The following is a 144,179-nucleotide window of genomic DNA, read 5'->3' on the forward strand; positions in this document are numbered from 1 at the left end:
TCAACCTCTGCTAGTGCTACCAGGGGAGAAAAGGCCTACCTACACCAACTTCTCTCATTGGGTGGAGGTCTGGGAGATGCTGGATCCAGGTTGCCTTCTGCCACTAGGTTGAGGATCAAGAAATGTTGATCAATCCTTTAACACACAATCCCAAGCACCCGAAAGCTCAAAGAACCCCAGTTGGCTTTGGCAGCATAGGACTTATATTTCCAGATGCATGTTATGAGAAGGGGGTCTGGGAGCTTGGAGCCTAATCACATGTCTTGTCCTTGTACACATCACTTTACCTGTCTGAGCCTCAGCTGCCTCCTCTATAAAATGAGGTAAAAGTGGCATTTGCTTTCCAGGATTATGTGAAGGTTTAAATGATCGGTGATCTGTGGCAGACCTGTGATAGACCCCCAACACCATACCTGCTGGAGCAGACCTTCAACAAAGGTGTGTGTGTAAAAGGACAAGGCTGGGGCAGTCTGAAACACCTTTTTGCCCCACATTTTCAAAATTATAAACTCAAAAATACAGCAAAGTATAGAGAAAAATGTCAAATATTAACATTTGCCACATTTGCTTCAGATTTTTTCTAAGAAATAGCTCATTACAAATGTAGCTGTGAGCCCCACCCTATTCTGGCCTACAAGAAACCAGTATCCCAAATTGGCTGTTTCTAATTCCCATGCATGTGTTTATACTTTACCACATATGAATTCATACACAAACAATACATATTATTTTGCATGCTTTTAAACTTCATACGAAATCTGTCCAGAAAGTATCCATCCACGTAATATGAAAAATAGAAACATTTATTGAAGAAGATGGAAGATACAAGAAACATTGTACATAAGACAATGACACCTCAGTCCCCTTCAAAGCAGGCACCTTGGGACCTCACACAGTTCTAATTGCCATCAGTGGCCCTGTCATAGTTTCCTGAATCTCATCCAAGTTCTGAAATCTTTTTTCCTTTCAAAGGTGATTTTAGTTTTGGGAAAAGCCAGGAGTCTCAGGGTGCTAAATCTGGGCTCTAGGGGGGCTGAGTCACCCGGGTGATTTGATGTTTCACAAAACAGTCTGCACGAGGCATGATGTGTGAGCCAGGTACATTGTTGTGATGAAGCTGCCAGTCACCAGTTGCCCATACCTGTGGCTTTCTGAATCATCTGAATAGTTTCTGCAGAGGAGTGTTCCAGCCTCATGCAAAATTTTATGCAGATTCATTGGTCTACTTGCTTAGTCATTTTGAATGAGACACCCACACAGTACATATGCTCTCTCAACAGTGTGTACCACCCCCCTGACTAGTACAGTGAAATCATCATTGTTCACACATGCACATTCCAGTCCACTCTCCTCGGCTGCCAGGTTACATCAATGTTGTACAAACCATTTTTATTATATTAACAATGGTTGGGCTTTTTCCCAGACAGACTGTGTGTAGATGGCATCACACTGTGCATACATATTCTTCTGCAACTTTCTTTTTTAACATTATGCTTTTGAATTTATCCATGTTGCTGCATGAGTTATATTTTATTTTTTATTGCTGTATATACTATTCTATATAATGGCTGAACCACAATATATTTATCCATTCTCCAGTTGTTAGACATTTAGATCTCTTCTCATTTTCACTTTTTACAAACAATGCCACTTGAAAAGCCTTTTGAATCATTCAAAAAAGCCTCTAACTTCGAGTTCAGTCAAGTTCAGTGGCAGGTATGCTTCCAATCAATAATCCCCATGTAGTGTCCATGGGAAATCTCAGAAAGATCTGTTAACCACAATCTGGTCCTTTTTGGTTAGTTGGGAACTGGTAGCATCAGGTTGGCTGGTCCCTTTATGGAGTTGTGTGTATTCAGGACCCAGTCAGAGACTCTGTGCACATTTAGGACCCCCATGTGTGTCTTCCTTCACCCATTCTCAATTCCTTGGTCTCATCTCATTGCAGTCCTATTAGAAGTTATCCTGTCCCTGTCACTTTCCATCTACTTCTTCAGTATACAACACTGCCATTCTTCATTAGCCTACAATCCTGTGACCCCGGGAAGGGAAAGGGCTTAATATTTATTGAGCATCTGCTCTGTACACTAAAACCAAGTTAAGTGCTTTTAGATACCTGGTGTCATTAATGGTCCCACACACCCTTCCAAGGAGTTATGTTTCCATTATAGAGATGAAGGGACTGCAGCCAACAGGGTTAAGCAAGTGCAGCAGTTATACCTATGAGCATTGTGGGCACTGTGGGATGGGTATTAGGGTGAGGCAGAGCTCCACGGTGCCTGTGAACAGCCTTTGATGGAAAAATTGAACTTAACTCTTTCTTTGGAGTTTTTGTTGATCATCCTGTAACGGGATTCTTCCTTTTAGATCATGTGCCTTAATCTTCTCTTGAGAAAGTAGCCCAAGGAGTCAGAGCTGGATAGAAATAGAGATCATATCTATGCAGTTCCCATGTCATTTAACATACCCACTTACTCTCACATACATATTCTAAGACCAACAAAGGGCTCAAACACTTAACTGTCTGCAATATGTCACTTGACCTTGTTTACTCCTTACACCTACTCTGCAATGAAGTATTATTTTCATTTTATATTCTGGTTTGGACATTGAACCCCGGAGAGGTTAAGTCACTTGGTCAGGATTCCAGAGCTCTGATGTGCTTGACTGCAGAATTCTAAACCAGAGTGATGTGGAGTGGCCACTGGAGCACTCCAACTACAAACTGAACTGCAAGCGCACTGTCCTTGGTTAGATGGACTCCATTCTTTTAAGTCTATGAACCCCTGGATTGTGACAGGCTCTGCTTCAAGCACTTGGTGCTGAGTAAGATTGAGTTCAGTGAAACTAAAATTGCTCTGATATCACCTAATTTGTCTCTGGTCCCCATCAAGGGACAGTCACTATCTATATTGAGTGAGCACTTCATAACTCCCTTTCCATCACTTCAGGCAGTCATTTCATCATTTATTCAAGCATTGAGTGTCTCCTGTATGCCAGGTCCTGTCCTAGAAACTAGGAATTTAAGAATTAGGAAAACCCACTCCTTGCCCTTGAGGCACACACAGTTTAGCAGCAGAAACAAGCATATAAACACATTATTATCCAATGAGTAAATGATAATGATGGAGCATAGGCTAGATGACTTGAGAATCCAAGGTAGGAACTCCCCACTTTTGCATGTATGAGTTAGGGAAAACTTCACAGGGGAGATAAGACTGCATTTGGGTCTTTTAAAAAAGATTTTATTTACTTATTTTCAGAAAGAAGGAAAGTGAGGGAGAAAGGGAGGGAGAGAAACATTGGCTGATTGCCTCTCGCAGACATGACCTGCAACCCAGGCATGTACCCTGACCAAGAATTGAACTGGTGACCTTTCAGTTTGCCTTCCAGTGCTCAATCCACTGAGCCACACCAGCTAGGGTGCATTTAGGTCTTGAAGAATGGGTAGACATTTTCTAGGGTGGCTGTGAGGTAACATTGCACATAGAGGGTAGAATAAAAGCAAACATGGAGGTGTGTTTTGGAGATAGCAGGTAGCTGGTAAACCAGGGATCTCAAATGAAATCCTGAGAGGGTTTAGGAGGTTCATATAAGTGATAATGAGTGAAGCAGGTCATGTGCATACAAATACTAGCACAAGGATGACAAGTGGCTCTTCATGCTCATGTCACTGGGCGATGGCGAAACACACCAGTTGTTACTGGAGAAGTTGGACCTCTATTCTTGAGTTTGGCAAAGAAAGAATTCAGAGCCAAGGCCTCAAAGTATAAGAGAAAGTTTATTTCAAAAGTTACGGAGGTAGTAGAAGTGAGCCAACTAGGCTGTGTAGGCTCAGGAGACAAGTTACAAAGGCAGGAGAAGGGCCCAGGGAACTTAGGAGAGAGAAAGGCAAAGGTAATGCATGGGGGTGGGGGTAAGAAGAGGGGAAGGGAAAGGTACAGGCATGCTCTTTAGAGGGAGAGCAGGCTGTATCCTTCATCTTGAGGGTTTTTAAGGCTGGGAGTTTAGAGGAGATATTAGGGGAGGATCTTAACAGACTATTCATAAAATTTATGCTGATTAACCAAAATGAGATTTATTCCCTTAATTTCTTGTGTCCTTGGGTGCGTTTGGTGCAAATGGCACTAATTGGATTTTTGTTATCTATCTCCCTGGATAAACTGTTTACCCTCTGGTTGAGGGGGAGAAGTATTAACCATTTATTCTAAGTGTCCTTGGTTAGAGAAGATAGGATTTTTCAGTTTACTAGATGGTTTGTAAACTGCTTAGCCATTTAACTATCTGTCTCAGTTTCCCCATTTCACACGTCCTGCCTTACTGGCCTGTCTCACCTGGAGCACTAGAGAGAGATGTGGATACTGGGAAACTGGACAGTCTGTGCCACTGGGAAACTGGACAGTCTGTGCCCTGTCCCGGGGACATTTGTTTATAAGCTCTGCTGCTCATTGTGGTATGAAGTGACTGGCCCAGTGCTGGCACATCTTCCAGTTTTTTGAGGTGCCAGAAATTTAGAACTTTGCAGATGACATGATAGTGTACATAGAAAATCCTATAGAATCAACCAAAAAACTACTTGACCTAAAAAGTGAATTTAGCAAAACAGCGGGATACAAAGTCAATATTCAGAAATCAAAGCCATTTTTGTACATCAACAATGAAATATCAGAAACAGAATTCAGGGGAAAAAATCCAATTTGACATAGCAACACGAAAAATAAAGTACCTAGGGATAAAAAAATAAAATAAAATGTAAAATATTGTCACTTTACAACATTGATAACTATTTCAAACTTGTAAGCTACACCATCAAAGCATGTCTACTGGCCACTCCTTTGTGGCCTCTGGTAACATGGAGAACAGAGGGCACAGGAAAGAAACAGCAGGGCCAGGTACCCTGCCCTTCCCCTGTGCAAGTAACCCAACTCCTGGGTTATGGAGAAGTACATCCACCTGACTGTCCAATGGGCTTTCAAACAGAACACAGCACAGAAAAGGTCCAAGAGGTTGCAGAAGCAAAACATGGGGAGAGGTTTTATGTCACCTCCCTCTTTTCCTTTCTGGGTGGAAATATTTAGTGTCTGGCTTTACTTAATCATCTGATTCTGGCCTGCAGCTATCAACTCTCAACAGGCTAGGGGTGGGGTGGGTTGAAAAACAAAGGGAGTCCGAGAAGGGGTTGGTGAGGACTTCTCTCAGGAGCTGCCCACATAGGACTGAAGGACACTGCTTGACTTCTCTCTCCCACTCATCCCTCAGTTCTGGCTTTGCTATGAGGCTTCCCAGCCCTGAGAGAAACAGCTGATGCAGATTCCAAGTACTTTCTTTCTTTCAGATAAGGAGGTAGACTGACTTGGGGAGGAGACTGAAGGAGTTTGGAGGCCTCGGCTGGGAGCAAAGTCCTTGCAGGCATCCTGGGTGAGGCCACCCCCTCAAGCTCTGCCCCTGGGTGTTCTAGCTTTCCCTCCCAATCTGTCTAATCCCTAGTTCTTGTGATTTCAGCAGGAAAACATCTACAATGTGTACAAACCACAGGGTCAGGCAGAGTAAGAAATTAAAGCCTGAAGCTCTGCTCTTTGGGCTCCAAGATTGTGTGGTGATGTGGTGGTGGGCCTGCTGTGCTATACTTCTATAGGACATTGGCAGTTCCAGTTCACCTCACATGGGAGTCTAGGAGAGGACTGTCACTAGCTGACTTCCTGGCCCTGCTGTTTTTCCATGCCCTACTCTGCTCCCCATCTACTTCCTCCCTAAAAGCAGGACTCAATAGCTCTGTTTTCTTTGTGAGTTGATCCTCACCCCCGACCCTTTTCAGGCCAGTAAAACCCCCTTCTAGGTTTACAACTGGACCATACCTATTCATTTACAGTAATGGGAGGAACTGAAGGGGAGGATTTAAGAGGCAGAATCTTAGAAAGGGGCTGAAAATCAAAGCTGAGCAGAGTGTCAACCAAGAAGACAGTCCCTGAGCCAAAAAAGGGAGGTACAAAAACTTTGTAGAGTGACTAGGGAGCCTTGGGTCTTGGTTGAAGAAGTAGACTTACTGTATGCTTGATGCATTCTAGGCGCTTTAAATGAATGGTGTGGGCGGCCCGGGGTGGGTGGAGTTTGAAGAAGGTATAGAGTGGATAACTGGTAATGGAAAAAATAATTTAAAAATTAAAAAAAATAAAAAGTCCATATATCTTAAATGCAGCAGAAAAAAAGAAAAAATGAATGGATGAATGAATGAACCACATGTAGCTGTGACATTCAGGGCATTCACAGATCCAAGTCAGATAGCTCCCGTTCAGAATTTTGTGGTCCCATCATACATCTGTTCTGTGCCAGGCCTAGACTAGGTATGCAGAGTGGTGGGGAAGAGAAGAGAGGGGAGTTGGGCTTAGTGCTGCCTCTGAGGTGCCCACAGTTGACTTAGGGGAAATGGGTGTGTATATATGCAAACACGACACACTGTTTCCGTGATCTAGTAGTTCTTCGCCCCATCAGACCTAATGCCCCTTCATATAGCCAATTCACTGTCACTTCATTTACTACCCCAAAATGAAATCCCTAGAAAATATAAGCCACCTACACATGTAATTTCACCCTGAAGAAGCTGCTTGAGGTCTCTGCAAAAATGAACCTGGTTAAACTTTGTATGTCAGTATTAATCATGTCCTAAATGTTATTAGTGATGATACTAATCTATGCCATTTATTAGTTACTTTGGCAAATATTTACTCTCCATCTCACCTTGAGCCTGTGTTTCCTAGGTCCTGGTCCTTCCCCCATTCCAGGGAAATGGAAATCCAAGTTTCAGGTAGGATCATTCTTAGAAAGGAGTGCAAATTCTTCAAGTACAAAATAAACTGATGAAGCTGTGAGGAAACCGGTTTAGTCCTATACTCAAGGCTGAGTGCATGTATTTGTTCTGCCAACACTTACCAAGCCCTCCTTTATGTCACATACCCCATGTGTGATGAAGGAGACACAGTGATGAATGAGGCCCAGCCCCTGTCCTTAAGGAGCTACCAGGCTCATTGGGAGGGTGGTGGGGAGCCAGTTCCAGAGGGTCATAACCAGTGCAGTGGTAGTGAAAGAGAAGAGGTGGAGTTGAGGGGACACAAGTCAATCTAAGGCCCCACAGACAGGAGCTCAAGGCATGGCTACTGGCACAGGGGTGGAAACAAGTACGAATCAGGAGTTCAAAGAAGAGTGGAAGGGTATGTCCACAGCTGATATGGTAACAGTGGAAGACGTTGTGAATGTGTGGATTCTCACATGCTTGGGGTTAACCTGACACAACCAGAGACCAGGATTTAAGACAGTGAACTGAATTCAATTTCCTCTTAGTTGTGGAACTCTTCCCCTAGTTGGATGGAAGGAAAGGCATGGCTTCCTAAACAAGAGCTCAAGCCCTCCCCTGCATGAGCACTGACCAGTGTCCTTGTAAGAGTGCCCTTCCCACCCACCCCTTGGCATGGTTTGGGCCCCCACAGAACTCAAGAGATTGCATAAGGAGAGTGGTCCATAAAATTTCCTAACTAATGTAGCCCTGGCTGTAGAGCATTCTGGAAGCTTCCATATGAAGGGGTATAGGACCATCAGGGTCTAAGCTGGTGCTGGATAGAGAGGCCAGGGACAAATAAGACTCGGGAAACTTCCCAGTTTCTAGCACAGAATAGGCTCTAAAATTAAAGAAAAGTCCAGCCAGGGCACAAGAAGCAGTTTGAGTTCAATGTGTAAGGGATGTAGGAAAACCTTAAAGCAAATTTGGTACAGATGGCACCTTCTGGGAAGTGTGGAGAGTGGGGTGCAATAGCAGTAAGTAGGGTTTGGTGGGAATCTAGTCACGTATCCCACAGGCCCACAGGCCCACACAAGCCACAGGGTCTAAGCAGAGTTCCAACACTGAGGGTGGGCGGGGGCCTGGCAACAACTGGACCTGCCAACTGGCTCCCCAGCAGTCAGCTGAGGTTCAGGACTGAGTGTCAAGTCCCTTGTCGGGTGAGGCTGGTGGAGAGACCAAGGAGAGTAGCCACAAGCATAATGGATGGTCAAGAAAAACAGCCCTTAAGGGTGGGGGTAAAGGTGCAGTGGGAGGTGGGAGGCTCCCTCAACCTCAGAGGTTCAGCTCACTGCCAGCCTAAGATGTAGCACCCAGGGCAGCACCAACTATTTGCAGTACCTCCTCACACCACTTCCCGAGGACAGAACTCCTAGTGCCCTGTCAGGCTTGAGTCACATCCATCCCAGAGCTAGACCAGGTTGAGCAGGCAGGTCTTTGACCATCCTTGCTGATTGAGACAAGCCTGGGACAGGCAGGGACTGACATATACATAGTTTTTCCTTCAATCTGGTTTAAGATGACCATGTGTGCTTTTTAAAAATTATGTGTTTATTGAACCTTGGCTGGTGTGGATCAGTGGATTAAGTGCCAGCCTCTGAACCAAAAGGTCCCTGGCTTGATTACCAGTCAGGGCGCATGCCTGGGTTGAGGGCCAGAGTCTCAGTGGGGGGTGTGCAAGAGGCAACCACACATTGATGTTTCCATCTCTTCTTCCCTTCCCGTCTCTCTAAAAGTAAATAAATAAAATTTAAAAAATATGTTTATTGATTTTAGAGAGAGAGGAAGGGAGAGAGAGACAGAGAGAGAGCAAGAAGACATATCAGTTTGTTGCTTCCCATACATGCCCCTGACCGGGAATCAAACACACAACCTAGGTCTGTGCCCTGACCAGGAAGTGAACCTTCAATCTTTTAGTATACAGGATGACACTCCAGCCAACTGAACTAAAGCAGCCAGAGTGACCATGTGGGCCTTTTTGTATTGTGTTCAGACCACATGCCTATGGCCCACACAATTTTCATTTGTGCAGGCCTGGCAAAAGCAAAAGTCTGTTAGAAATTGCTGTGGTTTTTCTGATATGACTGAAAACTCACTAATACCAAAAGCCTGAGTGGGAGCTACCTCAGTTTTCTTAAGCCCCCTTTCATGGACAGGTGTAAGCACCTAAATAGAGCTGCAGACCCCTCTTCCCCTGTCTCCCAGTATAGGGAGCAGGTATCATATTGATGGCCAATGAAACTCAAGGCTGCCTCCTGGAAACAGAGTGCCTTACTCACCATTGATCCTTGGATGTTGCTAATTGCTTTCATTGGCCAGTTTCCCCTCACTCCCTGGGCCCTGCATTCCTAACCTTTTAAGGTTTGAAGTCTCTTTGCTGCTAGGCGACCCACAGCCACAACTGATAGGTAAAAGACAAGAGTCTCTTAGACCACACCAGGTAGCCTATCTTCCTGGAAAAATATCAAATGGCACTAGACCCTAAAAAGTCATCCCTAAAATTCTAACAGCAATAAGGTAACTCCGTCTACCTAGAAGAAGGATTTGACCAGACCAGAAATTGGAAATGGCAGAAAGATTGTGCTTCCCAATTCTCATGTCTTTAAACAAAGCAAAAACAACTCTTGTGCCTCCTGAGGACTGATGTGAGAACTAATCAGAGTGATCCGATGCACTTTGCCAGTATAAAAGTGAACTGGCAGTGCTCATTATCACTAAGGAATCTGGCCCATTTCCTCCTCTTCCTGTGGTTACGAATACAGAAAGCTTATTAAGAGAATCTGGTGGCATTGATATATGGGCTATGCCATCTGGATTCTGGCTCCCAAATCCTGCGCTGAGGGTTATTTTCTCCTCTAGGGACATTTCAAGGACAGACACTGCAGAGAGAGGGTTCAGGAGTCACATCTTCCCTGTGTTTCTGTTTCTCAGTGTCTTTACATTGCTGGCAAAACCCCTATTGCTGGCCCAGAGCAAAATTTACATGTCACAAATAAAGTTCCCCTGGGTCAGACACTGGGTGTCTTTTCTCATTTAAGCCCCAAAATGACTTTACCCATTTGGTATTATTATTATTATTATTATTATTACTATTACTACTACTACTACTACTATTATCATCATCACCATCATCACCATCAGAGCTGAACAAATGGGAAGATTGAGGTTCATAGAGGTTCAGTGACTTCTCCAAAGTCACACAGCTCATAAGTGGCAGAGTTGGGATTAAGACCCAAGGTTTATTTCAAAATGCAGTGTGATATACATACACTATAGATGTTGTTTACCCTTGAAGGTGGTGAAGTTGAAACATGGCTGCACCCTTAGTTCCCTCCCCTTTACACACATTTCACTTCATCATCCTTTTGTCCACCATCCTGAAACCATACTCAGGAACCTAGTTGCTCTTATGCTTCCCCTAAGGGGTCTCCACCAGTGTGCTTCCCATACCTGCATTTGAGTTTCTATTACACAGTAGCTGTTGGCAGACTGAGCGGGGGAAGAAGAGAGCTGGCACCTGTTGTATTTCTGTTTTGCAAACTTTGCTTAGTAAACTGTTCCACTGAAGGCATCAACATTGGAGACTGATTCACTGTGTTCCCATTCTCAGGGCCTTTGCATTCTCACTGGGAACAATGGCTATGGCTGCAGCATGAAACATTCTAATAGTGGAATTGTAGGTAATGGCCACTGAATGACAAAGGAGCCACTTTGGAGTCTTTTGCTTGCTCCCTAAATCTTCTCTGCCTATATTGAGCCTGATCCTGACTACAAGTTTTTTTAGCTTACTAGCTGTCTCCCCAAATTAAGTCCCAAGGATTCCCAAGTGTCTTAGGATGAGAATCATTAGGAGATTTCTCCCCACCATGGTGAGGCCCAGTGTGCTGTGCTGGGCATGGAGAAGGCATGCCTCATACCTTGATGCAACACGGCATCTGAGGCCAGCTTCTAGTGCTAGCAGCCCTTGGGGTTGCCCAGTCAGTTCAGATCAGAAGAGTAGTCTAAATAAGGCAAAAAGGAGGCAAGATGTAAAGCTGAAAGTGTCAGGAGGAAAGGGTGGCCGAATTCCCTATGCAGAAAATGCACCCTGAGGGTTCTGGGATCCAGCCTACCAGCAGCCAAAAGCCTGCTTCATAGGACCTCCATCCCTAAACAAACCCTGATTTCTGAGCTATCCAACCCAGATCTGGTTGTGCAGACTGTTTCAGTGCCATTAACACTTAATTGTCCTTAATTGTGCCCTTCACACTCATGGTAATGACAACAACAATAACAGGTAATGTTTACTGAGTGCCTACTGTATGGCAGGCACAAAGCTAAGCACTTTATGTGGATTAACTCACTCAACCCTCACAAATCCATAAGGTGGATGGTATTTTCTCCCCATAATACAGATGAGAAAGTGGAGGTGCAAACAGATCGATTTTCCCACACTTGGGTTCAAAGAGAAGTAGTTAATAAGATGGGATACAATCCAGAGTAAGGGTGAGCAGGGGTATCCCTGAGAAAAGACAAAGGACCTGTCATCCTGGGGAGAAAAGAGCTCATGGATAGTAAATGCAGGTAAGTGTTGGAGGGAGGGACAGAGTGATGCTTCCCATCTGATAGACACCACTTTCTCAGAATTAGGAGGCTGTATTCTTTTGTTTGAGAAGGGGCAATATGATCCCACAAAGGTCTCCGGGAGCGTGCTGATGCTCTACCCCTACTGTTTGCTGACAGGCTGAATAACTCACCCCAGGGATGGCGGTGGGGGGCCTTTTATTTCTCCTCCAGAGAAGGAAAACATATCATCAGCATTTCCTGTAGGCAACACCAGGGGGTGCAACAGCTTCTTTCTAGTCTCTGGCTACTTGGACTTTCCTTGACCTCTGTTGGGAATGTAAAGAAGCATGTACCTCCCTGTGTATCTCCCTGATGAAGCAGTTGAGATGTTCCTGATAATAGAACACAGAGTCCTTGCACGCAGAATACTTTTGAATATTCACCTGAGAACTGATTTTTGGCTGTTGACTCAACAGTCCTTCCTGCCTGGGAAGGTCCTTCTGTGGTCCAGGGCAAGGTGGATTGGCTGGGACTGCAAAGCAAGAATAGCAACAGGGTGGTGGCAGTGTCTTCAGCAGGTGGCAGTGGCACAATGATGGTATAGTAGGAAGAACCTGGTTGTCCACAATGTTGATGTGGGGGTCAGCACTGTTGCCTACAGTTCTGCAAATTGTGCCCTGCATAAGGGCACCCAAGTGAATGGGGGTTGAAATCTAGCCTGAGCTCCAGTAGTCAAGCCCTATGTCCTGGAGCCATTTTTCCTAATTCTCCCAAAGGCATGGCAACTCTCCAGTCTGTGCATTCAGCAGGAGGAGGCACTTTTCTGAAATTGGGGAAAGCGCCTTAGGGAGCTAACAGTGCCCAATGGGAATGAGACACCTCTTCCTTCCTTATCCTCTCTGGTATCCACTTTGCTTCCAAAAACACCCTCCCCACACGTGCGTCTACTTGTTCAGATTTTCATTTTTGAGGGATGTTTCCTGTCTGAGCCTCCTGGCTCTTTACTCTTCCTGAAACCTCACTTCTCTCTGACTGCATTGTCCTTTCTTCTGCTGACATCCCCATTCCAGTCCTCAGGTCCTACCTCAGGCAACAGTGTAAATTCACTAGAAACACCGCGAGTGCCTGTTTTGGCACATGGAAGTTTGATCACTTGAGCAATAAAGATGATGAAGAGCTGGGAGAACTCAAAGCTCCTCCCTTCCACCCTGGCACTCACTGCTCTTTCACTGGCTCCACACATAGTGAGCATCTACTATGTGCAGCACATTGTTGTAGGCTCTGGGGACAACAGCGGTGAACAAAGCAGGCACGAATAAATCCTACTGGAGCTTAAGTTCCAGTCTTAGTGAGATTACATTTCCTTTGATTTCACTGTCCTTCTCTGCTGGTCTGATACCCTAGAAGCCTTCCTCCTCTCCCTCCCCTCTGGAAAGCCCCCTCCTGGTCCCTGGCAAAGTCTGGACCTAACACTTTGGCTGTGGCACTTGGACACCCTGCAGAGATGAGCTGTTTCTCATGTGGGGAACATATGTGTAAATTTCATTCTCCAAGTGCCTTCTCATCCGGGCCTGGCAAAAGCTCCAAATCATTGTTCTCCACCTTGGGTCACTTTTGTGCACAACTCATTTATTATTTTCTTGACTGAAAGCCAGTGAAGTTGGGCATGGGCAAGAGTGGCATGGAGCCCAGGCCCTGTGATGTAGCATTTATTAGGAGCTGTGGGGTCATTTTTCCTGTTATTTTTATTGATTGTGGTGGTGGTATCCTTCAGTAGGGGTCTGTGGGCTTCTAGTTGTTGATGTGGTAATGGTCAGTTCTGTCTTTCATTTCTTCCCTCCTTTCTTTTTTACTTAAAAAAACCTCTAAAAAAAGTCAGAGGATAATATAGCAAATGTCCATGTACCCACTACCGAAAATGGACAAATGCTAACACTTGCATTGTTTGCCTGAGAAAGTTTTTCTATCAAAATAACACCTTATAGATGCCACCATCGTCCCTGTACTGTTCTCCCCAGTCCCATGGTTCATTGTCATGACCATGATATGTATGCAGGCCATGTTTATGTGCCCATAAATGGTATGTAGTAGTTTTTGTATATGGAACATTTGCCATAAGTGGTATTCTACATGAAATAACTGTCTAAAATTTGAGGGGTTTTGCTCAGCATTATATTTTTGCTCTCTTCCATTTACACATATAAATATAGGTTGTCCATGTTAACTATTACATGGTATACCATCAAATGAATAATAAAATTTGCTTTTACAATCCCCTGCTGATAGAAACTTGAGTTGTTTCTATTTTGTTACCATTACCAACCATACTGCAATGAACATTCTTCCACATATTCCCCACACACAGGAAGAAATTTTCAACTGTTTGTACCTAGGAGTCAGATTGCTGGGTTGAAGGTGTGTAGATATTGCAAAACTGCTCTTTTAGGTGGCTGGGCCAACTTACAGTTTCATTAGTAATTTATAAAACAATCGAATTCGTTGTCAACATTTCACACTCTGTCTTCCCGCTTTGTTCTCTCAGAGACCTCATGTCATACCATTCAATCATTCCCTACTCCACCCTCCTCTCTCCTGTTTCTCCCACATCACTGCCAGGCCAGTCTTAGTAATGACTTTCTACTCCACAACATATTCCTGACTATTCCTCCAGCTGGTGTTTGAGGTCCTCCACAGGATGGGGCTAGGTAACCTTTCCCACATTACCCCTTATCACCTCCTTGCGGCAAATTCTTCCACGTACAGACACACACCTTTGCTCATGCTACCGTTCTCTACAACTAGCTATAGTGTTCATTTCCAACCTTTAAAAACCTCATTTATTCTTCAAAACTTGTCTCGATGACACCTCTGGAAGCCTTCCCAGATATCTCCAGGCAAACCCTCCTCTTGGTTCCCACTGCACTTGATACAGTATTTGTCCCAGTAGCTTGAACAAAATCAGACATAAAACCTCTTAACTATTGTGCTTGGAAAGTAAGTTTGGCAAAATGGATTTCATTTCCCTGTGTTGCTTAGAATTCCTTGAATAAATTAAACAGATACTATATATGTCATACCCTCCTCTCTGGGCCGGTACTGAACAGTGGCTGGGCCTTCTGAGAGCTCCCAGTGTGATAGGATGAGAAGCAACATGCATGCCTGTCATCCTCTGAGAAAATTGGCCCTTCAGGCCTCTGAGGCATGATTGACTGGATACCAATTCTCATTTTGTGTATCCAGTGCCTGGCATTGAGTAGGGATGACGGTGAGCTTGCTGGTGTGAAACATCAGGCACTGAGCCCTGGCTGTGGTGTGGCTCAGTGGATTGAGTGCCGGCCTGCAAACTAAAGGGTCGCTGGTTTGATTCCCAGTCAGGGCACATGCCTAGGTTGCAGGCAAGGTGCCCAGTGGGGGGCACGCAAGAGGCAACCACACACTGATGTTTCTCTCCCTCTCTGCCTCCCTCTCTTTCCTTCTCTCTAAAAATAAATAAATAAAATCTTTTTTTAAAATTAATTAATTTATTTTTATTCAGTTACAATTGTCTGCATTTTCTCCCCTTCCCTCCACCCCACCCCAGCCAGTCCCACCTCCTTCCCCCACCTCTACCCTCCCCCTTGATTTTGTCCTTGTGTCCTTTATAGTAGCTCCTATAGACCCCTCTCCCCACTATCCCCTCCCCACTCCCCTCTGGCTATTGTTACAATGTTCTTAATTTCAATGTCTTTGGTTATATTTTGTTTTTTTTCTTTTGCTGATTATGTTCCAATTAAAGGTGAGATCATATGGTATTTGTCCCTCACCGCCTGGCTTATTTCACTTAGCATAATGCTCTCCAGTTCCATCCATGCCATTACAAAGGGTATAAGCTCCTTCTTTCTCTCTGCTGTGTAGAATTTCATTGTGTAAATGTACCATAATTTTTTGATCCACTCATTTTCTGATTGGCACTTAGGTTGCTTCCAGTACTTGGCTATTGTAAATTGTGCTGCTATGAACATTGGGGTGCATAGGTTCTTTTGGATGGGTGTTTCAGGGTTCTTAGGGTATAATCCCAGCAGTGGAATTGCTGGGTCAAAGGGCAGTTCCATTTTTAGTTTTCTGAGGAAATTCCATACTGTTTTCCACAGTGGCCGCACCAGTCTGCATTCCCACCAACAGTGCACTAGGGTTCCCTTTTCTCCGCATCCTCTCCAACATTTGTTTGTGGATTTGTTTATGTTGGCCACTCTAACCGGTGTGAGATGGTACCTCATTGTGGTTTTAATTTGCATCACTCTGATGGATAGTGATGCTGAGCATCTTTTCATATGTCTCTGGGCCCTCTGTATGTCTTCCTTGGAGAAGTGTCTGTTCATGTCCTTTGCCCATTTTTTAATTGGGTTGTTTGTCTTCCTGGAGTAGAGTCATGTAAGTTCTTTATATATTTTGGAGATCAGGCCCTTGTCTGAGGTATCATTGGCAAATATGTTTTCCCATACTGTTGGTTCTCTTTGTATTTTAATGCTGTTTTCTTCAGTCCTGCAGAAGCTTTTTATTTTGATGATATAGAGCAAACATTTCAGAAATTTATATGGAACCATAAACGACCCCAAATAGCTGCAGCAATTTTTAGAAAAAAGAACAAAGCAGGAGGGATCACAATACCTGATATCAAACTGTATTACAAGGCCACTGTAATCAAAACAGCCTGGTACTGGCATAAAAACAGGGACATAGACCAATGGAACAGAACAGAGAGCCCAGAAATAAACCCCAGTCTTTATGGTCAATTAATATTTGACAAAGGAGGCAGGAGCATAAAATGGAGCAAAAATAGCCTCTTCAACAAATGGCATTGGGAGATCTGGACAGCTACATGCAAAAAAATGAAACTCGATCACCCACTTACACCATACACAAAAATAAATTCAAGATGGATAAAAGACTTAAATATAAGTTGTAACACCATAAAAGTCCTAGAGTAAAACATTGGCAGGAAGATCTCAGACATTCCACGCAGCAACATCCTCACAGACACGTCCCCTAAAGCAAGGGACATAAAGGAAAGAATAAACAAATGGGACTTCATCAAAATAAAAATAAATAAATAAAATCTTTAAAAAAAAGAAAGGTCAGCCATTGGCTTGGAGAGTAGAAGGGAGAGAAGCATGTCTCCATTGGCTCTCAGATGTGCCAGGAGGCCTCACGACAACTGCTCTGGGAGTAGGCTGAGAGGCCACACGATTTCTGAGGCTAGGGGTTTCAACGGAAAGAGGTGGGCTTGAGGGTGCAGGAGAGGATGGGGTTCTCTAGTCCTCCTCATCCCTGCCCCTCCTGGTCCACCTTCCCCTATGTTCCTCTCCCATTCCTCCAGGAGCACAAGTTACTCTCACTGGCCTCTCCAACTTGAACTAATGGCCCTGGTGGTTTCCAACCATTTTTCCTGTGTCTCGGGAGGGAAGGCCCCTCCTCCAAGTTGCAAATGGAAAAGCAAGTAGTAGCCTCTCCTGAGCCACCCACCTCTCAGGGCTTTCACCCCACACTGCTCAAGCAACAGAGTTGGGAATGAGTGTCTGGTGCGCTCCCCACAGCCCGTCTGCAGACACTCCATCTCCAGGCTGCTAACTGAAAAGGAGACTTTTTCTCTTATTAACACCTATTGAAAGTGTAACTGTGGTCTGGCCCATGTCCTTTGCAGGAGGAGGCTCGATTCCCACTTGCAAAAGGCAGCAGGAATCTGATGTGAGCCTTTCCTGTGGGAAAATACTTCCTGCCACTGCCCAGTTGGATTGGCACCTTGTTTAAGCAGCCATAACAATGTGTCCCAATTTGGGGAAGGGAAATGGAAAACAATACCCCTCCATGTTGAGAAGAATGTAATGGCCAGAATTGAATGTGAAGTCTGACTCATTAAGATTTGAGTGCAGCAAACCAGGAATTGGGAACCTATTCTTTAATCAGTCACTTCTCCCACACACTCCAGGCCTCTGGGCCATTTTTCCTGAGTTTAGGACCTCATTTCTTCTCACTGGATTCTCGCGATAACTTCCTGACCAGTTTGCTTGCTTCCAATCTTCTTGGTTCTGGAGACAGAGCTCTCAGTGGCTCCTTATTACCTGTGGCACAATTTCCCAAAACCTGGAACCACTCTTACAGACATTAATTGAAATGCCTTAAAAAAAAGTTCAAGAACTTTTCTTTTTATTTGAATACTTATGTATTTGTTTTTTATATATTAAAGCATAAGCAACCTATCAAATCTAAGATTTCCGTGTGATTGCTTAGGATGAAGTTGAAGTTCATAAACATAGAATGGCAGAGCTGAAAAGGGCCTGAGAGATCATCACACTCACTCACATGCCTTTGCCTTCACTCCCAATTCTTATCTCCTCCCTGACTACAGCTCTGCTAACTGACTCCTACCCAACCTTCAAAACCAATCTCAAAAGCTGCTTCCTTAGCAAGTTGCATATGATCTCCACCAATAGACTGGCAACCCTTTGTAATAACCTCTTCATTTGGGGTGTATTCCTCTACTTCTAGCTCATGCCTGGCACATGATAGGTCTCAGGTGGTGTTTGTGGGAGAAATGAATATCTCTGCCACCTATGGAAACACACAATGGGTCTGTCTCTTCCTCTAGGTGAGTCCCTTGCAGGCTGCTTGAGAGCAGGGACTCCACCTCAGGACTTGGTCATTGTCAAGAGATCTCACAGACTCTCACAGCAAGGCATCACTGAGCACCCTCTTATTCTGGGCCAGTCACCTCTGGGTACAGGGGAGACACCATAACCCTCTTGTCATGGAGATACTTCAATACATTCTCGGCCATACACCTCTCTCTACTCTGTATAGGAAGCAGAGTCCTCCTGTTTGCACAGGCTGGTGACAGGTTCCAGTACCTTTTGATAGGTTGTTCTAAATTGGTTGCTTTTAGATGGCTGCAGTAAGCTTTAGGTGACCCCCACTCCCATCTCCCCAGTGCAATAAGCAGGGCATTTTCAAACTCTGTCTTCCTTGGGCTACTTTTGCAGGTGTGTGAGCTGAGCCACATTCTGGTAATATTAATAGCTTTCCTTTCAGAGAATGACATATTCTTCTGGTCTCCTCTCAGACAGAGTTGGTCTTTCTGACTATAAAAGTAAAACGTGTGTCTTTTTACTTATTGATGAAGAACTTATTACTTAAAACTCCTTGTATAATAAAGATACAAATCTTTTTCTACCCTGTGTTGGAAATATATTCTTATTTCCCTGTTTTTTTGATATATTTATTGATTATGCTATTACAGTTGTCCCATTTCCCCCGCTTCACTCAACTCCATCCTGCCCACCCCCTACCTCCCACATTCCCCCCCTATAGTTCATGTCCATGGGTCATACTTATAAGTTCTTTGGCTTCTACATTTCCTACACTATTCTTACCCTCCCCCTGTCTATTTTCCACCTATCATTTATGCTACTTATTCTCTGTACCTTTCCCCCCTCTCTCCCCCTCCCAATCCCCTATTGATAACTCTCCATGTGATCTCCATTTCTGTGGTTCTGTTTCTGTTCTAGTTGTTTGCTTAGTTTGCTTTTGTTTTGGCTTTAGGTGTGGTTGTTAATAACTGTGAGTTTGCTGTCATTTTTACTGTTCCTATTTTTGATCTTCTTTTTCTTAGGTAACTCCCTTTAACATTTCATATAATAAGGGCTTGGTGATGATGAACTCCTTGAACTTGACCTTATCTGAGAAGCACTTTATCTGGCCTTTCATTCTAAATGATAGCTTTGCTGGATACAGTAATCTTGGATGTAGGCCCTTGCCTTACATGACTTGGAATACTTCTTGCCAGCCCCTTCTTGCCTGCAAGGTCTCTTTTGAGAAATCAGCTGACAGTCTTATGGGAACCCCTTTGTAGGTAACTGTGTCCTTTTCTCTTGCTGCTTCTAAGATTCTCTCCTTCTCTTTAATCTTGCGTAATGTAATGATGATGTGCCTTGGTGTGTTCCTCTTTGGGTCCAGCTTCTTTGGGACTCTCTGAGCTTCCTGGACTTCCCGGAAGTCTATTTTTTTTTGCCAGACTGGGGAAGTTCTCCTTCATTATTTGTTCAAATAAGTTTTCAATTTTTTGTTCTTCCTCTTCTCCTTCTGGCACCCCTATAATTCGGATGTTGGAACGTTTCAAGATGTCCTGGAGGTTCCTAAGCCTCTCCTCATTTTTCCGAATTCTTGTTTCTTCATTCTTTTCTGGTTGGATGTTTCTTTCTTCCTTCTGGTCCACACCATTGATTTGAGTCCCAGTTTCCTTCGCATCACTATTGGTTCCCTGTACATTTTCCTTTGTTTCTCTTAGCATAGGCTTCATTTTTTCATCTGGTTTTCGAAGAGATTCAACCAATTCTGTGAGCATCTTGATAACCAGTGTTTTGAACTGTGCATCCGATAGGTTGGCTATATCTTCCTCGCTTAGTTGTATTTTTTCTGGAGCTTTGAAGTGTTCTGTCATTTGGGCCATTTTTTTTTTTTTTTTGTATTGGCGGGGCTGTTACTTAAAGGGGCGGAGCCTTAGGTGTTCCCCGGGGCAGGGTAACGCTGGTTGCTGCGCTTTGACGCTGTACGTGGGGGAGGGGTCAGGAGGGAGCAATGGCGCCTGCTCCACTCTCCACTGGATTTCAGTCACTCCCTCCGCTACCCACAATCAAATTGGGCCCCTCTGGTGCTGGTTTCCGAGTGGGTGGGCTTGTGCACACTCTAGGCCCCTGTGGGTCTCTCCAACGACCTCTCCTGTGAGGCTGTGAGTCTCTCGTGCTGCTGCCCCAACCCCCATGGGCGTTTTCAATGAGAGGTTTGAGGCTTTATTTCCCCATGCTGGAGCCCTGGGTTGCAGCAGCGGTCTGCTTCGCTCTCCCCCGTTCCTCCCGGTTTATCTGTGCGTGAATGTGGGGCTGTGGGGTGCTACCCGCTGCTCTGCCTGCCCCGTTCTCCACCACTCTGAGTCCAGCCCTCTTGATTTATCTGTGCACGACTGTAGGGCCGCAGGGTCTGCTAGTGGTCAGACTGCCTGCCCCTTTTCTGCCACACTCTGCCAGTCTCGGTCCCGCCATGGCCACGCGAGTCCTCTCCACCCCGGTGCCCGTCTCCGCCCCTCCTACTGGTCTGGATGTATGTTTCTTTTTTATCTACTTGGTGTCGGACTTCCTTGCCATTCGATTTTCTGTCAGTTCTGGTTGTGCGAGGAGTCGCAGTGTGTCTACCTACGCTGCCATCTTGGTTCTCTCAGACTCTTCCCCTGTTTTCTTTTTGATTTTGGGTTTATTGTGCTTTGGGATGTGCTAACATTTTATTTTTTAAAGGATGCTGCCAAATATGTTGCTGTTTTCCCCTGTGGTTTTTATGCCTAGAATGTCTTCTGTCCTCCCAGGTCAGATGAATGCTCATCTATATTATATTCTCCGCTATTGGTGAGGGGGCCATTCACCCCAACCTGGCCTCCTTGTGGTTCTGGGCTTCCCTCCTCCAGCCTTCAAGCAGCCCCTCCCCCTGCGGCTGGCTAACACAAACTTTCTTCATTGTAGGCCAAAACACTCAATTAGGCTGAGGCTTTAAATATGCTAATGAGGCCAACCCTTTCTCGGTCTCTGCCCCACTCATCCTCTTGGTCCCTTTGAGAAAGGATTGCTTAGTGTGATCCCTGCACTGATTTTTACCTCCTGCTTCCTACTCTCCTTAGCAGCCAGAGAGAGGAAGGAAAAGAAGTGAGATCTAACTTCAAGTATTGGGGGCTACCTTGCTGTCACCCCACCTCCAATGTATGCTTTTCACCTCTGCTCAGCACCTACATTTTCAACTAAGTCCAAATCCAGCGTCCCCCATTAATGGGAAGTCCCTGAACGTCTCAAAACTCAAGCCGGAAGAAGTCATGGGGCCAGCAGCCAGAGCTCCTCCACCAACCCCCAGGCCCCGCTCCTGCCTCTTCTCAGGCGAGCAGGCACCGTTGCCATGGGAACTCCAGCGCTAAATTGCTTTCCGTGTTTGGAAGCTGAAGACCTCAGCTTTGACGCATGTAGCCTAGAAATCGATTGACCTCCAATTAGGTTTTTGTCGTTTTCTTGAGACACCTTCTGTTTATGTCTTGCCTATCCCTCTTGAGGACTGTGTGCCAGACAGACTCAAGCATTTAACTCAATTTTAGTCAAAAATTATTTATACCTGATTTATTTCAAAAAGGATTTAAGGTGGCTTATGAAGATACATCCAATACTTGGAGAGAGCCTAAATTAGATGTACGAGAGAAAGAGGAGGCAAGGGGAGAACAAAGGGAACTGGTGAAGAAGTCCTCATAGAAAGTGAATGTCAGGAAGTACCTTCTTGATAAATTTGAGTCTCAAATTCTTTCATGGCAGATAACAGAACAGGAGACATGATCAGTTATAAGATTCACAGAAAAAAAAGCAAATGAATTGTTTAATAAAAGCATGAGAGTATCAAACCTTGAGACTAAAAAACCTGCTATTTTTTCTGGAGACTAACAAAAATCTTTTAGCGTTTTATTCATATCACCCAGCGTATTACTGGGACACATGGAGGCATATTGTAACCTCAGTAGATGTTCTTTTTCCTTCTTTTTCCACCTTTGTTATTGTTGTTAAATTAATGATGTAATGGGAAAAGGGTACAAATAGCTAAATAACCATAGAATACTATGAAGCCTTTAAAATGAGGTGGCTTTTTGTGTTGAATGAAAAGTGTAAAGTGCAAAAAAATGTGTATAATGTGACCCTACCATCTAATTTTTTGTATATGCACAGAACATCTCTGGCAGAATGCCCAAGAAACTGGACTAGGGGTCAAGGAGACTAACTTTTCTCTGAATTCCTTTTGCATTCTCTGAATATTTCTGCCATGTGTATGCATTAACTATTCAAAAATGTTTTAAATGAGTAATACACATCCGCACAAGAGTGATTAAAAGGTGGAGAAATGGGGGAAAATTGAATGTAAAAAAATCTAGAAAGGAAAAATCTTTAAAGAATTTTTATCTCTTAGATCTGACTACTGTTCATCCTTTTGTTTAAAGCATACTTTTTCCAGTGTAAACCAGCACAACCTTTCTGCAGGACAGTATGTTTCAAAAGCCTTAAAAATGTGCATACCCTTTGATCTGGTGATTCTAGTTTTAGAAATGCACGCTAAGGAAATCAAACCAGTGCCCAAAAATAAATGTAGAAAGATGTACATCAAAATGTCGGTTATGATATGGAGAGAAAGGGAAGAAATTCTACATGCTCTACAATAAGCAACTGGCTAACTAAATTACGGAGCATCTCAACAGTGGGGCACTATGGAACTGTTGAGCACGCTTCCCAGACTGCATCAGTCCTCACTAACATACTCTCTCAGCACTCAGCACCCTGTGTCTTCTTTCCTTGTAGTTATCATGATTTAATTATATTTGTTTTTTTGTGTTTACTTAACCCCCCCCCCCCCACACACACACAACTGGCAGGTCCATGAGGATACTCCTTACGGTATCCTAAGTACCTTGTAAGGTGCTTGGCACATAATAGACAATAAATATTTGTTGACTAACTGGCTGAATAAATGAATGAAAAATGAAAGCAGTTTTTCTCCCATCCATCTCAAATGTCCCTCATCTCCAGCTGGGCCTGTACATACTTGTACTTGTCTCTAGTCTCTATGGCAGCTGCTTCACGTCTTCCCCAGCTCTTCAAACCTTGACTACATATCACCTCCTACTTCTAGGCGATGATCTCATCTACTTCTCAGAGAAAATAGGAGTCAGTAAGTGGGAGTTCCTGCCATGCCCTCACCTACCTTTCTCGGCCTCAGAACCAGCCCCGTGGTAAAGCAAGCTAGTGTAGGTAAGGTGGATAGACAGGAGGCAAAAAAGCAGATATTCCACCCACTTCTTTCCCTGGACTTCTCTCCAGCAATCTCCCCTTCCTTTCACCATTAGAGCTCTTGGAAGAGTAAAATATCTTCTGTCTCCTATTCGCTCTGTTTTTATTTGCACTCAAGGGCACAGTGAATATACTGCTTACACACTATCTATCCGTGCAAGGTCCTTTAAAATAATTTTAGTCTTATTTTATTTTTCCCTTTCATCTACAGTCCTCACTTTTATCCCCTCTCAGTGGGGATGAAAGTTCCTGGATATATAGATGTCTCTCAGAAATATATAGTGTCTTGTCCTGGCCAGGTGGCTGAGTTGGTTGGAGCATCATCTCATACACCAAAAGGTTGTGGGTTCAATCCCTGGGCAGGGCTCACATGGGAGGCAACTGATCGATTTTTCTCTTTCTTTCTCCCCCTCCTCACTCTCTTTGTTTTTGAGGTCTGTCCATGTTTCTGTGTACACATCTAGTTTATCACTTTTGACATGTCATGTATCTGACACATTTTACTTCTCTGTTCCTCTGAGACTGGACATCTTGGTCAACTCTCTGTAACCACAAATAATGGTGCAATAAACCTTTACCTTGTCCCTGTGGACCAGGGGAAGAATTTGTCTAAACTAGCAGGTCTCAAAGTATGATCCACAGACACCCCCTCCCCCAGGAGTTCCTGAGACCCTTTCAGAGGTGTGCAAGGTCAGACCTATTTTCAAGATAATACTAAACCAGTATTTGTCTATTTCACAAGGTTGTTTGCACCAAGGGCAAAACTATTGACAGCTCGGCTTGAATCAAAGTAGTGGTACCTGCCTGTAGCACTGGTCACTGTCTACTTTACCACCACACATTCACAGGTTGAAAGAAGCCAGTTTCGGTGGGAGAACCAAGATGGCAGCGTAGGTAGACACACTGCACCTCCTCGCACAACTAGAACTGACAGAGAATCGAACGGCAAGGGGGTCCGACACCAAGGAAATAAAAAAAATAAACATTCATCCAGACAGGTAGGAGGGGCGGAGACGGGCACCGGGGTGGAGAAGACTCGCTTGGCTGTGGCGGGACCGAGACTGGTGGAGTGTGGGACAAACGGCCCAGGCAGTCCGAGCACTAGCAGACCCTGCGGCCCCACATCCCCGCAGATAAACCGAGAGGGCTGGACTCAGATGGCGGAGAGCGGGGCAGGCAGAGCAGTGGGTAGCACCCTGTGGCCCCACATTTGTGCACAGATAAACCGAGAGGAACGGCGGGGAGCGCAGCAGACCGCTGCGCAACCCAGGGCTCCAGCGTGGGGAAATAAAGCCTCAAACCTCTCATTGAAAACGCCCGTGGGGGTTGGGGCAGCAGCACGAGAGACTCCCAGCCTCACGGGAGAGGTCGTTGGAGAGACCCACAGGGGCCTAGAGTGTGCACAAGCCCACCCACTTGGGAACTAGTACCAGAGGGGCCCAGTTTGGTTGTGGGTATCATGATGAAGGATTGAAATCCGGAGGAGAGTGAAGCGGGCGCCATTGCTCCCTCCCGGCCCCTCCCCCATGTACAGCGTCAAAGCGCAGCGACCAGTGTTACCCCGCCCCGGGGAACACCTAAGGCTCCGCCCCTTTAAGTAACAGCCCCGCCAATACAAAAAAAAAAAAAAATGGCCCAAATGACAGAACACTTCAAAGCTCCAGAAAAAATACAACTAAGCGAGGAAGATATAGCCAACCTATCGGATGCACAGTTCAAAACACTGGTTATCAAGATGCTCACAGAATTGGTTGAATCTCTTCGAAAACCAGATGAAAAAATGAAGCCTATGCTAAGAGAAACAAAGGAAAATGTACAGGGAACCAATAGTGATGCGAAGGAAACTGGGACTCAAATCAATGGTGTGGACCAGAAGGAAGAAAGAAACATCCAACCAGGAAAGAATGAAGAAACAAGAACTCGGAAAAATGAGGAGAGGCTTAGGAACCTCCAGGACATCTTGAAACGTTCCAACATCCGAATTATAGGGGTACCAGAAGGAGAAGAGGAAGAACAAAAAATTGAAAACTTACTTGAACAAACAATGAAGGAGAAATTCCCTAATCTGGCAAAGGAAATAGACTTCCGGGAAGTCCAGGAAGCTCAGAGAGTCCCAAAGAAGCTAGACCCAAGGAGGAACACACCAAGGCACATCATAATTACATTACCCAAGATTAAACGCAAGGACCTACACCCAAGATTACTGTATCCAGCAAATCTGTCATTTAGAATGAAAGGGCAGATAAAGTGCTTCTCAGATAAGGTCAAGTTAAAGAAGTTCATCATCACCAAGCCCTTATTATATGAAATGTTAAAGGGAGTTACCTAAGAAAAAGAAGATCAAAAATAGGAACAGTAAAAATGACAGCAAACTCACAGTTATTAACGACCACACCTAAAACAAAAACAAGAGCAAACTAGGCAAACAACTAGAACAGGAACAGAACCATAGAGATGGAGATCACATGGAGGGTTGTCAATAGGGGAGTGGGAGAGGGAGAGGGGGGAAAGGTACAGAGAACAAATAGCATAGATGATAGGTGGAAAATAGACAGGGGGAGGGTAAGAATAGTGTAGGAAATGTAGAAGCCAAAGAACTTATAAGTATGACCCATGGACATGAACTATAGGGGGGGAATGTGGGAGGGAGGGGGTGGGCAGGATGGAGTGGAGTGTGGGGTGAAATGGGATAACTGTAATAGCATAATCAATAAATATATTTTTAAAAAAGAAGCCAGTTTCACTAAAGAATAGCTTTGATAAAGCAGTAAAACTTGTTCACTTTATTACATCTGCACCCTTGAGTTCAGCACTTTTCCGTATCTGTGTGATGGAGCGGGAAGAACACACCCAGCGCTTGTGCTGCGTGAGGAAGTGTGTGGTTGTCTGGAGGAAAGGCACTTGTGCGATTGTTTGAGGGTGAGCGCAGCAGGCTTCTTTGCCTGCAACTTCATTTGTATTTGAAAGCACAACTGACAGACGGACTATGGTTATTCAGACTTGGGTGCCTGGCAGACATTTTCTCAAAAAATGAATGGAGTGAATCTGTCGCTTCAAGGAAAACAGTTGACAGTGTTTGTCACCAAAGATAAAATTTGAACTTTCAAGTGAAAATCAGAATTTTGGAAAGCTTGTTTCTGCCACCATGGGCTTGACAGCTTCCCAATACTTAAAAGCTTCCTCTGCCTGCCCCTTAATTCTTTATGACCTATTGAGATTATCAAGTCCCTCTTCCAGAAAATCCTCATGTCAAAGAGTGCTCGCTGCCCGCCTGGATTGCTAAGGCTGTATGCATGAGAATCTGCACCATCTCTGTTGGCCGAGTTGCCAAGGTGCCTTGGTTGGCATGTCAGGGGTCTTCATGAAAGTGTTGGGTTGGTGCATCAGGAAAGCAGCCACTGCAGATCCAGGGAGAGACCCAAAATGCCATGATGCAAAGCTCACACATCAGTGTTCCCTTGTCTTTCCATTTGCCTACTCACCCTGGACCATCTCATCCACTCTGGCTTCACATGCTTCTGAGAACTGGTGACTGCTCCTTTTCTATCTCCAGCCCCCTCCACTGAGCCCCAGACTATACAGCCCATCCCAGAGACACCACACACACTGTGGCCAAGCTAAGGTCTCTCCTCCCCCTCCCTGCACCTGTTTCTGTCCCAGGGCTCCCTAACTTGGAGAATGGCAGCACCTGTTCTATCCCTATGTCCTACCAGTGTCTCTGCTCTTCCTCTTTATACCATCACTCCTCTCAAGGTAGCTCCTCATCACTTCTCATCCATAACCTTCCACAGCTCCTGGATGCTCTTCCCAGCTCTCTCCAATCAGCCTTCAATATTGCAGCCCCCACACTGATCTCCAGGTCACTTACTCTCCTAAAAGCTTCTGTGGTTCCCTGTTACCTTCAAGATAAAATTCACACCTCTTATTATGACACTTAAGGCTTCCGTGATCTGGTCTCAACTACCTCACCTTCTAGCTGACTATGCTAGATCACTCCTTTTTTCCCCCAAACACCAGATATCTTCATACCTTATGCTCCTGATCAAAACGTCCCCTTTGCCTGGAATGTCTTCTCTCCAACCTTCATTTTATTGTAAATGCTGCTTCCTTCTTTAAGGACTAGCTCAGTATCACCTTTTCTTAACACCCTCCCCTTCCTCTGGCAGATGGAATTCAACTCCGGGTGCTGGCAACTGGCAATTAGTGGATGATTGGGGAATAAAGCTGAGTTGTATCAAATGAGGGCTGGAACCACTGAGGTGGCAGAATTTGGGCTGGCCCCTAACGGAATAATCTTAATAGCAACTAACATTTACTGAGCACTTATTATGCATCAGAACTTGATCCATGCACTTTATATGAATTCTCATTTCATTCCTTTAACAAACCCAAAGTAGCATTATCTTCCTTTAGAGATGAAGGAACTGAGACCCACAGAGGCATAGCAGTGGCTGCTGGTCTTTACTGCAGAACATTTTCTTGCCTTACATATTAAGTGTCAGAGTAGGGACAGCATCTAGAATCACTTGCAATTGTGTGTCTCATTCACACAGGGGTGGGGTGGGGAGTGCATTTGGCATCAGAAGTATGAGTCCATGGGGTAAAGTGCAAGGACTAGCCTGAAGTCTAATGCCAGCTCTGTCTAGCTGTGTGACGTTGAATCAAGGGAGCTATGCTCTGACTGTGGTACCAGCAAGATTGCACAACCTTCAGCAAGTCACTTTTATTCTCTGCACTTTGGTTTCTTCCTATACTTGTAACACAAGGGAGTTTTGTTTTACAGCCATTGGGTGTTTCCATTTATTGCTCATTATCCAGACACTCAAAGAAGAAAAGGGAAAAAAACCCACCCGGAGAGAACCATGGAAAGGGGTCAAGTCATGCCAGCCTGGGGGGTTCTGGAGTTAGGCATGTATGGCAACAGGAAATATTTCCTGAAGACACAGGCTATAGACCCTAATAACTTGGAAGGGAGCTCAGGGCTCCTCATCAACATATACAAAACACAACTCCCCCTACCCTCTGGGAGATGCCCCCACACTCTTGGTCCTCTCTGCTGAGGCAGGCCTTGAGCTGATTCAGACGCCCAGCTGCCTATTGCCATGGCAACAGTCCAACGTGCTTTGCATAGTGACAGGGATGCTAGGCTTGCTAACAAAGTGCTCTGTAAAGGACTCCATGTCTTTGGCAGGAACAATTCTGCCTTCTTTTTTACATGGATAACTTTGGGGGCTGTGAGAGACTTGGCAAGTGACTTCCCTATCTTGGCCTGAGCCCCTGGGCTTTCCTTGAAGGCACAAGTTGGCAGCTTTTGATTTTTCTATTTCCAAATATACCCTCACTGGCCCCCTCCTGTCCATTCCCCCTCCAAAGGAAAGAATGGTTTTTCCCTTAGAGCTCCAGTGAACTCAGCATGTTTAAGAAAACAGGACAAATGGACTGTTCTAATCACTTCTATACCCTTGGATGGTTGCTAGGTCAAATAGTCTTCAATGCCCTTTTCTCTGTTCAGGATGCCCAGTGATTTTCAGGATTGAAACAGGAAGACCCTGCATTGTCCTAGTGAATGATTCTTTGGAGCAGGAAACATAATTAGAATTCTGAGTAGGATGGAAAGGAAGTCAGGCAGACCTGGGTGAATTCCTGCTTTTACCACTTACAAGCTGTATGATCTTAGACAAGTTATTTGACTTTCTTTGGCCTCAGTTTCCTCATATGTGCCATGTGGATGATAATAGTGGCCTTTCAAGGGCATTATTGTAAGATTGTTATGAAGTTTAAATATATCTTATGCTTGCCTGCTTCTTGCTGTTTCCATTTCCCTGATCTTGGCCCATCATCTCTTGCCTGGAACAGTGCGATAGCTACCTGACTTCCCCATTTCTACTTGAATCCCCTCCAATCTATTGTCCACATAATAGACATGGTGGTCTTTTAAAAATTTAAATCAAATCCTGCTGCTCCCTTACTTAAAACTCTCAAATAATGTCCCATTGCACTTAAAATAAAATCCACCCTCACCTCCTCCACTCTAGACATGCTCGCCTTTTCTCTATTTCTCAAAAACATCAACATCCTTCTCACCTCATGGACTTGATACTTTCTGTTCCCTCTGCTAGTTCCTTGTCATCCTCAGTTCTTAGCTCAGAAAGACCAGCCTGGATCACTTATCCAATCTAGCTCTCCACCTCCACCCCATCACTCGCCATTATAACACCATGTTGATTTTCTTCATTGCACTTCTGCTTAGCACAAGCTAGCCTTACCTTGGTTATTAGTAGATGTGGTCATTGCCTGTCTCCTCTGACTAGATTGTAAGTTCCTTGTGTCTGTCCTGTCTAACACATGCTTAACCCCTTCTTCTGCCCTCCTTCCATCATCTGGCTATAAGGCAAAGTGTGATTCAATACACCTGTGGCCTCCAAACTGGGTGCATAATCTATTGGGGTACAGGAAGAAAATATTAAAATTCCTATCAACATTCATTTTTATAATTAATTTACATATTTGTTTATGTTTCATAATTTATAAAATTGATTAGCACAGTATTACATGTATGTCATTTATAAATAAATACCCATATCTTGGGAGATAAGCTCAAAAAGACTTGGAGACCACAGCTAGTGGGGTGCAAACTGGCAAGCTGTAGGCAGCATATGGACTATATATAGAGTGGATTGGGACAGGCTAGAGGTTTCTCAGGTTGAAGATTAAGTGCTTTGGGGGCCAGAATGGGGTTGGGCTGTGCACACACTTCAGTTCTCCATCACCCCCTATTGCTTCCTCCACCCTACTTCACAAACTCCCCTGCCCTTCCTGACCTTCAGAAGCATGTGCATATCCAACCCCAGCTAGGGTTTCCTTTGCAAGTCACTAAAGACCCTTGTACTCTAGAACTTGGTGCTGGTCTATCTCCAGGGGCAAGGATGTGAGAAAAACCAAGGCCTGGGAGCCCCCTAAGGGCAGTAGCTAGGGCCTCTTATTCTTGGCAGCAGGAAATATTTCCTGAAGACACAGGCTATAGACCCTAATAACTTAGCTCAGGGCTCCTCATCAACATATGACCAGAACGCTGCCTAACAGTATTGGTGATCAAATCATTTGAGAACTTGTTGATTCATATCAGTACATAGGACAACCCCTTTCCAAATATCTGAGCTGAAAGGACCATGAAGGAGCAATTAGGTTTATATATTATACTTCCCAAGTGGAAACTAAATGGGGGATCAGAGAGGCCCAGGACACATGTAAGGTCATGAAACAGACAGCCAGCACCATGTCCCCTGTGCCAGCCTCTCTGCTTAGCTCCTAGGTTTTATGCTCATTTATGATCCAGGTCTTGGCTGGTTCTGCCTCCATGGCCTTGGCCTTGGCCTGCTACTCATCAGCATCAGCTCTCAGAGGCACTCTGTTTTTTTTATTTGGACAGGACCAAAAAGGAAAACATGTCCCAAATCACAATTCCACAGCTTCCTGCCTTCCCTAAATCCACTTTCTATACACCCACACCCCCTTTCCTTGGATGTTAATGGCATTGTCACCCTTCTAGTCACTTGGGTCCCAAATACAAAGTGTTCAACTCCCTTTGAGTGAGGACCTACTATGTATCAACCACTTTTTTAAAATTAGACTTTTTCCCCTGACTGGTGTGGTTTAGTTGGTTGGAGCATCATCCCATACACCAAAAGGCTGTGGGTTTGATCCCCGGTCAGGGCACATACCTAAGTTATGGGTTCAGTCCCCAACTGGGGCATGTATGAGAGGCAACCAATCGATGTTTCTCTCTCACACATCGATGTTTCTCTTTCTCTCTCTCTCTCCTTCCCTTCCCTTATGTTTGAAATCAATAAACATATCCTCAGGTGAGGATTAAAAAAATAAATTAAAATTTAAAAATTAGACTTTTTGTGGATGATTACATAATCACCAAAAAGTGCACACATCAAAAGTACACACCAAAAAAGTGCACACTTTGTCCTGGCTGGTGTGGTTCAGTGGGTTGAGTGCTGGCCTATGAACTGAAAGGTCGCTGGTTTGATTCCCAGTCAGGGCACATGCCTGGGTTGGGGGCCATGTCTCCGGTTGGGGGTGTGCAAAAGGCAGCCAATTGATGTTTCTGTTGCATATCAATGTTTCTCTCCCTCTCCTTCTCTCTCTCTTCACCTCTCTCTAAAAATAAATAGATAAAATCTTTTTTTTTAAAGTGCACGCTTTGATGAATGATCGCAAACTGAACACACCCGTGGACCCACTACTCATGTCAAAACTGCAGAAGTCCTTTTCAGGGCACTTTTTAGGCATCACTGGAGCTCTTCTGACAACAGCTCTGTGGGAAAGTGTAAATAGTTCAATCCACTTTACAGACACCTAATTATTTTTCTTTAAACCAACTCATTTAATTCAGCCTGAATACTCAAGAAGTTACACATTTTATGCACTAATTTTTCCTCTAATTATTATTAGGGTCTAGTATGCATTAGAAAAATGCATGACTCTTATACTTAAAAAGTTCATCCATGCATACGTAAAATTCTCTCTTATACCATGACCTCATGCATCACTAGCAAATGTGTACTGCTCTTTGGGGAACATTCTATTGTGCTGTAGGTATAAACAGAGGAGAAACCTGTTTACGTTTGGAGAGATTGGAAAAGGCTTGAAGCAGGGCGAGGAAGCATATGCAATGGGCCTGACATTCATGAGGAGGCTGTGGCCATGTGGAGCTGAGTTTACTTGGGCTGCAAGGGTGAGAGAAAGCTTCATGGAGGAGGAGGCTAGGTTTTGAGAGATTATATGACCTTTCACAAACAGAGTTGGAGGTAGAAGAAAATGCACTCCTAACAGAAGGAACAGAAAGCAGACAGCACTTATTTGGGGCTGGAAGAGCAGTTGGTTGGTGCTTTAGGCTTGAGGGGCTATGACTGACATGCAGTTGGAAAGTGTCTCTGATATGGCATACTATGTGAACTGCCAAGGGCCAGCCTCTCATTGCCTATGGCCTGCTGGAGTCACAGTAATTGCCGTGTGTTAGAATTCCCTTCTCCTCAAGGAACATGTACCTGTAGATTCCTTACCTAGGAGTGGAATGTATACTGGTCATGGCAGATGGGGCCAACAGAGTAACAAAGAACTAGGTTGGGAGTCAGCATAACTTGGGTTCTAGTCCTAACCATGCCACTTACCAGGTTCACCTCTTTTCCTGATTCCATTTCCTCATCTAGACAATGGGGCCTCAAAATATGCAGTCACAGGGTGGTTATGAGGAGTAAGCAAGAGCATGACTAAAGTGACAAACTGGGTCTTGTCCCATCTCTTGGGCTCTGGAATACAGTCTAGTGATAGTACTGCCTTGTCCCCATACCCCCAGCCCTGAGTACAGCTGGACATGGCTGACAAGGTGACAACAATGAGCCTAAACACTATCAGTTTAGGGAGATGGGCTCAGAGTTACTTATTTCAGGCCTTGGACTTCTCTGTCCCCTGTCCTGGTATGTCTGAGGTACCAAGTCGGATCAGGGACCAGTTGATTGGTGTGGCCTGGCCCTCTGTCCTCCATAGACACAGATGCTTCTGGCCTGCCTTGGCTTGCACATGTGCCAGGAAGATACCACAAGGGGTTTAAGGCCCTCCTAATGCCACTGCACCTTGGCTGGCCCCAACCCCCAGCACAATGCTCAGCGCAAAAAATAGCTGGCTTAACACCTTTCCATGGTCAAAAACAGCTGCCACCAGCACCACACACAGCCTGGATGTACACCTGATAAGTAGGAATGGGTGTGAACATTTTGAGAGGACCCCTGGGTTGGTGGATGCACAAGGACCAAGCCTGTGAATATTTTGGAAGGATTATTAGAGAGCAAAAGAGAGGTAGGAGGAGGAGGAGGAAAGAAGGGGTCTGCATGGGCAGGGTGGCTTGGCCTGTCCTGATTTACCAGCAAACACTTAACTGACACACTCTCTGCTCCAGGTCCTCTGCAGGGCTTACTCAAAGACTCAGATTCTGGCCCACCCTTCAAGAAGCTCAGAAGCTGCTGGACCAGGGAAGGTCCATGAGCACAAGAAAGATTTCCAACAAGTTAAGGACAGCTATGTTTGGGGACAAATGAGTGGCTTAGACAGCCAGGGCTGAAGGCACCTGGGAGAGGGAGTGAGACCTGCAGACTGGGGGCAGGTAGGGAAAAGGCTTTCATGGGATGGTAGGGTTTGAAGTTTGAGGAGGTATAGAATTTGGGAACAGCCCTGGCTGGTATAGCTCAGTGGATTGAGTGTGGGATGTGAAACAGGAGGTCACCAGTTCAATTCCCAGTCAGGGCACATGCCTGGGTTGTGGGCTGGGTCCCCAGTAGGGGGCGTGTGAGAGGTAGCCACACATTGATGTTTCTCTCCATCTCTTTCTCCTTCCCTTCCCCTTTGTCTAAAAATAAATAAATATATATGTAAATAGAATTTGGGAACAGTAGGGAGAGATAGTGAGAAGGGCATGAGAAGAAGGACTTTTTGGCAAGTACCCATGGTGTATCTGGTGCCTGCAAGTTAGATGTTTCCATAGCCCATTGTACAGATGAGGAAATGGAACCTAGAGAGGTTAAGTAACTTTGCAGGTTTACAATAGGTAGAAATGACTGAGTGAGGATTTGAATCCAGGTTTCTTTGACTCCAAAGTTGTCCTGGCTTGCTTTACCCTGGAATGATAAATCACAAGGACGAGGTAAAGAACAGAATGAGTAGCCCATAGAGCAAATGGGCAGAGGGGTTTATTTCAGAGAATAAAGAAAGAAGGTGAAGAGGTCAGATGGGGCGGGTTCTGAGTATCAGCGCGAGAGCATGGACTTAACACTTTCAACAACAGATCATGGTAAGGTTCTAAGCAATGGACTGATGTGATTTGGTTTATGTTTGTAAACACTCATTCTGGCTGCGGTGTAAAGAATAGATTATAAGATGCAGGGGTGGAAGCAGGGAGCCCAGTGAAGAGGATGTTCACCCTAGTGGCCCAGGGGAGGGATAATTGTAGTTGGGGCCACAGTGAGGGAAGTAGAGGTAACACTTGAGAAGCTTGTCTATGAGACAATTTTAAGGAACAATTTACAGGACTCAGCAAAAGGCTAGGGGAGGCCGAGGAAAATGTCTAAAGGCATTAAAGATGTCTAAAAGAATTCTCCATATACTTCAGATTATAAAGATGGATATGGTGGAAAAGGTACAAAATTTGGAGACAGATGGACAGGGCTTCAAATCCTAGCTGTCCCATGTACTGGTTGGGTTCATTTTGACAAGGAGTGTGTAATTCGCAGTAGCAAACAGAGCAGGGAGGCCCAATGACAAAAGATGCTAAGCAGCTACTTGTTGTGGCCATGGGGACACTGGTGACCAGGTGAGGTGAGCTCCAGTTGGGGATGAGGAGGGGCTGGGGCTGCAGGGGGTCAGCAGAGACAGGGAGGTGAGGATGTGGGATATGAGGTATAGACTCCCCTTATGAGAGGCTCAGACAAGAAAAAGAGAGAGAAGAATGATAAGGTGGAAGGACATAGAGAAAAAAGAAGGGTTCTGTGTCTACTGTTCTCTTTAAGTGGTTTTTCTACTCTGAGAACCACTTGAACACATGTGTAGACCCATGAGAGGAGCCAATGGGGACCTTGGTCTGCCCTTTCTCACCTCAGTTTAGGTGTCTATAAAGCAGAATGAACTATTTATACCTCCCTACAGGGCTGTTGTCAGAAGATCTGCAATTATGCCTAAAAACTTCCCTGAGGAGGGTTTCTGCAGTTCTGGTCAGGCTCGGCTTCTTAACCTGAGTAGTGGGTCCACAGGGGTATTCGGTTTGTGATCATTCACTCATTCTTCAGCCTCTCCCTCTATCCTCTTACTCCCCATACTTGCCAAACACACCTGTTCCTAGTCCAGCTTCCATACCTGGTCCTCGGGAATATAATCTGGGGTCTCAAGTCCACAACCCAGTTGAGTCCAATTCTATTTTGACTTTTAGGGTATCCATACACATTTTAGAACCATCTGAAGATGTCATGGTTCTGTTTCTTGTAGCCTCTCTAAGCATTTTTCAGTCCACAAGGACAACCTTAAACCAATTAAGACTCACATCTAGGATCTATCTAAGAGGGCAAGGGCCAAATATTTCTCAAACCTCTCCTTCAAGACTTTTACCATATTCATAAATCTATTTTCCCAAGATGCTTCACTTTTTGCCCTTCACACTTGCTCTGGGACCTCTATTTCACGACTCCTCTTTTCTGGCCTCTGGCAGGACCCCTTGGAGGCCTCTTGCCACATTCTACAATGAGCTACAAAGCCAAGCAAGGATGACACCATCCTGTGACTTCTCTGTGTGATTATCTGTTGCTGCCACAAAGCTGGGCAGCCTGGAAGGCAGTATTTGCCTCCCTCGGTAGCCTCTGTCTGCTGGCGTGAAGGGATCTCTGGGGTTGTTGAAGAGAACTGAAGAGACCCTTGACAGATGGGAGCCTGGTGAGACTGGTTCCTAGCAGGAGTAATATCTCAAGTATTTAACAGTGTGCCCTTCCCCTTTCTGTGTCTGGCCAACTCTGGTTCATCCTTCATAACCCAGCCCAAGGGTCACTTCCTCTGAGAAGGTATCTCCTAGTTAGACCTGCACCAATGGTTCTCTGTGGCTGTGACTATGACAGACAGGTCTCCTGTCTACATGTGCAGGTGTCTGATGACATTAGCGTTGGGCAGTACCAAAACTCTGCTAAGTAAGTGAGATCACTCAAGGTTGTCTAGCTCTGGCAGAGTTGATTCCAGGAGCCATGGCCCTTCCTTGCTGACAGGGTACTGGAGCTAGAATGAGCTGCTGAGCCAGCACAGCCTGCCCCATGTCATTTGTCCCACAGGGCTGCAGCACTTATAGTGAGCAGCTGCATGTGCACATGGCACGTGTATGTGAAAGAGAAAGAGGGAGAGAAATTGAGAGTATGTGTGTGGATTTACAGTGGGGCTCATGGAAGGAGCCCTTTCATTGGCTGCTGAGGGTCCCCATTCCAGTCTGTGAGTCTCTGGGCTGCCAGCTCTGCCCTCCTCTGGGGAAGGCAAAGCAGGCGAGGGAAGGGTGAGTGGAGTGAGGCTTCAGGTGTGTCTGACAGAAAAGAGGCATCCAGCTGTGTTAGCTCCAAGCCTGCAGCCTGGCAGCCTCACACTTTACCTAGATTTCTGCAAGTCTCTGTCACGACTGGAGCCCAGAGTCCATTGGCAGCTGTCACTTACAGAACTGGATCCATCCCCCAACAGAGCAGGGAGCTGTGTGACTTAGAATTCCTGGGTAGCACATTCCTTCACTGGTCCCTGTCACACTCCTGGATTAGGCTCTGTTATTGGCCCCTCGCTCCTGCAAGCTTCTGCAGACGAGTGAGCTCGCGGCAGCAGAAATGACAGCGTTGAGAGCACAGGCAGGCAGGGACAGTGAGGGCAGGCGAGTCGGGTCCCCGAGGGATCCCGTGCTGGCCCCATCTGCAGAGGCGTACGAGGTGGGGGCCACGCTCAGGGCTTGCTAAGGTTCTTCTAGAACCTGAGCTGCTCAACCTGAGGAGCACTAAGCAAGGGGGAGGGGAAGGGAGAGGGAGAGACAGAGAGGAAAGGAGGGAGGGAGGGAGAGAGGGAGGGAGGGAGGAAGGGAGGGAGAGAGACAGAGGGAGAGAAGGAGAGAGAGAGGCTGAGAGAAGCTCCTAGCAGGCTGTAGTCCAAGTGAGAGGGTCAGGTCTGGACAATTGTGTGCCAGGGGCACAAGTGGGATTTGGGTGAGCCATGTGTGTGAGAAGCAAAGCTGAGGTGATGTAAGCACCTGGGGAGGAGCACAGGCAGAAGAGGAGGAGGGGGGAGGAGGAGGAGGAGGGGGAGGAGGAAGAGGAGGAGGAGGAAAAGGAGGAGGAGGAGGAGGCGGAGGCGGCAGCGGCAGCTACGGGGCGGCTGCCAGTCCAGAACAGAATGATGGGCAACTCTCACCACAAGCAACCGAGGAGTAAGAGCCAAAGCAGGATGCATTCAGCAACAGGTACTCTCTTCCCTTCCCTCCTTTTTTCACTGCTCCTACAGCCAGGGCCTCCCCAGCTGCAGCCTCGGGGCCCCTGACCCTTGGTGTGACTTGCAGGAGCTGGCAGGGGGCGGGGAGAGAACCCAAGGGAGATGCGGGTGAACTCCCAGCTCCCCTGCTCCCGCGCTAGCCTGAATTGCATAAGTCCAATATTCCTGAGCTGGCAGGGCTGGCCTCTTGGCCAGCAACCCCGTGCAGCCTCTGGAGGGTGGCTGGAACGTCAGGGAAGTGAGCAACATGCCGTGGACTGAAGTTTATTGCTAGAACTGTGCTTTCTGTCTGGATCCAGTAGGCAGAGACCTGGAAGCATGCATGGCTTATCCTTTCCGAGTCTCCTTTGTTATTCAAGCCTTCATCTCCCCCAGCCCACCTCCCACCCGCACTGTACACCTACACCTCTCCTGGCTCTACCTCCTATGCTGCATGCACCGAATGAACCAGACGAATCTGTTTCTTGCTGTGTAATGCCCTGCCCCCACCTCCTGCCCCAGCCCTGACAGAGAGCTCTCCCATACTGCATGGGTGACAGGAGCATGTGGCAGCCTTGAGCTTGTTGCCCTCCCATCCTGGGCGTGCCCTGTTTTGCCCGTTGGCCCTCTCTAGACATGGACTCAAGACACTGGCATAATTCCCCCCAACAAGCCTTTCCTAGATGCTGACAGTATGGAAATTAGGGACATAGAATCTGGAGACAACTTTTCCTAGCTCGCATTCCCAGGCAGTGCAAGAGTATGTGGACACGACTTCTCTCCTGGACACGACTTCTCTCATCCCATTCACATCCCCCCCAACCAACTCTTCTTTCTCCTGCCTGTTCCTTGGCCATTGGGAAGCACCTTCCACTGGTGCCTCAAATCAGGCCACATGCACAGGGGTACTCTTCCTGCCCTTGTCTACTGATGGTGTGATGGTGCCCCCTCTTTGCCCTTCTCAGCACCTCTCATAGAGAAGCCCGTGATTTTGTCTGTGCCTGTTTGGGAGGATCTTATCCACCTTTCGGGTCAGTGTGAATGAAGTGAAAGTTTTTGTCAAGTTTAATTCAAGTTTGCCATAAGAAAGCAAAGAGGCAATCCATACAAACGGATTGGTGTCTTGCCAGAAGTGTTACCATGCTCAGGCCCAAAGAGCTGCTTCTGCCTTTCTCTGGGGACTTGGCTGACCATGTAGCCCAGGGAGTTGTCCAGGGCCAGCCAGTCCTAGGGGCAGCCCCCAACCATGGGTTCACAGGGTGTGTGAGGGAGGGAGGGAGGTTACAGGAAAGCAACCTGGGATGTGCTAGCCCTTCCTGTGGCTTCCTGAATGGGTGGAATTTGGCCCCTGTGGTGGACTGACCCTGCGGCGAAGGTTCTGGGTGTTGAAGTGTCTTTGGAATCTTCTGTGGACATGCTCTTCTAAGGTCAGCATTAAATGGATGGCCCAACCACCACTTCATAGCATCCTGCTTCTCTACCATAGAGCTGGAGGCTCAGGACCTGCTGGTGTTCAAAGGAGATGCTCTGCACAGCCAGTACAGGAGCCTGAGGATAACTTTCCACATAACTCTTGGTGATACAGCTCACGACAGCTACTGGCTGCCATTTCACTTCTTAAAAAGTGCTCTGCATCTTCAATGCCAAACCTGACCCAGGGTCATCCTGGAGGTAACAGGTCCTGGACCAGCTCTGGCAGCATGATGAGGTGGCCTCATGACCACTGTTCCCTCTCTCCCTTCTGCCTCCTGGCCCTTGTCTTCCCCCAATGCTGCACTGCTCACTCACCATCTCTAGGGAGTCCCAGAAGTGTTAGATTAACACTCACCCCTCCAGGCTATGTATAGAAAGACTGGTTAACTCTTCAGTCCCAGGCTACCCACAGACTGGTCAAGGAGAGAAGACAAGCACAGGAAAGTTAGCTAATGGTCTAAGAGAGAAGGTGAGGTCTCCAGGAAAGTTCATGGAGGGGGAAAACACCTCTTCTGTTGTGTGGCCTTACTCACACATGTCCTTTCCTCAGAGCTCTGTCTTGGGCACATGTGTCCTCTCACTTGACACCCTCTCCCCTGGTGGTCAAGGCCATACCCAGAGGCTGATTCTATACACTTGGCCTCCAAATGTCTGTCTCCAACTGAGACTACTGAGTCAACTGCTCCATCTCCACCTGAATGTCCCACAGGGACCTCATTCTTAGCTAAGCACATCTTGTTCCATCCTCCACCCCTGTAGAAAAGCTCCCCTTTCTCTCTTCCATTTTCTGTTGATGACACCATCTCTCCAGTAACGCAAACTAGAAACCTAGGGGTCATCCTTTGCTTTTCTCTCTCCCTCACCTCATGCTTACAACTTTCAGTCATCCATCCATCCATCCAACAAGTATTTATTGTTAAGTCTTCTTCTGAGACTTGGCAGACTGTCCTTTTGTCCTCCTGTCAATGCCTGAGCCTAGATTTTTGTTAACTCTGGCTCTCTGCCTCCACCTTTGCCCTCCTCCTGACCATGCCTAGCACAGCCATCAGAGTGGCCTGCCCTTGCACTCCCTTGCTGTGAAACCAAGCCTTGTTAATTTGGGGAAGGGAGATTGGGATTGTTCCCAAAGTATGTCCTGCTTGTCCCAGGTGGCCCAGGGGATCATTTGTAGATAATAAAGAAAAAAGTTTTGTTACCTTTCAGAGCTCTGTATATATTTTAATGTGTATTAGAAAAAATATAGCTAGTAAATCTAACCCATGGTTTCTCATCTTTTTAATTAGGGAAAGATTAAATGTTTTCAACGTGAATCTTTTTAAATAAAATGGTTAAGTAAATAGTAGTAGAGGTGGTGCATGGAAATAGAAAAAGTTGAGGATGTGGGACATGATTGCCTGAGGTTTAGGAGGCACCAGTTCCTGGTGTAAAGTTTATGCTTTTTAGCACAACTTGTAGACCATCCAGGATCAGGATTCACTTACTTCTCCAATCTTACCTCCTGTCATTTCCTGTTGAACTTCATGATCCAGCCATCTTGAATGACTTGTGGCTTTCCAAGTACACCATGTCTTTTCAATATTGCCATGCTTTCACAAATGCACTTTCCTCTGCTTGGAATCCCCCTCCCCTGAAACCCCCATTTTCTTTTGGCAATTTCATATTCATCCTTCAAAACCCTGACTGGGTGTCACCTCTTCTCTGAAGCCTTCCTTGACTGACCTTCTACCATACAAAATTAACAGAGTTCATCCTTCCTTCCTGTGTACTAATTTAGTGCTTTGTGCATAATTTTATCATTGCTGCAATTGTCTTTTTTTCATTAAGACTTTAATTTTAAGAGCAGTTTTAAGTTTACAGCAAAATTGATGAGAAGGTATACAGATTTCCTATATTGCCCCTGTCCCTGCACATGCACAGCTTGCCCCATGATCAACATCCCACCAGAGTGGTACATTTGTTTTAATTGATGAACACATCATTATCACCCAGAGTCCATAGTTTACATTAGCTCCACTCTTGGCATTGTACATCCTATGGGTTTGGAGAAATGTGTAATGACATAGTCCATCATTATAGTATCATACAGAATATTTTCACTGCCCTAAATACTGTCTGTGCTCTACCTATTCATCCCACCCCCTTGCCCGCTAGGCCCTGGCAACCACTGATTTTTTGTCTCCATAGTTTTGCCTTTTCCAGAATGTCATATGGTTGGAATCACATGATATATAGCCTTTTCAGATTGACTTCTTTCAGTCATTGTCATTATTTATGGTTGTTATTACATGTTTATCTCCACTAGTAAAATGTGAGCTTTTTTTTCGGGCAAGGGCTGAAACTTGTTTAACCAAAGGTGGTAAATAGCCATTGAGCAGGACTTGGAAGGCTTGGGTTCTGCTCTCTCTTGTCCTTGAATGAGTAAGGTGATCTTAGACAAGTCACTCTCTCCTGCTACTTCCATCCTTCACCCATAAAAAGCTACAAATCCTTAGAGGTGATCTTTACCACACACATCCCAGGGTTGTTGGAAAGATGTGGTGTGAGATAGCTAGGAACAGTTTTCAAGTGCAAGAAGAGTGATTACAATTGCAGATGGAGGGAACACCATGAGTCTTGCCATGAGAATAGAACCAGAAATGAGCCCGGCATGTATAGGGGGGCCACAGGTAGCACCAGGCTGAGGTGCTCCCAGAAGCTAGTACAGCTGCACAGTGGGTGGAGGTGGGGGTGGGATGGGGTAGCTGTAGGATAGTCACAGCATGTGGAAACCCAACATGACCTTAGAGCATAGGTTGCTTTGACACTGGAAAGCCTTGTCTGTCAAGATCACAAGTTGGAATTGATTTCTCCCCAGCTTTCCCACTCCCTTTCACTTCTTGAATAACTATAGTCTTGTTACTTTGTGAATCTGTGTGGGTTGGGGGAGATATGTACTTGAACCATCCTGACTACACAGCATGTGCATGGCTGTGCATACAAGACCATCAATTTGAATTACTGTCCTGCAGAGGAGGGAAAGGGAACCAATATGACACACCTATTGTCTGCCAGCACTTTCCATCCACAAATTCACTTAACCCTCAAAACAATGTCCAGGCAGAGACTGTTGATGGTGTTTTACAGATGAGAAAACTGAGACTCAGGGGTGAGCTGCACCATGGTCTGATAACCAGGAAGTTGCAGAGCCTGGATTTGAGCCCAAGTCTGTCTGACCGTTAAGCTTGTGTCTATTGTATCTTTCCATGTGCTTCTCAGTATCTTTGCATCTGTGGCAAGAGTTAGTAACCCTGGACACCGGTTGTGGTAAAAGGAGGATTCTGAGACTCTGTTCTGGAAGGGTTCGCAAATTTCTATAGCAACCAGGACTGTAATTCTCAGCCTTATAGAAGTCCCACCATATGTCTCCTTGATGGCACATGTGTGTTGAACTCATTGGAGGCTCTGTGTTGGGTCCAGAAACTACAGCTGAGGATTCCTGAGCTGGCAGGATAGTAGGAGGATTCTTAAATTTAGGCCTAAACCAGATGCTGAGACAGGCTTCAGATTCAAGGAGAACTGGTATCATGCTGCTTTCCAATTGTCCCCCACCACCCCAAGTAACCACACCACCACTGTGAGCAAGGTCACCTATATTTTCAAATGCAAATGAGTGCACTATTCTCTTCTCTGTTCCTAAACAAAATGAAGAAATCAGCTCATTGCTTTTGCAAGGCATTTTGTAGTTGACCTGGCCTTATTATATTCACAAGTTTATTAAATTCTCACAATCCTTGATGTCCATATGCTAGACGTTAAAATGGCAGAGACTTATACAGGAGTCAAGTGACCCCTATTCCCTGGGGACCTTCTCCTGAAAGAAATATTTCCTAACCAAACTTCATGAGCCCAGTGAAAGGTATGGCAGAAGCTGAAACTCTAGACCACCAAACAAAATATTTCCTGGCACTCCTCACCTCTCACACTGAGAGATGTGTTGGAGGTAGAGGCATGGGCCCTGGGGCTTGAGGCCAATCATAATACTCCCACATTCCCTGGGCCAGAGCTAGAAGGAAGCAAAAAATGAGTATAAAATTGCACAATGGCCATCCTAATATCCAATAACAGGGAAAGGTCTGAGGAAATCTGATGTATCCAACCTTACTGAAGTATGGTAGAATCACTAAAGAGCTAATTACAAAGACTGTTGAGCAGCATGGACAATGCCTATAATAAAGTGTAACATACTAAAGGCACAATACAAAACTGTACCTACTCTGAGCTTTGAAAACCCTATTGAAAGTACGTCTGCACAAGAGCAAAGACTGAAAGGGAATTGTGGAAAAAGCAAAACTTGATTTATTGTGGGTGGCAGGCTTGTTGGTGAATTTTTTCTTTCCCTTAGACTTCCATTAATGTCATTATAATATTGTTTGTGCAATGAAAAATAAAAGCCATTAACACATAGAACAATTACACTGGCAAATCATTCTGTCAAGCTGAGAGACCAAATCATATCATTTCCCTGAGCCAGCAAACACACTTGAAAGACATAAATGCAAAAGTAGAAGCAATTGCAGGGAATGAGATGTGTGGATTTTGTGTGGGCAGCCTCAGGTTTGAATCCAAGCTCTGACCCTCACTTTGGTTCTTTGAGGAAAGTTATTTCACCATTGTATCCTTGGTTTCTTTAGCTGCAGTGTAAGAATAACAGTGATCACCACCACCACCTTATAGGGCTGTGATGAGGGGCAAATGATGTGGGGGGGTTTCCAGGGCTTTGTGGGGTGTAAAATGCTGCATACTAGAATGCCTTATCAAGGGATATATACAAATGCTTTTAAACCAAAGTATTAGGTAATGTTTGCCACTGTCCCACAACAGTTAACAGTGAAGCCAGGCTGGGCACGTGCTTCTGGGTGGCTTCAGGTGGCAGCCACCTTGTCTCCTATGAGTGCTGGGTGCCATTAAAGTTTGATTAAGCAAGTGAAGTTTTCTGGGTTTAGCCATGGTTGAGCAATAATTGGGAAAATGTTGTGGTTTTTTCTCCTCCTCTAAAATGCTTAAGCTTCATGGCGAGAAGATTAGAATAATTGATAAAGGACACAGAGAAGACTGCCACAGCTGCTTGGTTTCTCAGCCACACTTACTCACTTACTAGCTGTGTGCCCTTAGGCAAGTGACCTACGCTCTTGGTGCCTCTGCTGCCAGCTTGGTGTGCTGGGATGAACAGTGCCTACATCAGAGGGTGGTTGTAAGGATGACATGAGGTGCTGCGTGTGAAGCATGTGGCAGGTAGTAAGCAAGGAGCACAGTGTGCTGCTGTTATTGCTGCTTCTAAGTGGCAGAGAGGGAGGGTATCTGGGGAGTCATGATCCAGGGCTTCTCAACAGGTGCTGAGAAGGGTGTGGAGGGGGTCTTCAGGGAGCACAGTGTGTATATGAGGGTAGACCCCAAAACCCGGAATTTATGTATAAAAAATTTGTACTTATTCTGACATGTTTAAACTTCAGTTGCCTTCGAAGTACTCTCCATTTGATGCAATATACCTATGGAGAGATTTTTTCCTATGGCTTAAAACAGTTTTTGAACTCATCGATTTCGATGCCTTTTAGTTTTTCTACCATTTTCTGTTTCACCTCTTCCACATCAACAAACGTTTCCCTTTGAGGACTTTTTTATTCAATGAAATATAAACAAAGTTACTGGAGGTGAGATCAAGTGAATAGGGAGGGTGGGGCATGGGGATCATGCCATTTTTGGTCAAAAACTGCTGAACACTCGGTGCGGTGTGGGCAGGTGCACTTGTAAATCACCCACCATGAAATAGGCAAATGTGGTCAAGAGTCTTCAAAAAATTTCACTGAAGCTGAACGCAGTCTCTTACAACAACACCAGCTGGTTGTTGGCATTGGCACTGATACAGATGGGTTCCTAGAACACTCACCTAGTGGGAAAAGCCTGTACTAAAAGGGACCCGCCCTCCAGAACATAATTCTGGGTTTTGGGGGGTTCACCTCATATATTATTATTTTTGCATGCCAATATTAAACAGCAGACTTCTTGTCTATCATGATGGCACCCAGGTATTTTAATAAAGGTGAAATGTCCACTCGTCTCCTACAAACTTTCATTTTATAGACCCATAGAAGTGAGGTGATGTGTCCAAGGTCACCCAGCCTCACAGAATAATGTGACCCAGAATCCAGCTGTTCTACCCTGCCCGCACGTGCACACACACACACACACACACACTGCTCACGACTTGTACTCACATCCTCTGGAATTTCTTCACCACCTTGGTGGAGACGTTCTGCACCACATGGTCATGCCCATATGACCATTATCAAACTGGGAGAAACCAGACAAGACTCTGACATTGAGAAGAGGCAAAAATGATGCATGAGATGACAAGAAAAGATGTCCCTGGTGGGAGCCCTGCACACTGACAGGTCAGCTCTGCATCACCCCCAGGCAGTACTTCCAAACATACTAGTCTAATGTTGCCTCCTAACTGTCATCTGCAGCCTGTGGACTAAATGGTTTTTGATGAAACCTTCATCTCTCTCAACAGCACATCTTCTATTTAGAAAGTCCATCTCCTGGCAAATTCTCCAAGAGCATATATGAAGGGGCGTGGGGTCCCAGAAGCAGGATGAGGCTTCCAGTTGCTCCCTGCCATCTGGGTGGAGTGTGTACTCTGAGTTGTTTCTGGCATTGGAGAGGGTGGCCCAGAGCCACCTCCACGAATTCCTTTTATGGAACTTGTAGACCTGGAGGTAGAGGTGGGGGGGTGCTGTTTAGGCTTTAGACTTGCCTCAGAGAAGATGTGCATCCTCCCGTGCCACACAGGACATAAAAAGCACATGCCATCTCTAGCACACTGCTCCTTTGAAATATTCTGACCCATTGCTCCTGCTTTGGAGACCTGTCTTTGGGGACCTGGCTTTGAGGGCTTAGCTCCTCACACTTCTGCCCTGGTTTTAACTGCTGAACATTGATGTTGCACCTTCTTTCTTCCCAGACTCTTGACTACCCGACCCTTGCACCATGACTGTCTACCTGGACATCTGCTCCAACTTTTGGTTCTGTCACCAGCCCTCTCCTAATCTTTCAGTGCTGCAAGGCCTGGTTTGGGGGATAGGAGCTGTCTGCTCAGGAAAGAGCGAAATTGGAAAGATTAAGGTCTCTTTGGGTGGTCACACAAGTCAGAGTCCTAAATCTACAGAGCCCAAAATCACACTGCTGGTTCTGAAGATGAAGCCAGCCCCCACCCCCACCATCATCAGGCTTCAAACCCCCCAAACATGAGGTCTGTGTTATGGAAGTCTGTGTTGCTGACACACACCAACCACTTCCCCACCATGGGACAACAGTTTGTCCTGACTCCAGCCAAAAGAACTCAAAATTTGAGTCAGAGGAACAATACATAAATATTGGTTGAGACTCTAAAGATATTTATTTATTTATTTACTTTTATTTATAGAGAGAGGAGAAGGGAGGGAGAAAGAGAGGGAGAGAAACATCAATGTGCAATGTGGTGGGACCCGGGCATGTGTCCCAATCAGGAATGGAACTGGTGACCACTTGGTTTACAGGACAAAGCCCAACCCACTGAACCACACAGGTCAGGGTTTAGCTGAGACTCTAATTCTAGTCTTTCCATCCCAAGCAACGTAGCTCTGGACATACACAATGGCAGTTTTTATCACAGCAACAGCAGACAACTTCAGCCCAGAGAGACCAAGGTGAGAAGTGGCTTTTGAGGTGATGATAGACTCAGGCCTGTCAGGCCAGGGTTGATGGCTGATGGGAGACCGAGTCAATAGCAGGACCAACAATGTTTTTTTTTTTTTTTAAATATAGCCCATTTTACCTACCTCTGGTTATTTTCTTAAGGTAAATTCTTAGACCCTGATTAAAGTGTGTACATTGCCCTGACTGGTGTGGCTCAGTTGGTTGCATATGGTCCCCCAGACTAAAAGGTCGCCAGTTTGATTGCCTGGGTTGTGGTTTTAGTCCCCAGTTAGAGCATGTGCAAGAGGCAACCAGTTGATGTTTCTCTCACATTGATGTTTCTCTCCTTCTCTTTCTCTGTTTCAGATGTATAGCATAGTGGTTAGACATTTATATAACTTACAAAGTGAGCCCCACAATAAGTCTACTACACAGCTGGTACCGTACAATTATTACAATATTAGTGACTATATTCCCTGTGCTATACTTTACATCCCTGTGACTATTCTAAAACTACCAATTTGTACTTCTTAATTCCTTGACCTTTTTCACCCATCCCCCCAACCCCCTCCAATGTGGCAATGACCAGTATATTCTCTGTATCTATGAATCTATTTCCATTTTGTTTATTTGTTTATTTTGTTCTTTAGATTCCACATATGAGTGAAATCATATGGTATTTGTCTTTCTCTGACTGACTTATTTCACTTAGCATAATGTTCTCCAGATCCATCCATGCTGTTGCAAAAGGTCAGATTTCCTTCTTTTAATGACCAAGTAGTATTTCATTGTGTAAATGTTCCATAGTTGTTTTATCCACCAATCTACTGATGGGCACTTAGGTGGCTTCTAAAACTTAGCTATTGTAAATAATGCTGCAGTGAACATAAGGGTATATATATATCTTTTTGAACTAGTGTTTTAGATTTCTTTTGATAAATACCTGTAAGTGGATATGCTGGGTCATAAGGCAGTTCCATTTTTAATTTTTTAAGGAAACTCTACACTGTTTTCACAGTGGCTGCACCAATCTGCAGTCTCACCAACAGTGCACGAGGGTTCCCTTTTCTCCACACCCTCACCAGCAGTTGTTAGGACCACCACCAGCAGTTCTGAAGGGAAGTCCTCCTGAACGTTAGCCGGAGGTCCAGTAGAAGGGCCACTAGAAGATGCCAGTCCCAGCTATGCTTATATCAAGCCAGGCAGCACTCTGAGCACTTTGCAGATATTATTTACTCGTTTGGTCCATACAATGACTTTATGGTATAGGTACTTTTATTATCTACTAAAACTCATATATAAATTAGAAACTATAAATTATGTGATTAATCTATAGTTTAGAACCTGAGCCTCAGAGACTTTAAGCCACTTGCCCATGAGCACACAGGTGAGACTGACACTAGGGCCCCTAATTCTGTCTTTGCCATTGTGCTGACCTGTGAACGTGAGGTAGCTAGGACAGTTAGGCCACCTTTGCCCTCTATCTACCAGCTGGGCTGAGACTGGAATTCAGTCTCTAACAAGAATTAATGTCATGGTTCTCAATCTGGGGAGATGTAAAACACTGTCAATGTCTGGACCCCGCTTCTGAGAAATTCTGGTTTAATTGGTCTGAGATGAAATCCAGCCAGCAGGGAGTGTGGAAGGTACCCTGAGCAGCAGCTCCTCGACTTAAAAACATATAGCATCAGCCCCATCCTGACAACAGTGAACTCCTAGTCACAGCTCTGCCTCTCCCTCCAGCCAAGGCTCTTATCTCTTTCCTCTGGAACCACAGCCAGATTTCCTGAGAGGTGTCTCCAGTCCCCTCCCATTTCCCTTCTTAACCTGCTGTCGTCTGGCTTCTGGAAAGCAGGTCTGGTCTGGGAAGCCGACCTAGCTAAGGTTAACCTCTCGGTATTGCCACAGAGAATATACACTGTTTGGGCCTCAGCCTACTTAAAGTCTTGAATGCAGTTGATGATGTCAGCTGGCCACTGCTCTTAGAAACCACCCCTCTCACACCACCACACAATCTCCTTGTTTGGAAATTTCACCTCAGTCTTTTTAGAAGGCTTTTTCTACCAAGCCATACAAGTCTGTTATGAAGGTGGGGCTTTCAGAGACCCACAACCCTGCCCTGCCCTCAAAGAGTTGAGTCTGGTCTGTACTGGAGGCATGCAGAACCCTCGAGGCAAGAGGGTGGCTCCTCCAGGGGAGGCTCCCAACTCCTTCCCTCAAGCTGCTTCCCTGTCTCTCAGCACCTCTGTGGGGGGAAGTGAATGGGAAAGAGAATAAAGCTTCAGTAGAGTTCTTTTTACTGTGTCAGCAAGAACCTGCCATGCCTCTCTTCCAGTTAGAAGATGGTCACTGGGACAAGGCACAGCCCTTCTGGCGGCACTCATTTTGCCAGTATGGTCATGGAGTCCCTTTGTAAGGAGCTTCTGGTTCATGTGACTTGTTTCCTGGGCCCTTGACCTTCTAAACACACAGAAACGAATTTGAACAAGGTATGTTATAAATGTTTTAAAGCCAGCAATTCTCTAATGCTTTGTGCCCTAGGAAATCAGCTTTCCTAAAATCTGTGATATGCTGGTGGGTGAAGGCAGGAGAAGCAGTGAGGAGGGTGGGCAGGCAAGCCAGGCTGGGCTCCGAATCTCACTATTCTTGTGGTGTTGGACCTTGGGAAGCTGTTTCCCTTTCCAAGCCTCAGTTTCCTCCCTTTTTACTGTCATTGTTAGCTCCTCCATCTGTGGTGAGGATGCTGGGAAATGACTTCTGTGTGCTGTAGGCACAACCTCTGCCACAGTAAGCACTTGCTAGGAGTTGGGGAAACTGAACTGAATTGCATCCAGCCATAGTGCACCAACTCATTCCAGGCCATTTCCAAGAGAGAAAGTGTATGTATGCAAGAGAGACTTGCAAAAAACAAGGCCTATCTCTGTACACGTCTCTCCTCTGGGAAGGAAGGGGCCCACACAGTGACAATAGACCAGGGGAGCTGACTCAGACAGCCAGTTCCTGCTCATTTCCCGTTGCTGCAGGACAGCAATAGGGCGGGAGGTCAGCCCTCTGTGGGGTCTGACTTGGGCCTTTGGCTGAGAACATTACCCAGAGAGAGACCAGACCAACTCAGATAGCTCCCCTCACTGGTCTGCTGTGATGGGACCCACTGGGCCTGTGCAGCTGCAGGCAGGCAGTGGGGGCGGAGACCAGTGTGAAAGGAGAGAGAGGAAACTCACTTTTTGAATCCTGCCTCACTTTGCCTGAGCAGCCCAGGAACAACTTTGCGGGGCAACGGAGCATGTAACGGATGGGGCCAAACTGACCCAGACAGAACACTGGGAAACAGGCATTAGGAAGAGTGCCTGGGCATCCACTGAGGAGCCTGGGGAAGGGGTTCAGAACAACGTGGAGCCCATCAGCTCCCTGCCCCCAGTGTGGGCCCACCACATGATTCTCTCTTGCATGAAAATTTGCTGAATGTGGAGTCTTGGCCATCCACACCACGAGGATGGAAAGAGCTGAGTCTATGACCCTCTTCTGGAGCCTGGGAGGTGAGTCTTCAGGGCAGGAGGGTTGCTTGCTCAGCAGAGAGAAGGGAAGGAATTGGGGACTGTTGAGGAGGAGGATGTGCTTTCTGCCCTCAGAGTTTTCCTGAGGCAGCTTGGGCCGCTTTGGGAGGGAATGGGTACCCTAGTACTAGAGGTATGCAAAGTGGGGCAGGCTGGCTACTTGGCAGAAGCTATCAAAGGAATTCAAAATTGGGTGGCTCTGGGGGAGGAATGTGTGGATGTGATCACACCCCAACCCTGATAAGCTGGGATTCTAGGGATGATAAAAGTGAATGAGGGAGTGTGTGTGTGTGTGTGTGTAAGAAATAGTGTATCTCTTATTTTCCATAAATTGACTTATCATGCCTTCTGAGGTCTTGTCCTGTGGATAGTGGAAAATACTGTCTGCCAATCTTAGTGTTTACCCACCTCCTGGACTCCTGCTAAAATGCTGGGGATTTCAGGTTTTGTTTTTGTTTTTGCAATACTGAAGCATGGAGGCAGGGAGGAGCAGGAAAGAGGTGCCTATCACTGGTCATCTGCCCGCACAGGTTTTTATCAAGGGACCAAGTGCCTTATAATTGAAGTTCAAGCCAGACCTGCTGAGAGTAGGGTAGAATCAAGTTTAGGGTCCCTAACCATACCAGGGCCCCTCTCTGGCTCATGTGAAGACGATAGCAGGGATGGTGGGAGGGCACTGCAGTTGCATGCCCCAGAAAATTACTGGAAGCTACAATTAAGGCTGCAGAGGTAGCTAGTAAGACAGACCATGAATCCATGCTGTGTCTCTGAGTTCTGGTTGATCCATTGCATCAGGAGTAGGCTCAAAAGGAGTTTATGAGCTTAGTAGTTGAAAACCAGAGTGATGGAACTGAGAATTAAATACTGTGAGGACCACGTGCTGTTTGGCATGGAGAAGAATCAGAGGAATGTGGTCTTTGGTCTTCCGGTCTTAGAGGGGCTGTCACGGGATGAAGGGAGTAGATGGAGTCTGAAGGGGGCTCAGGCAGCAGAACTGGGGCCTATGGACAAGGAGAAACTTCCTACGAGACTTGCCAAGTGGTGCCTTGAAAGGGAGTGAGGGGTCTGGCTGTCTTTGGGCAGGTTGCCTTTTTTTTTTTACAGTAATAAAGCAAGCCCTTCAAAAGACCAGGGCAAGAGAAGGAGGAGGTGCCTCCTTCACCTGGGAGGCAGGCCTGGCCCACCTTGCAGTCAATTTCCTCCTTCCACCTCCACAGCTAGCACCCTGGCCTGGTACCCCCATCAATTTCTCTGATTGGGCTCCCTGCTCCCACTCTGGCCCCTCTTGAGTCTATTCTGTACTCTTCAGCCAAAGCAAGACTTTAAAAATCAGATCTTGCAGCTCAAAATCCTCCAATGGCTGCCTACTACTCAATGGTGAAAGTCCAGGTTTCTTTCTTTCCTTTATCACGTCCTTCTTACTCTATAAAGACAGAGCACAGACAAGATTTTCTCTCACTCTAACACAGCTTTGACATTTCACAAATATATGTCCTAGACAACTGGAAAGGGCTATATTTAACCTTCTGCCTACTAGCTTTTAATGAAGGGACTTGCTTCAGGCACTGCCTTCTAACGCCACAGGAGACCAGAGCCTTTTCTTTGTTCTCTCCCAGGCCAAAGCTGGCCTCTCTCTCCAGCGGGATGGTGCCAGCTGCTTGGCCTGCCCTCTGTCTCTAGGTGAAGGAAGTTCCTGTACAACCCCCTGTAACATGCCCCCTCAAGCTTTCTTATCTGCAAATACTTGAAAGCCTCCTTATGAGCCCCATAGCCAAATAAGTGGGACAGCCGGGTGAGCCCAAGTATAGGACAGAGCTCAGGGCTGGGAGTTGCTGGCTGTGAATCTGGGCTGGCGGTGAAGGTGGGTAGGAGAGAAGAAAATGCATTGGCAGAGGTCTAGTGGGTGGGAGGAAGTAACACTAAGTACGGTAAAAAGCCTTGTATGTGAAACTTTGCATATACTGCCTCTTGTGATCTTCACAACAATTCCATGAGGTGGGTACTATTATTATCCACGTCATACTCCAGTGAGGAGACTGGGGCTCAGAACAGTTCAGTGACTTACCCAGAGGCATGCACAGTTATAAAGTGAGAGAACCAGGATTGAACCCAGGTGTGGCAAATCTCACACCCAGGAGATTTGCACAGTCCCAGGATGTCCTGGCTGAGTTGGTACTGCCCTTTGGATCAGTTCTGTTGAGTTGGCTAACCTCACTTCTTTGGGTATCTTTTTCAAACCCTTCAGCCCCTTGAAGGCTCTTTCCTCACTTCCCACCACCGAGGCTCCAGGCCCACCTCAACCTGTGCACCTAGCTGAGGAGCCCAGCCGAGAAGGTTGATTTTTGGACAGTGCCCCTGTGCTCTCAATCCTGATGGACTCACTTCTCCCCACCTCTGCTCCCACATTCTATTCTCTTCTGTCTCACAGATGGCAACTACTGGAACCAGTAGCCTCAAACAATAAGTTACACTATTTTTTTCCTCTGTCACCTGGACCGGTAATGCTAACACCCTCCATGGCCTTGGACAAATCATTTCCCCCCTACGGTCCCAGTTTTCCTAGCTGTAAATTGGGAAGATAGGATACTCTGTGAAGGCCCTCCCAGTTTTAATAACCTGGGATTCCCACCGTTCTGCCACCCCCCAGCCCACCCTTACTGCTTTCTCCCACACAATGTAGGGCATGATGATCGACACAGGCACTGGTTTGGAAACTCTTGCTGAGCCAAAGAAGGGACAGCTATGTGGAAGTGACTGCCCCTGAGCCAATGGACCAAACAATACAGTGGTAATAACAAGCACATTTGTAGGGCACTTTATTGTTTACGAGCTGCTTTCACAGTCAGCGGGGTGGTAGGGAGGGGAACTCCAAGGTGATCCTAATGGTACATGGTGCAGCTTTAAAGAACATTGAATTACATGGTGAGAAAATGATTCTCGCCTCCTTTTCCTTCCAGCTTTTTGATTACATCAAGGAGAAAGTCTCAGCATGGTGCTATTCTTCAACCTCTGTAATGTTTGCTAATCTTTTGGAACAGAGCTAGAGCAGGCTTCAGGCTCAAAGACATTGACAGACAGAGATATCTACATAGAATTTAATTACTTTGTTCTGTTTCCATTGTATTTATTTTTACAATTACTTTCTATTTCTGGCAAATGATACTCCTTTTGCTTTGGTTTTTGTTGCCATATAAATTTTATATTACTATAAATTTATGTAAGAAAAAAATTTCATTTCAAGAAAAAGTGAATAGTAAATAGAACCAGTGGGGCCCAAATAGGGCAAAACTCATCAAAGTGGTACCTAAATGGCTGAAGCTTAGGCAACACTGGAACATAGTTTTGGTTCAGCATCAAGTTCCTCAAAGTGGCCTATAAGGCTCTGCAAGATCTGCCCCTACTAGTGTCCCAAGCTTCACTGTGCCTTCCTCCCCTTTTTCCCACACCCTGACCCCTTTTAGGCCTGACAGCTTTTGAGTATGCTGTACCCTCTGTGTGCAATGTTTCTCCGCATCCCTTGTCCACACATCAAACCCCAACTCATCCTTTAAGACTCAGTTTAAAGGGCTCCTCCTCTAGGAAGCTTTCCTCCAGCTAAGCATGAAGTTCATTTTTTCTCTATTGTATTGTGTTTCCCATTGCTATAATTACTTGCTTTTAGGCCTATATGTTTCACACTATTGGTTCCAAATGCACTTGATAAGAAGAGAGAGAGAGAGAGAGAGAGAAATGTAACTGTGAGTGATGCCTGTGCACAGTGGCATGGTGACTGGGCCTTGGGGACTGTCCCAGTTCCTGGGATCATTTGGAATAGAGGCTTCCCTGATGCTGAGGCAGAGCCTACACAGGCCACAAAGCCAGCCTGGGGATTGCCACTGGAGGAGCTGTTGCAGGTTGCATGTGCCAAGTTGATTGAGGTGCCTTTGGGATCAACAGCTGAGGTCTAAGGGAAGTAGGCAGGACTGTTTGAGGGAGAAGCTGGGCTCGGACACTATCTTAATGCTTACCTCAACTGACCCTTGAAGAGCTCTGGAGCTAGGCTGGCCCTTCACAGTTGTTCTGAGTTATGATGAGACCAGACATTTATACCCCATATGGACAAGTCACTAGATGCAAACTGCCCCCAGGGAATGTGCATGGCCTTGGGTAAGGCAGTGTCTTCTGAGGAGGTGGCTGGACAATCCCCAAAGAGGACTGTCCGCCAGCAGCACTCAGTCCTCAGAAGACCAGAGAGTGTATCACTGTGTCCACTACAGGGTCCTCATCAGACCACCCTGGGGCTTAAATGCTGGAGAGGCAGGGAGATTTGGAGGGCAGAATATGGCTGTGAAAAGTTGTTGGCTGGGCCTTGGCTAGTATGGCTCAGTGGGTTGTGAATCATCCTACAAAGCAAAAGCTTGCCAGTTCGATTCTTGGTTGAGGCACATGCCTGGGTTTCGGGTTCAGTTCCTGGTCGGGACACATATGAGAGGCAACCAAGCAATATTTCTCTCTCACATTGATGTTTCTCTCCCTCTCTTTCTCCATCCCTTCCCTTCTCTGTAAAAATAAATAAATAGATAAATAAATAAATAGAATCTTAAAAAATAAAGAGTTGTTGGCTGGAAGGCATAATAAATGTTTGTTAAAAGAATGAATGGCTGAGCATGATGTTCTAAGCACTGTGCTTAGAGGCAAGGGCAATGCAGAGGCAAACAAGTCCCAAGGAACTTCTGGTAAAATTGAGGTGACTATTTACTAATTGTAAAGAGACTATTCCAGAACAATGTGGTAAGGGCGTCAATGTGTAACAAAGACCATGCTTCCACAGCAGTTTGTTCTTGCTCTTCATGGAGGCCTTATCAACAACCGTGGAAGGCACGAAATACTGTGCTCACTCTACGTATGTGAAAGCTGAGGCCTCAGGATTTTCTTTTCTTTTTTTTGAGATTTTATTTATTTTTACAGAGGGGAATGGAGAGAGAAAGAAAGAGAGAGAAACATTGATGTGTGGTTGCCTCTCACATGCCCCCTACTGGTGACCTGGTCTGCAACCCAGGCATGTGCCCTGACTGGGAATCGAACCAGTAACCCTTTGGTTCGCAGGCCAGCACTCAATCCACTGAACCACACCAGACAGGGCTATTTATTTATTTTTAGAGAGAAGGGAAGGGAGGGAGAAAGAGAGGGAGAAAAACATCAATGTGAGAAACACTGATCGGTTGCCTCTAGCTTAAGCCCTGACCAGGACCGAACCTGCAACCCAGGCATGTACCCTGAACAGGAATCGAACCGTCAACCTTTCTCTTTGTGAAATGATGTCCAACCCATTGAGCCACATTGGTCAACTTGCCAGGATTTTCTTTTGCCTTCACTGCTGGGGAGGTCCCCAAGCCAGGCCATCCCCAAGCAAGATTGGGCTTCATAGCCCATGCTCTCTCCCTCTACCACCCAGCCCTCTCAGAGCAGTTCTTTGCAGTTTGCGAAGTGCTTGTTACATATATTTCATCTTGTCACAGCCCTGTGAGAGAGAAACATAAGAGTTTTAGAAGAAAGTAGGTTTTATTTTTTAACCTGTCTAGTATGCTTTCAGAAATAGATATATTCTGATTATATTTATAACAGTGACATTCTTTTTTATTCTGTTTTTTTCCTACACATTCTTAACCACCTGTGAAATTCTTCCATTACACTCATCTGTTCTTTCATAGCTTTGTCTCAAATGTGAGAAAATTGTGATCAAAATCCTGTTAGTTCCTTTTGAGCTGTGAGGGGGAAAATATATTTTTTGTTTTTTAAAATTTCAGCCACACTCAAAAAGGCAAAACTTTCTTGGTTTGAAACACTAAAAATGTATGAAACCAAGAATACTTCTAATTTTATGTGTGATTAATACTCTAGTAGAGATTTTTTTTGGAGGGTTGTATAGTATGAATAAAAGGCTACTTAGAGGCAACTAAAAATCCTCCTTGTGGAGCTGGGTTGTGGGCAGGGCACCTGCTCCTTGTTCCCTCCCCACCACCCCTAGGCTGTGCCCTCTGCCCACCTGTGTGCCCACCCTCCTCAAACTTCAGGCCAAGTCTCTTTCTTCTTTTCGTTTCCTGCCTAAAAGATTTCCTGTCAAATGCCAATGGAAACAATTTTTAAAAAAGACTTTTAATTTATTTTTAGGTAGAGTGGAAGGGAGGGAGAAAGAGGGAGAGAAACATCAATGTATGGGTGCTTCTCATGCGTTCCCTACTGGGGACCTGGCCCACAACCCAGGCGTGTGCCCTGACTGCGAATTGAACCAGTGACCCTTTGGTTTGCAGGCTAGTGCTCAATCTACTGAGCTACACCACCCAGGGCTGAAAACAAATTTTGAGGCTGTACAAAAAGAATTCTAGTATCTCTTCCAATGGGTTTGATTGTAGTTTGTGTGGTCCCAGAGGTTGCTTAAAGTAACCTAGAGAAATCTAGAGTTTTCCCAGCAGAAGCTGTCACGCTGTAGAAAATCAGCAGTTGCTTGACATTCCAGAGCAGAAAAGTCTTATGCTCCCAGAAAAAATAAAGACATATACATTCTGTGTCCATGAGTAGTCCTGCCTGACTTCATTTGGCATCACCATCATAGGACCACAATTAAAATTTCCTCTCACTTTATAAGTACCAAAATACAATGCTAGCCTCATGAGTTTAAGCAAGGGACCCCTCATTTCTATTTATTTCCTTGACTTCCTTGTAGGGAGCTTGCAATAGGCAATGGGGGCCAGCAGGGGTCAACTTTATGCTTTAAAGATTAGCAAGGTAAAAGAATCATCCTTATCAAAGTATCATTTTCACAGAGTTAAAATCATGACTCTCAGTGAAATATATAGTAATCACATAGCAAAGATTTATTTAACTCATTGATGAGTGAACCAGCATTGTAGTAGAGCTGGCTTTAAAAAACATATGAAGGTCTGGCAGTTCCTCAAAAAGTTAAACATAGAGTTACATATGATCCGGCAATTCCACTTTTGGGCATAGACCCAAAAGAAGTGAAAACAGGTACTTGGACAGATACTTGAACACAAATGTTCGTAGCAGCACTATTCACAATAGAGAAAAGGTTGAAACAACACAAATGTCCATCAACAGATGAATCAGTAAACAAAATATGGTGTATCCATGCAAGGTAATATTGTTCAGTTATAGAGAGTGAATTTCTAATTTATGCTACAACATGGATGAAAACATTATGTTAAGTGAAAGAAGCCAGTCACAAAAGAACAAATTGTGCATGATTTCACTTTCATGAAATATCTAGAGTAAGTAAATTCATAGGAGAGAAAGTAGACTGGAAGTTATCAGGGGTTAGGAAGAGGGGGGAATGGGAAATTACTGTTTAATGTTTGTTTTGAGTGATGAAAAATTTTGGAAATGAATAGTGGAGATGGTTGTACAACACTGTGAACAAAATTAATGCCGATGAATTGTGTACTTAAAATGATTAAAGTGACAAATTTTATGTTATATATATTTTACCACAATAAAAATACTAAAAAAATAAAAAGAGAGATACCAAAAGATATGAAAGATTTTGAAATGGAGGCAAGCAAACTATTAGATATAGAATTCAAAAGAATGGTTATAATGATGCTCAAGGAACTCACAGACAACTACAAGGAACTGAGTGAGAACTACAACAGTATGAGAAAGGAAATAGAAACTATAAACAAGAGCCAGGAAGAAATCAAAAATACAATTTCTGAATAATCATGCAATAAGAATTTTTAAAAGTTGGCTACATGCCCAGGCTGGTGTAGCTCAGTGGATTGAGCATGGGCCTATGAAGCAAAGGGTCGCCAATTGGATTCCCAGTTGGGGCACATACCTGGTTGTGGGCCAGGTCCCCATTGTGGGGCATGTGAGGATCAACCACACATGGATGTTTCTCTCCCTCTCTTTCTCCCTTCCTCCCCTTCTCTCTAAAAATAAATAAATAAATAATCTCTTTAAAAAGTTGGATACAAAACTGGATAGTTCTATAGGATAATAAAACTGCAACTTTGGGTGCTATTTTTCCTATTGTACAGATACAATTTTTATTTCTACCAGACAAAAATAATTTGCAACTTACCAATTTTCCACAAGTTTACTTTTAACTTTATAGTGGGCCTTAACCAGTAGTGAATAGTCAAGCAACCACATGGGTGATGCTCTCATATGTTCCTGAAAAGACATGAAGTAATCTTTTTTGCCTTGTCAAATTTTAGATAATTTTTCATAACATCTCAAATAATACATGACAAACCACAATCCCTATGTGGAACTCTGTGAAGGAATCTTAACTTAGTTTCACGGCCAACTCTCATGTGGCATTAACATCTTGGTGGCATCTGCTGTGTGGCATCCAGCAAGTGGTAGTCCCAGGCCATTTGTCAGGCCCACTTCAGTCCATGCTGCACATCACTGCACATCACTGCACACTGATCTTTCAAAACATGCCTTCCATTGTGTTCCTCCCATACACAGAATTGAAATGACTCCCGATCTAGCCCACACTTCCCTAACTGGCTCGCAGAAGTCTCTGGAGTCTAGCCTGGTTAGAGATTTGGAAAACTTTTAAGTCTCATTGCCCTCAGTGCCAGCCATGTTGGTCTCTTGTAACTCCTTGCTGTGTTTCAGAGGTGGTGAGGTGGGAGTGTAGTCAGGGAAGGCAGAGATTGCCTAGTTGTTGCCCATGTGTATGGTTGAGGCTCTCATAACAGCCCAGTGGTGGATGTAACCCACAAACACTGTGTCCCTAAGACCTTAGGTATCCAGTGGCACCCAGGAATTACCCATGATCCACAAATCCATGTGGCATAGCTCCTTCACTGCCAAAGGAGATTTTTTGGTTCTTGTCAACCTCTTCTAGCTTCAAGCAGGACCTCCTCTAGACCTTCTGTGCATCACCAGCCAGGACAAGGAAGGCTGGATAGCATACATTCACTGTCCATACACACACACATACCCCAAGAAGCCAGAATCAAAACCCAGGTTCAGAAATGTAGGACCAGGCTTTGTGAAGCACAGCTCTTGTGGGGTCTGGGCTCCTTCCCACAGACTGCAAGTTGGTTGGCTTCTTTTAGGTTGTAAGAACAAAGGCGTGCTTCAGTTTCCTTAGGTGACAGGTCATGAGTGTCAGCATTCATGAATAAGTGAAGGAGAGGAAGCCATCTCTGGCAGCCCCTACTCTTCACAATTGAGTGCTGGGCAAGACCAGCAAAGTGTGTCACTTAATTCTACCACTCAGCTTCCCTCTGTCCCAGCCTCTCCTGCTGCTCCCCACAGCCTTGTTTTGCCCACTCCCTATGGCTTCTGCTTACTGCTGTCTCCCTGGGCATCTCCTGGCTTCTGAGCCATCCCAGAACAACAGGAACATAGATATAATAAGAGAAACAACAGGAGAATAGATAAATAAAATAATTGTAGATTTAAAGAATGGAATACTACACAGCATGAAAATGTCTGAACCAGAGCTACCTGCATCAATGTGAATATTTCTCACAAACCTAATGTTGAGCAAATAAAGTATATTGCAGAAAGATAGTTACAGTTTGATAAACTTTATACAAAGTTTAAGAACATGCAAAACAATACTGTGTATTGCATGTTGTTTAGCATGGGCATAGTACATTTTAAAACATGCATGTGAATCACAGAATTCAGCAGAATGGCTACCTCTGTGGGGCAGAAGACTGGGATTGGGGAGGTACCCCAGGGGCTTCAACTGAACCTGTAAAATTTTATTTCAGAAAAAGTTCTGGGACAAATATGGGGAAATTTGTTTGTTCCCACTTCTTTTCTGTATGCTCAAAACAGTTCATCATCTAAAAAGAAGAAAAGAAAAGCAGGACAGAGATTCCTGCTGCTCCTTTGTTACAGATAAGGAAACTGAGGCTGCAGAGCCCACCCTCTGGTTTAGGGGAACCCAGTACATCAGAGAGACCAATAACATCTATGAGACGAGACTTCAACTCCAATTCACTGAGAACCCCGTTGTCTGTCAGACTCCAGTATAAAATCTTGGAGTGGATTGCTTGGGTAGTAACTTTAAGATTCTTCACTTCCAGGCCCAAGCAGATGGCCACCAATTTTTTGCTATTTTCACCCCCTGCCTGCCCATCTAGGGGCTCTGGGTACACTCCAATGGAGTGTGATGAGTGCTTGAGGCAAATCTTAGATCCACTCCTGGATTTGGCAACAGCCTTTACCATGAGGCTGCCATTGCAACACTGGAGCATCGAAGCAACAGCATCCCAAAGCTCTTTCTGGAACTGAAATTTTGCAGCAATGTCTCCTACAAGCAGCATTGCCCTGATTAGGTGACACAATGGGGCTACCAGGCCTTATCAGCAGCACAAGGTCTAAAACTGAAACTAGGAGTGGTAGAAAGGGTGGTCTTTTCAGTGCTTGGCCCGTTGCCATGGCCTCTGTTGCCATGGTCCCCAAGCACTTTTGCTTATTGTTTCCTTCAACCATTCACAGTATCCACCAGCAAGCAGGACCTAGAATCTCTTTGAGGCAGATCAAGGAGAAACTGATTAATAGAAAAGATAAAAGAAAGTAGGGAAATAATTATAAACAAACCCAAATAGTGGATGGGGAAGAATTTTATGTATAGAAACCTGAGACTCAGAAAACAGGGTTGTTGTTTTCTTTTAATGAATCCTCTTGAGATGTGATGGACTAAGTGGCTGCATCAGAATTAGCTGAGAAGTGCCCATTATTGTAGCAGCCATGTATTATGTGTATAGCAACTGTGTGCACTGCATTTTCCAGAAAAGTCCCAGTTGCAAGTATTTGGTTCTGTTTGTCACACCAAGAATCCTGATTTCAGATTTAGAAAGTAAGGTCACTGTAGTTATAGTAGCTCTCTAAGTCATCCAGAAAAGGCTGATTTAGAATTCACCCTGCTCTCACTGCTTAGCAGGGAATTCCCACATGGCTTGCCCCTAGGCCCCAAAGGTCTGAACAAAGTGGTCCCTTATACAGCCAAGAAACACCTAAGCCTCTCTGCATGGGGTGCCTCTCCACAGCTGGGAATAGCTCTCCAGGGCTGTGTGGCCACAAAAGCATAGGTTTTGATTCCCACAGACATAAGTTTCAATATGCTATACATTAACTCTGTCAACTTCGACAATGCTCGGACCCTCACCTTTCTCACCTGTAATATGAGAACAATGATACCTATGCCACAGGGTTATTTGGAACATCAAAAAAGATGTTTACTTTTACAGTTTGTACGAATGTTAGTTGTTAAAATTCACTCCTTCATTCAACAAATAACTGTGCACTACATGCCAAGCCTGAGGCCAGTCCTGGGGATATAGAGGTGAGCAAGACAGTCTCAGCTAGCATGGAGCTTTCAACCCGGGGTCAGGAGTGGGGGCAGGGCGTGGAGCGTGGCAGACATTAGCCAAAGCCTCACCCATCCAAGGTCCATGCAGTGGACAGATAGCAGAGAGTTGCTTTTTTATTTTTTTTATTTTTATTTTATTTTTATTTTTATTTTTTTTATTATTATTCAATTACAGTTGTATGCCTTTTCTCCCCATCCCTCCACCCCACCCCAGGTGGAGAGTTGCTTTTTTAAAAAGCTGCCAACTATCAACAACTGAATCTTTAAAAAAGCAAAAACAAACTAAGCAAACAACTAGAACAGGAACAGAATCACAGAAATGGAGATCACATGGAGGGTTATCAGCAGGGAAGGGGAGGGGGAGAATGGGGAAAAGGTACAGGGACTAAGAAGCCTAAATGGTAGGTATAAAATATACAGGGGGGATGGTAAGAATAATATGGGAAATGGAGAATCCAAAGAACTTATGACCCATGGACATGATCTAAGGTGGGGGGAATGCTGGTGGGAGGTGGGATACTGGGTAGAGGAGGATAAAGGGGAAAAGGGGGACAACTGTAATAGCATAATAAATAAAAAATACTTTTAAAAGAGCTGACTCTGGCTGCTGTAGAGTGAGAAGCAGGAAAGGGGACTAGAAGCCACTTCAGAGGCTTCTACCACCGATGAGATCTTGGACTGGGGTGCTGACAGTGCCAGGGAGAAATTGTCAGATTCTGGATCTATTTTGGAGGTAAAAGCAAAGGAACTTGATGATGGAGTGATGTTTGGGAGTGAGGAAGAGGCAAAGAGGTATCTTAGCTAACTGTGTTCCTAGGACATGGGCCACTGGGGCCACAAAGAGGGTCCCGAGGCTGCTGAGGGATACTGTATGGAGGCCGCATTTATCCTCTTCTCTTTCCTGTGAGCAGTGCAGTTCCAGTCCTTGAGTTTGCAAATTAGTTCACTAGACTTGCTTAAATAAGAGCCTAGAACTTAAGGTTTTGCTTTTGTGTAAATCATAACACCAAATATATGGCATTCTGGCTTAGTTTCCATTAACTTAGGATGTTGGAAAAAGTTCTTCAATCTAGGTGATATCCTCAGGGATGAGTGCAGATGTTCTTTAAGTTGGATTCCTTTCTGACCTTTGGCTCCATATTTTTGGTTCTGAAACTAAGGAAGACAAGAGGGCCTCAAAGTGGAGGGGGAGATAGAAAAGGCAAAAGAAAAGATTGAGTTCCATAACAATAGTTAACCACACTTTGTAGTTTTCAAAGGAATCTCATACCAATTATTTGTTGTCATGTTTTGTAAATTTGGGACCAGAGCTGTCTCCTGGCTCCCAGTCTTGTGCTTTTTCTGCTTATTTTGATGCCAGGTCTTTATTTTTTTTTGCGTGGGTCTCCCCATGAAAAACAAAAAAAGTTCCAGTAGACATTCCAGGTCTTTCTTTATTGAAGCAATTTATCCATTTGCATTGAGAATGACTGTTAAAAGAAAATTAGTAGTTTCCCACACCACTTGTCCCCCACACATTCAACAGGGCTTTCAATTTCTCAATCCTTGCTGGCCCAGCCTTCAGAAGCTATTATCTGCTTGACAATTGGCTGAGACTCATGTCTTTTTTCCCTCTCAATTAAACTCTAAGGACAGAGGTTCCCATCTGCCCTGAAGCAAACAAATCTTTTGTTATACCTATTTCCCAGAAGCTGGAGAACTTTTCCCTTCTTCCAATTTCTATAGTTGTCTTTTGAAAACACTTGACCTTCTTAGTGATTTTTAACTGCAGATGGCAAATTAAATTTGTTTCCCAAACTGGAGCCAAGCCTTCTCTGCAAAGTCCACTGCTTTTACCCTCCACCCATTCCTTAACTAGGAAAAGAAAAAATTCAAACACACTCATTTTCCTAAGTGAATATTTTTCTCTTTCTAAGCTGTCTTATCTTAACATGAATGTGGTAAAATTGCTAGGGAGAAATGGTAGCTGTGTTTCCCTGGATAGGTTTTTGTCTCCACAGTGGATAGGGCTGACATGGTCATCTTAAGTAATTGTATGTGTAGGTGAGCATTAATCCAGCATAGCACGTTCCTCTTCTATGGGAAGACATATAGCAGGAGATGCCAAAGCCTCACATTGAAGCTGAGCTCAGAGCCAAGACAAGTGCAATGGCTCTCCATTCACAGATCCTTGGGGGTTTTGAAGGTGAGAGGAAAGAGAAGGTGAAGGAATAAGAGGGCAGAAATGGAGGAATAACAAAGAGGAAGGCGAGAGGGGTGTTTGCAAGTAGAAATAAAGCTATGAAAATAATAGAAACTGAATTGTTACTAAAATATGAATGTTTTATACTATTATATAAGCTACTGTAATAAATTATATTCTCATATGTAAAATATAAATACATGTAATAGTTTTACTATTGTAAAAATATCACATTTGTTCTTAAAACTTCAAATAGTACTGAAGGGGCCCTGACCAGTGTGGCTCAGTTGGTTGGCCATCATCCTGTAGAGTGAAAGGTTGCTGGTTTGGATAACCAAGATGGCGGCATAGGTAGACACACTGCGCCTCCTCGCACAACCAGAACTGACAGAAAATCTAACGGCAAGGAAATCCGACACCGAGTAGATAAAAAAGAAACATACATCCAGACCGGTAGGAGGGGCGGAGATGGGCACCGTGGCGGAGAGGACTCGCGTGGCCGTGGCAGGACCCAGATTGGCGACGAAAAGGGTAAGCAGTCTGACCACTAGCAGACCCTGCAACCCCACATTCGCGCACAGATAAACCGAGAGGGCCGGACTCAGAGTGGCGGAGAACAGGGCAGGCAGAGCGGCGGGAAGCACCCCGAGACCCCACACTCGCTCACAGATAAACCGGGACAAACGGAGGGGAGCGAAGCAGACCGCGTAACCCAGGGCTCCAGCGTGTGGAAATAAAGCCTCAAACCTCTGATTGAAAGCGCCCGTGGGGGTTGGGGCGGCAGCAGGAGACTCCCAGCCTCACAGGAGAGGTCATTGGAGAGACCCACAGGGGCCTAGAGTGTGCACAAGCCCACCCACTTGGAAACCAGCACCAGAGGGGCCCAATTTGATTGTGGGTAGTGGAGTGAAAGACTGAAATCCGGTGGAGAGTGGAGCAGGCGCCATTGCTCCCTCTCGGCCCCTCCTCCACGTACAGCGTCACAGCACAGCGTCACAGAGCAGCGACCAGCATTACCCCGCCCTGGTGAACACCTAGGGCTCCGCCCCTTAAAGTAACAGATGCGCCAAGACAAAAAAGAAAAAAATGGCCCAAATGACAGAACACCTCAAAGCTCCAGAAAAAATACAACTAAGCGAGGGAGAGATAGCCAACCTATCGGATGCACAGTTCAAAACACTGGTTATCAAGATGCTCACAGAATTGGTTGAATCTGTTCGAAAACCAGATGAAAAAATGAAGCCTATGCCAAGAGAAACAAAGGAAAATGTACAGGGAACCAATAGTGATGCGAAGGAAACTGGGACTCAAATCAATGGTGTGGACCAGAAGGAAGAAAGAAACATCCAACCAGAAAAGAATGAAGAAGCAAGAATTCGGAAAAATGAGGAGAGGCTTAGGAACCTCCAGGACATCTTGAAACGTTCCAACATCCGAATTATAGGGGTGCCAGAAGGAGAAGAGGAAGAACAAAAAATTGAAAACTTATTTGAACAAATAATGAAGGAGAACTTCCCCAGTCTGGCAAAAAAAATAGACTTCCAGGAAGTCCAGGAAGCTCAGAGAGTCCCAAAGAAGCTGGACCCAAGGAGGAACACACCAAGGCACATCATCATTACATTACGCAAGATGAAAGAGAAGGAGAGAATCTTAGAAGCAGCAAGAGAAAAGGAGACAGTTACCTACAAAGGACTTCCCATAAGACTCAGCTGATTTCTCAAAAGAGACCTTACAGGCAAGAAGGGGCTGGCAAGAAGTATTCCAAGTCATGTAAGGCAAGGGCCTACATCCAAGATTACTGTATCCAGCCAAGCTATCATTTAGAATGAAAGGCCAGATAAAGTGCTTCTCAGATAAGGTCAAGTTAAAGGAGTTCATCATCACCAAGCCCTTATTATATGAAATGTTAAAGGGACTTATCTAAGAAAAAGAAGATAAAAAATAGGAACAGTAAAAATGACAGCAAACTCACAGTTATTAACAACCACACCTAAAGCCAAAACAAAAGCAAACTAAGCAAACAACTAGAACAGAAACAGAACCACAGAAATGGAGATCACATGGAGGGTTATCAATAGGGGATTGGGAGGGGGAGAGAGGGGGAAAGGTACAGAGAATAAATAGCATAAATGATAGGTGGAAAATAGACAGGGGGAGGGTAAGAATAGTGTAGGAAATGTAGAAGCCAAAGAACTTATAAGTATGACCCATGGACATGAACTATAGGGGGGGAATGTGGGAGGGAGGGGGTAGGCAGGATGAGTTGAGTGAAGGGGCGGAAATGGGACAACTGTAATAGCATAATCAATAAATATATCTAAAAGAAGGAAAAAAAAGGTTGCTGGTTTGAATCGCAGTCAGGGCAAATGCCTGGGTTGCAGGTTCCGTCCCCAGTTGGGGTTCATGCAAGAGGCAACAGATCGATGTTTCTCTCTCACATCAATGTCTTTAAAAAGAAGCTATCTATGGTAACGCTTATTTGTGAGCCACATATGGAATTTTGAATATTCTAGTAGTAACCACATTTCACCCCTGCTGCTTTGAAATGCCATCTTTATTATATTCTGCATGACCTTATATATATACATGCATACATGTATATATGTATATATATATATGTACATATGTGTGTATGTATATAAGTTTTTCTTGGACTATTTATTTCATTCACTGATTTGCCAATTTCTACACCAGTATTCCTGATTTCCAGTAGCCACATTTAAAAAGTAAAAAAAGTGATGAAATTAATGTTAATAATATATTTTATTCAATATATCAAAAATATTTCAACATAAAAGAAATACTAAAAGCTATTAATGAGACGTTTAACATTTTTTTGCTTCATATTAAGTCTTTAAAATTTGGTGTGCATTTTGTACCCACAGCACATTTCAATTCAGACTAGCCAATTTCAAGTTGCTCATGAGCCACATGTACTGGTGGCTGCTGTATTGGACAGCAGAGATCTAGCAGGCAGAAGTCCAAAGTGTCACCTGAGCTGTGTGTCTCTGTGGTGGGTAGGGGTGGATCAGAAGGACAGAAGCTGAGGACAAAAACTTCACCAATCCAGGCAACTCCTAGGGCCTCTTGGGACCTTGGTGTGTGGATCCCCAGAAACTCACTGCATGCTGTGCAGGGCAGAACAGCTGACCCAGGTATAAAATGCCTTACTCCTTTACCCTCCCCAACTTCACTCCTACCCCTCAACCCCCTACCCCCTTCTGTAGGCTCTAGCCCTGCTGGCCATAGAAATAAGAAAAGAGCCCTAAGTGCTCAGGAGGTTATTCTCTTTCTTTGCCTCCAGAGGTGGCTCTGTTCATAGGCTCTTATTGTACTTCTCATTGTACTCAAGACCCAGTGCCCCTAGTTCCTTTTTTCAAAAACAGAGTAGTGTGGCAATGGGGCTCTGGGGAAAGCCCTGGGAGGGTGTGGTGGGAGGAACCCACCTCGTGGCTTACTCAACTGTTAGATCTTAACCCAGTAGCCTCAGAGCTGCTGTGGTCCCTGGTAGCAGTGGTGACGGCCATGGCGGCACAGTCTACAACCTGGAATGGTGAGCAGGGGCACAATTGCATACTGCAAGTGGATTCGCATTGAAGTTTGAGTTTGGGGGTTGGTACCTGATTGGGTGCTGGCAGTACAGGGGGAGGCAGTTGACTTGCTGGCTGGGGAGCACTGGGGCCTGGGAAGACAGCTTTGTCCTGGCCTGAGCCAGGCTAGGTTTGGGAAACGTTTGGACTTTACAGCAGGCTTTAGGGCTCCCACCTTTCCCCCAGGCAGTAAGCTGAGAATTGTGATTATCCCCTGCAGGCAGCATGCTATCCCTGGGCAAAGACAGTGGCCCCATGCCCACTGCTAGACAAATTTCCAAACCAATCCTACCCCACCCTACCCTTCTCCCCACTGTCCAGAAACAAGGACCAAGCCCACTGCCTTGGGTTGGGCCAAAGGCTTAAAGTGGACTCAGGTGGAGGAGAAAGAAATTTCTTCCCAGAGCAGCCTGAGAGGGAGCTCTTCCTCACCAGTACCACCTCCCAGTTTCCTGTTGTCTTGAGGAGGGGTGGGGCACGAGCATTCCTCTTTTACTCTTACTGATGCCTCCTCCAGCCCCTGCCCCTGAGAAACTCTTAGGGGTATCGGACTCCTGAAGTACCATGCAAAACCCAGCTGCTTTCTGTGGTCACATAAGCAGGAGCCTCCCACCAAGTTGGGCCTGGGCCAGAGGAAAAGGACCAGGAATACAGAGCAGCTTCACAGCAAATCAAAATCCCATATGCACATGGTGGTCTTATCCCAGCTTCCACCACTCCAGCCCCCTCCCCCAGCTTGCCAAAGGGTGGAAGCCTTGTTGATTAAGACTTCCTTGAATGTTGGTAACTCAGCACTTAGTGCACAGTTTGACACATGCGTGGGAGTGGATGGCTGGGTGGCGGGATGGATGGATTAATGTTCTCTGATATTGTCTTTGGTATACCATTTGTTCCTAAAGCCATAAAACTAAAATTTGCCACATCATCACTTCCAGTGCCTGCTACTCCAGGTACCTAGTCTCCCACTAATCTCCACTAAGAAAAGGTGATGAGTACAGCCAACATAGGGATTCCTGAGAGTAGGCTGGGAGAACAGTCTCCCAGCATTGCCTCTTTTCACATTATTGCTTTTAGGGTCTTCTGGGCTGAATCATCTTACCTTGAGAATCAAGAGCATGGGGGTTGTCAAGTCTCAACCCTGCTGTTTCCTATTGACTGCAACCTTAGTCACAAGTACAAGTCATTTCATCTTTCTGAGATTTAGTACTCTGTACTGTAAAATGGAGCCAAAAATACCTATTTGGAATTGTAGTAAGGAATAAATGAGAAAATGTATTAGGTTGAACCCTATGAAATTGACCCCAAACCATTGAATATCAGCAATTCTGGCCATGACTTGTATGGCTCAGTTGATTGAGTGCCCTTCCATAAGGCAAAAGGTTGACAGTTCGATTCCCAGGCAGGGCACATGCGAGAGGCAACCGATCGATGTCTCCCTAGCACATCGATGTTTCTCTCCTTCTTTTTCTCCTCCTATTCCCCTCTCTCTAAAATAAATAAATAAATAAATAAAATCATTTAAAAATATCAACACTTCTGTATGGTTCAACCTAATACATAAAGTGCTTTTTTATTTTTTTTAAATTTTATTTATTTCTTTTTAGAGAGGGGGAAGGGAGGGAGAAAGAGAGGGAGAGAAATATTAGTGTGTGGTTGACTCTCACGTGGCCCCCACTGGGGACCTGACCCGCAACCCAGGCATGTGCCCTGACTGAGAATCAAACTGGCAACCCTTTGGTTTGCAGCCCATGCTCGATCCACTGAGCTATACCAGCCAGGGCTGTAAAGTGCTTTTTAAAGCATGAAGCACTATAATAAGTATTTGTTATTCTTAAGGAATATAATTTGAAAGTTAGAATATAATTTTTGCAATAAGTGACTCACTAGTCCCTTTCATCAGAGTACACAATATTAACAGAAGCAGCATCCCTCCACCAATCGTGGCCACCAGTATTTCCTGGAGCAGTTTGTCCTGGGAAATTTGGACCTTGTGTTTTTAGGAGACTAGACTGCTTCATGGAAAGCAATGCAGCTGAGAAACAGGATGGCTCATGGCAGCTCTTACTGTGCTCATGTGGGACTTACCACATGAGCACAGAAGAGTTGGCACCTTCTCCTGACCTGGATCAGAGTGCCCACTCCCTAGTTCAATTTCCAAGGCAGAGACAGCCAAGGATGGGCCTTTCTTCCCAGGGGCAGAGGAACAAGGGTCCCAGGTTACCAGGCACTTGGAGGGAACTGAAAGCAGCTAGCTGCCTGCCAGCTTTTCTCTCCCAAGTGGCAGTTGTCAAGCCTAGCTCCCCTTGACCCAACAAAGACCCAGGCCTGGCAAATCTCCAATTTGGAACAGATAGCTGTGATGACCACAGTTGGGAGTGGGACTCTCATTTTCCTATATATCTGCTACTCAATCCCAACCCTAGCTGCCAAGGTCACTGGGATTTCAGGCCAGAGGGATATGGGTGGAGTCAAGAGAAATGCCCATTGACTGGCCATGCCTCAGAAGCTGACACATCAGGCCAACAAGGACCACTGGGGCACTAGGAAGACATTTATAGAGTGCCTACTCAGTGTTTCCCACTGAGGGCAAGATTGTTATTTTTGGATTGGATCATTCTTTATTGCATAAGACTGTCCCATGCATTGCAGGACATTTAGCATCTGGCAGCAAGCTAAGAGCAAGGTGCATGCACCCTGTAAGCCCGAGAACCAGAGGTGTCTCAGCTGTCAAAACTCAGAAGGGCCTGAGCAGAGTGGTGGCACTTCATAGCTGCAGGTGGCATTTTGGAAGTGACTTCTTCAACTAAATGCTTCAGAACTCTGCTTGGACCTGATGGCCATGAGCTGCCCCATGAGCGTGGTGTCTTCACGATTTCCAGGTCATCTTGGCTGTGCCAGCGGAAATATGTTAAGTCATTCAGACAGGGCCTGGGACCTGAGGGGAGAGAAGCCAAGGAAGACAGCCCTTAGGAGCTGCCCAAATGGAGTGTGTGCTCCTGGCAGCAGTGAGCCACTCTGCTCAGGGCCCCGAGCCCACATGGAGCATGGGGCCAGCTTGGTCCGTGCCCAATGCCAGTTTCCCAGAGTTCATCCAGGATGGGAGGAGGAGCTTGGAATCTGTTTAGGGGAGTGTGAGCCTCCAATTGGAGCTGCAGCTGAGGCTCCCCACAGCACAGCTGTGCTTGACTGGGGAGTCCATGCACTTGGGTAGAAAAAAGTTACAACTTTATTTTCACTAACCTATAGTTGAAATTTTGCCTTTCCTTCTATTATGGTTGCAGGTAGCACAGTGCAGTAGTATTAGTGATCCTTGTTACCTTGTTTCCAATAGGAACCACAGGGATTTTGACATCTCCTTACTGTTGCTGCAGATGTCTTGAAATAATTTTACACTCATGATTACTTCAAATGTATGGGAGTTACTGGACCCACCACTGGATTGTGGTACTTAATGTGCTAATACTCAAACATGTGTTACTCTGTCATACATTTTAAAAACATATATATTAATAACTGTCTTTAAATACAATTGACTTCCTTTGCAATCCCATGTATCTTATTTTATGCTCATAGAACATTCCAAGAAGGGGCCCATAAATGTCATCAGACTCCCAAAGATGTCCAAGCCATAAATATGTTAAGGAGTCCTGGATGAGAGAGTTTGCAGAAGCCAGGTTGATGTGAGTCGATAAGGAAGGCCTGAAATGCAAGGCCAGGCAGCATGGACTTTGTCCTGTAGGTGCTGAGGAGCTGCTAAAGTTTTCTAAGCAGGAGGGTTCTCAAGATGATGCTGGGGTTTCCAGACTGTGATTCCAAAGGTGGGGGTGACATTAATAGAAATAGAGAAGTCAGGAGGAAAGGCTGATGAGGGGAGTGGGAGAAGGCTCTATTTTAAATATATTGAATTTGGGACTCAAAAAGGAACATCCAGGTGAAGTTGTCCACCTAGCTGTGGACATGCAAGTGGGCAGACTGGGAGAGTAGCAATGGCAACAGAAAAGAATGGAGGGTCATTCTTTAAGATGGTCATGGAAGGATTTAGAGTGATTGCAATCATGAAGGAAGGAAAGGGCATTGAGGAAAAAGAGGCCAAGACTAGAGGCTGTCATAGGCTGGCTTCTGCAGGAAACAGATCTAAGACAGAGATATGAATGCAGGCTTGTTGGAGACTGCCTTCTAGAATAGCACCTGCATGGGGGTAAGGGAAGCATAATGGTCAAAGGCAGGGGTTGAACTGCAATACAGTAGCATCAGAGATCTCAGCCAATCCCATGGGAAGCTCTGAGCTGGGCTGGTCCTTCAGATGGTCCCTACTGAGGCCAGGTGGCTGGGCCTTTGTCCCGTAGTCACCCTGGCCCCCATCTATTGACCAGTCTTTGGATGAAGACTGCCCCCTGCCCCAGGAAAGGGGCATTACCTTGGAGAGGGATTCAGCTGTGAGCCATTAGCAACATCCCTGGCAGCTGTGGGGAAAGAGTGTGTTGGTCCTGAATGCAGAGTTGAGCAGCTCAAGATTTGCTACCCAGCCCTGCAGAAGGTGCAACTGGCTACCCTCCTGCAGCCCTCTGAATAAGTCCCACCCTGCAGCCCACAGCCAGTTACAGGACTCCCAGGGGAAGGGAACCAGGGCCTAAAAGGCATTTGAGTCCTTGATGCCTGAAACTTACAGTCCTCAGTATCTCCTCCAAGCTTTCTCGTTTGAGGTTAAGCTGGGTGGGAGGGGATGGGGGAAGTTGGAGAGAGTTGAGCGGTTGCCATATTCTGCAATTTGTTTTGAAGAGGTTACCAAACTGAGCAAACCAAACACTGCAGAAACAGGCTCTGTGGCCTCTGTGCCCCTCCCTTCCTCCTGGAGTGACCCACATCTCAAAAAGGAGCTATTACCACAATTGAGGTTAGAGCCCTGTTCACAAGGCCTGCGGGCTGACCAGGAAACAATACTGTTGGAGTTGCCAAGTAAAAGAGATTGGGCTTCATTTTGGAAGAGAGAAATGTACAAACTTGATTTTTGATTTTGATTTTCATGTCCTTACACCAAAAAAAAAAAAACACAAAAAAACCAAGTAGCAATTGAACTGATTAGGCATAAATTCTCCCCTGACTTTGAAATTTATAGTAGCTATAGGACACATGAATCTAGAAAAACAAAATGAACAACTATTTATTCATCTGTCCATTCATTCATTCCATAAACAAATAGCAGGTTCTGCGTTAGTAAAATGATAGACCAAAAGACCAAGTGTGGCCTGAGAGCCACTTTTTGTTATTGCTATCTTACATAGTTTTAAAAAAAGTCAATTTTTAGTTAGTTGCCAGTTCACTTTTTACAAAACATCAAGTTCTGAGCCCTAAAAATGAGGAGTGCTGCACCCTTGTGGGTGGGCGTGGGGCTCCCCAGTTCACCTCAGGCCCCAGACAGCATGTTTCTCTCCTTAGCTTGGTGGGCCCTGTCCTGTCAGAATTTGTGTTCATGAATGCTCAACCCAGTGAAGCTAGTATCATGGCTCTGCTCACAGGGCTGTCTCATTTGCCCTCCTCTGCTCACCCGCTAGTGTGGGACGTGGACTCAATGATCAAGACATGGGCAACTCAAGTGCACCAACAGACAGAAAAGATAGAGTCCTGTGGGGCCTTGGAGGAAGGAGCCACAAATGTAGTCAAGAGAAGTTGGGAAAGCATTACCTTGATCCCAGGAGGACAGATAGACTTCTATTGGGTTAAGAAAAAAAGGGCAGGGGTCAGGGGAAGTGGCTTGTCAGTGGAAAGAAATTGTAAGTGCTGGAGAATGGCACTTCTAACGGAGTGTATATGCAAAGAGGAGAGGGGTGGAGACTAGGTGGAGGAGGACTTGTTGGCCAGGCTCAAGGAGCTGGTATTTTATCTCGAAGGTTTTGATGCAGAGGTATGTGCTGATGTGACTTGTGTGACTAGGTGCTGAGTCTGGTGGCCCTGTGGAAAGCAAGATCTGAGACAGGCAGGAAGTTCTTGTGATTGTTTAGGTGAGAAGTAATGGGGCTTTGATTTGGGGAGGTGCCAGTGAGTGGTGGCAGGAAGGGATTCAAGAGGGATTTAGGAGGTCAGGTTGACAGGTCCTGGTGATTACTCAAAGTGGGAGGGAACAACTACACACCATGGCACATTGGTGTGCTCTGTGACCTTGGCCACAGTAGTAGCTGCTCTTTATTCAGGGTTCTGTGATGTTTGCACTTGCCTATCCATTAATACACATCAATCTCAAAGCCAAGAACAATCAGCCTACTGTCTGTGCACAAGGCAACTGGCTCCTTGAGGAGCTCCCTAGCTTCCCTCCTGACACACACCCTGCCCTTAGCCATAAGGACAAGGCTCCAGATAGTACTCACTATGTACCAGACAGAGGGCTTTTCCTACAGAGTTACTTACTGGACCATGCAACTGTCCAAGGAAATACATACTACTTTTACACATCTTTATAGACGAGAACACTGAAGCTCATGGAGGCAACATGACTGTTCTGGACCACACAGCTAATCACTGACAGATTAAGGATTTGACCTTATGCCATCTGGTCCAGGTCACACCGGATCCTGTCTTTTCCCCAAACCATGAACCTTCCAATATTTTTCTATTGTGCTGGCAATCAAATCCAAACTCCTGACGTCACCCTCATGTGCCTGAAGTGATCTTGTTTCCTGCCCACCTTTCCCGCATCTTTTCCAATGGAACTCCCCCTCACTCACTACCCTCCAAGACTCCTGGCTCCTTTCAGTCATTATTTCCCACCCCAGGGCCTTGGCATTTGCCATTTCCCCCTGCCAGACCTGCACCCCACCCCCACCTTGCATGGATGATTCCTTCTCATTATTCAGGTCTCCTCTGCTTCAGTGCAGAGTCCATGAGGGCAGGGACCGTGCATACCATGGCCACCACAGTATCCCCCAATGCCTGTGTGCCCAGTGCACAGAAAGGACCCGATAAGAATTTGTTGAATTTTTGACACTTATTGTGTATCAGGTGCTTTGCAAATATTCATTTAATCTTGAAAACATCCTTACGGGTTAGGCATGATTGTTATCCCTATTTTGTTAATGAGGAAAATGAGGCACAGAGAAGTGAAGTGACTTGCCCAGGGTCACAGTGCTTAGGAACAGAGCTGACATTTTACTCCTGACTTATGCTCCAAAATGTGCATTCAGGCAGGACATTTTTTCCCCAGACAGGATCTTAATTGAGAAGATCTAGGGCTCTGCTCTCCCATACACTGTTTCAAATGGCTGACTTGGGCTTCCTCAAGAAGGAATTGAAGCAACCCTGGTGGCCTCTCAGCTGGCGTTGTTAACTTTTTCATTCTTGTTTATTAAACTGGTTGTCCCACTTTTTCATTCTTGTTTATTAAAATAAAAACTCTACAGATTTAGAGAAGTAGCTTAGAAAGCAGAGTTCCTACTCCATGAGAAAGTTATCCTACCCCAGTGACAGATGCAGCTGAAACCCTTAGGACTGAGCATCCCCTGGAGAATGCTGGGCACAGAGAAGCCAAATGCCTCCCTCTGGCCCTGCTGTGTTTTCTCCACCAACTTCTTGTTCCTCAGACTGCAATATGAGGACCAGCAATAACAGTGGCAACTGGAAGCTAGTTAGAAATACACACTCTTGGCTTACATTCCCCCCTCCCCACCTACTGATCCAAATCTGCAGTTTTAAAAAGATTTTATTTGTTTATTTTTAGAGAGAGGGGAAGGGAGAGAGAAAGAAAGGGAAACATCAATGAGTGGTTGCCTCTCGTGTGCCCCCTACTGGGGACCTGGCCCACAACCTAGGCATGTGCCCTGACTGGCAGTTGAACCAGCCACTCTTTGCTTTGTAGGCGGGCACTCAATCCACTGAGCCACACCAGCCAGAGCTCAAACCTGCATTTTAACAAGATCCCCATATGCACAAAAAGTTTGAGAAGGGTGGCCTCTGAGAGTGACCTGGCTCATCACAACACTGGAGCTCCCTGAGGGAAGAACTGTGTCTTGCGGGTGTATCCCCAGGGCCTCTGCACAGTTCCAGGCACCTAGAGTCAGTCAGTCATGTTGGTTGAATGCAGAAATTTCTGAAGGAATCTAAGTCACACACAGACAGCTTAGGCACAGGTAGAATCATTTACTAGGCACATGGTGCAGCCCTACTTGCTCCCATCACCCACTCCTGTAAGCTGCCCCGTGCAGAAGCCTAGTCCCAGCACTCCCTCCAGGCCTGTGGTGCCATGAGAGAGTTCCAACAACGGGGAGTTTGTCTATATAGAATTTAGACTTTGGATAAGACACTGAACAGGGTTGTCATCTCCATTTCCCTCCATCTCCCACCCCAAAAACCCCAAGAGGAACTTCTGGTGCCTACGCCGTTTTTTGCTCCCTTCACTGAGGGCATGGCCTCCTCAGCACACATGGCCACCACATTTTCCTTGGCACTTCTCAAATGGCCCCTTAGAAATCCAAGTCCCTTCCAAGGGGCAGAAGCTGCTGCCAGGTGCTGGCTACCAAGCCCTCACTGAGTGTGGAACCAAAATAAACCCCTGTTGATATGGAAACGGGTTGAATTATTTTAAGAAAAAAAAATTGCTCTTTCATTAAGTCACGTTGTTATGGCAACCGGGATTAGGAAAGTAACTTGGCCGAGGAGGTTATGTGCAATGTTTTGGGACTGAGAGTTTTCAGAATAGTGGAAAACAGGTTGTGAGCTCATGTCCCCATTTCCTGGCTCTGCCTGGAGAAGGAGGAAGAGAGCAAACTGAGTATTGGCCTGTCCTGCCTGGGTGGGCCTGTGCAGGGTCGCTGGGGGCCACTCTCTGTGGTGATGTAGGCTGAGGTCATCAGGGATGTATGGGAAAGGAAGCTCACGGGGAAGAGGATGTCCTGACCAGAGATCCAGCACTGTCTGTGTATACAAGGGAACCCCCTACTCAGCCGCAATGAAGTGCCCCAGCTTCTCAGAATTAGGGGAAGGTGGAAGGATTGAGGAAAACTAGCAATAGCCACTCTTGATTGTGTCTTTACTATGTATGGGCACAGAGCTGAGTCCTTGACACATTCATATTCAATCCTCACAACAACCCTGCCAGACATGATGACCATCTCAATTTTGCAAATAGGGAGACCGAGTGTTAGGGTTAATGGAGTGACTTGTCCAACGTCACACAGTAAGTGCAGAGTTTGGATTGGAATCTTAGGCTCCACTTGTGGCCTCTGTTACAAAGTCAAGGGACTGTTAAGGTGAAACATGAAACCAGGCTGTGAACTTATGCGCTCATTCATTCATTCATTCGATTTAAAATGCTTTATTAAGCACATACTCTGTGCCAGGCACTGAGAATAGCATGGACATATTACACTTGCATATGCCATCAAGGAGTACAAGGAAGAGTGGGGAGAAACCTTGCAGTAAGGTGGATACTGATACTGGCTGACCCAAGCAAATGCTGCAGATAGAACCAACAGCAGATCAGCCACTCCTCAGAGGTCCCCTACTCTCCTTTCATGATTCTTCCTTCCCTTTGGATATTCCAAAGGCCTCCTCAGACTCATGAAACACTGACCTTTGAAGTGGGAAGCAGAAAAGTTGAGGGACTGGAGACAACAGAGGAAAGGGGTAGAGTGCCTGACATTCCAGGGGTTAGTCAGAGAGGCCAGCCTCAGTCAAGTGCTCTGCTTCCTACCCAACAAGTCCAGGCAATGCACCCTGAACCCTGGCAGTTGCTCAGTTTTGGAGGCTGCTGTCAGGTGTGTGTATCAGAGCTTCATCCATTTTATTGCTGAATAATGTTCCATTGTGTGTATGTACCATATTTTGTTTACCAGTTCATCTGTTGATGGGCATTTGGGTTGTTTCCACCTTTTGGCTATTATGATAATATTGCTATAAGCATTTGTGTACAAATTTTGTGTGGACGTTGGTTTTCAATTTTCTTGGGTAAATAAGTACAAGTGGAATCGCTGGGTCATGTTGTAACTCTGTGTTTGAACTCTACATTTAATGGTTCAAGGGACTGCAGACTGTTTTCCATAGTGACTGTACCATTTTAAATTCCCTTCAGCCATGTGTCAGGGTTCCAATTCCTCCTCATTCTTGCCAGTACTTGTTTTTACCTGATTCTAGCCATGCTAGAAGGTGTGAAGCAGGACTTCATTTTAGTTTTGGTTTGCATTTCCCTGATGACTAAAGATGTCAAGCATTTTTTGCATGTGCTTATTGGCCATTTGTATATCTTCTTTGAGGAAATGTCCATCCAAATCCTTTGCCTGCTCTTGCATTGGATTGTCTTTTCATTACTGATTTGTAAGAGTTCCTTATGTATTCTAGATACAAGTTCCTTATCAGATACATAATTGGCAAATATTATTCCCAGTTTTATGGGTTGTCTTTTCATTCTCTCAATGGCATCTTGTTAATTTTAATGAAATCTAATTTATCTATTTCTTTCTTTTGTTGTGCCTTTGGTGTCTTATCCAAGAATCCATTGTCTCATCCTCAACTTTTGAGAATGATTCCTCTGGTCATTGTGCCGGGAAAAAATGGCAGGTAGGGCTGCAGATGACCAAACTGTAGAAGGTATGACAGTGGAAGTGAGCGGTGTTTTGTGCAAAGCTCACTGATTCCACTGAGCACCAAATGCAAAATCTCAGCCTCCTGATACAAGGCTGCGTCCTGAACCCTGCAAAGTGGCCCCGGGGCCCAGACACAAACACAGACATGCTGTCCTCATTTTTTAATGCATTTATTTTGTGCAAAGCTCATTTCCTGCTCCTCTTCTGGCTTGAACCTGGTTGGGCAACGGAGACATCTGGAAAGACAGGCTCAGGCCCAGGTCAGGAGGTGATCTGGATGGCCTCGGGTGACTGGGGAGGAGCCGCTGTCATGATAACTCAATGTGGGGCTGGAGAAGAACCCCTTCCTGTTTCTGGGCCTTGGTTTACACATCTCTATTTTGTTAGGGGGCTGGATTAGGGGCTACCCACAGGCTTCTGGGTCTTCACTTCCCCATTCTCACAAGGTGGCTAAACATGGCTGGCAGAAAATATTTATTGTGGCAGTGAGACTTTAAGCAAACCACAAAGTAATGTTTACAATATGATCCCATCTTTGGTTGGCATAGGAAAATTTCCAGAAATATACACCCAAGGTATCAGCATTGCCTGTCTGTGGTATATAACTTTTCTCTTTCATTTTGTTTGTATATTCTGATTTTTCACTGTGATAAACATGTTTTGCTTTTGTAATAAGAAAAAAAAAGGAAGGCACGAAGACAGAAATTAGAGTCGACAATTATTTTTAAAATAGAGACATTGCCTAGAGGCCATTAGCAAGGAAAGGGATCCAGGAAGGTAGCAACCCACCCCATCACTGCTGGAGCCCACGGTAACTGTGTCAGTGTGCCTTTCAAAGTACAAAGCACCCTCTCTGCTGAGGAGGTTGGCTCCCCCAGAAAGTGGACTCTGAGATGGAGATTAGTGTACAGGAAGTTTATTTGGATGCTCCCGGGATCAACAGCTGTGGAAAGGGGTGAGGAAGCAGGATTGTGCAGAGGGGATAAACCAAACAGCACTGCAGCCTCGACAAAGGCTTTAGTCGATTTAACCTGGGTTCAGAGAGGAGACACAAGCTAGGTAATGATGAGACAGATTGTCAGAGCCAGCTCTGGTGCTGAGACTGTCCCTCCCAGTTGTCCTGAGTTAGGTTGAAGGAGCCGCCCCCCCAGAGGAGATGTGACATTAGACAAGGCAATCCCCAAACCAGGCAGACAGCACAACGCTGCCTTGTGGCAGTTCTGCCAACACTTAAGAGAGTGAGTTGCTTTTCCCTGAGGTGGGATCTGAATGGTACATCACAGTGTCCGCTATAAAGGGACTGCCTGGTGGAGGTGACCTCCATGAAGGACAAGGTCATGGGCAGATATTAGGGGGATTTTTGAAGACGGATACCTCATTATTTCCTGATTTGTCTCGTGGGCCAGCCTCTAGTTTAAGTGCTTCCCAGGATTCAAAACATTGTTCCAGGCTTTGCTACCTAGCATCCTTTAATTATTTTGCAATACAAAGAGGATGGGAGTATTATTGGCCCCATTGTATCAACAAGGAAACCGGGGTTCCTAGAAGAGATACAGCTAGGTTGTGTATGTGCTGCCAAAGCGAGCACAAGAGACGCAGCTAGGTTGTGATGAGGCACATTCTCAGGGCCAGCTCTGTCGAGCTCCAGGTCCCACCCTCTTTCCCTGATGACATAGCTGCCCAAACTTTCAACTGATTTGTTTTGTGATGAAATGGACAAATCTGTTCCTCCTCATTAATGCTGAACCAGTCTGTTTCCCCACGCCCACCAATCAGTTTTCAAATGAGCCAGTCTCAGTCCTGCAAATCACAAAGTAGGACTTAGTAGTAGGAAATAGGACTTAGCTGATGCAACACATGATGGCCATTACTCTCCTGGAAAGCTGCTCTCCTTGGAGGAGAGCAGAGATTTCTTGCACCAAAGACAAGCCTGAGCCTCCCCAGTCTGGGGGGACATAGGAGGTTGCAGGCATTCTGCTGAGTTCTTGAGTTAATCTTATTAACCTGTGAGATCGATTGGCTACAGGCACCAAGCAAGCAACGGCACAAACAAGTGACAGCACTGGTAGGGGCTGCCTGACAGCAAGGGACTGATTTATCCATCCATTTAATGGATGGGATTTCATTTAGCTAATTGAGTCCAAGACTGGCATGAATAAACCCTCTCTTCAGACAACTCCCTTGTGATGTGGCACTCCTTGGTGGGTGTCCTGACAGTGCAGAGGGCTGAGGGAAGGAGAAGAGGAAAGCGATGGCCCATTCCTGCACATTGTAATGACTGCTTTGGGAGTCCAGGTATCTCTGACATGTGTGCTGTTGTTGGGATGCTGTGCCGTGTGAGGCAGTGCTGTTCGAATGTGATCCTTGCACCAGCAGCCTCATCAACCCTTGGGAACTTGTGAGAAATGCAGAATCTTGGACTCTACTCCAGACCTACTTGATGAGAAACGCTGGGATTAGGGCCCAACCATGTGTGTTTTAGCAGGCCCTCCAGGGAATTCTGATGCTCCCTAAAGTTGGAGACCTGCTGGAGGAGTTATGTGCACAATCTCTGGTGCCGGGCAGCCTGAGTTACTAGTTGCATGACTTTGGTCAAGCCATCTAACCTCTATGTGTCACTATTTCTTCATCTGCAAAAGAGGGGAAATATGAGGAGTACCTGCCTCACAGGGTTGTTGTGAAGATTGAATTTGTGAAGCGCTTATGGGCTATATATGTAAATGTTAATAGCTATTTACTTTGGAAATAATGGAGCTTAGGACTTCTGTCTGCTCCCTCAACATGACAGTGGTTCTAAGTAAAACACTGGATCCTAAAGCTCCTATGATTTGATAAGTAAAAGAACATGGTAGAAAAGTGTGTCTTTATTGTAATTATACTTATGTAAAACTATGTATGCCTGTGGACAAGGTAGAATTATGTGTGATTTTTTTCTCTAATCACAAACTTCTGAAATGTGGTTAAATAGAGTGTATCTTTGGAATCAAAATATTGAATATATTCAATCAGACAAAAAACGGATTGGATCATGGGTATCCAATGGGTAGAGTTGAAATAAAGACTACTCAAGAAGACATAAGATATAGAAGTGCCACATGTGTGTCCCATCTCCACTCTGGGACAGGAAGGCAGTTCTGGGCTCATCAGGTCACATGGGAGTAAAACACAAGTTCTCTGAGGGTTAGAAAGGAAGAGATGTGAGCCCAAGTCTGGTCCATCTGGGGAGCCTCAATCACTGTATTGAGGCTGGCCCCGGTGAGGACACCTGGCAGGTGGGCATGAGGACTGGGCAATGGACTCATCCTCAGGAAGGGTGAAAGTTTCCAGCTGAGAATCAGCATGGTCATGGAAGCTGTAAGACCTGGCGGATTGCTGTGGAGAATTCTGAATATTTGATGAAGGCTTCAACTAGACCTCCACTTGTAAAGGAGTAAATACAGCTAGCTGGCAGGATCTATAGCACCATCTTGACACCTATATATCTCTAGGTACCAAGGGACTTCTGATCGGGCTGTAGAATACTGACATAGGGACAGGATAGCCGACTTCAAGATTAGGATCCAGGTCAGATTATTGGGGTGGGTGTGTGGTAAGCTTGAAACTCCAACGACATGTGTCACCCTCAGCTCCACTTTCCTCTGTTGAACTGCAGTACATAGAACAAAGACACTCCAGTAAAAGTTTCCTACGGTCTGAATATGGTGCTTGTCTCTGCAGAATATTTCTTTGCACCCCAGTAACCACTTGATTTTTAAATGGTAGCATACCAGTTGATACATTGTTTACTTAGGAGTCTGCTAAAATGCACTAGAATTCCTGCAGTTTATCATATAGTTACCTTGATATCATTTTGTTGCCTTTGTTTTGACATTGGAGTATGATATTGTGGTATGTTTCTGACTTAACTGAGGTTCTTTTTATCCTGGTAACAGCTTTATTAAGACATAATGTGTGCATATACCATACAATTAATTCACCCACTTAAAGTGTACGATTCTGTGGGTTTTTGTATATCTAAAGCATTGTGCAGCCATAGCCACAATTTTAGAACATTTTCAACACCCCAGAAAGAAACCCTATACCCCATTTCACCATACCACATCCCCAGCCTCTGGCAACCACTAATCTATTCTGTATCTGTGGATTTGCCTATTCTGGGCATGCCCTATATATAGAATCATTCACTATGTGCCATTTAGTGACTGGTTTCTTTCACATGTCATAAAGTTTTCAAGGTTCGTTCATGTTGTAGCATGCATCAGTACTTCACTCTATTTCATGGGCAGATAACATCCCATTGTATGGCTTTACCACATTTGGTTTACTTATTTATCCATTTACCATTTGATGCACATTTGGGTTGTTTGTAATTTTTGGCTATTTTAAATACAGCTATGAACATTAACATAGTCTGTGTAGACGTGTGTTTCCATATCTCTTGGGTATATGCCTAGGAGTGGAAGTTCTGGGTCCCATGATAACTCCACATTTAACATTTTCCCAACTGGTTGAGCCATGGTACATTTCCACCAGCAATGTGACAGGGTCCCAGTTTCTCCACATCCTCATCAACATTCGTCTGACTTTTGGATTATAGCCATCTTCGTAGGTATGAAGTGTGGTCTCGGTGTAGTTTTTATTTGAATTTCCCTAATGACTAACAATGCTGAATATCTTTTCATGTGTTCCTTGGCCATTTGCATATCTTCTTTGGAGAAATATCTGTTCAGATCCTTTGCCCATTTTTGAATTGGGTTATCTGTCTTTTTTTTTTTTACAATGATATTTACTTCTTTATTTATAAAAATCATTTTGTATTTAAGTACTGATTTTACAAAATGTGGTATAAAGGTGAACTAAATTTACAACTTAATTTGTTCATGTAAATCACCTTCAGAATACATTGCACCTAATATATATATATATATATATATATATATATATATATATATATATATATAATATTTTACATGCATTTTGGAAGAAATCACATAGAAGCAGCTACTTTTGCAATAAACTTGACCATTTTCACATCTTTTTGGTCAGTTGTCCACAGTCATGTGAGGTTAGAGTTATCTGGACTTTGTCATATGGGGTTATCTGTCTTTTACTTTCAATTTGTGGGAGATGTTTATATATTCTGCATACAAGTCTCTTATCAGAGATATGATTTGCAAATATTTTCTGGCATTCCGTACATTGTCTTTTCAGTTTCTTGATAGCATTACTTCTAACAAAAGTTTTTTCATTTTGATTAATTCCAGCTTAGCCATTTTTTCTTTTGTTGCTTGTGGTAATGTGTCATATCTAAAAAAACATTTTGTAACCCAAGGTCTCAAAGATTTACACCTATAATTCCTTCTAATTTTTATCTGTGACATGTAAGTCTTTGATCTGTGATCCGTTTGGGGTTTAGTTTTGTATGACTGTGAGAATGAATTTCAACTTCATTATTTTGCATGTGAAAATTCAGTCATCCCAACACCACTTGTTGAAATAACTGTTCTTTCCCCAATGAATAGACTTAGCACCCTTGTCAAAAATCAATTGGCCACAGATGATGAGTTTATTTCTGGTCTCTCAGTTGTGTTTCATTAATTTATATGTCTATCCTTATGGTAACAGCACACTATTTTGATTACTGTAGCTTTGTATAAAATTTTGAAATCAAGAAGTGTGAGCCCTCCAACTTTGTTGTTCATCAAGATAGTTTTGGCCATTCTGGGCCCCTTGAATTTCAATATGAATTTTAGGATTAGCTTGTCAATTTCTACAAAGAATCTAGCCGGGCTTTTCTGATAAGGATCGCATTTTGGGACATATTACCATCTTGACGATATTAGATATATTTATTCATGAACATGGGATGTCTCCATTTGTTGCAATCTTTCATTTCTTTCAACATGTTTTGTAACTTTTCAGTGTCTTGAACCGCAAGTCTTGAACCACTTTTGTTTAATTGATTCTGTTTTATACTTTTAGTGGTATTGCAAGTGGAATTGCTTTCTTAATTTTATTTCAGATTGTTCATTGCAAGTGTATAGCAATATAATTTTGATGTTGATTTCATATCCTGCTACCTTTTCAAACTCATTTATTAATTCTAATATATTTTAATGAATTCCTTAGAATTTCTACATATAAGATCATGTTATCTGCAAATATAGTTTCCTTCTTCTTTTGCAATCTTTCCAATGCCTTTTCTTTATTTTTTCTTATTAAATGGCTCTGCCTAGAACGTCCAGTACAATGTTGAGTAGAAATAGCAAGAGTGGACTCTTTGTCTTGTTTCTGATCTTAGAGGGAAAGCTTCTAATGTTTCATCATTGTGATGTTATTGTGGTTTTTTCAGAGAAACCCTTCGTTAGGTTGAGGAAATTCCTTTTTATTTCTAGTTTGTTGAGTGTTTTTATCATGAAGGGTGTTGGATTTTTGTCAAATTCTTTTCGTATTTCTGTTGAGATGATCATGGTTTTGGTTTTTTTATTCTATTTATATGCGTTATTTCATTGACTGATTTTAAAATATTACAATAACTTTGCATTCCTGGGATAAATCCTCATACTTGGTTATGGTGTATAGTCCTTTTCGTCTGTTGCTGGATTTGGTTTGAGAGTATTTTGTTGAAGATTTTTGTGTCCATATTTATAAGAGAGATTATTCTGTAGTTTTCCTGTGATGTTTCTGTTTAGTTTTGATATCAGGATAAAACTGACCTCATAGAATGAGTTGAAAAGTGTTACTTCCTCTTCTGTGCTTTTTTGCCTTTTTATTGAATTTATTGGGGTGCCACTGGTTAACAAAATTATATAGGTTTCAGGTGCACGATTCCACAATATATTATCTGTACACTGTACTGTGTGTTCACCACTTCAAGTCAAGTCTCTGTCCATCACCATTTATCCCTCCCTTACCCTGTTACCTATCCCCATCCTCCTTCCCTTTCCCTTTCTATATTTTGAAGGAGTTTGTAAAGAATTGGCATTAAGTCCTGGCTGGTGTAGCTCAGTGCGTTGAGTGTGGGCCTGCAAACCCAAGGGTTGCTGGTTCAATTCCCAGTCAGGGCACATGCCTGGGTTGTGGGCCAGGTCCCCAGTGAGGAGCACATGGGAGGCAACCACACATTGATGTTTCTCTTCCTCTCTTTCTCCTTCCTTTCCTCTCTCTTGAAATAAATAAATAAAATCTTTTTAAAAAAGGGTTGACATTAAAAAAAATTGACATTATTCTTCTTTAAATGTTTGGTATAATTCACCAAAGAAGCCATCTGTGTCTTGGTTTTTCTTCATGGGTAGTTTTGATTACTAATTCAATCTCTTTATTTATTATAAGTTCATTTGGAGTTTCTATTTTTTTCTTCAGTCATGTGCAATAATGTTTGTCTTTCTAAGAATTTATATAGTTCATCTAAGTGATATAATTTATTGTCGTATAATTGTTCATAGTATTCCTTTTATAACCCTTTTATTTCTGTAAGGATGATTGTAATGTGCCCTCTTTCATTTGTGATTTTAGTAATTGGGGTCTTCTCTCTTTTATTCTTGGTCAGTGTGGCTAACCATAGTTCTTTTGAATTCTTATTTGGTCCTCAGTCTCCTTCAGCCTATGTTTGGGAGCCTTGGCCAATCTAAGGGATACATATATTTCTCTTATAGTCAAGAAAATAAGTCTTCTTCACATTCCAGTATGTGGAACTCTCAGCCTGAACTTTCAAAGCATACTGTTCTGTTCTCTCAACTAACTGAAGCATATTCATTCTGAACCAGTTTCTTTATTAGCCAATGACAATAGTTCATAAGGCTATCACAGTCACATCCTCTTACTTTGGAAATTAAGCTGTAGCCTTTTTAGTGCATGGCTATCAGGCAACTATTGCTCATTTCTGAGTAAATATGAGGGGGGCTAGGGAATAGCAGAAGGCAATGGACCCTGGCCAGCTGGGACCTCCAAACAAAGCATTATGAGTAGACCTGGGGCCTGATTCTTTATGAGCAGGGCTCTCTTTGAGTATTGAAAAGGAACAGAGGCAAGTTAGAAAAGCAGAGGCCTACTGCTGTTGAAACCATTTGTCTCCTTGGCCATGGCACCCAGGACTGGGCTGCCCTGGTTGGCAGGGACTCAGCTGACAGGTGGCAAAGCCAGGAAGTCAGGAAAAAGCATTTGGTATTTTGGAAAAGTACCAATTCTGACTGGTGTCCTGGGATGCATGGCACAGTTGATAATCTTTCCCCTTCTCTCTGGGAGCCCTAAGCCTGGCTGGGGTGCTAGGGTAGAGGCATCCATTAGCTCAGAAAATGTTTTAGAGCCAATAAAATGTCCGCTTAAAGATTATTTCCAGACTAATGGGAAATCTGTAAGTGCAAGCAGGCCTAAATTTTAACATAAAGCAAAACCCACCAAGATTTTACTAGTAAGGATGTGGGAACAAATCAACTCTTAGGGAATGGTGTGTGGTGAGCTTGATATTCAAACCAAGTGTGACAGCCTTGGCCCCACCCAGGGCTGCTGACTCAGGACCAAGAGGAAGAGGGATCTGCCAGACTTCATGATTTTTGTAAACAGTTCTTGAAAGAGAAACCACACACTTGTCTTTCTGCCAGCCTCCCTTCCCCCAGCTCCTCCTCACAGCTGACAGTGCAGCCATTGTCTTTTCTCTGACATCCGAGGGCAAAGCTTCTTAACTTGAGCTCCATGGACCTCCAAAGGCTGTGTGGAATTTAGGGGGTCTGTGAACTTGGCTGGGAAAATTATTTGATCTCTTCCCACTAACCTCTAACAGAAATTTAGTATTTCCTCAAATTAGGAATGTAGACAACAGGCCATTAATAGTGTTAACAGTATCTGTGACTTTATTCCCAATAGAAATCACAAATATTTTCATATTACATTATAGCTGTATCTCAAAAAAGTTACTGATGCTCACCATCACTTCAAAACTTCTAATCTGTAGACTTATAATGAGATCACAATTTCTTTAAAACATTTTATAACTATTTCAATATGACTGGTTTCCTTTGTAATTCTATATATTTTATTTTATGCATCTGAAAACATTCTGAGAAAAGGTGTAGAGGTTTCACCAAACTGCTAGAAGGATCTGTGACCTAAAAGACATTAAGACCCCTGCCCTGGATCTTGGCACTCTGCTGCTCCACTGGCCTCATTTCTGATACACAGAACTTTTCCTATCTGATCAGCAAGCTCGAAAGTACCTGCAAACCAGTGCTGTGACAATGGGCAAGTTAAACTTTCTGTGTCAGTTCTTAATGTGCAAAATAGGGAATAATAACACTACCTACTTTATAAGTTTGTTGTGGGGATTCAGTGAGTTAATAAATGTAGAGCATTTAGTGCCTAACAAATAGTAAGGGCTAATAAGTATTAGCTATTTCTGTTGTTCTCATTGGTTCATATCAATTATCTCAGTAATATATCCTATTATTATCTCCACTTTTAGAAAAAGAAAACTGGGACTTAGAGAGGGAAAATGACCAACCCAAGGGTACACAACAAGGTAGTGGCAGAGCCAGGGTTCAAAGCCAGGTCTGTGTGACTCTGAAGCCCAGTGGGAGTCACTCTCCACCACACACTGAGAGGGAGTTATGACCCCCCATCCCCCACCAAAGAGGCAGAAGCCATCAACAGGGTGCTCAGCTGGGAAAGAACAACCAGCTCTGCAAGCTCTGGTTTCTTTTCCTGACTTGTTCCTACTGTCCAAATCTCCAACTTGTGGGGCTGGGGGGCGGTGCTCCCAAATCTATTTGCATAACATTAGCCCTCAGCCAGATCTTAGGAAGCCAGTGCTTCTCCAAAAGGCCACTGCCAATCCAGACTCCCCCCACCAACTGCGAATGGAATGAGTGCATGTTCTCACACTGAACAGCAGCTTTGCAGCAACAAACTCATTTGGAGTCATGAACCAGCCCCTGGTCTCAGGTGCAACTGGAGCCTCACAGAGCAATGGGATTGGGGGAGTGAGTGGGGACTCTAATGGCAGGAGCTTGTCTGGTGAGTGAAGGCTGCATCCTGGAGGAAGTGGTCTATGAGCTGAGGAGATTGCCAGTTGGACTAGGGCCAGGACGGCTTGTGAATTTTTAAGGCAGAGGGAATAGGGTACGCAAAGGCCTTGGTGTATAAAGAAAGGAGGAAGTAATTCAGAATGTTTGAGGTTTGGACTGAATGGAAGAGGGAAGAATGATGGCAAGGGGAGAGGAGAGGGCACACAGAGTGTATGAGCAGATAGTGAGGACCGCCAGCATCAGGTCCATAAGTCTTCCCGCAGAGGATAGAGAGCCCCAGAAGGGTCTTTGCATAATAGCAACAGGACCAGCCAGATGTGTGTGCTCAAAGGACCATGACTCACCCCGCAAGCATGCAGAAGGTGGATTGATTAGAATGGGTAGAGACTAGAGGCTGCTTAGGCCAGCAGGTAGGCTACTTCAGTAGTTCAGGTGAGAGGTGAGGAGGAGCTGGCCTTGTGAGGAGAAGTTTGGAACCTCTGGAAACTCTCTCTGGCTTATGTCTCCTGTGTGGTGAGGAACTGGTAGAACTGTAGTTGCTGGGGGCACTTGCCCTCATCAGGTTTGGTTGTGTATGGGTCCTGTGAGGCGAGACTTCCTCAGATCAGAGGACAATCACCATGAATCCATAGGCTAACACCTTCCATTTTAGCCCCTTCCTCATATTAACAGCCCATAGCAAGAGCAGAATCAAAAACCAGGGCCCTCTTTTCTGTCACCCTCACGCACCCCCAGTAGAGTCACGGAGATGAGGGGCCCAAGATCTACCCCTTTGTGTGGCAGGCAGGAATGGGAGAGGGGACTTGAGGCAGGTCAGAGCCTGCCCTCTGTCAAAGGAAATATCCACGCCCTTAAGGCTTTCAGAAACTGTTTTTTTCCAAGTAGGTCCCGCTGTTACCAGGGCAACTGAGAACTCTGGGCTTTGTGTTTCTGTGTCTGTTGAATTCCTGGGGAGAAGTGGCCTGCAGAGCTTTCCTAGTCTGGGCAGGATACAGGAAGTGCTAGTGGGAGGTGGAGACCCCTGCAATTTGGGGGTAATCTCTTGCCTTGGTAATGCCTGGCCTTTTTGCTGGGTGGGGCAAGGGCCCCACATGAGTCAGTTCTGATGGTCAGGAGCAAGGTTTAGGCTCCTATGAATTTGGTTTCTCAGGGCCAGACTTCTGCATCCATCTTATGTCACCTCACTCTCAGGGGGCGCAGTCTGAGCAGGAGTCCAGCAGGGGCAAGCTCGCACCAGAACATGGGGCATGGTGGGGTCATTGCACAAATATTTTTTTAAAAGATTTTATTTATTTTATTTTTAGAGAGGGGAAGCGGGGAGAAAGAGAAGGAGAGAAACATCAATATGTGGTTGCCTCTCACGTGTCCCCCACTGGGGACCTGGCCTGCAACCCAGGAATGTACCCTGACTCGGAATCGAACCAGTGACCCTTTGGTTTGCAGGCCAGTACTCAATCCACTGAGCCACACTGCCTAGGGCTGCACAAATATTTTTTGATCACTTACTATGTGCTTAGTGCAGGATCTCCAGGCCAGTTACCTGCTCTGGAGAGCTCTGTGGAAAGGCTCAGAACCAAATTGGCCTTTACTGGGTTAATTCGTCCCCAAGACTCTTTTCTGCACTTGGCTGGGCAGGGCATTAGACTTGCCTAGGGTGCTTTTTAGAACTAGAAATTTCTGGAGATTCTCACTCCGTCAGTGTGGGTCTGAGTGGAGGATGCCAGTTTAAGAGTTTTGAATGTCAAACTGCTGGAGTTCACAGTAGAATTCAGCAAATGAAGCAAGTGACCTTGAGCTGCCAGTTTCCTCGCAGAATGAATGAGGGGAACAGTGGGTCCAGCAAGATTTTCTCTGCCTTCCTCCATCACTTGGGAACAGGATTTTTATGACCCTTACCATCCTTGTCACTCTTCCACTGCCCCCAATCTTTCCTCCCTCCCCCTTTCTTTTATTCTAATATTTCTTTACTCCTATTATGCAAAAGGGCTTCTGTGAGGTGCAACCTGATCACCTTCCATTGTTTGGCCAGGACCCCAGGAGGGGCCTTCCCATCACTTGGACTCTCCCCACTCTGCAGCAGCAGCCCAAGAAGGCATTAGCATTTCTGGCATCCAGTCTGCTGACTCATCCTGATCCCCATCAACTCAAGTTCTCAGAATTTTTTTCACAAATTTCTTCTAAGCCACGTCTTCCTTACTTGGGCTTCTGCCAGTTGGTTTTCTGAACCTGAACCTGCCACTGCAAGATCTCACACGTGCACCTAGTAAAGGTCATTTCCGCACATCCTTCCAGGTGAGGGAGATTTGGGGACTTCCGATTCCATTTTGGAGAAGAGCTTCTAGTCCTCCAGGATTCATGCCACCTGCAGATGCCCCTAGCATGCAGCATCTAGGTCTCCATCCAGCAGCCCACTTATCCATTCACTTCTTTGTTTATGTACCAAACTAGGCTTGAGATCCTGTGTACCCAGCAGTGTGCCAGGCCCCAGGGACCCTACAGTGACGGTGGCCTGAGTAGGAATGCGGACTCACGCCAAGTCCCAAATGGAGTCAGTGGCAGGGCTGTACTGGAATCCAGGACCCTGTTCCCTATACTCATGGGGCTTTCGGCCACAGGGTTGGACAAGGCTCACCCTACTGGTGTTACTTTCCCCCACCTGCTCTGATGGGCCATGACACAATCTGGACTCACCTACCCCTACCAGCAATGGGCGGGAGAAACTCCAGGGGTGCTGGAGACCTTATCTCCCCCCCCTGAAACAGAATGGGGAGTCCCAGTGCTCATGGATGCAGTTCATGGCCCCACAGCCCTATCCCTTCCAAGAAAAGAAAGTCCACCACACTCTCCTGCAAACTCATCGCCACAAACTCCGCACTACCACTGCCTGTCTTTCTCTGGAGCCTCTAGGGATAGGGCATCTGATGCACACCTGTTTGCCTGGGCAAAGACCCAGACTCCAGTCAGGTTGAGGCTTGAGCTCATCAGGGGCTTTGCTGGGCGACAGCGTGGTAAATTACAGTTGAGGGACTTTTGAGTTTGGGAGTAACACAGACCTGAGTCCCCTGTGGAGCCTAATATCTCTGAGATTCAGACCTCTCGGCTCTAAAAGGAGGCATTACCTGCCTGAGTTGCTGTGAGAATGAAATGACGTTGGTGAAAGTGCCTGGCACATGGTCAGAAATGTACTGGTTGCTTCCCTCCTTCCCTTCCTTCTGTCCTTTCTTCCTTCCTTTCTTCCCCTTAAAGGGGCAAAGCCAATATGCCTCTGAAAACTGGCTTTGTGTCTCACCACACTCCTATAAGCTGAGAGAAGGGTGAGCATGACAGGGCAGACCTGGAAGACAGTAGGGCCTATGAGTGGAGGCAGAGAGGAGCCGACTCCTAGGCAGCTGCGGGGCCGAGAAAGAGCCACTTACTAGCTGTGAACCTTGGGCTGGTGACTTCTTTCTAAACCTGTTTCCTACCTCATAGGTAAGATGAAGGTAAATGAACTGAGATAATGGATGTCCAGTATATGGCTCAGCACTTGTACCGGTAGGGGGCTCAATAAACATTCCCACTCACTGTACCAGGAAAAAAAATTCCCATTCATGGCTGGGAAACTTCAGCAAACCCCAGAATGGGATTCAATTTCTTCTGAACCATGTGCTATGAGGACAGTGAAATCTTGCTGGGAGGGTCTCTGCATGGACTGCTGTGAGGCTCGTTAAAAATCTCCACCAGCTAGCTTACTGGTGTCACATAGCACCATCTAGTGTCAATAAGTGGAAGGGCCCTCCTGCCTCACCCAGCCTGGCTTCCCTCCCTCCCTCCCTTCAAAGTGCGGGTGGGTGTTTTGGTGGCTGGGAGGGGTGCGCCACTGTTATAGCATGGTGTCACTGGGACATTTATACCTTTATATCCCCTCCGCTTCCTTCTGACACAAATGAATAGGACTCTAGGTAGGTCCTTTGGGCCTCAGTGGGCCTTAGTTTCCTCATTTGAGGATTGCATGCCTCAGGCTAGCGTTGCTTCAGGTAAGATGCCTGGGAAGTACCTGATGCCTACTGGTTATACCCATCTATGCTTGCTCAGTAACCCAGACAGACACAGTCTTTACACACCCTTTATATTTTTATTGAGGAGAAAGCTTTAGCATACAGAATGATTTCTTATCTTCACAACACAGTAATGCAACAATAACACAATAACAGTAACACATTTATTTCCAATGGGTTTCCTCCCGAGTCTCTGGGAATCCTTGGGCTGCCTTCATACCCCTGCATGCATCCCCCCACCCCCCATCCCTCTTTCAGCCCAAGAAAGTGCCCAAAGCCCATAGTTCCTCTTACAGCTCTTGTGGCTGTTACATCACAACAAATATTGAAGATCTGGGAAAGAGGGGAAAAAGGGTCAAAGGGAAGCCCAGGCCCCCCTGCCACCAGAGGGCCAGGAACTAGCTCACTGCTCACCCACTCTTTCCCCGGCTGAGTCTACAAGGTCTCAGGGTGGAAGCACCACGGAAACAGGCAGGGCCTGTGCTGAGGGGTCCCTGGAAGTGGGGGTGCAAGGCACCTGTCCTTTGCACTTCTCCAGCAGGGACATGGGCAGCAGGGCCAGTATGTCGACCATCAGCAAACAGGGTTCACAGCCTCAAAGAACAGCACTTCCCCTTCTGGCACTCTCTCCTGGAAAAATAGCTGAAAAACAGACAAAATTTTCTTTATAGTGTTGTTCACTCCTGCACTGGTGGGGATGGGGGGGGGCGGGAAATCAGGCAACTGAAATGTCCAAAGAATTAAGAGAATACTTCAATTATTCAGTACGCTTGACTGCATGGGTGGCAGCCATTTTAAATCCTGCTGATCAAGAGCTTGCAAGATGATCTCAGCTTTGACAAGATGCACTGAGAACACACTGGAAAGAAAGGCAGCTAAGTGTTAATAATACTTGCCTCTGTGTGCTGGGTTTCTGAATGTTTGGGTGGTTTTTTGTCCTTATAGTTTTCTCTATTGTCCAAATTTTCTGTAATGATTAGGCATCACTCTTCTCTTTGGAGGAGGGGGAGGCCTTTTGAAAAGGTAGCAACAGGTTATAGGAACCCAGCTCCGCTGATCCCCAGCTGAGAAATGTGTGATAAACAAAAGGGCTTCTTACCTCCCACTGATGAATAGATCTCACCAGCAACCAGCCAGCAGATGAACTGGGTTTCTTTGTGACTCCTCTTCCTCCAGCTCCTTCTTCTTGCTTCCAGGAGGCTCAAAACCCTAAGGCTGGGCTGAGGTTATCTGTCAGACTCCAGTGAAGAACACAGGCTTAATTTACTATGCCTCCTTCCCTCTGGCCACAGACACCTTGGCTGCACTTGCCCAGCTGCCAGGCACTGTGCAGGCAGCTCAGTGTCAAGGGCAGTTCAGGCCAGCAGTGGGTTTGGCTGGCATTCTGTGGCCAGTGACATAGTATGTCCTTTTCACTGCACAAGCAGTGGTTTCTGGACCCATGGCAAGCAGTGGGACTCGTTATAAGGGTCCTGAAGTTTGTACCCAGAAGTCCCAGGAGTTAGTTACTAGGAGGCCGTCACCCTGTCAAGCCTTACCATCTCATTGAAGCCCAGCATCAGGCCATGGCTTCCCAGCCATGGAAGAGACGTGAGAATATCTTGGCTGCGAGGCTGCAGTCTGTACAGAGAAACTTCCTCTCCCTTCTGACAACTAAGGAACTCTTTAAATTGAAGTTAAAGAGCAGGGCTTGGGCCCTTTTTCTCCTTGTTGGTCCAGGAAGGAAAGGCCAGTTAGGCCTCTGTGAACCCCCAAGCATGGCAAGTCTCCTGCAAAGACCTTTGGCTGGGTGCTGCTGTCCAAGACCCAGCCCAGGGAGACCACCATCCCTAAGGAAACGGTTACTCCTCACAATGTCATACTGAGTTGTTGCTGCTTCTTTTTGGTCCTCTTCCTCTTACTCCTCCCCCATCTTCCAGGCAACATCAAGGGAAGTGGTAACACTGGGTTCTGTCCACCGGGGATGCCCAGGAGGGCAGTGTGGTAAGAGGAGAGGGCCCCAGATTTGGCAAGCTAGTTCAAGGGCCCTGATGTAGTAGTCTGTGGGAGGGTGGAACTAGCTTGCTCAGTCAGTCAAGGACAAACCTCAGCCAAGTTGTCCCTTTGACATGCAGCTTTGCCCACCTTCACTGGGCTATATGTAGGGTCCTTTTTAGGGCCCTTCTGCTGGAGGCTGAAGCAAGTGTAGGCTTCTAGGCAGATTTCTTGATAGCATCCTGCTCTCCATCCATTATGTCTGATAATTAGTGGCCTCAGTGGCATTAGGAGTTCAGTGTAGCCTGTCCTTTTGCTCATTGGGGCAGAGCAGTGAGGCATTGGGTGAAGTCCTGGTGAGCCAGTCAGAGTGGATAAAAGCATAGAACACAGGGTAAGGAACAACTAGAGGGGAAATACGAGGGGGTGACCAGTTCATTTATGGGAATAGGCCCAGAAATCTGCTTGCTAACTTGTGGCAGGGCTGAGCAGAATGCCCAGTCAAGAGGACAGCTATTGCTGACCCCTCCTTTCCCAGGTGGCTTTGGTTGGGCATGTGTCACTCCCTGGCCAGGGCTGCAAGATGGTCTGGAGTTCTACAGGTCTTCTTTAGGTTATTTAGGTCTGGAACTCCCTTAAGTACTGGTCAGCAAATGGGGCAGGTGTGGCAGCAATAGCAGGGGCAGGGAACGCAGTAGAAGGGTGTGTTCCGGGTGGCCATCTTGCCCCAGCACTCACACGCGAATTCGGCCACGGGAAGCCCGATGCCCTGCCTGTCTTGGAGTGAGGCGGAATAGCACTGGGGGCCGTCTTCGAGTATGGCGTTGCCCCAAGCGACCTGCTCGGCGAATCAGTGGTGGTGAACTGTAGAAAGGCGAATTGGTACCTGGAAGGCCCTCCAGCAGTGGGACTCGATTCTGGTTCCTCCGTCTGCTGGGCTGTATTATTGGAGGCGATGTATCTAGGAAATTTTCATGGTAGTACCCAGTAGTCTGGGATGAAGCATTGGCATAGGTTGGCTCCACCTCCATCAGCTCATCTAGGTCATCATCCTGGGCTTCATCCTCGGTCTCTTCCTCCTGTTCTGGCTCCTGCTCTGGCTCCTGCCCTGGTTCCTGGCTCTTATCCTCATCCTTATTCTCATCCTCATTCTTCTTCCTCATCTCCTCCTCTTCCTCGTCGACAACATCCACCACCACGATCTCGTCCTCATCGTCGTCGTCCTCCTCCTCCCTTTTCTGTTTCATCTCCTCCTCCTTCTTCCTCATCTCTTCCTCCTTCTTCCTCTTCTCCTCCTCCTGCTCCCTCATCTCTTCCTGAATAGCTCTTGCACGCCTCCGCTGGTCCTTGTCGTGAAGCCTGCGCCTGCGCACCTCTGCATCTTCATCCTCACTGTAGCGCTCTTCTTCTCCACTGCCCTCGACATTAGGGTCTGCAGCAAAAGGGAAGAATATATTGCGAACCCCAGGGAGCGGGATTGGCTTGGGGACACGCACTTTCCTTTCTATCTCCACACATTCGAGAATCAGCTCGTCCAGGTCGGCCATTTCTGTTGACCACAAGAGCTCCTTGCGGAAGAATTCTGACAGGCCTTTGAGGAACTGGTTTTGAAGGCGACAATCATCCCAAGACAAGAATTGGGCCAGGAACTGAAAAGCATCTGCATAGCTGCCGAGGGTACAGTCTCCCTGCTTGAGCTTGCGGATGGCCTTTTTCGCCACACTTGGGGGGATGGGGCCACAGAATTTCTTACGGATTTCATCCAGGAAGCGCGGGAAATTGGCATGCAGGGGGCTTCCTTCCTGGGTGACTGAGACGGCCCAGTCCTTGGCGTCACCAGTGAAAAAAGAGATCAGAAAAGCCACCCGCTCAGCACCCCCGGGGAAATGATCCTCGTGGTCGGCTATAAAGGTCTCTAACCGCATCAGAAATTCAGGCAGGTAGACCGGATCGCCTGAAAAGGGCTCTAGCTCAGGCCGCTCCAGAGGTGGCACAGGAGGCTGCGGGGGCAGCTCCTTGGAGGCGGGCGGGGGCAGTGCCGGCGGGGACTGGCTGGGCTGCGGGGGAGGGTCAACCTGGCCATCAGAGGTGCCGCAGTCCTGGGTCCCATTCATCAACAGCTCCTCCGGGGCGCACTCGGGCTCCGTGCGTGGGGGAGGCCAGCGTGTGAAGGGCATTTCACCCTCGGGCAAGGAGTCTATCTCGTTGAGCGGGAACTCAAAGTTCTCCTCCGCAAGGACGGGCACTGGCCAGCGGATGTAGCTGGAGACATTGCCCCGCAAGGAATTCACCTCCGCCAGGGCTCTTCCTAGCTGAAGGCCTAAATTGGCATTCTCCCCTCGAAGGGCATTTAATTCCTCGCGCAGGGCCACGTTCGCCATGCGTAGGCTATTGAGATTTCCTGATGCCTCGGACATCTGGACTCGCCTGGGTCCCTGGGTCCGCGAGCAGGGTGGGCACTCGGGGTGGGGATGCCGAGCTAGGGGCCGTGAAAGGAGGCCGAAATGTGGTGGGGCCCCAGAGGGGAGCGAAGTGCGGCGGCAAGCGCAGGGTAGGCCGAGCCACACCCACTGGGACGAGGAGGGAGGGCGGGAGCTCCGGGCACAAGGCCCAGAGGCTGGGCCCAGGGCACGTTACCTCGTCTTGGGGATCGGAGAGGGCGGGCGGCAGCGGGAGCCGAGAGGCACCGAGCGGAGCCGAGCGGAAGTCGTGGGCAGCAAGACAGCAGCCCCCAGGCAGACCGGGATGGAGCAGACCGCTGCAGGATCTCTCGAGGAAAAATGTTGCGGCTGCGGGATCCCCGCCTTTTAAGCACAGCCTCGCCCCGCCTCCCCACCCCAGCAGGGGCGGGACTTCGGGAACCGCGGGCGCCCAGTGGCCGCCGCGCCCACCCCTCGGCTGAGCCTCTCACTGACTCTCTCCTTCCCTAGCTGCAGCTAACTCGGGTCGGGAAAATGCGACAGCGACTGCCCACTCGAGGTCGTCATGGCGACAGCCAGTGAACGTGTTCCTCTCCTCAGGCAGGCCCCCGAGTGTAGAGGAGCTGCTTCGCGAGGCGCAGCTTAATCTCCAGAGCCTGTTGCAAGGTACCGAGAGGGAGTGGGGCTGCGGCCTGACCCCACAGGCCAGATGTGCAGCGGCTGGAGGGAGGCACAGAAGAGAGGACAGGGACCAGCTAGAGAAAAAGAGAGAACACTGTAAAACCCGTTGAAAAACAAAGAACACATTTTCCATCTTTTGCCTTCTCGACTCACAATTCTAAAAGGTCCTATTTCTATGGTGTTTACCACCTCCCACCACCTCCTTCCCCCCTTTTTTTTAGTTCAGCACTACATGGGGGGGAAAGGACTGAAACTGAAACAGGGCATTGGGTCAAACCATTTCCAAAGACAGCTGGATGAGACAGACCCCCACAGTGTGGCCCACATGCCTTCCAGACCTTCTCTTGCCATATCACCCATGCATGCCTTTGGAATGCTGTCACTCGGCCAAAAAAGGCACCTGCAGATCTTCTGCTCTGGACTTCACTCTACTCTTGCATTAACCTTGCCCACATGTCTCCTGGGTAGCTACTGCACTCAGTTCATCCCCAGTTCCCAACCCAGTGTCGTTGAGGTCATAGTGTGCAAAGCTGGGTCCACCCCACCCAGAGAAACAGCCCAGTCAGAGTGCCTGAGCAGTCACACTGCACCCACAGGCAGAGGAGGAAAACCCAGACTTGGAAAGCACACAGAGCTAGAATCTAGTTCAAATCATACACCTACCTAGCTGTGTGACATTATGCAGATACACACCCTCTCTGAGCTTCAAGTCAATCAGTCATCTTTAAAATGGGAATTCCCCACATGGCACACTTTTGTCAGAGTTAAAAATAGAGTGTAAGTAAATTGCTTAGCAAGAGTATCTTGCTGCTGGAGACACCCTGATGAGATGTAACGTCAACTCCCAGCACATGTCTTTTGGAACATTGGCTGAGCTAGGCACAATACTAAAGTTAATATAAAAGAAAAAAACAAAACAAAATAAGGTGACCCTTGATAAGACCTTCCAATAGGAAAAGCATACACAATGACCAGAGGAATTTATCCACCATACGTGGTCTTAAACCTCAGACCTATGAGACAAACTACTGGTGTGCTGTAAATACCTGGGTGGAGGTTACAAGGGGGAACACATATGTCAAAATTCACTGAACTATACACTTAAGATTCATGCACTTTACTGTAGATAAGTTATATCTCAATAAAATAATATACATAAAACCTCAATGCTAAGTCACAAGCTCCATACCTCCTTCAGGCCCTCTCGTCCCATTCAGACCTCTTTTCCAAGGCTAGAAGCCCTTCCTCTACCCCATTCCAATCCTTACACTTTGTTTTAAGTTCAATTCTTGCCTCATCCAAGAAAACCTTTAACACGAGTTCTGCATTTTGCACCATTCCCTCCATAAGCACTCATATGAGGCACTTTGTACCATCCAGTTCAAGAGGACTAGTATAGTTCTGAACTGCTCTTTCTTTCATCTGTGCATTCATTTACTCATTCGTCTATTAACCTTGGATATATACTTTGTCCACCTAACCAGACTGAGCTTGTCAACATAAAGAACCACATCTCTTAGGTTTCCAGAAGCACCTGGCACGGGGCTGGATCCCCGAGAGGTACTCAGTAGACACATCTTAAGTGAACATTAAATTAAATGTGAAAAGACATCAGCTCTCATTTATTCATGCCAATGAAGATTAACGCTGGTGGAGAATAGAAAATGGCAGATAGCCACTCAACTGGACTACAGCCATAACCCCCATCTCCTTGCCAAGGCAGTGGTGACCTTAGAGCAGCAAGATTCCAAGGGACACCATGAGCTTTGTGTTCCGATAAGAGAGGAGCTACTGTGCAGTAAAAGAGTCAGTGTGTTCTGTGTTGTCACCACAGGCAGGATTAGGACTAGTGGGAGGATACTTAGAGGGAGGCAGATTTCACCTCAAGATAAGGAAGAACTTTCCTGACACCTGACAGCCCCAACTGTCCTTGGATGGAATCAGTGGCCTGGGGAGGAAGGCTGCCCCCCTCCCCTTCTCTGCTGGGTGTGTTCAGAGGCTGAAGAGGCACGTTGAAGGGCTGCTGAGGAGGAAGTCTGTGCCCAGAATGAGGTGTTGGACCAGACAACCTTTGAGGCTACTCCTTGGCTCCAAGTTTATGATTCTTAATGTCTTGGCTCAAATGTGCATAGAGCCATGCCTGTTGATTCTTGACTCTCACTTCCTTCATTTCATCGGATTCCCTCACTCCCTTTGAATTCATCACTTAAATGAAACCAGTTCAAATCTCATGCATCCTTCTTACTCCTTGACAATGCCCCTGAACTTCTCCTTCCTCCTCTGCCACTTCCTCTTACTTCCCTGTCCTTCACCTAAGCTCCCCTGGACCTGTTACCACCTACAGTGGGACTAAGGTGCAGGAAGCCAGGCCCTTGGAGTCTCGAGCAAGAGTTCTTGACATTCAAGGGAGCACTGCACATTGGACTTCCCAATACAAGTCTCCCCGTGCTTCACACAGGTCACTTCCCATGTAGGGCTGCAGAAAACCTGAAGAGCTGCAGGGCTTCAAAAAGAGGACCTTACAGCATAAAGCAGCAAAAGGTGTCTGTATTCTGAGCCTCTTCTCTAAGTTGGGCACAGTGGGGACCACTGAGGCAAAGGCTTAGTCTCAGGACCAGCACAACTCAAATTTATTGATTCTCTTTTCTCCTTGGCTCTCATAGCCCCAGGGAGTAGGCATTTTTCTATTTCCGAATCCAGAGGCTCAGATGCCAGGAAATATCTTAAAGAAACCATGCAAGTCAGGCCTGGCAGCTAGAGCAGGAGCCCTGGCTCATGGTCCTTTCCCTGCCCAGCACTTGGCCATGGCCCCCTAGAGTGTGTATCCACTGTGCTATTTTTCAGAAGAATATGAGGAACAGTACTCGGAGGCCAGACTGCTGGGGCAGACCTTCCGCTCTGCTGATGAGGCCCCTGAGCCCACCCCTAGCCCAAGGCCCCAGTCTGCCAGGCGTCTGGAGTTTGTATTGATGGTGAGTTGCCTTGTCCCCCGCCTGGGAGAGCCAGCATGCAGAGCTCACCCTGCACCCAGCAACAGGGGGACTTGAGCTGCTTACATTATCCACCGGAAGCTGCTGCTCCCCTCTGCTCACCAACAGAGCTACCCTGAGGCCCAGCTAAGATGGGCGCTGCACAGCAGGTGTCTGGCCTGGCAGCCTGTCTGTGTTTTCCTGCCTCCCAGACGAAGCCTCCAACCACCCTGCTTAGACAAGTCATCCTGCGGGCATGGCTCATCTCCAGTCAGGAGCACACCCTTCCCATCACCTTCTTTCCCAACAGCCTACAAAACAGCAGCTGAAGGAGGATGAGACTACCACCCAGGGTGTGAGGGCCCCTGAGGCCTCCCTGAGCCTGTCTACCACGGCCGACAAGCAAGTTGCCTGGAATAGCCCCTTCCCTCTGCCCATCCTAGAGGAGAAGCGGTGGCTTCAGCCTTGCTCCACGCACTCTGACATTGTGCCCATCAACATCTCTGGTAGAGTTGCTTAGCACCACTTCTGTTTGCTTCTTTCCATGCCAACTACAGACCATCAAATGCACTGGGTGCTGGGGGAGGGAGCGAGACTTTCTTTGCTACTGGCTCACCCTGCACTGTCAAGGTCACAGCTCTCGCCAGGGAACAGAGGCATGCAGAAGAGGGGGCTCTGGCTGCTCTTTCTTCACCCTCTATTGGCAGTACCACATTAACTGAGACCATTTGATAGCAAACAAATTGATCTTAACAGGAAACTCTGAAACTTTATGAACTTGTATGCTCTTTGCAGCATCTATGGAAATTTGAAGTGTTTGAGTTATGTTTGGGTTGGAGAAAGAAAACTTCTTGTGCCAGAAGCCATGTCTGGATAGGACTCTGAGGGAAAGTGTGCGGTTCAGAATGCTTGTGGTAAAAGGGACACTCATACCCAGGGCATGGGCCACAGGCCTGTGGCACTTTAAGTTGACACTTGATCTTCTAGTGAGGTGGGCCTCCTCAACTGGTGTGGCAAGTGTTTAATAAGGGAAGTAACAGAGGCCAAGGCCAAAAAGACCAAAGAGGAGCCCAGTACTACCTTGAGAGTGGAGAACATGATGTGTGTAGCTCAGCTGGATATGACTTTGGGGATATGGGACACTTATACCACACACGTTATTAATTTGTGCTCCGCATTCCACTGGCTGAAAGCGAAAGGGGAGGAGGGTTGGTTGTTTCAGAAGGAGATAGGGCCAGCAATCTGGTGAAATAAAGACTTCATGACCCAAAGGGACCAGAGGTAACCTGTGAGCTGAATTGGCCTGTGATATTCTGGGAAAAGTTGATGAAGAGGAGGAGGACAGCTCTGGCCACACATGGTGATGTTCCCTGGATATATGGTCATCCAGTGCCACTGGTGTCCTCTCAGGAAATCAGAGGCAGGCAATAGAGCCCAAAGCCTAAGGAGATGTATAAAAATGGGTGAGAACTGAGATGAGAGACTCACAAAGTGACAGTGGACACTTTGTTTCTAAACTTCTATCTTACTTGCAATAAGGCTGGCCCTGAACTTTGTCCACAGAGTCACTTGCCGTGAGGCTGAGAGGGGAGGGTTTGGTTAGACAACTGTTGAATGAGAGACAGTGAGGGGAGCAGCAGACCTCACCCCCCATCTCACCCTGCCCCTGGCCCAGCAGTTCCACAGGAACAAAGACTGACCCAGTGCTTTAGGAGAAATAGATCTCAGTCACCACCAAAATGTAGTCAAAGGTGGCTGGAGGACAGAATGTCAGGCAGATTCCTGGATGGTGGGGGGAGGTGAAGCAGCTTCTTGGAGACACTGTCCTCTGGCCCACATAAAGGCTTTCTTTAAGAAAATATTACAATCAAGCAACCTCTAGTCTCAACCTGTCTCTCTGTAGCAGTGGTTCATGCCCTAATCTGTACATCTTAATAATCAACCACCTGGGGAGTCTGAGAAGTAGCTTTTACTTGGGCTTTCCTCCCAAAGAGTTAAATGTTCTGGGGTGGTGTCTAGGTATTAGAGTTTCAGAAGCTGGCTGGTTTACTTCCACATGTAGCCAGGATTGAAAACCATGGCTCTCGGCCACCTAATACTCACAGGTGACCCTGGGTGTGGCCTATGAAAGTCAGCATGTATGTCTTGGGGCTCTGGGTATCTGGGGTCATGTTGGGAGAGATGTGGAAGAAGGGCCACCTGCCTGGATGCTATTCATGCTCATCGCTACTGCCATCATCCCTTCTCTCTGCCTCAGGCCCATTTCCACTGTACCATAAACAGAAACCAAGATGCATCCAAGTGTCTTTATTTTGGCTACAGGGCAGCAGTTTGATAAACATGCAAGTTTGCGACACTCATTGTTTAATACAGAGACAGCCGTGAACCCCAAGTCCACCCTGAGGCGGAGGCGGACCATTATTGGATTCTCTAACTTTTCCCAGCGAGACCAAGGTGACCCCACCACAGCTGATCCCCCAGACCCTTCCCTTGCTCACTTCCTCCTATCCTGCCACCCGGATGGTATTGCAGTGATGGGGAACAGGAATAATTTGAGGGGGTGGGTTTTGGATATCCTGAAAAACCCAATGTGGCAATTAAAGATAACCAAGTGGATTGAGCACTGGCCTGTGGTCCAAAGGGCTGCTGGTTCAATTCCCAGTCAGGGCACATGCCTGGGTTGCAGGCCAGGTCTCCAGTAAATATAACCAAGGGCCTTTGGTCAAGGGGAGCAACTGAACATGAAGAGCTGGTCTCCCAGGCTATACATTTATTATGTTATTGTTTCCCATTATAAATGGAACAAAACTGTATACATCAAGTTTATGCAAGTAGGTACAAGGGGGAATCATCATTAAAAGCACCATCTTAACAGAACCATTACTGCTGTTAAATGAATGCCGTCCAAAGAGCACAGGCCTGAGAAGTAGATGCAAACCCAGACTCTCCATTTATTAACCGTGAGGCCTTGGGCAAGTTACGGAACCTCTCTCAGCCTCAGCTTCTTCAACAATAAATTGGGGATAATGATACCAACCTGGTGGAGTTGTTGTGAGGATTGGAGTTATTGTATGTAATTTGCCTACCATGTGCCTGATACATAGTGTGCATTCAGCAGATGGTGCCTGTTACTATAAATTTTATCACAGCAGCAGTAGTAATAGTAATGATGACAGAACAGTAATAACTGTTGTGTGTATGAGAAATCTTAGGGGATTTTGAATATCTGAATGGTTCCCTCACATCCATAGCTTAGCTTAAGTCTTCATGTGGCAAAACTAAAACGTGACAGGTGCCAAAAATGCAACTACACTCTGGGCTTTCCAGCTGTGGCATACTCCAAATTCATTGCTGGAGCTGAAAGTCACACAGTGCTGTCCTTTATAGTTCACAAGCCTCTGCTTTCATCTTAGGAGAGGTGAACATTGAGATCTATGACAGTTTCATGAGCCTGGGGTGAAAGCCCAGGAAAAACGCAAGGTTAGTCTCTACCTGCCACTTTAGCTCCAAAAGAAATAATCAAAACTGGAAAGTCCTTGGCAGCCATTTGGATAATTCAAGGGCACCCCATGACTCACCGTGTCATGATGGGCAAGGACCCAACTTCCCCCACATTCTCATCTATGGAAAGGAAGAACCAAGGAATTCTGACCAAGTTGTTGGCAAATGCTTCTTGGCAAAAATTTGGTGCTGCCATCACAGGAGCTGCTGGGGGATCCCTGATTGCACCACTAACATTCTGTATTTCCTTTCTCCAGGTCACAGCAACAGCCCCACAGGCAGGGTAGCTCGCTCGACCAGCTCAGACATCAAGCACAGTCATTCTGTTCCAGAAGGCGTTCATGGAAGAGTTGCAGTCAGTCAGGAAGTTCGTTTCCCAAATCTCAGTTCACCAGTACTGAGAAATCCTTCTAGTGATCTGGAAGAACCTCCCCAGGTGCGTGGTGGCACCAAGCCTCCTGGCATGGAAAGCGTGGGAATGGTGTATAGTGTCCCCAGTTCTTGCAATGGACCAACAGAATCTACATTCTCTGCTTCCTGGAAGGGAGATGCTTTTACCTATATGACTCCGAGTGCCACCAGTCAGAGCAATCAAGTCAATGAAAATGGAAAAAATCCTTCCTCTGGGAATGCATGGGTTTCTCTGCACACACTGCCACCTCTGGTTCCTAAGGAGGCTGCCACCGTTTTTGTCATTCGTGATAACCCAGCAGGATGCAGTGGATCAGCTGGCTATTCTGAACATCCTATGCAACGAAGGCAAGTATCGGAGCGACCCTTCAATATTGGCCTTCTGACTGGTAGTGGTACCTCAAGACTGGAGACAGGCCCAGGTGGGGCCAGCAGGTTCCGGGAGCGGTCACTGTCTGTGCCCACAGACTCAGGCACCACAGATGTGGACTACAATGAGGAGCAGAAGTCCAGTGAAGCCTGTGCCCTGCCTTATGCCAGTACAAGTTCTGAGGGCAGTAACAGTGCTGACAACATTGCCTCCCTTAGTTCCCAACAGCAGGCCCAGCATAGAAGGCAGAGATCCAAGAGTATCTCACTCAAGAAGGCCAAAAAGAAGCCTTCCCCACCAATGCGCAGTGTCTCATTGGTCAAAGATGAGCCAGAAAGTGGGTCAGCACTACCCAAGGATCAGAGGCCCAGGAGCCTTTGCCTCTCCTTGGAACACCAAGGACATCACTCATCCCAGGGTCACCCAGCCGTGCCTACCTTCAAAGACCCAGAAGGTACACAATTCTCCCACCATTGGTATCTTACTGACTGGAAATCTGGTGACACCTACCAGTCCTTGTCCAGCTCCAGCACTGCCACTGGCACCACGGTCATTGAGTGTACTCCAGTTCAGGGCAGCTCAGAGTCTCTTGCCTCCCCTTCTACCTCTAGAGCTACAACACCTTCACAACTCTCCATCGAGGTAGAGGCCAGGGAGGTACCCTCCCCAGGAAGGCCCACTGGGCTGATGTCACCCTCCAGTGGATACTCCAGTCAGTCAGAGACACCAACACCCACTGTCTCCATGTCCTTGACCTTGGGCCACTTGCCCCCACCGAGCGGCAGTGGTCGGGTGCGTCCAGTGGTACCTGAAAGGAAGTCATCACTACCCCCAACATCACCAATGGAGAAAATTTCCAAGTCACGACTATCATTTGACCTCCCATTGACTTCGTCTACCTACCTGGATCTGTCTGGGATGAGTATCTCTATCCGAAGCAAAACCAAGGTGAGCCGGCATCACTCAGATACAAATTTTGGGGCCAAGCTGCTCCAGAAAACTAGTCCCAATCAGCCAATCATGCCCATGGTTACTCAGTCTGACCTACGTTCTGTTCGCCTGAGGTCAGTCAGCAAATCTGAGCCAGAAGATGACATCGAGAGCCCTGACTATGCTGAGGAATCGGGAGGAGAAGTCTTCGCCTTGCCAGAGAGAAAGATGAAACCTCCTATAGCCGAGAAACCCCCGCTGGCCCGAAGGCCTCCAAGCTTGGTCCATAAGCCACTGTCTGTCCCTGAGGAGCACCCTCTCACTTCACCTACATTGGCTATGACCCCTAAGAGCTCAATTCAACACAAGAGGCCACTCCCTCCAGACATCTACACGGTGGTACAGAAACCAAAGTCTTTCAGCTTCCCTGAGGCTAGAAGCCCAGGGGAGTCAACAGCATCATCATCTGTTGTTTTCACACCTTTTGCCAGTTCCTCTGGTGCCTTCTGCTCAGGAACACAGCAACCTCCCCAAGGAAGCACAGAGGATGAGGGCCCCAAGGTGAGAGCTCTGCCTGAAAGAATTAGCCTCCAGAGCCAGGAACAAGCTGAGAAGAAGAAAGGCAAGATTCCACCTCCTGTACCAAAAAAGCCCAGCATTCTCTACCTGCCTCTAACCTCACCTACAGCTCACATGGAGGCCTATGGGGCTGAACCAAGGCTGCCTGTCAGCCCCATCATCACTCTGGAGGAAGATGCCAAGTGTCCCTCAACCAGCGACCACCTGCAATCACCTGGTACAAGGACCACTTCAATGCCACACGCTGATGGTGAAAGGGAGGCAAGCCCTCTGGGTTAGTAAACTATCTGCTGGCTTTTCCTTTCAATCCCAGGAGAGGTGAGACTGAGAATGCCAGAAACAGAAACAGAAGCCAGTGACCCATGGGATGACCAAGTCAGTAAGGACATGTCTTGAGGGTTTGGGTTACTATTAATAGGCCTCACTGCCCTTGGGATTGGAACTGACCCAGGGACAGATCTCCAAGGCTTAGTTTGAGCCAGTCTACCCTGGAACCCCCAGTGCCAAGGTGATGAAATGAAACTAGGTCTTAGCATCCTAGGGCCTTAGGAGCCCATCTACCTAGTCAGGCATGCTTCCTCTGCCCTAGGAACGATCTATCCCTCCCTCTCTCTCTTCTTTTCCCTCTCTCTCTCTCTCTCCCCCCTTCACTGTACAGTACTTTGAACTAGCCACACTGAGTTTAGTTTCATGCATAAGACTGGGTACCTTCCCAGACTGAGTTCAAGTGACATGGTGGGCTTGCAGGCTTCTGAAGCAATGAAATGTATTACCAGCAGCAGGCTTTTGATGGGAAAAGGAGCTCACTTTCTTAGATGGTTAGCTCTTTCTGGAACAATAAGACTAAGTTAGATAATATTTCTCATCCTTTTGGGGTTTCTTTCTTGTCTCTTTTTGTTTTCATTGTGGCAAAATACACATAACATAAAATGTACCACATCAGCCAATTTTATGTGTACAATTCAGTAGCGTTAAGTATACTCACACTCTGATGCATCCATCACCACCATCCATCTCCAGAACTCTTTTAATCTTGCAAAACTGAAGTCTGCACCCATTAAACATTAACTTCCCATTGCTCCCTCCCCTCAGCCCTAGCAACCACCATTCTGCTTTCTGTCTTTCAATCTGACCGCTCTCAGGACCTCATGTAAGTGGAATCATACAGTATTTGTCTTTCTGTGACTGCCTCACTTCACTAAGCATAATGTCCTCCAGGTTCATCCATGTTTCTCTTCCTTTTTTGAACTCTTAACACCAAACATCAAAATCTTTTTTTATTGTTATTTATTTACTTGTAGAGAGAGGGGAAGGGAGGGAGAAAGAGAGGGAGAGAAACATCAATGTGTGGTGGCCTCTTGCATGTCCCCTACTGAGTACCTGGCCTGCAACCCAGGCACGTGCCCTGACTGGGAATCAAACCAGCGACCCTTTGGTTTGCAGGCCGGCACTCAATCCACTGAGCCACACCAGCCACCGCCAAACATTAAAATCTTATGGCCTTCCTTAAGCTGATTTGGACTTTCAATATAAATTAGATCATTGTGATTAAAACAGTCAAACAAATAAAAGTCAGAGATAATTTTAGAATATTCTTCCTCAAACCCCTCAGACCCCCTCTGAAATTCAGGTAGGTGCCACTCCCACCCACTGGTTGAGTCACTGCTTTAGATTGCTCTCAGCTCCTTGATTTTTAAAAAGGATCCATTAAAAACAAGAGAATGCTCAAGCAGCCCATTGTAGCAGAAGAGGCATGAGAGGGCAGGGACGCAGGCTGATTTTCAGCATTCAGTCCACCTTGACCAAATCACTAACCTTCTGAACATCATTAAAAGTCTCTGCCCTGCTGCTCTTCCAGAGTTGCTTTGAACATCAAATGAAATACAGATGAGAATGGGCTTTGTCCCTACTTTTGTGGTCAAAGTAATTCCTTCTGGTTTTTATATCTAGGGAGTTCCATGGAAACCAGCACCGAAGAGAAAAGTGTTATCAGTGATAAAACAGCTGAATGGATTGCAGAAGATGATGATGATGTGTTTGTGGCTTCACGCACAACTGAAGATTTATTTACTGTGATACACAGGTCTGGACCAATTACCTTAATTCCTACTGTAATTGCCTTCTCTTTCTATACCAAAAGACAAACTGCTATCTCTAAGCAGCCATTATAATTGAAACTGGAGACAAGTTCAGATACCCACATATGTGAAAGCAGTCCAGGACCTCACATCACCAATTCACTGACATCTTTGGGTGAAGTGGAGGAGGGGTGGGGAAGGGAGGACCAGGTGCCAAATGAGAGGCCCCTCGTCTCCTAGCAACTGCTCAGCCTATTGTGGCTCCATCTGCTTTCTCACAGCTTTGTCTACAGTTGGAGACATTTAACCCTTTACAGAATTCTTTGTACAAAAAAAATCTTATCAAGAAGTAAAGTGGGGCACCAGGCCGAGTATCAGAGCAGGAACTTAGGTGAAAGGGGGGCCAGATGGGGACCCAGTTATTGGACAGGGGCACAAAGTAGGGGCTCAGTGAGGAGGAAACTGGAAAGAACCCAGTTATTGGAGGTAGAGCACCAGTTTAGAGCAGGGTCAGTTCCCAAGCTGTCTTGATCAGTCACTGAGCTTGACTCCTTAAATTCTTCTTCAGTCCCAAGAGCTGGGCAGGCTGAGCCTACAGGTGCAGGCCAATGACTCCAGCTGCAGGCATTGAAAGGAGTACAGGGAGAGGGACCAGACAAGGGAGCCCAAGGACTTAGTGGAGCGAGAGAAAGGTGGGGAGTGCAAGTGCTTGCAAAGCTGCTGCATAGAAGTTCCCAGATCACATCACTGGCATACAGGAACTTATATGAAGCCTTAGGAAATGTCTGCCCCATGAATTCACTCAAAGCAAACTTTCCCTTATTTAGGTCCAAAAGAAAGCTACTTGGCTGGAAGGAGCCCGGAGAGGCCTTTGCCGGAGGCAGCAGACCGAGCTCCTACTCACCGATAAGGAACACAGCTGATTCTCCAACTAGTGAGTCAGCTGCCTCTGCAGGGTCAAGCGGCAGTGCCAGCCTAGATGCTGGCAGAAATGATGATTTCAAGGCCTTGCTACAGAAGAAGGGTAGTAAGGCAACTCCAAGGTCCCGCCCCTCGGCAGCTGAACTGCTGAAGACCACTAACCCACTGGCTCGGAGAATTATCGCACAATTTTCAAAAGACTACGACACCACTGATAGCCCCAGTACCTAAGCCCGGAGTTGATCAAGTAGGGTTCAGTTACTAAACTTGAATAGAAAAGAGGGAAGAGAAAAGTTTTTAAAAAGAAACCATGAACATATCAAAAGAGCCTACACTTCTTTTACTTTAACTCACATTTTGGACAGCAGGAGAGAGACCACTTTATCTAGAACTAAAGTCATCAGGCACTTTAATCATGCTCAGACATTTTACAGTTTCATACTTAACATCTTGACATTACTGACTACGGATCTTCTCCTTATTTCCCACCAGTGGTATGCACTAAGAAAAAAATTCTCAGATACAAGGACACATGTGCCATCTTTTAAAACAATGACCGGCTGCTCCATCCATGGCTCCTGTCACTGAGGGGCACAGTGTGAGAGCAGACTGAGGACTGCCAAACCTGGGGACCTGGGGAGCCATTGCTGATGATACATTTTCCTGGTGAGGCCTTGATGACTTTGTGGAAAAACAGAAAGACTCTGATGCCTCTTTAATCACAGTGTAGCTCTCTCCCTCTAGAGGTTTGCAGGTGTGCACTTATTTTGGCATGGGGTTGACTGTATGGCTTTTGTGAAAAATATGAATGTTACTCTGTCCTGAACTTCATGCCTTTTGCAGTTTGATTGTCTACACGGTGATCAGGGTGATGAGTTTCAACAACATACAGATCCTCCCCCCCACCCCTTAGTTTGAAAAGGTCAGGATCAAGTTGATTTGGATGAACCAAGCTCGGCCAACAAACAAGGCAGTCATTTGTTCACTCTGATCTCGCCAAGGGGACTCGCACTCGCGCCTTCAGATCCTTCAAGTGTCTGTCAACAGTGATAGCTAGGATCTGTGCCCAGCTTATGCTGCATTCGAAGAACTCTCATATCATTTGCATATAACATTCATTACAGGAAGTAATTAGCTAAAGGAACAGCATCATGAAAGGCTCAAGGAGGAGAGAAAGTAAGTGTGGTTTGTGGTTGGTTTTGTTTCGTTTAAAGGAAGTCTTACGATGGTCTAAAACTGAGAATGTATAGAGTAAAAGGATATATCCAGAATCTAAAAAGCAGCCTTGCAAGTTGCTATGGCCCATAACACACACAAAAAAGGCCTACTTTTTGCCATTTAGCTTATGCTGTTTGACCAACTTTCTGTTAACCATGTGGGGACAGAGGGTAAGAACTGGGTAAATGGGTTGCTGATGGAGCCTTGGAACAATCATTGGGATCCCCGCTGCCTCACCTCAAAGCTTATAGGCACTAACTGTTCTTGTCAGTTCAATTTCCTAAGCAAAGCAAGAGCAGTGATTCATTTGATTTTCATATGTCTGGTTTCTGGGGGGAAAACAGACAAAGCATTGAATAAAGAAAATTGGCTGACCAGTAATGGAGGGGTAATTGTCCACCGTCTCTTAGGGGAAAAAAAGTCACATGCAATTGTAGACTGTTCCACAAACGGTTCCCCGACCCCTTCCTCCTTCAACCCCCTTCACCCAACAGATTCATTGGTCGTGGAAGATGTAGAAACTGCCCCAGAGACAAGCAGCTCTTGATTTTGATAGGCAGTGTTGCTCACCAATGAGAAGCAAGCTCTTAGCACAACTGCCCACACTCCAGGGGACAGAGCACCTAAAAAATCACACTGAGTGCTGAGAAGATTTAAACCTCTCACACAGAAGCCCTAAGCCTAGGCCCTTGGTTGGTACAGTTCTAAATTCTAGACTTCTGGGTACAGGCCAGACCCACCTACTCCCTTCAATGAGCACTTTCCCCTGATTTAGACAGAAGTCACTTAAAATAATAAACAGCAAACTTCCAGGTGCTTTTGAAGATATTCAAATTATTTGGCTTGAAAGACCTGACCTAATTTCAGGGGTTTTACCGGAAATAAAATAGATTCATTTCTGGCCTTAATTTATATATGAATGCCACACTTGTCTGTCCCAGACTCAGAATTGCAAAAGACGTAAACATCTTGCTCAGTTGGAAAATGAAGGAGAGTTTGTGCTTTTGCCTAACAAAGGTAAAAAGCAACCAGGTCCTTCTCCTTGGGAACCATTAATAGATGAACTCTAAAGCCAAGTATGAGACTCACACAGTATAGGACTTACTACTTCTATTGATTTTTCTGGAAGGTTCTTGTTTGCTACTTCTAGTGGGGTTTGCCTCTGCCCTCACCTTGCTACCTCTGGTGGTTTCCCCAAAAGATTCTAAGCTGAATACCCAGACACCTGTATATTTTTCAATTACCTTGAGTCTTACTTTCCTCTACAACACTCTGTATGCCTGGAATTTTGAGAACATCTTCTACATCATCACTGTGGCCCTCAAATGCCCAGTGGTGTTCCCATTAGCACACGAGGATTTCAGACAGAGATTGTGTGGTTAGAGGTAACATGGAGGACTGGAAATATTCACTTAATATTTTGCAAGAGGTGGACCTAGTTCCCAACAAACAACAACCAAACTGTTCGATTTCTACCAATCATCAATGAACATAAAAGTGAACATCTTTCTTACTCATAACACTCAACCTCTCTCCTCCCCTTGATTATCGTAACACCAACTCTTTCTCCCACCCAGGCACAAACCACAGTATTTGCTGCCTTCTGCACCTACTCTGCTGAGACTGGAGAAGAGAGGCTGAGAGCCCCTCCAGAAAGGCTTTCAGAGAACCTACTACAGCCACTATTACTATTATGAGTAATAATGATAACAATTTCTGAAGGTGGAATACAGAAGAGGTGCAAGTGACATGAAGTTGGCCCCAGGAGGTCAACTTCCATTCAAGTTGTTCCCCTCCCTTTGTTTCCTCTGATTCCAACCAATAGTAGCAGGCAGTCCAGTCAGGAATGCAGGAAGTCATCCCTAGGAGATGTTAATCGGTAGTTAAGAGTGCTTTGCACTTGCTGGGTATTCATTACATATTTGTGGTTCAGATGTTGAGGCTAGAGAGCAAGTCATTCTCAGCATAACAAGAAGCTTTGCGGGTGTCTCCTCTCCCTTGCCTGCCTCAGTCTCTCTCCTGAGACTTCCACCTGGCTCCAACTTGCCCCTTAACCACAACCCCTGTGAACTGCAGCCATAGTTGACAGCTCACCCTTGAAGGAGGCAAGAGCAAGGCAGCAAATTAAATCATGTTAGCTTAATGACCACAGATTGACCAATTGATCTGGAGACATCACCTTGAATGTGCAAAGACAGAGGAGATTCAACAAGCATGTTACCAGACATCCATTTTAACTCTAGACAACATGGTTTGGATTGCGGTCCCACTGTACCTATCAGTCTGAGCAGATCTGTCCACACACCTGCCTTCTTCCTCATAAATGCACTGTTCCCTAAAAAGATGAGCTCATGGTCAGTGCTCTTTTCCTCACCAGTGCAGCCTTTCAGTAGCACCAAGTGTGTAACACAATGGTGAGCTTTCAGTTTAATATGATTTGCCAGGGCCAGGACTAGAGTGAGGTAAGTGAGGCATGTTGGGTGCAAAATTTAAGAAGGCGCCCACTCTCAGGGCTGTGCAAGTGCCTTACCCTTGTCCTGGCTCTGTGATTTGCACTCCATAAAGTACTATCAGTTTATCTTCTTCCTAAGAGCAAGTATGGTTCTTCTGACTTGGGGGGTAACTCCCTGCCTGTTGTTGCACCAGATGTTTTTATTGCCATCTGTTTTTCCACTACTATAAACTTTTGTATGCCTATATCCATCAATGAATCTTCATTATTATCAGAAAACATGGTTGCTTTCTAAGTAACCTGCTCCAAGTGGCAAGTTAGTACCCATTTTAGTAAGGGATGCCAGCAGGATAGCCCATCAGCAAAATAGTGAATGAGTTGAAGGTCTGGTCATTGGGATCCTTGGTCTCCTCTTTCTGCTCCATTCTTCCCAGACCTTCTTCCCAGCACCAACTCTTCGGAGTGCCTCCTAGTTTGTTCTCTTCCTAGCTAAGAAAAGTGTGCTCTCAGGAAAGGGATAAATTCCTTTACTTTGAGGTTATAAGGCTCAATGCTACCTCTTTTGAAGGTTGTTTGCAGTTTAACAGGGGAAAAACCTTATGCCAAAGGAATGAAATTCTACTTGTAGAATTTTAGGCATCAATTAGTTGCAGAAGTGTTGTTTTTTTTTCACCGTGGAAAGGCCAAATTCCCTGACAGCTAACTCCAGAATATGACAAATACATTAATCTCCTGGAATTATTATAGTAAATTATTGATAGTCAATTCAATTGTCCTGATATCCAGTGCTGTTCAATATGGCTACAACCAAGGGACTCTCAGAAATGCTACTAAAAGCCACTAAAAAGCCTAGATAATTCAATTGTACATTAACATTTTTACACAAATGGAATTAATGCTATTTATCATTTGAGTAAAAACAAAAGGATTTAAAGAGTTTGTGAAGATGTGTCCTGTTTGTGAAAGGTGAAAGTGTCCAATATTGTCCAATCAATGTCAATCGTCCAGTATCGGTGGTGACTATTAAACTTATTGGAGATACAAGTTTACTGAACATGAGCCTCTGCTCCCTGCCATCTATGTTTTGTGCTATCAGTTCAGCTTGGTGTGAGAATGAGACCGGATCCCCCCAAAACCCTTTGTGTGTATTTCAGCTATAAGTGATAAGGGATTTAAACGGACAAGAGAGGGAAAAAGGTACAAACAGCTGCCTTTGTCAAAGGGCAGCAAAATTTTTAATTATTTAAACAATGACATTAAGTTGAAAAAGTTTTAGAAGACTTGGAAACAGATTTATAGAAGAATACAATAGTAAATGGTTATAGACACACATTTGAGACACTTTTAATATGTTTAGCAAAAAGGAGTTTGCATAGATAATTGGTTGTGTGAAATAGGTATATATTTTGTTCCGTGAAGCCCCAAATCTAAACCAGTGCCTCTCAAAGTATGGTGCCAGGACTAGCAGCAGCAGCAGCAACCCTGGAATGGATGTGGGGGGTGGGGGGTACGTGTGGGCATATGCGCATGCACGTGTGTCTCTTCTAGTGATGTTACTTCTTCAAGCTCCTGAATCACTACAGCCACAACTCTCCAAATGATTCCAACCTTCTTGTCGTTTCTGCTATCATTACAGTGATCAGTCTCTGGCTAAGTGATATATATTGTCATGTTGTTGTGTGGTGTTAAGAAATCATCAGTTTGAATCAACTACTTGCTGTTCTCTAGAAGGGCTCTGGCAGAAGTATATTCGATTTTAAGATTTTGCCTAAATAGCAGAATTTGATATCAACAAATCCTCAAACAAAATATGAACTGGAATAACCAGTTAACTCCTCTTAGCCTCTCTTTAATGCCAAGCTTTATAGAAATTTATTCCTTACGTGGTATTGAGCTTTTCTAATGTCCAATTTTATAGAATGTTATGCATGCAAACACAGCATCGTGCTCATTGTACAAGTCACCCCAAACTCATTTCCTCCTCTGTATGTGTGATGGTGAAGAAATATCAATGTGTATGTTCTTATCTCTCCTGATCAATTGTAAATTGCAAATCTTTCATTAATTTTTAAATGAGATATATTTACTCTGGCTAGTAGTTAAAATTTTATTCTTTTTATTATATTTCATTGCTACTTTTTTCTACTGGCTCCAAATCTTACTTTGGGGAATATTTCTTATTTCTAGATTGTTGTATTTATCTTATTTCTATATTTATCTGTAGTCATGGAATATTAGAGCTCAAAGGGACCAACTTCTCATTTTAAAGATGAGGAACTGAGGCCCAGAAAAGTTAAATAACTCACCCAAGGTCACGCAGTGGCAGAGCCCGGCCTCAATCTCAGGTCCCCTGCCTTTGGGTTCAGTGTTTTTCCATTTTAAAGCACTACATTTATAGAAGACCTACAGCTGGCTTCTGCTTTTATGACACATGTATTTCTCAGATATTTCAATGAACATATATATATATATATATGAAAGACGGTCAAGAGTTCTTTAGTTCATGAATTCAAAGACAAATCTGATTTTCAGTTTAGAAAATTAATTTTCCTCCAAATTCAATATATGTGTTCTACTTCGTACAATGGATGTTTTCCTTAAAAGTTATTTGAAAAATGAATTTTTTGCATCAAATTCCGTTTTTAGGAGAGAAGCTTTCTATGTATGGGAATCTTTTGGTGATTTCTTTTGAAAAACAAAGAATCCTCTTGTCAATGTCCCCTAAAAGCCTCTACTTCTTCTTTTAGTGTGAACTTTTGTAATTGGTGTTTATTTAAAGTAGAGCAAGCCAATATAGGCTTTCCTAAAGTCTACTTTATCTTTCCCTTCTTAAATTTTATGAGATTTTCAGACTGTTACATGCTCATGAGATACTTAGTTGTGTCCTAGAAACTTCACCTAGCTTGATATTTTGTCAATCCCTGGGCTCAAATTCTATCTCCATCTTATCAAACAATAACAGAATTCTCTAACCATACTTTCTGCACGCAGTCTCTTTTCCAGAACATTCTTTGCCTAGGGCTCATTAGTCTAACTCTCTCTTTAGCTATTCTTGGGTTTCCCTCCATAGTTCATGCACACCTCATTATTCTGCGGAGTTTCAGGCAGTGGCCCTTTAGGGCTGTCTTAGTCGTATGGAGTGGTATTTCCAGTAATTTCCATTGTTCCCTTTTATTCTCCTGGACCTTTTTGGTTTCTCTTTTCAGGAATGCTCAGAGGGTGGTGGTATTTTCCCCATCATTAGACCAGGGGTTGATAATTTTTTTTTTTTTTTGTAAAGGGCCAGATAGTAACTCTTTTAAGCTTCGTGGGCCGCATATGGCTTCAGTAGAAAATTCTTTTTTGTTGTTTGACCTTTCAAAAGGTGTTTTTACACCTTAAAAATGTAAATATGATTATAAGCTCTTGGGCCATAAAAGCCACAGGCTGGATTTGGCCCACTTGTCATAGTTCTCTGAGCCTTGGTCCATACTATCCTCTGAGACTGGCATTTCTGTGACCTGCCCCACGTGATCACTGGCTTATGTGCTGTATAATACGGCTCACTGACTTCCCATGTCCTGCATTGTCAGACAAGTCTTCACAGAGGTGTGTGGAGAGTGGCTGCTTATGCCAACCACTACTCTTCAATAGGGGGCCCTTTATGATCTCTCGCTCTCTGCCTATCTATCTATCTATCTATCTATCTATCTATCTATCTATCTATCTAAATTCTCACTGACTATCTCAGTGTAGGAACCCTCATTGTTTTCTCTAGCCCTCTTATCCAGGTTAGCCAATGTGCCTCTGCTTCCATGAGTTAAACGTAAGTTGGCAGGGAAGCATGGATTTCTGAGCTTTCTTATTTCTTTTGTCCCATCATTACCCCCAAACTGTGGTTCATACTGCCATCACAAGTTTAGGGCTGTCCCTGGAGATCCTGGTAGCTCAGGCCCTGAGACTCTAGTCCAGTGTACAATTCCCTAGAAAAATGTCCAGCTCTTTTGGTTCCAATGACTGGTTTTAAAACTCAGAATGTCCACATACCCATTTTCTAATGTGATTTGGACCTGTTCTAGACTCGGACCCAGCAAGAAAAACAATGAGTTATAGAAGGTATTCTGTGCCCCCAGCTTTTCCTGCCCCAAACCCCCTGCCTCCTGGGTGCCTGCTCCCAGGGATGGGCTCCTTGGGATGCCCTGGGCAGCACCAAATTAGCAGGTATTCAACACACTACCACCTCCTGTTTCCTGTACCTCTAAAAGGATTCCTTAAAGCTCCTTCACATCTCTCTCCATCTTGCTCCATCTCTACCTCTAATGCTATTACTTGGAGGTCTACAGCTCAGAGTCACATTTTCATATTTGCTCATATAAACATGAGAAGATATGAGTGAATGACAAGGTGTATGCCTGTGTGTGCAAGAGTGGTTTCTCCAGCTGGACTGTGAGGTCCCCATTCCCTAATGTATATATCACACACACACATGTGCACACATGCCCCATCCACTTCTGACAGCAGTTCTCTGGTCTAGGTCCAGGTCTGATGGGGCTGGTCAAGGAGAAGGGGATTATGGGGGCTCCTGAGGCATTTCACTTTTTTCATCTTTTCCACTGGCTTGTGCTGGCTTCTCCCAAGAAGCCATTTGAAAAAACTCTTCTGTGGCAGTTCCGAACAGGCCAACACACAGAGAGCTATGACTTTCATTCGTTAAGGACTCAGTCACTCAGACATACCTCTCAGGCTGTATATTTTTCTATCTAAACAAATTGCTTCTTAGGATCTTTAACTGACCACCTGTCATTTGAGCCCAGGGATCTACCCACTTACTAAAATCTAAGTTTTAAAAAGTCAGAGATATGAGTTACTTTCAGGATTTCCTGATTTTAAAGCATCCATGGAACAGTTTCTTTCTGCCTTTTGTTTAGGATTTCCAGGCTTAGGAAGGGAGCCAGGCTTGTGCCTTTAACTGTAAGGCAGCAAAAGTGCCACACTTGCCAAAAGCAAAATGAGGAAGGAGGATTGGCTAGTCCTATTATGCATATTCAGGAGATGGACTTTAGTGAAGTTAGCACTATGGTTCAATTCTCACTGAGTGCCAACAATGCACTTAAGGAAAATAAGGTAGACTGGAATTTACAAACCAGTATCCTAAACTGGAAGGCAGAAATAAGGCAACCCCTTCAGTGATGAGAATGTGTCCATGGAAAAAAATTTCAAGAAGCAACAGAAACCAAGAAGGATTGGAATCCCAGTCTTTCTAAAATTCCAACACAAAATGGAAGGGAGCCCTTTGTGGGGTGATATTACAAAGGGTTTTTCTAGTCTTTCTTTCTTTCATTTTTTTCGTTTCGTTTTGTTTTGTTTTAACCAAACCATTCCTTACTGGCTTGCTACCAGCAATTGAATTGTATTCTTTATATAGCTAGAGCTGTTTGTGTCTTCTTAAAATAAACAACTTCTGTTCAAATTGTTTTCTGTCTCCCCCTCTGGTTTTCATTTTAGCAATGATGCCTTTATTCAGACACAGCCCAGTTCATGAACATGTTTTCCTGACCACACAAGTATGGGGCCCACACACATGGAATCTGATTCTCATAAACCCCTGAGAGCCATGAATAGATATGCAGGACACAGTGTCTTGCAGAAACCTGGCACACTAAGTTGGGAACCTCAGCCATACAGTCAGGTAAAGCATGTTTGAGGACTTTGCCTCAAGGATTTGATTTCAACTGCTCCTGGAGACAACAAGGGGCCATGGGTGAGGCAAAGCTCTGCTGAAGTGGGCTGCCACCATTGCCAGGCTCCTGGGGGAAGGAAGTTTCCTTAGCAACTGTGCTCAGGGCTGCTCTCCCTCTTTGTTCTCTGGTTCAATGAAGCCACCCAACAGGGCAGTCCAGTGTGAGTCTGGGCTGGGAGTAAAAATCACACACCTGATGTGGCCCAGATCACTTCCATCCCTCAGAAAATTTATGGTCCCACCATTCAGGTGGTGACACCTATATTCAAGGGTCAACTCCCATGCAAAGGGAGCTTTGTTTTCTGTTCCCAATTGGTCCAGACCTCTAAAGTGTTGTAGCCAGCATCCTTGTCTCCCTGGGCCCCGTGCTAGCTCATGTCCCCAGACAGAATCAGGCTGCTCTTCCAAAAAGACACAGCAGAGCTGGAAACAAGCTAGAAAGCTTACAAAGAAAAGGAGAGAGGCCAGGGCTACTGTCAGACAATAGCAGGTGTTAAGATTTAAGATAAAGGTCAAAAAAGGAGGCTGGCTCAAAGTGGGCCTTGTGCAAGCAGTGCCTCGGTGGGACCCTTCCGTTCAGGGTCTAGTGTTCACCCCGCACCATGCGTTGGTGAAGCTTTTAATATCTAACCTACAGTGAGCAAACTCAAAAGACATATGAAGGGCAGGGTTTGATATATTCATTAACCAAAGAGAGAGTACACCTTTAAAGCACAGGTCATCAACAAGAGGCCCGGGGTCTGAACTTACCTTATACACGTTGGCCATTGCACAGAATGCTGTTTTTCAATTTTTAGAAATTTAGATGGGGCACAACCTCTCCAGTTCATCTAGTTCTCCACCACTCCCTGCTATAGTCAATCCAACCAGCTTCAATCATTTATATCCCTGCCAGGCCCCTGAAATCACACGAGCCTGATTGTGTTGCTGCACGTGTCAGTGTGTTGCTGCAGGTTGGGTTCCCAGGAAGCAGACTCTGGGATGAAGTTCAGTATGCAAGGTGTTTCTCAGGGAAGGCCCCAGGGATCAACATCTGTGCCAGAGAAGGGAAGGAAACAGGCTTAGGCAGGAGAGAACAGCACCAACACAGGCACCACTAAACCTCAGTTGATTCAATGGCAAGCCCTGGTGTCAAAATGACCTGTCAGAATTGTCCTGCACTGGACCAAAGGCAGGCCTTTGTACCCTTTTCAGTCAGTCACTGGCTGTGGGCCACCCCACCAAGGTCCTGACCTTGGTGAGGTGAGTCTCTCCAGCTGAAGCAATCCCAGAAGAAGCTGGTAGCTAGAGAAGGTTCTTTGCTGACAGCACTCCCAGCAACAAGTTCACCCTTGAAGGGGTATCTGGGCAACAAAGTTCTGTGTCCCTTGCAGGTGTCTTGTTCCCAGGAGCACTGCAGGTTAAACATGTAAAAATTGTTATTTTCTGATTTCCACTCCTTTTACAGTTGGTTTGACTAAGCTCATAGCTTTCTTAAATTGTAATTCCCATCTCAGGATACACGCCAGTAGCCTTAACTGGATTTGGTGTTTCACAACCCTCATTAATGCCTATTAATAAACCCTTTCCAAGGGCATATCATATATGCAAATGGTAAGTGAATCCATCATAAAATACCAGGAATAATACTAGCATCTATCAAGCACTAGCAATCAATGAAGCACCTACAGTGGGCCGGTATTGTGTGTTCCTCCATCCACTTCTTTTACTCATCCATTCACCAAAAATGTAATGAGCTCTTTCCACATGCCCAGCAGAGTACTAGGTGCTGAGGGTAGAGTTGTGACTTATATAGACCCCAGTTTGGTGCTTGTGGAGCTTACAATCCAGTGGGGCCACTGCTGAGACTAGTTCACTTGGCAGCCCTGCAGACCAGGACCAATAGGCTTCACATGCTTATTTTCTAGGAGTCACCACCCCGGATATGAACTCCTCTGCTCATCTCTCTTCTCTCAGCACTTACTTTGTGCTGTTCTAAGCTTCCACTCTGCTACTCAATCTCCCACCGCTCCTCTTCCTCCCATCTTTTTTGAAAGTGTGCCCACTGGAACCCCAATTCTAGGAATAAATAAATACTCTTACAACCCAAGCAGAAAGATTCCCCTGACAACACCTTCCTTAACTGAAACCTGGCTCTCTCCTGAGAATCACGCTTCCCCTGTAGGCCTCTCCTCAGAGAGTCTTTCCCCTCTGTAAATACTTCTGCATCTGGAAGTGCAGTGGGTCCCTTCCTTACTCCCCACTGCAACTTCCAGACTGTGATTGTTGAACCTCTCAGTCACTCCCCTTCTTTCAGTTTTTCTTTCCACCCCTAGACTTGTCAAGTCCAGGATCACTTCAAATTCATGTGAAAAAAGCCATTGCAAATCCCTGGCTTGTCTTTTCTTTGGCCCACTAACCTCTGATGACCTCCTCTTCTGCTCCAGCCACCTACTCTCAGGGTCACAAATGGACCTTGTTATCCTCCAGAACTGCAATATCACTGAAATCCTAACTTCAATCCCCCACAACCTCATATCTTTGCAATTCTTTCATTCAATTACTTCAGTACACTGTTCAACTTCATTGAGACTTCCAATAACTTAACCCATTCATTCATTCAATATTTAGTAGGCATCTACCACGCACCAAGCATTCTGTTAAGTACTGGGTGTATACCTTTGAATATGACAAACACAATCTCTTCTCTCATGGAGCTCAGTCTTATTCCTTATCTCTCAACCCTTTTCTCTATTTCAACTTCTCCCCAATTAGTTTAGGTCTAACATTTTGACCACTATCTCTCAAACATCCTCAAGTACTTTTGTTCCATTGTCCTTCCTACCACTCACCAGGCACAACCCAACATAGGTCCATCCAACTGTCCAATTCCCTGTTCCCACATGGAGGCTGCTGGGGAAGAATATACACAGTCATGCAAACTGGTGCTCACTTACTTAAAGGGGACCTTCAGCTCTGCTAAAAAAAATTCTTCTGTTTTCATAATCAGCTCTCTTTCCTGTTCATCATAACCTTAAACCTCTACTCTCCTCAGACTTAAAACCTTCTATTAGCCAACCCCCTGTCCCACCTGCTACCTCTCCAGGAGATGACTTAGCCTTTTGTTGCCCAGACCAGGTAGAAGCTATCAAATGGGAAATTTCCTTACCTCCCTAACAACAAATCCACAATTCCACCTGCATATGCACATTTCCTTATTCCCTCTCTATCCTGTATCTCCAACTTCTCCTTTTCAGTGAACATTTATTCCATGAATATTAATTGAGCACCTACTATATGCCAGGCACTGTGCTAGGATCTGGGACTATAATGGTAATCAAAACAATCAGGGTTCCTGTCTTTAAGAACATTATATTCTAGTGTGAGGGAATGGACAGCACATTAGTAAACAAACAAGCATGATCATTTTAGATTATTAAGAAAAATACAATAGTATTTTATGATAGTAAACAGGACAACTATTTTGGATAAGGTGGTCATGGAAGGCATTTGTCAGGAGGTGACATTTGAGCTGAGGGAAATAAAGTTGTGTTTTGACCACATTAAGTTTGAGGCTTTTATTAGTGATACAAATGGAAATATCAGGTAGATAGCAGGTTATATGAACTGGAGCTTAGGAGAGAAATCAGGGCTAGAGATATAAATTTGGGAGCCATAAGCATATAGGTGTATTTGATGCCATGGTACCAAATAAGCTCACCTAGGGAGAGAATGTAGTTAGAGGAGAGAATCAAGCCAGAGCTGTGAGGCCCACGAACACTTGGAATCTTGGTAGAAGATGGTCAGCAAAGAAAAATGAGACAGAGCAAAAAGAGAAAACCTGGGTGAGGTTGTGTCATGAAAGCCAGAAAAGGAGGGTACTTACAAGAAAGGAGTGATCAACCGTGTTAAGTATTGCTGGGAGATAAGTAATTTGAGGACTGAGAAGTGACCAATGGATTTACTGAATACATGATAACAGAAATTTCAATAGAGTTATAAAATAGAACCTTGGGAGAAAAGTGAGAACAACTATAACAGCTTAAGTAGTAATTAATAATAATAATAATAATAATAATAAATAGAACCTCAATTGGAGTTAGTTGAATAAAAAATGGGAGTAGAGGGAAGTGGAGAGAATAACTACAGACAAGCCCTTTGAGAGTTTCTTCTGTGAAGGAGAGCAAAGAAATAAGAGCATTAACTGGTGGGGGAAATGTCGAGAGAGTATTTATAAGATGGGAGACATGGGTGCTTGTTTATATGCAGGTGGCAGTGGTCCAGTAATGAAGGAAAATTTCAGTGAATCAGGAGCCCTTGAGAAGGAGAAAGTGAGTAATACTCTGAAGTCAGTAGGAAGGATTGTTTGGGTTTTATAGAAGTGAGGACAGTTCTTCCATAGTAACAGGGCAGAGGCAGAGTATCTGGGCAGCAGGTGTATGGTCTGGTGTGGATGTAGGAGCCTGAGGAAGTTCATTTCTGGCTGCATCTAATTTTGGTGGAGCAAAGCCATCAGTTGAGATGGTGTGGCTTTCTTGGGGGTGGTGTCACTCTCTCTGAAAATAAAGAGTCAATGTGGGGGTACATACAGTGTCCTGGGATTCCTCTCTCCCAACTCCTTCTGGTTGGAACAGAAACATGTCCACATCTCTCCATCCTAAAAATAACTCTTCCTGGACCTCATATCACATTCCAGCCACCATCCTGTGGCTCATCTCCTTTTTTTCAAACTAATGAAATAATTGAAATGAAATTATTGTCATGAAGTAATTGTTAGCATTGAGTAGCCCGGCTCACTCATAATGCTCTGTGATCTGACTTCTGCCCCTATCCTTCCTGCAGGTCTACTGTCTTGACGACCACTGAGGAGTTTTGTGTCAAAAAATCCAGTGATGCTTTCAGTCCTCACCTTGCCTTATACCTTTGAAGCACTTAGTACTGTTGGCCACTGCCTCCTCAAAAAGCTTCTGCATTTGGCCTCTTTGACATTGCACTCTCCTGGTTTCCCCACTCACCTATCTAACCACTCCCTCAAAATTTCCTTTGCTTCTTTCTCCACTATTCTTTTAAACCTTGGAGTCCTCAGGACTATCCCAGGCCTTCCGTCCCTTATTTACAAGCCTTTCCTGAGTGGTCTCATCCATATCTCCTGCTCCTCTCCCTGTGTTCCCTACCTCAGTGAATTGTATCACTGTATACTCAGTTACACAAGTCAGATGCCTGGATATCTTCCTAGATGTCTCCTCTTCTACATCCAATAAGCTTTGTAGATTTCACCATGTAAATTTCTCTTGTATCCCTTTATTTCTTGTTTCATTTGTTGCATCATCAGTAAATATTGAGAAGTTTGTCATTCCATTTTATTTATTTCACATTATAAAAAATTAGTTAGTTTCACACCATACTAAGAAATCAGTTCCATGTAGATGAAAATCTAAATGTGAACATCAAAAATATAAAGCTTTTGGAAGATAAAGTAGGAAATATCTTCATGACCTCAGAGTACAGAAGGATTTCTTAAATAAAACACAGAACCACTAACCATAAAAGAAAACTGGTAAAATTCAACAACTTTACACTTAGGAAACCACTTAAAGAGTGAAAAAGCAAGCCACAGAAAAGGAAAAGATATTTGCACCACATATTACCTACAAAGGACTCCTACAAATTAGTCATAAAAGGATAGAAAGCACAATAGAGAAAAGAGCAAGAGACTTGCATGGGCTTGTGATAGAAGAAATCCAAATGTCCAATAAGCACACAAAGGGGCAGAGGGGAGCTTTGGGAGAGGATACATATGTTCATTACCTTGATTGTGCTTCTGGTTCCACAGATGTTTAGCCATAAGATTGTCACTTTGAATATGTGTGGTTTGTTATAACAATTATACGTCAATAAAGCTGTGAAACACACAAACACAATGACACACCATTTCACATCCACCAGACTGGGAAAACATTTTAAAGTCTAACAATAACTACAGTACTGCCTCGGTACTCATCGTTAATTCACTCCCGGAACTCGTGACAAATGCTGAAACTGACGAGTACTGAAGGATGAAGGATTTTCTCTTGTGGGGTGGCATCATGACTCATACAAGTTCTAGCGAGTGTGATGAGCCCCAAGCAAGCGCTGAGCGCTGAAACATTTCTTTCTTGTCAAAATGTGATGAGTACAGGGTTTGACAAGTTCTGAAGCCAACAAGTACTGAGGTATGACTGTAGTGTTAAGGAAAATGTGTGGGAACAGAAACTCTGATACACTACTAGTGAGGATCTAAATTAGTTCAATCACTTGGGAAAAGAGTTTGTCTTCATCTATTAAAGTCAAAGATACACATCCCCCAGGACTCAGCAAATCCACTCCTAGACACACAAGTATATTCTAGGGAAATGGATACATATCTTTCCTGAAAGATATATAGAAGAGTCATGGCAGTATTGCACAAAACAGCCCAAATTGGAAACCGAACAGTCCATCAAGAGGAAAATGAATAAACTGTGGAATATTAAACAGCAATGGTGAGCTATAGCTACAGGCAACCACATGTGTGGAGCATACAAGTATAAAGTTGAGCAAAAGAAGACATGAAGAAACACATACAGTATGATTTGATTTATATAAAGTGCAGAAACAAGCAGAACTAAATTCTTGTTTAGGGATGCATAGATAGATGACAAAACTATAAAGAGAAGAAAGGAAGTTATCATCATAAAAGTCAAGAGCATGGCCCTGGCTGGTATGGGTCAGTGGACTGAGTGCTGGCCTGTGACTGAAAGGTCACTGGTTTGATTCCCAGTCAGGGCATGTGCCTGGGTTTCAGGCCAGGTTTCCAGCTTAGTGCGTGCAAGAGGCAACCACACATTGACATTTCTCTCCCTCTCTTTCTCCCTCCCTTCCCTTCTCTCTAAATAAATAAACAAATAAATAATTTTTAAAAAGTTAAGAGTATGGCTCCTTATAAGAGGGAGGGTAAATTGTAATTGGCGTGAACACAGGGGAGGTTTCCAAGGTGCTTGGCAACATTCTATTTTTGGACTTGGGTGGTGATCACACTGGTGTACATTTGTAACCATTTTTACAAATGTACAACCTATACATTTGTTTGAAGTACTTTTCTGTACATGTGTATGTATGTATGTTATATTTTACAATAAGAACATCTTTTTAAAAACCCAAGAAACAGTTCTGAGTTACACCTAATTTAAGGCAAGGGCTGCAGGAAAAGGAGTCTGGGTAACAGACAGGGCAGGTAGCAAACCAAGAGAGAAAGAGCTTCTGAATTTACAAACAGGAGTGGATAACAGCATCAACCCTTCCCTGCCCCTGTTCTGCAGGACACATCATAGCAGGGCTGACAGCCACCAGCCTGGTCCTTACAGCCATGACAGGAATATGCTTGCACAAGAGAACAATGAGCAAAGGCATGGATGAGAAGAAATACTGTTAGGAGGCAGACATGTGGGAAAACATTTACCCTTCCTTAATGAGCAAAGATATACAAAATTTTTAAAACTAAATGGCCTTTTTTTTTTGCCTATTATAGTAGCAAAACTTGGGGAAAGGCAGAAGAAATGGCAGTATGTCAGGCTAGAAGGAATAAGAAAATGATGCATGAGGACTGGCTGTTGACACAATGGATGAATGCCATCCCTTTCAAATAAAATCTGGCAATAAGCATCAGGAAATTTAAATGCTTATACCATTTTTACTTAGTAATCCTTCTGAGAATTTATGCTAGGAAAATTAGACAAAGAAAGGAAAAAGATATATAAAAGAGTCTGGAAGTGAATCAAGTGTCTTTCCACAAGGAAGCCATTGAATAAACTTTGTTAAGTGCCACTAAGTAAAATCATAATTATGATAATGGATGATACATTTGACATATTTTACTGAGTTCATTTACTGTATCTAGTTTAATGCAACCACATCCAAAGTCTTTTATTGTTATTTCCATTTCAATATGGAGCAACTGAAGCTCAGAGAAGCAAATTAACTTGCCAAAGATCACACAGCTAATGAAGGGCAGAACCAAGATTTCAGTACATATCTGTCTGAATATAAAACCTCTTTTATTTTCACTGCATTACACTGAAACATGAAAAAATAGTTCTGGTAGCATTTCTTAAAGTATTTTCCACAAAACATAGGCCATTACTAGCAGATGTTTTATTTGTATATGATCTTTATTATATTTTTTCCATTACCATTCAGTCCCCTTACACCCCTTCCTCCCGGCAACCACCTCACTGTTGTCCATGTCCATGGGTCCTTTTTCCTTTGTGCTCTATTCCTCCACCCCCTAACCTCCCCTCCCACTAATAGATGTTTTACATACCAGATTTCAAAGGTTTCTTTACCACTGGACTTCTCAGAGCCTTTATTACACATTTACTCATACAACAAGTGTTTACTGGGTATGTCAGGTGTTACTCAGGTGTTGAGGAGTAGAGCAGTAAATCAGAGAGATAAGATCCTTGCTCTCCTGAAGCTTATATTCCAGTCAGAAGAGGCAAAATACAAATAAATGCCCCCAAATCACTTCATATTGAAGTGAGTACTGGGCAGGAAATTAACAAGGTGACATGATATATGGGAACTGAGAAGGTGCTACTCCAGATGGGTTGCTCACAGAAGGTTCCTCTGGGTGGGTGATTTTGAGCTGAGATCACAAGGAGCCTGAAGGGAGTCTTCTGGGCAGAGGGGCACCAAATGTAAAGACCCAGAGAAGGGAGAGATTTTGTTGTTTTCAAGGAATAGAAGGAAGACCAGCACTGCTGGGGGAGAGTGAGGGAGGCAGAGTGACCATGGTAAGGACTTTGGAATCTGTTCTAAGAGCAAAGGAAAGTCATGAGAGGGTTGTGGAGTGGGGGGAGGACACACACATGATCTAACATTTTAAAAACTATTCTAGTGAAACACCAATATGAAAGAATATATGCACCCTCACCATCATAGCAGTGTTACTTACAATTGCCAAGATCTGGAAACAGCCCAAGTGCCCATCAGTAGATGAGTGGATGAAACAGCTGTGATACATTTACACAATGGAATACTATTCAGCCATAAAAAAGGAACTCTTACCTTTTGCGACAGCAAGGATGGACCTGGAGATTATTGTGCTAAGTGAAAAAAAATCAGTCAGAGAAAAATCAGTACCATATAATCTCATATGTGGAATCTAATGAACAAAATACACTGAGGAACATAATAGAAACAGAAGCATGGATACATGGAACAGACTGACAACTGTCACAGGGGAGGAGGGAGGGGGGACTGGATAAAAGAAGGTGCAGGGATTAGCCAAAGAACATATATACATGACCCATGGACATGGACATCAGTGTGGGGATTGCCTGAGGGGAGGCTAGATGGAGTGGGGCAAAGGGAGAAAGCGTGGGAACAACTGTAATAACATAAACAATAAAATATAATTTAATTTTTTTAACTTAAAAAATTACAAAAATGAGTACGTAGCTAAACTCAGCAACACCATTAACCAATTGGATATAGTTGATACTCTATAGACTATGTTGTCCATCAGAAGCAGAGTTAACTAAAAAAAAAAAACTGTTCTGACTGCTGTGTGGGGAACAGATCACAGTGAAGCCAGAATGAAGGCAGGAGACCACTGAGAGGAGACTATTGCAGCAGGCCAGGCAGAGAGGACAGGGGCTGGGGCTAGGGTGTGGATCATGGAGATAGGGGAAAATGGAGGAATTTTGGTTATATTTGAATATTGAGCTCACTGGACTGGCCAGCAAGTTGGAGGCAGGCGACAAGTGAAAGAGAGGAATAAAAAAAGAAATCTCAGCCCTGACTGGTGTAGCTCAGTGGGTTGGGTGTAGTCCTGCAAAGCAAAAGGTCACCAGTTTGATTCCTGGTCAGGGCACATGGCTGGGTTGCAGACCAGTCCTCAGTTGGGGCGCATGTGAGAGGCAGCCAATCAATGTTTCTCTCCCTCTCTTTCTCTTGCCTTCCCCTCTTTAAGAATAAATAAATACAATCTTTATTAAAAAAGAATGACTCAGTTTTGGGTTTCAGATGATGCAGATTTAAGAAAGAGAGGGACAGAGGAATTAGTGGTTGTGGTTTATATATATTAAATCTCAGTTATCTATTAGACACGTTGGTGGTGATGCCAGATGGGCTGCTGGATGTACAGATTGGCAGCACAGGCAGTGGTCAGGACTACAGAGAAATATGGGAGTCCTTAGAACATCGATGGTTAAGAGCCTTGAGACTGGATGAGTTTGCCTAAGGAGCGAAAGTAAAAAAAGGAAAGAAGAGAGCTCAGGCTGAGCCTGGGGTCAGCCAATGTTTAGGTATCCAGTAGAGAAGGAGCAACCAAGAAAGGAAATTGAGTTGTGAACTGCCAAGAGAAGGGCTCTAAACAACAGTTTTCCTGAGCCTTCTTGATCATGGGGCAGCTTGTGCTCAGGAAAACACACTAGGAAAATGCTGGCATATGCCACAGTAAGTTGAAAGGCAGGCTACAAAATGATATGCAAATTATGATTGCAACCGTGTACAACCATGCACAGAGAATGCCTGGCACATGTGCTCAGTAAACATTTGTTGAATGAATTAATGAAAAAAATTAATAAATTCAGGAACAACAAAAACAACACAACCACAAGGGAATAAACAAAATTGACAGTATTTGCTAGTAATGAGATATGATTAAAGAAAGTTTTTCCAAAATTTCTCAGTGTTTTGTTGTCTATTTTTTTCTAATGATGTTCTGCCAACTTTGTGCATCCATTTGTCTCTGCTGCATTCAGAGATCCTGTTCCTGAACACCCTGTAAGAATCCACTCTGCCTGTTCTTTCCTACTTGTTTGGAAATCCTTGACACCATTCCTGACTGGCTTAATTTTTATTCCATTCAGTTCCATCAACAAATATTTACTGAATCATCTTCAGCCTAGAGAGATTATTAGTATATGGTGTCTCTGCTGTCACATTGCTCACAAAGGGAGATAGATGTGTAAACCTTGCGCAAAATCCACTCCCCCTCTAATCTCTCTTATTCAGTCTGTCCCTGAACTTTCATCCCTGTTTGTTTACACTTGCATGCTTCCACTCAGGTCCTTCCTGCTTCCAGCTGTGACCCTAACCTTGCCCCTACAGCTAGTCTTTTTATGTATCCAACTAGGATAAATAAGCCCCACCAGAAAATATGTGGAATAAACAGTTGCAGTGGAGTTTCTACCACAAAGGTGATTTCTCTGAGTCCCTGCATAAACTATCTTTTATGGACGTGTGTTTAGTGTGTGTGTGTGACTGTTGTTCCCCTTTATTTTTTGATAGCTCCTAAAGGTTGTCATAGATTTTGCTAGAAGAATGTAACTTACACTGTAAAACACCCACCATCCACCAGGAACTCATCTCACAGTGCTTTATGTTAATTGATACATTTGTCCACAGAAGAAAAGTACTGGCCCATGCAAACATAGTAATTGTTTATGTTTGTTGAAAGCACACCATGTGTCAAGCATTCTTGTAAGTGCTTTATTGAAATTAATTCTTTTTTTAAAATTTTTAAATAGATTTATTGATTATGCTATTACAGTTGTCCCATTTCCCCCCTCACTCCACTCTATCCTGCCCACCCCCCTCCCTCCCACATTCCCCCCTATAGTTCATGTCGATGGGTCATACTTATAAGTTCTTTGGCTTCTACATTTCCTACACTATTGTTACTCACCCCCTGTCTATTTTCCACCTATCATTTATGCTACTTATTCTTTGTACCATTCCCCCCTCTCTCCCCCTCCCACTCCCCTGTTGATAACCCTCCATGTGATATCCATTTCTGTGGTTCTGTTCCTGTTCTAGTTGTTGGCTTAGTTTGCTTTTGTTTTTGTTTTAGTTGTGGTTGTTAATAACTATGAGTTTGCTGTCATTTTTACTGTTCATATTTTTGATCTTCTTTTTCTTAGGTAAGTCCCTTTAACATTTCATATAATAAGGGCTTGGTGATGATGAACTTCTTTAACTTGACCTTATCTGAGAAGCACTTTATCTTCCCTTCCATTCTAAATGATAGCTTTGCTGGATAGAGCAATCTTGGATGTAGGTCCTTGCCTTTCATGACTTGGAATACTTCTTTCCAGCCCCTTCTTGCCTGTAAGGTCTCTTTTGAGAAATCAGTGGAGAGTCTTATGGGAAGTCCTTTGTAGGCAACTGTGTTCTTTTCTCTTGCTGCTTCTAAGATTGTCTCCTTCTGTTTCATCTTGGGTAATGTAATTCTGATGTGCCTTGGTGTGTTCCTCCTTGGGTCCAGCTTCTTTGGGACTCTCTGAGCTTCCTGGACTTCCCAGAAGTCTATTTCCTTTGCCAGATGAGGGAAGTTCTCCTTCATTATTTGTTCAAATAAGTTTTCAGTTTTTTGTTCTTCCTCTTCTCCTTCTGGCACCCCTATAATTCAGATGTTGGAACATTTCAAGATGTCCTGGAGGTTCCTAAGCCTCTCCTCATTTTTCCGAATTCTTGTTTCTTCATTCTTTTCTGGTTGGATGTTTCTTTCTTGTTCTGGTCCACACCATTGATTTGAGTCCCAGTTTCCTTCCCATCACTATTGGTTCCCTGTACATTTTCCTTTGTTTCTCTTAGCATAGGCTTCATTTTTTCATCTGGTTTTCGAACAGATTCAACCAATTCTGTGAGCATCTTGATAACCAGTGTTTTGAACTGTGCATCCGATAGGTTGGCTATCTCTCCCTCGCTTAGTTGTATTTTTTCTGGAGCTTTGAGGTGTTCTGTCATTTGGGCCATTTTTTTCTTTTTTGTCTTGGCCCATCTGTTACTTTAAGGGGCGGAGCCCTAGGTGTTCACCGGGGCGGGGTAACGCTGGTCGCTGTGCTGTGACGCTGTACGTGGAGGAGGGGCCGAGAGGGAGCAATGGCGCCTGCTCCACTCTCCACCGGATTTCAGTCTTTCACTCCACTACCCACAATCAAATTGGGCCCCTCTGGTGCTGGCTCCCGAGTGGGTGGGCTTGTGCACACTCTAGGCCCCTGTGGGTCTCTCCAACGACCTCTCCTGTGAGGCTGGGAGTCTCTCCTGCTCCTGCCCCTAGCCCCAAGGGGGCTTTCAATCAGAGATTTGAGGCTTTATTTCCCCGCACTGGAGCCCTGGGTTACGAGGTCTACTTCGCTCCCCGCCGTTCCTCTCGGTTTATCTGTGTGCGAATGTGGGGCCGCCGACTGCCTGCCCCGTTCGTCCCACACTCCGCCAGCCTTGGTCCCGCCATGGCCACGCGAGTCCTCTCCACCCCGGTTGCCCGTCTCCGCCCCTCCTACCGGTCTGGATGAATGTTTATTTTTTATTTCCTTGGTGTTGGACCCCCTTGCCGTTCGATTTTCCGTCAGTTCTGGTTGTGCGAGGAGGCGCAGTGTGTCTACCTACGCCGCCATCTTGGTTCTCCTGAAATTAATTCTTTTAATCCCCCCAAAACCCTATGAGAAAGATACTAGTGTTACTCTGTTTTACAGATGAGGCCCAGAAATGTTAAGAAACTTGCCTGCAATGTTAGGTGATGGAACTGTGATTCATACCCAGACAGTTGAACTCCAGTGCCACCTGCACTATACTCACCATAAACTTACATATACAAGCACATCATATATCACTTTTTATATTGTTTTAAGTCCATTAACATTGATTACTACCTGGTTTATACCGACCTCTTAAAGCAGCTTTAGCATACTTTCACATCACTAAATTAGAAGGGGCAAAACTGGAGAACCAAGATGGCGGCGTAGGTGGACACACTGCGCCTCCTCGCACAACCAGAACTGACGGAGAATCGAACGGCAAGGGGGTCCGACACCAAGGAAATAAAAAATAAACATTCATCTAGACCGGTACGAGAGGCGGAGACGGGCACTGGGGTGGAGAGGACTCGCGTGGCTGTGGCGGGACCTAGACTGGCAGAGTGTGGGATGAACAGCGCAGGCAGTCTGAGCACTAGCAGACCCTGCGGCCCCACATTCGCACACAGATAAACCGAGAGGGCCGGACTCGGAGTGGCGGAGAACGGGGCAGGCAGAGCAGTGGGTAGCACCCCGCGGCCCCACATTCGCACATAGATAAACCAGACGAATGGCGGGGAGCGAAGCAGACTGCACAACCCAGGGCTCCAGTGCGGGGAAATAAAGCCTCAAACCTCTGATTGAAAGCCCCCGTGGGGCTTGGGGCAGCAGCAGGAGAGACTCCCAGCCTCACAGGAGAGGTCGCTGGAGAGACCCACAGGGGCCTAGAGTGTGCACAAGCCCACCCACTCGGGAACCAGAGGGGCCCAGTTTGATTGTGGGTATCAGAGTGAAAGATTGAAAGGAGGAGAGTGAAGCGGGCACCATTGCTCCCTCTCAGCCCCTCCCCCACGTATAGCATCACAAAGTAGCGACCAGCGTTACCCCGCCCCGGTGAACACCTAAGGCTCCGCCCCTTAAAGTAACAGACGCGCCAAGACAAAAAAAAAAAAATGGCCCAAATGACAGAACACTTCAAAGCTCCAGAAAAAATACAACTAAGCGAGGAAGAGATAGCCAACCTATCAGATGCACAGTTCAAAACACTGGTTATCAAGATGCTCACAGAATTGGTTGAATCTGTTTGAAAACCAGATGAAAAAATGAAGCCTATGCTAAGAGAAACAAAGGAAAATGTACAGGGAACCAATAGTGATGGGAAGGAAACTGGGACTCAAATCAACGATGTGGACCAGAAGGAAGAAAGAAACATCCAACCAGAAAATAATGAAGAAACAAGAACTCAGAAAAATGAGGAGAGGCTTAGGAACCTCCAGGACATCTTGAAATGTTCCAACATCCGAATTATAGGGGTGCCAGAAGGAGAAGAGGAAGAACAAAAAATTGAAAACTTATTTGAACAAATAATGAAGGAGAACTTCCCTCATCTGGCAAAGGAAATAGACTTCTGGGAAGTCCAGGAAGCTCAGAGAGTCCCAAAGAAGCTGGACCCAAGGAGGAACACACCAAGGCACATCCTAATTACATTACCCAATATTAAACGCAAGGACCTACATCCAAGATTACTGTATCCAGCAAAGCTGTCATTTAGAATGGAAGGGAAGATAAAGTGCTTCTCAGGTAAGGTCAAGTTAAAGAAGTTCATCATCACCAAGCCCTTATTATATGAAATGTTAAAGGGAGTTACCTAAGAAAAAGAAGATCAAAAATAGGAACAGTAAAAATGACAGCAAACTCACAGTTATTAATGACCACACCTAAAACAAAAACAAGAGCAAACTAGGCAAACAACTAGAACAGGAACAGAACCACAGAGATGGAGATCACATGGAGGGTTGTCAATAGGGGAGTGGGAGGGGGAGAGGGGGGGAAAGGTACAGAGAATAAGTAGCATAGATGATAGGTGGAAAATAGACAGGGGGAGGGTAAGAATAGTGTAGGAATTGTAGAAGCCAAAGAACTTATAAGTATGACCCATGGACATGAACTATAGGGGGGGAATGTGGGAGGGAGGGGGTGGGCAGGATGGAGTGGAGTGGGGGGGGAATGGGAAAACTTTAATAGCGTAATCAATAAATATATTTAAAAAAAAAAAAGAAGGGGCAAAACTTTGAGACACCAAAATGACTCATTATACCATGTGAATTTCTTATCATTTTGGGAGGAAGCATTTTGTTTAAGTTACAAAAGAGAAACATCTCTAGCATCACTAAAAACAGTCACTATCTTGAAATGTTTTAGGTGTGATTCTAGTTCTAGAGGAGATAAGCTCCCCAAAGGCCTGTAATTAATTAATTTTTTAAAGATGTTTCAGCAGAGCAAAGACTACCACATTGGAACCTTGCCATGGCTCTGTTCCTTATAAAGCCAATTTAGTATTAGGCCAGAGTCTTTGCATAGCATCCAAAGAAGGCTTATTCCTGAAGTAATCAGAAACCCCTGATAGATAGTGACTTTTCTTTCTGCAGTGGTCCCATGGCCTGGGCACAGAGAAAATGTTTTATAAGAAGATCTTGTTATACTATAAGCCAATTAAGTGACTAAGACAGCTCTTTTAAGAATAACACATGAGTGAAGAAACAGGCACCCTTATACGTAGTCAGTGAAAACAATGGCTGGTCCTGTCTTTGGAGGGAAGTTCGACAGTTACTATCGAAATGCAAAATGCACATATCATTTGCCCCTAACCATTCCATGAGTGAGAATCTATCTTAAAGATAACTCACATATGTGCAAAATGTACATTCAAGATGTCCATTGAAGCACTGTTTGTCAAGAGACCAGAAATCATCTCTAAATGTAAACCAATAGGCAACCTATTAGACAAATTATAATATATCCTTACAGTGGAATTCTATGCAGTCATTAAAAGGGAGAAAATATTCATGGAATGGAACATTACCAGCAATTTGAAAAAGAACAAACTGCTGCTACTCACAAAAGAAGGCAGATACAGATGACTACCCACTATATGGTTTCATTTATATGAAGTTCAGAACTACCCTTTCTGGCCAAGATGGAGTAACAGGGCCCAGACTTATCCTACTATCTGAAATACCAAAAAGAAAAAAAGGCAGAATATATGTAACTATGGAGTATGTTTTTCAAGACATGACATCAGAAAATGAAGGATAGTGATCCCTGAGAGACAGGAAACAAACTAAGTGAGCCCTACCATTGCCCCAGCTTACTACTGTGTGACAGTTTCCAGGCCAATGATGCTACAAGGGGGAACCCAGTTACAGCCCAGTGGACTTTCTGAGTTGAGTAAATGGAGCTGAGAGTTCAGGAAGGCCAAGGCAGCTAGAGTTAGCAGGACAGTATTCCAGAGAGAAGGGCACTGCACAGAAAGAGAGAAACTTAGAGATCTGTAGGTGGTATTCCTCAAGCATTCGGATGGGTATTGATGTTTGGAGGAAACTGCCTGAAAGGAGCAAGGACAACAATTGCTGGAACTCACAAAAAGGCTCTAAGTAGTTCTTGTTCCCACCAATAAGAGCTGAAAAACTCCTAACTCATGGGGAATTGATGAGTCCTCAGACAGCTATTGCTTCTGTGGTGGGGTTAAGTTAGATCTAGAGTAAAGGCTTTTCTGGATTCCACTTAACAAAGCTTAAAAATAAACCTCAGCCCTGGCTGGTGTGGCTCAGTGGGTTGAGTGCCAGCTTGCAAACTGAAAGGTTGCCAGTTCGATTCCCAGTCAGGGCATATGCCTGGGTGGCAGGTCAGGTCCCCATTTGGAGATGTGCAAGAGGCAACCTATCGACGTATCTCTCACACATTGATGTTTCTTTCCCTTTCTTTCTCCCTCCCTTCCTCTCCAAAAATAAATAAATAAATAAAATCTTTAAATGAAACAAAATAAACCACAAAGGAATCAAACTGCTTCCATAACTTGACTGCATCCTAGAACAAAGTTTAAGAATTCTTAAAGGAGAGACTTTCAGCCAAGATGGAGGCACAGGTAGATATACTTTGCCTCCTTGCACAACCAAAAGAAGGACAACAGCAAATTTTAAAACAAAACACAACCAGAACTGCCAGAAAATCAAACTGTATGGAAATCCCACAACCAAGGAGTTAAAGAAAAACATTCATTCAGACCTATAGGAGGGGCGGAAACAGGCAGCTGGGACGGAGAAGAACTGAGGCAAGATGGCGGCTGGAGGACTTGGCAGGTGAGGCAGTGGCTGACAGTCCCACATTTGTGTGCAAATAAACCAGGAGGAGTAACTGGAGGGCAAGACAGACCACACAACCCAGGTTTCCAGTGTGGGGAAATAAAGCCTCAAAACCTCTAGCTGTAAAAACCTGTGAGGTTGGAGCAGTGGGAGAAACACCCAGCCTCACAGGAGATTTTGTTGGAGAGACCCACAGGGTCCTAAACATATACAAACCCACTCACCCGGGAATCAGCACCAAAAGGGCCCAATTGTGGGAAGCAGGGGAAGTGACTGAAAGCCACCTAAGAGTGAGCAAGTGGAATTGCTCCCTCTCTAGCCCCTCCCCAACATACAGCACCACAATGAAGTGACCTGGGTTGCTCTGCCCTGGCGAATACTTAAGGCTCTGCCCCTTACAACATAACAGGTGCTCTGAGACAAAGAAATATGGCCCAAATGAAAGAACATATCAAAACTCCAAAAATAGAACTAAGTGATGAAGAGATAGCCAACCTATCAGATAAAGAGTTCAAAACACTGGTAATCAGGATGCTCACAGAAATGGTTGAGTATAAATAGAGGAAAAATTGAGCAAAATAGAGGAAAAGGTGGAAACAGAGGAAATAGCCATGCAAAGTGAAATAAAGAAAAATATACACAGAACCAACAGTGAAGGGGAGGAAACAGGGACTCAAATCAACAATTTGGAGCATAAGGAAGAAATAAACATTCAACCAGAACAGAATGAAGAAACAAGAATTCAAAAAAAAAAAATGAGGAGAGGCTTAGGAGCCTTTGGGACAACTTTAAACATTCCAACATCCGTATCATAGGGGTGCCAGAGGAGAAGAGGAAGAGGAAGAAATTGAAAACTTATTTGAAAACATAATGAAGGAGAACTTCCCCAATCTGCAAAGGAAATAGACTTCCAGGAAGTCCAGGAAGCTCCGAGAGTTCCAAAGAAGTTGGACCCAAGGAAGCACACACCAAGGCACATCATCATTACATTACCCAGGATGAAAGATAAGGAGAGAATCATAAAAGCAGCAAGAGAAAAGGAAAGAGTTACCTACAAAGGAGTTCCCTTAAGACTGTCAGCTGATTTCTCAAAAGAAACCTTGCACGCAAGAAAGGGCTGGAAAGAAGTATTTGAAGTCATGAACGGCAAGGATCTACATCCAAAATGACGCTATCCAGCAGAGGTATCATTTAGAATGGAAGGGCAGATAAAGTGCTTCCCAGAAAAGGTAAAGTTAAAGGAGTTCATCATCATCAAGCCCTTGTTATATGAAATGTTAAAGGGACTTATCTAAGAAAAAGAAGATGAGCAAAATATGAACAGTAAAATGACAACAAAGTCACAACTATCAACAACTGAATCTAAAAAAACAAAAAAAGCAAATTAAGCAAACAACTAGAACAGGAACAGAATCACAGAAATGGAGATCACATGGAAGGTTATCAGTGGGGAGGGGGAGGGGCGGAATGGGGAAAAAGGTACAGGGAATAAGAAGTATAAATGGTAGGTACAAAGTAGACAGGGGGAGGTTAAGAATAGTATAGGAAATGGAGCAGTCAAAGATCTTATATGTATGACCCATGGACACGAATTGAGGGGGGAAAATGCTGGTGGGAGGAGGTTGAAGGGTGGAGGGGAATAAAGTGGGGGGAATGGGGCAACTGTAATAGCATAATCAATAAAATATACTTAAACAAAGAGTCCTTAAAGGAATATAAAAATCTAGCACACACAGTATAAAAACTCACAATGTCTGGCATCCAACTAAATATTAAGTGTAAGGTACAATTCCAAAATGACTCCCCAAGACTTCCTGCCCTAGTCCCAAGAACTGTGATTATGGTTTGATAATATGCTCAAGATTGTGTTAAGTTTCACAGCAAAAGTGATTCAAGGGATATAATTAAGATTACTAATTGACTGACTTAGAGTTAATCAAGAGAGATATCCTGGTGGACCCAATCTAATCACATTGAGATCTTAAAAGCAGAGAGTTTTCTCTCCCTGGTAGTAGAGGAGGAACTAAGAGAGATTCCAAATGTGAGAAGGATACAAAATAGCATTACTGACTTGAAGATACAGAGGCCTAAGTGTCAAGGAATTCCAGTGGCCTTGAGAAACTCAGATTGTCAGCCAGAAAAAACAAAACACAACACGGATCTGGGTCCTACAGGTTCAAGGAAATGACTGTCAATCACTTGAGTATAGAAGCGAATTCTTTGGAGATGACGTGATGATCTATATAGAAAATCACAAGAAACCCACACACAAAATAAACAATCTCCTAGAATTAATAAATGAGTTCAGGAAGGTCACAGGATATAAGAACAACATACAAAACCTCAATTTTATTTCTAAATAGTAGCAATGAACATGTGTAAACCTAAATGAAAACTACAATATCACCCACAATCACTCAAATAAATACACAGATATGAATCTAAAAAATGCACAGGAATTTTGTGCTGAAACTAAAAAACACTGATGGAAAATATCAAAGAAGATCTAACTACACGGGAGTTATACTTTGTTTATGAATTGGAGGAGGTCAACTAAGTAAGGATATCAATTCTCCCCCAAATGTTTTATAGGTTTAACACCATTCCTATCAAAATATGCAAAGAAAAACCCTCAGCAACATTTTTTGTAGATACCGATAAGATTATTCTAAAATGTGTATGGAAAGGTAAAAACAACTATAATAGCTAAAAACAATTTTGAAAAATAAGAATAAAGTAGTATAAAGGACACATGGACAAAATCAAGGGGGAGGGTGGAAGTGGGGGAGGGACGGGGGTTTGGCTGGGCTGGAGTGGAGGGATGGGGAGAAAAGCCATACAACTGTAATTGACTAACAATAAAAAATTAAAATTAAAAAAAAAAAAGAATAAAGTAGAAAAAGAATCACTCTACTCAATTTTAAGACTTAGTATGTAGCTATAGTAATCAAGACTGTATGACATTGCAGCCCTAGCTGGTTTGGCTCAGTGGATTGAGCAATGGCCTGTGAACCAAGGGGTCGCTGGTTTGATTCCCAGTCAGGGAACATGACTGGGTTGTGGGCCAGGTCCCCAGTTGGGGGGGCACATGAGAGGCAATCACACATTGATGTTTCTCTTCCTCTCTTTCTCCCACCCTGCCCCTCTCTCTAAAAATAAACAAATAAAATCTTAAAAAAAAAAAAGACTGTGTGACATTGTGTGATATTGGTGGAGAAACAGACACACAGATCAACAAAACAGAATACTGAATCCAGAACAGACTCACACAGACAGCTGGCTGACTTTTAACAAAAGTGCAAAAGCAATTTAATGAATGATAGCTTTTCAACAAATGATGGAGCAATTGGACATTTATAGGCCAAAAAAAAAAAAGGGCTTCAATCTAACTCTTACATCTTATTCAAAAACTAATTCAAATGGATAAATCTAACTCACAAATTTTTTAATCCTCACCCAAGGATTTGTTTATTGATTTTAGAAAGAGGGGAAAGGAAGGAGAAAGGGAGGGAGAGAAACATCAGTACAAGGGACAAACATCGATCAGTTGTCTCTCATACATGCCCTAACTGGGGACCTGGCCTGCAACCCAGGAATGTAACCTATGACCTTTTGGTTTGCAGAATTACACCCAACCAACAAGCCATACCAGCCAGGGCTAACTCACAGATTTAAGTGAAAAACAGAAAAACTTTTAGAAGAAAATATAGGAGAAAATCTTTGGGATGTAGGACTTGATAAAAAGTTCTTAGATATACCACCATAAGCATGATAAAAAAATAATTAAGGACTTTTGCTCTGAAAACAAAAAAGAAGACCTCTTAAAGAGGATGAAAAGACAAGGTTAGAGATGGGGAGAAAATATTTGCAAACCACATACCTGACAAAGTACTCATATCTAGAGTGTATAAAGAGCTTTTGAAAGTCAACGGTTACAAAAAATCCAATCAGAAACTGGACAAAAGGCATAACATTTATTTCACGAAAGAGTATATACAGACAGCAAATTAACACACGAAAAGATATTCAACATCATTGGCCATTACAGAAATGCAAACTAAAAATCACAATGAGACATCAGTACACATCTATCTAAATGGCTAAAATAAAAAAATTGTGATAACACAAAATGCTATTGATTAGATGGTGAAACTGGATCACCCACACATTGCTGGTGGGAATGTGAAATGGTATAGCCACTCTGGAAAAGAGTATGGCAGTTTTTTACAAAACTAAACATGCAATTTACTATACAACTCAGCAACTACACTCCTGGGAATAATCCTAGAGAAATGAAAACATGTTTCCACACCAAAATCTGCACACACTGTTTATAGCCACTGTATTTGTCGAAGCCCCACCTGGAAACAACCCAAATGTTTTTCAATGAGTGAATGGTTAAACAAACAGTGCTGTGTCTATAGCATGGACTACTACTCAAAATCATACAAATGTTAGAGATAAGCCTAGGGCACTTTGGGAGTTCAGAGGAGTACTTAGCCTAGCTTGAGAGAAGGTGGAGAAGTGGATCAGTGAAGGCTTCCAAGAGAAACAGGCACCTGAGCTTGATTTTGAAATGTAAATAGGAGTTAGCTAGATCAAAAATGGGGGAAGAGCATTCAGGTAGAGAGACCAGCATATATGCAAAGGCATGAAGTCTGAAGACAGCACTACATGTTTGAGGGCCTATAAATGGTAATAAAGTGGTTGGAGCCCAGTGGGGACTAACAAGAGATGAGCCTGCAGATAAGCAGCAGGATAGCCTTAGGGCCTCCAGGCTAAGCAGCCTCTCAACATCCGGTAGCTACTGAAGGGTCTTAACTGAGGAAGTGAGCATCAAATCTGTGTTTCTGAGAGCACTCTGTCAGATGCTGGGGAAGGTAGTTTGGAGGGTGGTGAGACTGGTGACTGAGAGGCCAAGGTGGAGGCTGTTCCAATGGTCCAGAGAATGTGCAAAAGGTTGTGGCAGCAGAGAAGAGCGTGGAGGATGAACACAAGAAACGTTTGCTGAATCCTAGTCAAGTGTTCATTGTTCATCATAAAATGTTGAGGAACAGGGGAGAAGAGTTGTTTCGGAGGCAGAATCCATTGGACATGGAGACCAGTTCCTGGAGGTCAGGATACAGAAGACCTCTTCCCTACTGTCCCCTCTCTGCCTTTGTAACAATGCTGTGCCCACTGTCCCCCAGCCAGGCAGTGTTCCTTCTCCTTGCCTCAGTGCTCTGAACCAACACACACTGATGCATAAACCAGAGGAGCATTTAATCTCTGTCCCATGGTGGCTGAGTAACTTGGCCTTGACACCTCTTGAGCACCATGTTCCCTTGTGAGGCCTCAAATCCCTGGGAAGCTGACTTGGGAAATATGCACTCAGAACAAAGGGAACTGGGTGTTCTTGGATTTCATTTAGGGGATGGCAAAGCAAGTCATCATGCAGAGGGTACCAGCTTGGGAGTCAGACAGACCCGAGTTCAGAGCCCAATCCTGCCACAATCCTTAGCTGTGAAACCTAAAACACATTTCTTAACCTCTCTGAGCTTGTTTCTTCAGCGCTAAAATGGCAATGGTGAGTCTCTGTAACAAGACTTGTGAAAACTAAAAGAGATCATGAAGGGAAAGCTCCAGGCTCATGCTACATATGCTATTTGTGTTGGCTGTTTTCCATTGTCTCAAATGAACACTGCCTTCGACAAAATCCACCTCACTAGATACTGGAATATTAGTGTCCTCCAGAAACTGCAGCTCTTTTGCTTAGACAATGCTGGATAAACATAGATAGAATCTTCTCTGAAGCCCTTCCTTTTTTTAAAAAAGTATATTTTATTGATTATGCTATTACAGTTGTCCCAATTTTTTTTCTCCCTTTTATCCCTCTCCACCCTATATACCCTCCACCCTCCAGCATTCCCGCCCTCTTAGTTCATGTCCATGGGTTGTACATATAAGTTCTTTGGTAAAGCCCTTTCTTAAAAACCAGTTGCTCAAAGTTTCATTATCCCATGGCAGATATGTAACAACATCATGAAGGACAGAAAGTTCTTCTTCAGCCACTGACTAGGCTCAGGAGCCACATCTATCGAATCAGCAATATACCCGAACCCATTTGCCATAATGGGCGGCTACTTTTGCAGGTGGCTGGTCTTATCCACTGTGTACTTATTTTTCCTGGCTTCAATTTCCAAAGGGTGGCATTTTTCTACCCCTGTCCCCAGAGTCTGGGACCCAGAGCTCCCCATGCATTGACTACAACTGAATGGGATCAACTAGATCGCTGTTTTGTCTCTTCAAGCTCCCTTTTCAGAATAAGCTCTGCTGGGATCTCAAACGGAAAAGACACTGCAGCCTGTTGGTTGTAGAGCAGATTGGGCAGAATAGCAAGTCTGGGTGAAGGTTTGTGAACTTCTCTCCTGGGAAGAGAGCTGCCAGATTCCCTTCCTGCTTTTGCTCGTTTAAGAAATGCATGGAAGAATCAGTTTGAGGAGATAATTAATAGAAAATACAACTGGCAGCCATTCCTGGCTCTGACTCACTGTGCATACTCCTGCAGTCGTTACCATGGTTTCAAGGCTGAAGTTTTCTCCTCTCTGCTCCCCGCCTGTTCTTCTGTTCGTTCGTCACTCTGCTCCACAGACTCCTCCACAGTTGGCCTCCACAGACTGGTTCAGACTTAAACCTGCATAGAAGCTAGCTTCTTTGTTGTTTTACAAATAACATTTATTGCCTTTTTTCTTGGTAGTAAAAAAAAATGCCAGTTGACATAAACAGAATATAAACAGGAAAAAAATGAAAATTAGCCACAAACTCAAATTGCAGAACACAAGATTTTATGACATTTCCCTCCCCATATTTTTATGACATATACTGCATAGTTGAGATCGAACATGATTTTGTATCTGTCTCTAAAGTGCTTTTAACCCCGAAACCCCCCCAGGGACTTGTGGCTATCTTTTTCTCCTTTGAGCTTTGGCCCTTTAGGCACTATTTTGGGCAAATTCAACCTCTTGTGCAGGCCTGCTTGTTATTGTTGCTGCTGTTGTCTACTGGACCGCACAGATCTCTCACAATGTTCCCTGCACTAAGCACATCAGCCATTGGACATTGGCTCTTCACTGGGATCTGAACTCTGCTTCACTCCCATACCAAGACCACATAGCCAGTGGTCTCAGGTAAGGCTGTTCTGTATGAACACCCAGAAGTAAAGGCGCCTCCTAGGCCTCCTGGCTGTGGGTGAGCCGATGAACATCAGGCCCCACTGTCATTGTCAAAGCCCACCCCACATCTCCCAGTTGGACTTGGCAGGTCAGTACATGGCTCCTATGGGATCCACCTCAGAAATGGGGGAGCAGTGTTCCCTTTTGCTCTGGGTGTGCTCCCCACAGTGATCACTCCAGATCTGAAATAAGGTGTGACCAAGATGTGCCGTCTCCAGAAATCACAAGAGCACAACGTGAGGGGGCTGCTTCTTATGTATGAGTTGGAGGCGGGCATGGTCTCAGAAATACCTGACCCATTGGTGTGAGCACAAAACATCCCAGTCCATTAAGGCTGTCTCCAAAAACTAAACTCTGAGCTGAACCACCTATAGGTTCTGGCTGGCAGTGGGAGCTGGCACAGCTATCTTGTGGAGTGGAGGAAAAGCCCTGGCCTTATATATAAATTGGGGGGAAGAGGTTGCGGGTTAGGGGAGAAAGTGTGAGGGCACAAATTCAAAACTCATTTATCTTAAGCTAATACGCTATGAACTAGTCATTGTTTTATGTGTTTTACGAATATGAACTTATTTAATTCTCATAACATCTTGTAAGTAGGTACATTATCATCAACTCCATTTTACAGATGATGAAACCAAGCCAAAGAGATGGAAGTAACTCCAAGGTCACAGAGCTAGTAGCCAGATGGTGCAGAAAGGATTTGAAAACAGGCATCTGGCTCAAGAATCCATGCTTTTAACTACTATACTATGCTGCATCATTATGGTAATTTTGGAAAATACACAGAAACATACACAAGAACCTGTGCTGGCACCACTGGTCATATTTTGCTAGGTAGCCTTCCTGTCCTTTATATGCATATATTATGTAGTACACTATATACTTTTTTAAAAAGGAATGTTCTATAGCTTGGTCAGTAATCTTCCTTAAGGTCATTTCCCGTGTCTATACAGACAGCTTTACTCTCGTTATTGTAAATAGCACACATCCTTTTCTGTGGTTGAAATATTATTTTTTTAAAGCAATGTCCTACAGCTTCCAATTTTTCTCTATAACAGAGTTCTGCAAGGGGCAGAGCGGTGAGAGCCTTTTATTAAACTATCCTTTGAACCCAATCAGCTACAGCTGCAAATAAAATTTAGACATGAAAAAAATCGCAATGGAGGGCGTGCAAGTATGTAGCAGGGGCAGGAGGAGGGGGCAGCCACCGAGGCTCTTCCCGCTTTCCCTTTGTCTGGGGACCACGCGGGATTGGCTAGAGTTGGCGCCGAGAGACTGCAGAGGCCTGAGGATTTCACTACGCACGCGTA

At 45.0% G+C, this 144,179-nt stretch overlaps 2 protein-coding genes across 4 annotated transcripts; one reads left to right on the forward strand and one right to left on the reverse strand.

Annotated features, from left to right (window-relative positions):
• The first annotated feature begins 49,514 nt into the window (after positions 1–49,514).
• On the forward strand, positions 49,515–117,717 carry NHSL2 (NHS like 2). 2 transcript variants are annotated; one of them, XM_045191244.3, is made up of 8 exons: positions 49,515–50,015; positions 96,681–96,836; positions 99,696–99,823; positions 100,131–100,326; positions 102,143–102,274; positions 103,579–105,885; positions 107,562–107,694; positions 108,517–117,717. In XM_045191244.3, exons 1-8 carry the CDS (start codon positions 49,973–49,975, stop codon positions 108,839–108,841), a joined length of 3,420 nt encoding a protein of 1,139 aa, XP_045047179.2. In that variant the 5' UTR covers positions 49,515–49,972; the 3' UTR covers positions 108,842–117,717. The 2 variants fall into 2 exon arrangements, with proteins under 2 accessions (XP_045047179.2, XP_045047180.2); XM_045191245.2 differs by lacking the exons at positions 96,681–96,836; positions 99,696–99,823; positions 100,131–100,326; positions 102,143–102,274 and having other exon boundaries at positions 49,520–50,015.
• On the reverse strand, positions 91,834–96,654 carry RTL5 (retrotransposon Gag like 5). 2 transcript variants are annotated; one of them, XM_071220326.1, is made up of 3 exons: positions 92,876–96,654; positions 92,673–92,788; positions 91,834–92,418 (listed from the first exon to the last, which is right to left on the reverse strand). In XM_071220326.1, exon 1 carries the CDS (start codon positions 96,165–96,167, stop codon positions 94,485–94,487), a length of 1,683 nt encoding a protein of 560 aa, XP_071076427.1. In that variant the 5' UTR covers positions 96,168–96,654; the 3' UTR covers positions 91,834–92,418; positions 92,673–92,788; positions 92,876–94,484. The 2 variants fall into 2 exon arrangements, with proteins under 2 accessions (XP_071076427.1, XP_024411067.2); XM_024555299.4 differs by lacking the exon at positions 92,673–92,788.
• Positions 117,718–144,179: the final 26,462 nt, after the last annotated feature.

The sequence above is a fragment of the Desmodus rotundus genome, chromosome X, assembly GCF_022682495.2.
Source record: "Desmodus rotundus isolate HL8 chromosome X, HLdesRot8A.1, whole genome shotgun sequence".
NCBI lineage: Eukaryota > Metazoa > Chordata > Mammalia > Chiroptera > Phyllostomidae > Desmodus > Desmodus rotundus.

Coding starts and splice junctions, on each gene's coding strand:
- RTL5 (XM_024555299.4), bottom strand. CDS start 96,167: ATGTCCGAGGCATCAGGAAATCTCAATAGCCTACGCATGGCGAACGTG.
- NHSL2 (XM_045191244.3), top strand. CDS start 49,973: ATGGAAAGAGCTGAGTCTATGACCCTCTTCTGGAGCCTGGGAG. Junction 99,824..100,130: donor GTCTGGAGTTTGTATTGATG/GTGAGTTGCCTT, acceptor CTTTCCCAACAG/CCTACAAAACAGCAGCTGAA. Junction 102,275..103,578: donor CTTTTCCCAGCGAGACCAAG/GTGACCCCACCA, acceptor TCCTTTCTCCAG/GTCACAGCAACAGCCCCACA.